This window comes from Talpa europaea (assembly GCF_964194135.1).
Source record: "Talpa europaea genome assembly, chromosome: 2".
Taxonomy (NCBI): Eukaryota; Metazoa; Chordata; class Mammalia; order Eulipotyphla; family Talpidae; genus Talpa; species Talpa europaea.
Genome location: NC_140068.1, coordinates 26,145,859 through 26,290,037, shown reverse-complemented (window position 1 = coordinate 26,290,037; position 144,179 = coordinate 26,145,859). Strand labels below are relative to the sequence as shown.

Genomic DNA, 144,179 nt, shown 5'->3' with positions numbered 1-144,179 from the left:
CTGAAGTACAGGTAAGGAGTGAATGAGGAAGGGGAGGAAGCATTTTTTGTGGGTAACCAAAATCTATGCATCAGCCACTTAATGCATTGGGGGCCCCATCTGAAGAGCATTGTGGAGAAGAATGAATACTAATGACCAATACTAGTTGCCAGCCAATGAGCCATCCAGTGGATGCAGGACAAGATTACCCATCTAACTGGACCAAAAACATTTTCCATATTGCTGGTTTTCATTCTGTTGCTACTGGGTCCCAGGTGTGGTGAGATGAAGAAAGTGGGGGCCTTGGTCCCAAGTGAGGTGAATAAAGTAGGGCCCCTGGATACTACCTCTTGCAGGTACCAAGCCAGGTGACAACTGAGGGGCAGTCTGAATTATATTATCCTCTCAAAAGGTTTCAAATCTTCCTTTGCTCATATTCCCTTTGATTGGGAAATGAGATCTGTACATTATTTTTTAGAGTAATACCTGATTATGTTGTCCAGTGTTAGAGACAATCTTGGACTGTACATGTTTTCATTTTTATGTGGACCTGGTTTCCTTTAATTCCAAGCTCTCTTTTCTTCTTAAAAAAATTTAAACCTCTACAAACATGTAGCTTTTAAAAATATATTTCTTTCTGTAGCTACTTTCCTAGGGGCATATAGTAATATCTTCTTTCCAGTTTGAGGACAAATGAAATCACTTTGCTCCAAATAAAATATTACTAGTTTGTATCTCCATTTAGCAGCTCCTACTTAAAAACTGTAAACAGATGGTCAAATGTCATGTCATTAATCTTCCAACCAGGGTTATGGCAAGTGTAATCATTCCTATTTTGTTCCTGTAAAGAAAGGGACAATGACAGATTAACTGGTGTGTTCACAGAACTCCAGAGTCCAGCATTCTGAAACAGAATATCAGCTTGCCTGCCTCATGCATCCTGGTCTGTCAGACAAGAGAGGCATTTTAAGATGTGATGGAAAGCATGTGGCGGTATTGTAATTATTCAACATTAATCCTTATACTTCAAGTGTTAGGAGGTAATGGTGCATGTAAATTTAATTAGTATGTAGAGAACATCAATTTTCTCACAAAGGAAGAAAGAAAATTCTCTAACATCCTGAACTCTTCAATCTGTGTCACTTGCCTTGAAGAGTAGTTCTTGAGGTGGAGTCTGGAACTTTCATTGCACCCCTTTATCAACTGTTGTCATGGACAATTCACATCTCCTACACAGAAGTTTTGATTATCTTATCTTCCGAAGTCCTGAGATTCATAAATCTCTATTTTCAGTGCTGTTCCTGTGCCCCAAATACCATCACCCAGATCAAGAACAAAATGCTCTCTAAAATAATTAATATTGCCCAAAGTAGTCATTATTAAAAAAAAAAAATTGTCTGTAGAATGCCTTAAAGTTTTTGTATGGACTGGGATACAAGATAAGGTCAGGTCCAGCCTTCCACAGCTTACATTCTAAAACAAACAACTCAAGTATTGAAAATGTACAGAGTGGTGAGGCATCTTTCAGGGAATTTCACATATTTTAGCAGTTAGCAATCAAAAGGAAAAAAGATAAGCATATATGGAGAAATCAGAAAAACTTAGGGTTAGCAGAATGAAATTGTTAAGAACTCATTCTATAGAGTCAAACCAAATGGTATTTGAATTTCAAATCTATAGCAATGGACACTCTTACTTAACATCTTAAAGCTTCAGCTACTATTAAATAGCTATAGGGTATGCGGATTATGTGAGAGGATGATATCTATAAGGTTTAACAGTAACTGTTTTGAATGATGATTAGTCCTATTACCCCTGCTACTTAATTCCAAAAAGACTGTGTTATTATAATACATATAATTACAACTGCCTTATATGGGGGAGGGCTTGGTAACATAGATCTGAGAAGGTATGAACCATTTATGAACCATTTCCCTAAATCATATGCAGTGTTGTAAACCTATGTTACTTCAATTTTAAAAATGAAATAAAAATATATCTATGAAAAATATGGAAACAACCCAAATGCCCAAAAATAGATGACTGGATCAAGGAGATGTGGTATATAACACAATGGAATACTATGCAGCAATGAAAACAATAAACTCAGGCCATTCACAGAAACATGGATGGAGCTAGAAGGGATTATGCTCAGTGAAATAAGTCAAAAGGAAAAAGAAAAATAATGGATGGTTTTACTTACAGGAGGAATATAGGGGAACCAAATGAGGGACCAAGCATAAAAAAAAAAGATAATAACAGCAATAAAAACCACAACAAAGTCAAATAATAATAAAAAGACAACTACAAAGCAGAGACATTCTGTAGGGGATGAGGGGGGAAAGAGAACAGGACGAGGGCAGGAATAACACAAGGGACTATGGTGATGGTGCTCTGGTGAGTTGGTGGTAGAAATTCTATGGGGACTACACCTGAGAAAGAAAGCAAACATTGTAAAAAAAATAAATTAGGGCCCCCCTGGTAGCACAGGGGTTAGGACGCAGCCTGTGAAGCTATCCACAGCCACTTCAACACGAGTTCAATCCCCGGCCAGGGAGCAATCCCCATGGCGCAGCAGACCTCTCCTGTCTTGCTCGCTGCTCCCCTCAGCAGTGTATTTCACTCAATCTGCCTGTTCTGCTCCCCACTCTGTCTCTGGTGAATCCTCTCACCCCCTGCACCTCTGGCCTGTACCCCAGTTCTTCTATGCATAGAAAAATCTTTTTTTTAAATAATAAATTTTATTTTTATATTCCCCATACAATTGCAACCCCCCCACTCTGACCCCAATCCCTCCCCTCTCGCCCCCCACCCCCCAAAAAGTGTCTCTGGTTCATAGTTTTTTGTTGATTTTGATTTTCACTTTCTTATAGTTATTCATTTTCCTGGTCCCTTATTTAAGTTTTCTAGATTCCTGCTATGAGTGAGACCATCCGGTATTTTTCTTTTTCTTTCTGGCTTATTTCGCTGAGCATGATCTCTTCCAGCACCATCCATGTTGCTACAAATTGCATGTGTTTATCTTTTTTGAATGCTGAGTAATATTCCATGGGATATATGTGCCACATCTTCTTGATCCAGTCATCTCATAAATAAATCTTTAAAAAATAAATATATAAAATAAAGAATTTTTTAAAATTAATTAAAAATAATAAACAAACAAATAAATAAAAACATATGTAGCACCTTTAAAAATTCATATATATATATGGATGGTGTTATTAATCTAAAAAATGGTATAGTTATGAAAAAAATAAAATAAATTCACCTTTATAATGAGGAAATAAATTCTCCAAGCTAACTCACCCAGAAGGTAGTAGAAACAAGATTTGAATGCTGACCACCTGGCTGCAGAGTGCACCCTCTCAGCTAGCACAGCCCCTGGAGTAATAAACAGGGTGTCCAACAGTTTCTGTTAAATGGATAAATCCTTTAGGCTCAGGCAAATAAACTTATCACCCATCTAAGAGTCAACTGTGGGAGAATTTTAACCAAGGCAAGAATTTTACAAAAGCTTCGAGAGAATTTAATCAATTTCTTTCTATAATTGTAATTATTGATGTGGGCGATTCCTCAGCATAAAGAGTTCTAGATGGAGGACATTATATTTCTTCACTTGTGATCCAAAGGGCTAACTTTGCTGCCTGCAGAATTTTCCATAATACCAAACTCAGGTGTTTCCAAGGGTACCAGTCTTATTTCTCCCTACACACTCCTTAATAGACCCATTGCAATAAAATGATGGCCGAATTACAAACTCTTTCAGAAAGATAAATTATCTTGCTCTCTGCTTTGTCTAGCATACATCTGCTAGTCTTCAAACAAATCAAATTAGTCTTCTCCTTTTTACCTAACCCAGGGTAGACTGATGAGCTTTTTCTTAGTCTGTATTCTGAATCTCCACTCCTAGAGTTCATTTCTTTTCATCCCAATATTCAGGTCACCCATTTTCAGCTTTATAATATGTATCCTGGTTTCTCATTCAAAGCAGTTTGCCTTTGATAATTAAAAATACAAGGGAGGGCCTCCCCTGGTGGAACAGGGGTTGAGTGCTGGGCTGCAAAGCTGCCCGCAGCCTCTGCAGTGCTGGTTCAATCCCCAGCCACTGGCAAGTGTCCCACATGGTGTGCAGACCTCTCCTGCCGCGCCCGCTGCTCCCCTCAGCAGTGTACTTTGGTCCTTCTGCCTGTTCTGCTCCCCACTCTGGCTCTGGTGAATCCTCTCATCCTCCTGTGTTTCTGACTGTACCCAGTGCTTGTACAAATAAATCAATACATTTAAAAAAAATACAAGGGAAAGTTAATTCATATTTCAGTGGGCTTATAAATCTAAACCATGGGCTATCTCAAAACAATGCTTTCAGATTAGCAATAATTTATGTGAAAAGCAGTGTGATCGGTGGTTGAGAGTGTGGCATTTGGAGTGAGACTACTTGGGATCAAATGCTGAAAGTATCAGTTTCTGTGATCTCAGGCAAATTGCTTCATTTTGATTTCTTTCTGCCTCACTTTGCTCATCTGTAAAGTAAGAATAATAGTGATGCATACAGCATAATTTCATAGCAAAAATCAAATGAGATAAGCTATGCAAAGGTATTCGCACAGTATCTGGCATATAAGTGCTCAACAATTGTATGAGTTTTTCAATCTTGAGCCTCATGCAGCTTAGATCTGTCTCTGTCTGATAACCGCTCCTGACTAAGAAGACAAGTTGTGGAGGCCTAGGTGAATCCAGGTCAGGGAAAGTACATGTGTTCTGGGACACTTGGCATATAAGTGCCTGACAAGGGGTAGTTTGCTTAGATTGTCATTCAAGCCAAGAGGACATTTTCAGGTTCAATTCCATAAACATGTATTGTCTCCTATAAGATTATAGGTTTCTGATCTCTGGTTTGGAAGATTTGACCAATTATACTTTTTTAATAAACCTTTTAAGATTTAGTTGTGTGTGCTGGTGACAATCAGAAAGAGAGATCTAGTTTTCTTGATGCACCAGGAAGATCTCAAGAGATACTTAGTGAAATCTCAAGAGAAATCTCAGTGCCACAAATCAAATTTGTCATTGCCAGAGAAGTAGTGGTGGCAAATACATGAGCAGTGTCAGCACACAGAAAGGTAGTTTGTGAATAATAAAAGTCAAAGCAAGGGGAATGATTGGGATACTGGGGGCTTGTCAAATGTGACGGAGTAAAGAAACTGGGGACGAGAAAGTGACACTTGCTCTTATAATTAAGGTGTCATTGATGAGTTTTAATATTTTAGTAAAGTAACTACAGCTGAAGCTATATTTGAAGACTCTAAGGAGAGTTTAGTGGCAAAAAGTTGAAACTGTCAGTTTTAGTAAAATATGTCAAAAGATAAAAGGAAAGAAATTAATTTGATTTATCTAAAGACTGTAAGTGCTCAAAATTACTTATTTGGGGGAGGAGTAGGGATGGAAATCTTATTGTATTTCCATATCCCCAGCCTCGGGTCTATAGACATCTTTAATAAACTCTTATTGAATGGTGTGTGTGTGTGTGTGTGTGTGTGTCTTAGAATATGTTTATCACAGAACGATTTTTATTACAAGTTTTATTTTTCCACTCTAACCAGGACCATTCTTTAGACCATTTACATTTTGGGAAAGGATCAGGGAGGTCAGGAGAGATCCACAATAGGACTTGTTCCAGAGACCTGGACTTCTGTAATCTACATGGTGTTGCACATTTGGTGCTACCGATGTCAGGAATGCTGGCCGGTAATTGAAAGTGACCAATGGCACAAAGAATTTGAGAAATTGAAAATAAAAAGTGGCACTAAGTTACATGCAAATTATTAACTGATATTTTCTTTTCAGTTAACGAAGAACTGTCCCAGACTCCCGGTTGCCAATACAACAATCGCCAACAACGATTTCACAATCGCCAGGCTGGCTCTCCCCTGTACCAGAGAATGAAACAAACATGACTATTGGGCACTGATCGTTGACTAAAGCTCAGTGGTTTTTCTATTGGTCAGAGTGATGTCCACAGCTTAGCTATTAATATAGGTTCATAAACTATAACCACGGCCAGAACAGAAAGAAAACTAAGATGCTTGTCTGAATCACACTGATGTGGCACATTTGATGGCTTCTATGAGACTCAGCTTAAATAGTAGTTCTTCAGAGAGCACCAAGAATGTGGGTTTTTTTTGTGTATAAACTATGGACTCACATTTTAAATTTTCTTTTGTAGGACTATACTCTCTGATGGGCCTATTTTTTAAATTCTTCAGAATCATTTTTACATGATCCCATAGAAGCTTGCATTATTCTGATTTTAGAGGTGGAAGCTCAAATGGAGAGAGCAAAAGATAGCCTTGAATGCTCCATGGGTCCCCTTGGAGAGTATCTCTACTTTCTCCTCTTGCAGTTCAACTAATCTTAAATGACAACTTTACAAATTTCATTTCGGTCCTGAATTAACTTCTTTCTCGCAGATACTTTCACAAATCACATTGTAGGAATCCAGGGAGAAAATTCCACCATCCATCTTGGTTCTTCTCAGACTGGTTGAAGAAACAAATTAAGATGAGACAGACTAGTAGGAGAAAAACTGAATAAATTTAATTGTGTACAGTCTGAGAATTTACATGGCTGCTAGTTCGAGAGTGAATGGGACAGCGTTTATATCCTGAGCTGAGGAATGGGGTAAGAGGCCAGGAACATCAAAGAGAGAAGAGGAGGACTTATGTGACAAAAAGGGAATGACTTAAGACAAAAACTCAAATATGCTACATGTTTGCCCAGCCTTACGATAGTATTATCTGATAAAAATGGTCTTTTCTGGAGGTGACTCTCAATCTGGGTGATTTTCATTCTTTAAAGCACTGTTAACAGTTTCTCCTGAAGCCAACAGGTCCTCGCTGACCTCAGTTCCACATGTCAAAGTGGTATGTATTGGGAAAAGCCTTCCATAGACACTTGGAAAAAACCTAACTGATCATTGTGGAGAGACCTATCCCACATCATTGTGACAGACAACCCATAACACAAGTGGAGTCTCTTGACAATAGGTATGGATCACCAGCAATGTAGCTTTCAGCATGACATGACTTGGAAATAACTGGCAATTTGATACTGGAAAAGGAGAAAGAGAACAGAATGTCATGCAACTCATGGGAAGAATAAATTAAGCCTTAGCCTCCAAAGCCAAAACATCAGCGGGCTACTTTTAAATATGGGAAGAAGTCAACATGTCACTAACAGAATGCTCCTATTTCGGTGGGAACCTCAAAAGAACCAACACAGATAACAGAAAAGATTCATTTAGCCCAAAACGTAGTTTAAATAGATTCATGTGATTACTATGGTGCTCTCCACATTTTCTAGTAAACATTAATCAAAAATGATTAACAAGTCTTAAGTGCAAGTTATATTCCAATCTTTGCAATGAATCATTAGTGGTTAACTTTATAAATATAATGAATTTGCTTACCTGGAAGAAATGCGCCCATGTGACACACAATCACATTGAATGGATGCAGATGACCCCCAGCAAGAATGCAGCACCAGTGCTGGCTGGTTTGTGCTGCTTCCCCTCCCCCCACCTCAAATTCTTCAAATGCCTCCAGTGAGCTTTCAGTGAGCTTTTGCACTTCTTATAAAATATAAAACTGTTTGACTGAAGACACTCATTTCTGTGTTTTATTGCATTTGATTACAATGAAAATGTCTGCTGGGGCTTCTGACTGAGGTAATTTAGAATAACAGTGTTGACACCATATGGAAGGAATAACAATATTCTTTCGGTTCTGGGAGGAATCTCTTTTTAGCCCCTGGTGGAAATCAGCTTATGTAAAAATGCTTTCTTTAACAGAAGGTGTGAAAGGATGCATCGTATTCCCAGCTGCCAACCAAATCTGTGGTTTGGACACCAAGGTTTGCTCACCCCACCTTCAGAAATGGGCACTGTGGAAGTCTTAATTATGATCTGGTGGATGCTGTTTCATCATATCTACTTCACCAGGGAAAATGCATCTCAGCTACTATGGTAACAGATGAACTCTATACATGCATGTCTTCAGGGACAGACATAACCAAGTAGTTTCGAGCAAGATTCATTTCTTTTGTTGTGGTTCGATAAGATAGTAAAGAACTTCCCAACGAAATCATGACTACATTTGTGAATGTTTTTCATGCATAGAGAAATCTCCCCAAGGAGAGAACAAATTCCAAAGGTTTCACTATCACTTGCTGACGGCACTTGCTACTGAATCTGTCAAATCTTTTATGGAGTACAGCCAATCAGAGAGAATTGTGCCTTGTTCTTCACATGCTCATTGTTCAATATTTCATTCCAGCCTGCACCTCCTTCATGCGTCTTCATTGCTGAGGCCAAAAGGAGCAGGTATCCCCTGCTTTTCCAAAGTTCTGTATCATGCAGCTTTGCTTGAAAGACCTTTGTTAGTAGCTATTTTCACTAACTGAAATGGAAGAGGATTTTTCACTTTTACGACAAAAATCAAGAACAGCACTCAGAATTTATTTTGCAGCTGCCATTATTGAAGCAGTGAGCAGCCCAAGCAGCAAGAGTAGTAGCACCAAGCTCCTTTCCCAGGAATCACTTTATATGGGCATTATATTTATCCTATCCCTACTTTTACTATAGCTTAGTGCTGTTTTAGGTTTTATGTGTTATTTGCAATGGTTCAGTAGGCTATTCGGGGGTACTGGGAATACTAAAAAGTGTTTCCATGTAAATTAATGGTAACTGCTTACTCGCTTTATGACTTTTTGGCTTATGAAAGTGTTCACAGGGCCACTCTACTTCCAGAGAGCAGGGAAAATGTGTATCCTCCATCCTATGCTCCAAAGTCTTTTACTAGGGGCCAAAAATGCTCTTAAAACCCTAAGTGGTCTCCCTCCAACAGTTCCTCATCTTATTTCTAATGTTCTGGTATCTGAAAGAATTCCCCAAAAGGGGCAGTTTGTTTTCCCCAATGAGACCTTCAGTGAAAATACTGCTACCCTTGAACAAAGTGCAGGCACAAATCCTTTTCTAACTTGATCCCTCAAAACTTTGCTAATTTAAATAGTTTGCTTGACTGGAAACCTTACCAATAACATAAAGTTGACTAACACATTATGTATGCTATATATGTATGCATATGGCATATATACAAATATATACACATATATATGTATATATGTATGCTCTATATATGCTTATAATAAAGTTTAAAATTGAAAAAGAAAAATACAGTACTGTACTGTATTGATCTCTTAAGTTTGACATCTGTTTACAAGAAAATCCAATATAAGTGGTGCTGCATAAGGATGATCGAGAGCTGACCTGAGGACGTAAATTGCGTCTCAGGTGTCAGAGCCCCCTTGAGGCTCACACGTGGGCTTGTGTGATGTATGCAGTTCAAACCCGTGCTCTTCAAGGGTCAGCTATATTTTATCTGGTGCTTTCAGTTTGATAACATTGCCATTTATTCAATGAAATTTTAATTCAATGAAAATTTTTTACAAGGCTAACCTGAAGCTGTTTATATTATCTTTTCACTTCTCTTGGTAACAGTGTAACTTGGAAATTTGGTATTGGGAAACTACAAAGAGTCCGTGATGATTCCTTCACATTCTGAATCTATACACATTGATAAAGTAAAAACTTAGGCAAGGAAAAGAATGCCTCATGTCCTCTGAAGTATTGTAACCCTTTTTTTTCCCAAAAAAATATTTATTTATTTATGCATACAAGAACTGGGGTACAGGCCAGAGGTGCGGGGGTTGAAAGGATTCACCAGAGACAGAGTGGGGAACAGAACAGGCAGACTGGCTGAAATACACTGCTGAGGGGAGCAGCAAGCGAGACAGCAGAGGTCTGCTGTGCCATGTGGGTAGCTCCCTGGTTGGCCAGGGATCCAACTTACGCTTCAGAGGCTGTGGATAGCTTCATAGTGCTGCACTTAACCCCTTGCACCACCAGGGAGGCCTTGTAACCCTTTCTTTTAAAAAACAAGAGCTTTTATTAATTTGACCAGATAACAACTTCCAGTATTTTCGAGATATAATAGCAACTGGAAAATAAAGAACAGTAAACACTCCCATACACCAAGAACAGCTTTTCCTGAAATCTTAAGTTCTTTGGCAAAGCGTGTCTCACTATCAGAGTTCATAACTGTTAAATGCATTTTGGAAATCAATTTTCTGGTTTATAAAAAGTCAGCATTTCAGACCAAGTGCTGCTGAGATTTTTGTCTTCTGGCTTAGTGTGCTAATCTGATGAGACATCAGAGTTTACCAGCATTTACTCAGTGGCATTCACCCAGGCAAATGAGTGACAAACAGAAAATGGGAAACATACTTAGAAAACTTGCATTTATAATTACCACCAAGCAGATTGGAAATTTAAACATCTCCTTTCCACTTTACTTCTTCAAACCCACATCCCCAAAACCCCTATTTTGAAGAGCAGAGGCTCCTAATCTTTTCAAGCAGTAAAGAAACCTTTTGAGAATTTAATGAAAGCCAAGAATCATCTTTTATCTTTGGACAAATGCATTCACCCATGATTTTGCACATATTTGGAAAAAGGCTAGCCCCTTGAAATCCAAACAGGAGTCTGTGGTTAAGGAAGTCTGGAGCCAAAGTCTGCAAGTATTTGTGTTGTTGCCTCTCACAACAGCCACTTAAATTGCCTCCAATTTAAGTGGCTCCAATAGAGTATGAGTAGATCACAGGGGTCCAAATATTGTAGGGCTCATGGGCCACATATCCCAAAGCCAAAGCCTTCCCAACAGGTTTCCCAAATAACCTCTTAATAGTACAGAATCCTACTATGGAAATATCCCCTTAAGAACTCAACTCAGACTGGCAGTATTTCCCATAAATTTGCCCTTGACAGGTTAACTCATGCACAGTGCTGTTACTATTCATACTGAATACCATTTTTGAGGGCATTACTGTACTGGGCACGCCACCAAACATTGTACGAATTTTTATTCGATGTAAACCCAGAATATCCATATACTGGGCAGCATCGTCCTAATTGTACTGATGTTAAAGTGTCTTCCTTAAGGTCACGTGGTTCAGTTACTCATTCAAACTCCTATGTGTGGAAATCTGAAGCCAGTGTAATTGAAGAAAAATATACAACTTGAAACTTCTAGAAATCATATGTGGCATCATGATTATAAACAGGGCCAGTGTTTTGGTCCTGAGGCCTACGGTCAAGAGTTCAACAGCTAGGATTTGCCAGCTGGTCACGTTCCTTCCTAGAGCCAAGTCTTCACCCACCCCAGCAAATGGTCCCACCCCAGCAAATATGTGAACAGGTGTGAGAGAGGATCCCTGCCACTCCTTGCTGACTCTTCTAAATATAATGAAAAGTATGTTCCCTACTGTTACTCTCTCAGCAATGATATTTGCACACTCTATTCTCTAATGCCAGGGTGCAAGGAGGTGGCTGGAAATGGTAAGAGCACCATCCAGTGAAGAATGGTATTTCTCACAAAACATAGTTTTTTTTTAATTATGGGGCTTTATGGAATTTTTTAGCCCTTTATTATGGAATATTTTAACAGATATACTGAACCCCTATATAACATTATCTGGCTCCAGCAATTATTAAACTCATGGTCAATGATTTTTCATATGAACCATGACTCACTCTTCCTTACCCTTACATGATTTTGAATTCTCACATGGTGCTCCCAGACATAAATTTTATTTATATATAAGGGAAATATTTAGTGATGTCCACACTGGGCAGTGGTTATGACCACAGCTTGTTTCACTGCTGGAGTCCTCATGAGAATTAGTCTGTGAACTCTAATTATACGTGTGTTACTCTCTGCCATTAGTAACACTATGGTACATCAGAAAGAAAAACACAAGCATGATATGAAATAGCAAAAATCTATCAATTCTATATATTTTTTAAAGTAATTTTATTTTCTATCCTGCTGTGGTCTGTGCAAAATATATGTGGTTTCCTGTGCTCCACACAGGATTGCTTTAAGGTTTATGTGAAATAATACCTATAAAAACCCTACACAACTAAGAGAAATTATTGTTTCTATTCCCCTAAATAATACTGCTGTTGACTTAAGATAAACTATCTGCACCTAGTCATCTAACCTCAGTGAACCTTGTTGACCTACATTCTTCTCTCACTGGGAGTTCTGAAAGTTAAGCTTGCAGTGAGATAATAATATCCTGAGAAATAATTTGTAAGAAATACAAAGTACTACAAATAACAGCCTTGCTGCTGCAGTCACACATGCCATTGATTATCAACACTGCTATTCCCAGCTGCTCTTTGGGTATTAATCCCCACAGATGCTCTAACCATCTCTGGGATCCCAAGGCCTGTCCTACCTCAGCTAAATAAAACTGAACCCTAATGACACTGCATGTTCTAGTCCACTGGAGCCCCCTTGGGCACGTTTACCTCCTCTCCCTGCAGTTATCATTAGAAGGATGGAAGAAAATGGTTCTCTAAAAAACCCTGGACAAGATGAACCTTATGATTTAAATAAGAATGTTACACGTTCAGGCTTTCTGCTGAGAAATATATATACGAATTACATTTGGTTCCAAAATATTTTTAAGGCATGGTTTGCTGAGGTAGGATTCTCTGGAGAGGAGTTATTTTTTGTAATAATTTTAGAGAAAGTGAAACAGACATTTCACAAGGTAAGAGAGCATAAGTAGAAATAGATCTCAAAGAAGACATTTATGCAAATTACATATAATATTTACTTTCAATGACTAGTGAAATACTACATAATGTTTTAAAAGGGAAAAAAAAACCCACTGGTCATTTGCTGTATAATACTTTTAATGCTTAAAAGAAAATTAAGCACTTAATCTGACGTGTCTCAGTGAAAGCCTCACAATGAACCAACCCTGTGAGACAGGGACAGAGGCACTCAGCAGAGTCCCTTCTGCCTGGTGCAGGAAGGCCCAGTAGACAGTAAAGCAAGACATGAAGTAGAGGAGCAAGATTCATACAGTACAGCTGAAGTATTTCTTGAAACAAAACAAAACACCACACAAAGAAAGATGAGCTACCCCCTGGAGGATTTGTAAAAGCTGGGGTGGATTATGAAACCAGGCAGAAGGTATCTGGCACTCTAAACATCAGATTTACAAACTTTCAACACTGCTTTAGTCATCTGAAATTGAAGATGCTGACAGCAGCATCATATTATAAAAGATCTGAATAGCAGATCTTTAAAATGTTACATTCCGCAAAATATTAGGACTTCTGACTGAAAATATCACTTGAGTTTATTATTTAAAACATTTATAAAAAGAGAAGTGAGAAGTTTAGAGAATAAACAAACTTTATTTCATAACAGTATTACAGAAAGCAAAATATCATTTAATACAACTTGAAGCTGCTATAAATCTAATCTGGCATTGTAACTATACATGGGGTTGAAAGCAAAAGAAAAAAAAAGGTTCAATACAGTTAATAAGTCTCTATCAGGTCTCTGGTGTCAGCTTTAAATGGCATAGCTTCCTTAGAACCATCAAAAAACCACCATAGCCCCTTCTTTCCCCAGTGTCCTCAAACCTGTGTGGATCATCAAACTATCTGAAAGAGTTAAAGCTGCTCAGTAAGGAAAGGTCAGTTTTACATGAAGACAAGGAGTTTAATACAAAGCAAGTTCTACACAAGTGTTCAAAGGATGGAATTTGGACATGTTAAGAAAGAAAGCACTAAGGATTTAAGCTGCCTGAATATTTTAGTAGGAAGGAAGAAACCATTTGCTCTTTTTTCTCCCTCCTGTTTCTGGAATGCTGCCGAAGAGGGTGTGTCCAAGAAGCATGGGCACTGTGGTGTGACAGGGTCTCTAAACACAGTGCAAGGTCAGCAGACGTCTTCATATTGCTCCAGTCTGGAAAGTCTCTGACTTTCTACTAAAAGTGAAAAGTCACAGGACTGGAAAGTCAAAAGGGCTCAATATAAAAAATATCCCTAATGAAATTCTCAAACATTAGAAAAATTTCCAAAAGGTAAGAAATGCTTTTAATCTGTATTAATATTTTCTCATCCCATCTATTTACTGCAATTGGAAAACTCTGTAAATATTCATGGGAAGAATTCAATGGGAAGAATTTGGAAGAAGGAATGCTTCTAGCTAAATTAGTCACAGAGTTTCCTTTCCGCACAACAGCACCTGTTCAAGTGAACGGCACCTTACCAGCCTGGGCTGGTTTTGTTCACTATCATTTGATCAAGATGAGTCATAAAAAGCAGGTAGTTGTACACAAAGTAAACAGGAAACAAAAACAAAGCTCCCTAGTAAAAGAAAAGAATATTTAGAAGTGGTTATAAAACAAAAAATATGTATTAAAATGAAAGGGAACAGTATAGACCAGAGCTGTTAAGGTAAGGTTTGGTGTTGGCATTTTAATTCTTCAGGCTTCTGGTCATTGTTACCAGGTGGAGTATATATTCGCTGGAGTAGTGGTGTGGCATGGTCAAAATTCTTCAGGTTCACAAAGTTGAATGTTGTCTAAAAAATGAATTTCTAGGAGGAAAAGAAAGAGACAAGGTTTAAATATTCCAAAGACAGAGGCTTAAAGAAAAAAGTAACACTCAGCAAATTTCAAAATCAAGTAACCAACAGTTACTATTTGCCTAGTTCTACAGTTAAATAATGTGTTTACCAGAAAACATGCCAGCATATCTGTTCTGCCCTTGAGGGCATTCAATTATCTGGATAATTGACAAGCTTACTAGAAACAAATGCCAAATAAGAATACACCAAAATAAAAGAGTTAATTATAAAACAGGGCTAATTCATACAGTAAAAACCTAAAAAAGGAAACCAATTCAGGTATTAAAGATTACTTCAAGTAAGAGGAAAATCAGTCAATTTTTACCTCATTAAAATACAGTTGATTCAAAGACATTAGGCTTTTTTCTCCTTTAAGATAAAATAATTAAAAATTTAGAACCATAAATATAAAGAATATAAAGGCAATGTCAGTATATGAAAACATGTCTATTAAGTCCACAGAGGCACATAACCACCTAAGACTAGAAAGATGCATGGATATAATCTAAGGAAATATAATGATATTTTTCAAATGTATAAGGTTTTCTATATGCCTGTTTTTACAATAAAAACAAAATTTTAAAAAGAAAGTGTTTCAGGTGGGAGAACAGAATGAGGAAAGAGGTATGAAGTGAGAATGTATATGATATTAAGGTGGGTACAGAGAAATAGGAGGCAGGAATGAAGAAATAGATGTTCCTGAAGCTAAGTGTTGATAGAGCGAGTAATAGAAGGTAAGTTTAAACATATTCGGACTACTCTTTAATACCAGACTGAAAGGCATGAACTCGTTCTAATAGACAATTTATTAATTCAGAAAGAGAATTCAGACAAAACTACCCAACTGTCCATTGACTGCAGTGATCCAGAGTGTGTGAGAGGCAGAAGATACGTCCAAGAGCCAGCGGGTAGCTAGTCCACATGGGGTCTGACAAGTCCAAGAGAGGAGGAGAATCTGATTCTCCTTCAGTTGTGAGGAAGGTTTGACCTGGCCTGATTGATGTTTTGAAAACCACACAGCAGCTTTTCAGTGTGATGAGCAGGCTAATGGTGGAGAGGAGTGGAGATAGGAACACCAGTCAGGAGGTGATTGCGGCAATTAATGCTGTAGGAGGAAGATGACAAATGTCATGGCAAGGACCCAAACTCGGTGGATGTACAGAAACTAGGTGAAAGGGAGGACTTTGAGAAGCACTGCTGAAGAAAAAGAATCAGGGTGGTAGTGGAAGCAAGTATGAGAGGTCTATAGGCTTTGGAGTCAGGGACCTCAACAAAAGAGGCTTAGAAGTCAAGGAAGAGGGTGTCCTGAGGACTAGGGACACATATTTGTAAGTCTACAAGACACCAACTGATGGAACTAGTCTCATCAGCATGTAAGGAAAAATGTAAAAGATGACTCGTAGGAAAGTTTGCCATCAAAGGTAAGCAGGTAGAAGACTAAAATAGCAGTGAACAAGGAGGCAGACAGAAAGGAAGGATGGTACACTGCCTCTGAAAAAGAAAAAGGAATCTACAAAGGCCAGTTGTTGCACTTTTTCATTGTGACTGGAAGTTTTGGCAAATGGTGATTCCAGAGGGTAGTGGAGAGCGGCAGCTATGTCCTTTCCAAGAGACCCAAGGTCAATTAGAATGCACACTCCTCTGATTGAATTTTTTTGTTTTAATGGGAAAAAAACAAACAAAAACTCCCCACCATTTAATCCCAGATATTAGTATCTTGATTATTCCAGACATTGATTAATCAAATTTATTGTTTCCCAGACTGTTATCTGCTTTAGGCTATTTCACTACTCATTAGTACTTCTGCTTGATTTCTACTGAGAAAAAAAAAAAAATCAATGGAAAAAAAAACACCAAAGTGTTCTTTTTTTAGATTAGTGATTATGAAAAGAAATGGGGGAGGGTAAGAAAATGGGTAACACTACCAATCAAATTAGACTGGGGAGTTATGTATGACTGTCACTCATGTTATCTATTCTTGTTCTTTGAAAGCTGGTAGCTCTGTTTTCTTTGCTTAGTGAATGTGCCTTGTTTATTGAACAGCTGCCACTTTGCCTAGCTTATGTCATAGAAAATAAGCCCTGACATTACTAGTGCCTGGAAACCTATGGAAAAGAACGAGGGTTAGCTTTCTATTCTCCAATTCCTCTAGGCTCCATGCCACTGTATTTCACTGAATTGGCTTTCCTCAAAAAAGAAAATTTTAATTTGTAAAAGAAAGCTAAAATTAAACTGCTTTCAAAGTCATTAAGTGATAAAGAGGAATCTAAGAGCATGTAGAAATGGAGTGAAAGACAAGTTGATTTCAAAGAATTTTGGTTATTTATTGAAATATATGTGGAGAGACAGTTATCCTTGTACAATCTCAAATACCATTTACTTTCACTATTTGCAAGCAAACCACTAGAGTAAAACAAACTAACTTTTTTGTTGTGATAAGTATTGTAAATGACAACCTTAATGTGCTTGTAGGATTCCAAACAGCTTTCAGAATAATAAAAAAAAGGGTTATTGTCATTTTAATGGTAAGTGAATTTTTATCTCATTATTTAAAAAGTAGTAAATCAGGTATAACTCAGAGTTAGAATATGTTTCAGAACCTCCTGTTCCTTATTGCTCTAAATGAATAGGGAGAAATTTATTGTATGATATTATTCACACACTCACCAATCTTTCTTTGACCACTTCCTGTACTTAAACACAACAGAAAAAAACACAAGTTTGCTTACAAGTAATAAATACCCAGGTTTTGAGCAGTAAACATCTAATTTACCAAGTAATAAACATCTAATTTTTGAGCAGGAAAGGAGAAAAGGATGGAATCACTGTCAACCCACAAGGATCAGACATCCACAACTTTTTAGTCCTGGCATGTATTTGTGAGGGGGAAAAAAACTTGACATGCGGCCATTCTTTTCATACCATTTACTTCACCTTCATTTTCTTTTAAACTATGATTTCCCCCCTACCACTACTCCTTAAGAGTCTACTATCCCCCTCCCTCTTAAAACAGGGCCCTGGGCCTCCCCTGGTGGCGCAGCGGTTGAGCACTGGGCTGTGAAGCTGCCCGCAGCGCCAGTTCAATCCCTGGCCACCGGGTGAGGGTCCCACATGGCACGCAGAACTTTCTTGCTGTGCCCGCTGCTCCCCTCAGCAGTGTATTTCTTCAGTCTGCCTGTTCTGTTCTCCGCTCTGGTGAATTCTCTCACCCTCCTGCGCTTCTGACTGTACCCAGTGCTTGTATAAATAATCTTAAAAAAAAAAAAAAAAAAAAAAAACAGGGCCCTCATGGGCTCTGTTTGATATCCATTGGTTTTTAAAAAAGTTTTACATTATCAAATTGCCCCTCATGTAAAAGTCCAATATTTGTTTTATGGTTCTGACTTACTTTACTATACACAATCCTCTCAAACGCTCTCCATTTTGCTGACATGGTGCATTTCATCCTTTCTTACAGCTGCAGTGTTCCATGTATGACATTCTCTTGTGTCAATGGACGTATAGGCAGCTCCTGGGTGCTACTGTAAACACTGCTGCTATGAACACTGAGACTCAGGTTCTTGTGTTGGGGTTTCCTAGTCTTTGGATGTATGCTCAAGAGTAGGACTGCTGAGTCATGTGGTATTTCCTTAAGTTTACGGTAAATCCACAGTTTTCTATAATTGCCTCAACAGTTTACATTCCTATCAACAGTGTAAGAGGGTTCCTTTTTCTCTGCATCATCTCCAGCACTTGGTATTGGAGATTTTTTAATATGTACCATTTCTGCAGATATGAGGTGGTATCACATAGTGGTTTTAACCTTCATCTCTCTTATTGGAAGTGATGTTGAACATTTTTCTTATGTCTGTTGGTCTTCTGGATATCCTCTTTGGTGAATTGTCTGCTTATATCTGCTGTTTTGGGTCTTTTTTAACAGACTACATTTTGGATTTAAATGAATAAGCCCCAATCTCACTGGAAAGCAGGCACTGGCTCTTCATAGAGAACTGCAAAATTTCAAGAACTCTCTTAAAGTTTGAATTCTACCTCATATTTATGTAGGTTGGATATCTTTATACATACTCACAGGTATTATGAGCATTAAACACTTTCACTTTTACCAATATCCTAACATTTACCTTGATTTGGATAAGATCATTGTTATTAAGTATATGGATTAGATTTTATGTATCAGAAATTTGGTCAACACATTGCTCCCACACGTCTTTCCCATCCTCAGTCTATACAATGTCAGTGAACATTTCTAACTACAATAGTCATATTCCCTAGCCTATGCCCCCTTCTTTTGGCCAATGTGAGGATAGGTGAATGTGGTTGTTTTCATCTAATTACAGGTCTAATTCTATGGCAATGATACATGCCAGTTGCCCTGTTGCTTTGAGTCCTCACAGAGAATTCAGAGCATTCTTAGATTTATCTTTCTTCGTGTGCCAAATGAGCAGTGAAATCAGTCACGTTTATCCCCAGAAGTTCTAAACTTCAGAGTTTCCAGAGAAAGGGGATCACCTAGTTTTCAGTCTTGAACATGCTCTATTCCAAGCACTGACTTGGTAAATAGCAAATATGCACCTTAAGAAAAGTATTTGACCTAAACCAACAGAAACAATGCCTTAAAGTGTCTGAAACCTCATCCAGAGGGCGGCCTCAAAAGGGGAAAAAAAAAAACAAAAAACCACAAACCAAAATACAGAAGACGTGGACTGAACTAATACAAGAAAACATTTCTTTATTAATTACCGAAGGACTGCAATAAAGCCAGATTTCAAAAATATTAGTAAAATATTTTTGTATGACAAAATGCAACTATTTCCTAAATAACAATGAGTTCATGCACTTGAATAAAGTTCCCTTTTAAACACAACAGTTGATTGCTTTTATTTCTACTGCTAAACTTTTATGTGATTCTTCCTTGGTTTTCAATATGTATATTTGATTTTAATTTTTAAACAGAATTTTCACAGTAAGAATATAAGAATCCTGGAGCCAACAAATATAAGTATGATAAATGTCTACTTAGTTGACTCAAGAAACAGTTCTCATGTTTTTATTACTGTTATAATTTAGACCCACCAGTTCTCCAAGTGTGGTCTGCAGACTCTGGGGGTTGCCAAAGCTTTCAGAAGGGTATGAATTTTATAATTGCATTAAGGTATTATTTGCCCTGTTCAGGGTGTTGACATTTTCTCTGATGGTGCAACAGTAATGGTGAGTAACTTGTTGTCTTCTTAGCACTGGTCAATGCCGTAGTCCCAAACTGAACCAGAAGTCACTGGTTCTTTTTTTTTTTTTTGAAGTAAATGTAATTCTCAAGATTTTATTTGTAATAAAAGATGAAGCTTAGAACTGGATCACCTGGCCCTTTCTCTTCTTATCTCCTCCCAGTTCAAAATGCTTGCATCTCTTAATAGCCAACATTCTCTTAGATCTGCAGTTGGGCTCAACACATTCAAGTCTCAGGACAATCTTCTTTGTAGTTTTAGCCTTTTTCCGGAAAATTGGCTTAGTCTGTCCACCATAGCCACTCTGCTTCCTGTCATACCGCCGCTTTCCCTGGGCATAGAGAGAATCCTTGCCCTTCTTGTACTGTGTCACTTTGTGGGGCTGATGCTTGCCACACTTCTTACAGAAGGTCCGGCGGGTTTTAGGAACGTTCACCATGCTTGCGAGAGCGCTATCGGCACGGAAAGCCACTGGTTCTTTTTTTTTTTTTTTTTAAAGATTTATTTATTTTTGCATACAAGAACTGGGGTGTAGGCCAGAGGTACTGGGGAGGGGGTAAGAGAATTTATCAGAAACAGAGTGGGGAGCAGAACAGGTGGACTAACTGAAATACACTGCTGAGGGGAGCAGCGGGGTGAGACAGGCTAGGTCTGCTGTGCCATGTGGGTCAGCTCCTTGGCCAAGGATTGAAATCGTGCTGCAGTGGCTGAACATAGCTTAATAGCACTGTAACTTTAACCCCTATGCCATCAGGGAGGCACCATGCATTCGCAGTAAAATTTAAAAAAAAGAACAGTTTCACTTAAGGATGTCCTTATGTAAAATACACATGCAAAAATAATTTTTCTGCATCAAAACCCTTGAGTATGTCTTTTTAATATTCTGTGTGATGAATGGAAATATGTATAAAAAGCCCACTGCATTGAAGTGCAGTGGATAGCTAGAGTAAAAGATTTGTAGGACTGTGTGAACTGTGACTTGAAGAAGCCTCTTTTTCATAAAACACCTTTTTTTGCTTGAAAGCATTACCGGCAAACTATGTTATTCAATTTGAATATTTGACAGGCATTTTCTTGAAAATAAGGTAGGTCTGTCACTTCAAGGAAAAGAATACTTATTACCAATGATAAAAATTCAAGCTTTCAGGTGAAAATTAGAATTTTGGAAAACTGTATTTTGTCGACCATGACTTGAGACCTTTCCAATACTTAAAAGATTCTTCTGATGAGATCAGTGGCAACTCCTGATGTTTTCACTATGTTAATGATTTTTGCCTTCCTAGGATATCATATACTTAGAATCAAATAGTATATGTAATCTTTTCAGACAGGTTTCTTCTACTAAGTATTTTTAACTTTAATAAATATTTGAAAAATGATTTGATGTGTTGTAGCATGGTAAATGTCAATAAATATAATTCATATAAACAGAATCTCTCTAGGTTCTTAAGCCATTAAGCTTGAGAACTAATATTAACCTGTTATTTCTAACCTATTGCTATTTCCTTCTCTCGGATATTTGTGCCTGCTGAACACAAGGAAAATTAAATCAAGGGCTTTTGAAGTCAAATAAAACTCTGCAAATTATTTGTTCTAAAAATAATTCAGTAAAATAATTTTCTTTTTCCTGGGTTGCCTGAACTTATTAATGCTTTCATCAGGGGGGGAAAAACATAAGTGAATTATGTCTCAAGGAAGAAAACACTACTCCCCGTGAATTCACCATTACTTTTACCTGCCAATTTAAGTGGGAAAATTTTGGGCATTCATTTCTCTGTGCCCTTTTGTTGAATAACTACATCTACGCTATCCTAAGAGGGCACTTGCTTAAAAATGGTTTTCCTGATAACTGAAGCGTTGGTGAAGAATTTTAAGAGTAGTTAGTATTTGGCTCTGAAGCCAGGGTAAAGTCTGTGGCTCACGAATCTTACGGGAACTTGACATGAAAGTATTCCACAAAATCTTGAAGTTCTCTTTAAATAACAAATAGAATACAATAAGGTTACACTCAGTAAACTTTATTCTAGTTAAGACTGTCAATCCTAGGTTGGTAAGATGAGAAAACATTTCTCTGCAGCATCAAATACAAGTTGTACTGAAAGAAAAAACAACAAAACCCTTACCTTTTGATAAACATTTTTGAAGTATATACGAACAGAACTCGCTATGCTAAGTTTTTATTATGTATTTTCCTTAAATAGGAAGGATGGTTAGTGGGAATTCTAGCCTCAACTATCACATATTTTTCCATACACATTCAAAATCTAGCAACTTATTTTAATTCTTAGAGTGCATCTCAATTTGGAACAGCCACAGGTGGGTACTGGCTATAACATTGGACAGAACAGGTTTAGATTCCCACCTGTTCAAATGCTAACTAAACTATTTTTATGTGCCAGAGTTAAATGTAGAGCCAACAAGTCTCAGGGAGGCAATCCTCTGAGGACAGGAGTGTCTTAGAAAGGGTCACAAAAACCTGTCAATCAGTTGCCATAGCAAAACTTCCTCCTATTGTCACCCACAATTTTACATGTTTTAAAAATACTATCTGGGATGTCTAACATTGCAGAAATTGTGGGGACAAATGAAACTATACTCAGCTCTACAGATGAATGGTATTTTATGATTCCTGAGTAAGTGACCTATGGCAAATTCATTTAATCTCTAGGATCGTATTTCCTCATAAAAAATGGTGGGGCTGAGAAGACGATGCTCTATATGTAATTAAAATTAAATATTTTTTTTATAGAGGCATGTATTTATTTATTTGTTTATTTGTTTTGTTTTGTTTATACATGCACTGGGTACAGTCAGAAGCTTGGGAGGGTGAGAGAATTCACCAGAGCCAGAGCGGGGAGCAGGCAGGCAGAAGGACCAAAGTACACTGCTGAGGGGAACAGCGGGCAGCAGGAGAGGTCTGCGCGCCATGTGGGACCCTCCTCCGGTGGCCGGGGAGCAGCCGGGAATCGAACCAGCGCCGCAGAGGCCACGGGCAGCTTCGCAACCCAGCGCTCAACCGCTGCGCCACCGGGGAGGCCCTAAAATTAAATATTCTTTTAATGTCCATACTCTTAAATATTCCCGAGGCTAGGATAATAGAGTCATAACCACTATCCCTACCACCCGTCACCCCCTGCCCCCGCTGAGTCCAGGCAAGTAACACATGAATAGGGAAACAGGTACCAAGGACCTCAACATAGAGAGATGAGATATGAGGGATGAAGAGATGCCTGACATTCTTTTAAAATATTTGTCCTAGAAGAGCAATGAAATTAATGAATAAAAATATAGAAACAAGCATGATCTCTGCAGCTGTGTGTATAATTAAGCAACTAAGAAATAACCTAAATGTTCATTAATAGGGCTCAAATGAACCATCTTGCATCCACCACTCAACGGTTGTCAAAAAATCATGAGTTAAGGACAAGGGAAGTTAGTGACAAGGCACTGCTAAGCAGAGAAAAAAGCAGGATGTATAATAGATCCAACAGTACCAGCCTACATAAATAGAGGTGTGAGAGCAAGTGAGTGTGTGTTCACACATACAGACACTGTGAAGAGAATATATCTCTAGGAGCGGAGGAATTATGGGTCACTTGCATTTTCTGCTCTCTCCCTTTTTGAAAATAATAGCCTCCTCAGTTTTTTTATTATCAGGTGTAAAAAAAGTTTCATTTGCAAAAAGAACAGTAAATAATCATTTTGTGCAAGAGCAAGCCCTGGGGTGTCAGTGACTACCTGCGCACATAAGCAGTGACATCCAGAGCCTCTTATATTGGGTGGTTCAATATATATTATAACTGACTCACTATATCACCTGCTAGTTTATGGAAGTCAAATTAGAATATCCCTCCGCATTCCAGAGTGAAAATTGGCTGTAGCTAAAACTCACTAAACCAAAACTAGCTCTCCATTTCTATAGCAGAAGTCTTCACTTTAAGGTTAGAATGACCTGTACTGAAAACAAAGCTATAATGAAATGCTAATTTTAGGTATGAGCCTAATACAGTTAGCAAATAAAATAAAATTAAAATGCAACACATTTGATAGACCTGAAAAATGCCTGGTGCCTAAACTGAAAATGGTCATCAGGAAGTCAACAGGCTGTGCTGTTATCAGGGCCCATGTGGAAATGTGGGCTCATGAGTGGATGGAGCTACAGTTCAGCCAACGCAGTTCTTTCCCCTGTCAGTTCAGTTAGTTAATGCTAATTTCCTGTTTGCCTTTGCAGCTCATTTTGAAACCCTGAACATCATCCTGACTTTGAAATGTGGGTTTGCACACAATATTAACTTGTTTAGAAATTGGTGTTCATGAAGCATAACAGAACAGAAAGCAACACCAATAATTTAGAGCTATTTGCTATGGGTGGGGGATTGGGACTCAGTTATCTAGCAGGCTCCATGAAAGGATGGATTTACCAGTACAGGAAAGACTGGTGGTGCCATGATACCTAATAAAATGTTCTCCGGAGTGTCAGCTGAAGGCAAGCAGAGTAGACAGCAAAGCAAATGGCCTATTACTTTATTTTCATAAGAACTCCTAGTTCCTCAACCTCTTACAGAGTCCTATCCCTATTTCTTGATGGAAGTGGATCAGACAAAGCTGACTTCTGTACCAACAATTCTGAAGAACACATTCCCTTGATTTCTCTGCCATATTTAATACTTGATTACCCTCTCCCTGATGTTATCTTTTCTTGCAGCTTTTGTAACACTCTTTCCTCCTTCCTCTGGTTTCTCCTCTTTTCTCTCCTCAGCTCCCCAATCCTCAACCCTTTGACTTGGCCCTGGGTGATAGTGCTCACACCAAAAGCTTTTCCATAGATGACTGGCTCAGGTGACTTACAGATCTCCATTCCCTACTCCCAAACCTGTTTCTCTCTCTCTCTCTCTCTCTCTCTCTCTCTCTCTCTCTCTCTCTCTCTCTCTCTCTCAAAGTTCTTGGTTACCTCCTGGGCTTCTCCATTACATATTTCACATGTGTTGCAAACTCAACATCTCAGAGATAGCAAGTTTTCATTTTTACTTCACACAAGAGCAAAAGAGAATTCGTGGCTGATGCTCTATGTTCAAAAGGTTTTAAAAATCTACCTTGGAAACAAACTCTTCTCTAAATTCTATTGTCCCCAGTTTATAGATGGCAGAACTGAGGCACAGAGAGGTAAAATAACCTGCCTAAATCATACAACCATGAAATAAATTTGAACCTAGCAAATCTGCTATGCTACACTTCCTCTTGAAAGTCAAATTATCTGGTACATTTTCAGTTAATCATGTCTGTGCATATGTGTAGGTAAAGTGGGTCTCAGAATCGCTTCCAAGGTTCCTCCATTAATTATGACCCCCATATTCCCATGGCAGTTGGTCTCTCCTCCAGTACCACAGAAGAAAAAAAATACTACATCTTTAAGACAGCTAAGCAGAGAGGATTGGCTATATTGCATATGACACTGGAAAAGTGGAACACGCATTCCATGACTGAAGTTGCAGGTATCACCATCATTTGCCCAAGTCAGAAACCTGGACGTTATCTGTGGTTCTCCCCTGATCTTCCACATTGCCAACTCACCAACTGCCACAAACTTTTATAGTCACCGTCACAAACCTTTACCTCCCTATATCTCTCAAATACATGGTAAGTGTCCCTACCCCCTGCTTTCCGGATCAAGTGTAGCCTCTTCAGTTTGGCTTATATAACTCTTCATAATCAGATCTCTGCCTCCTGGTTCCCCTCATCTCACATCACTCTCCAACAGTGTCCTGCAATCCAGCTTCACCCGATTTTGTGCTGTACCTAGAAGAGTCAGGTTCACTGTGCCTGATCCTGCCTGGACTGCTTCCTTCTATACCCCTCTTCTTGAAGTTCACTCCTACTCACCTTGCAGTTCAAGTGAGAAACCATCTCTAGTACCCCATCCTGATTGAGAACTCATTGTTTGTTCCCACCAAACTAGGTTCAGAACATATAAAACCTCAAAGTATATTCTGCTAGCATTGACTGTGAATAGACCTTGTTTGACTTGATATTTTCATGGTTAACCAGTACATGACAGCTAATGGGCATTCTACCTAGATTTAAAAAAACTGAATAAAAACAATGAATGGATGAGAGGTTGTTCCTCCATTATTTCATCCTTTTGCTGCTTAGTGTTTTCAAAAAGAAAGAGACTGCGTTTCCTTTTTTACAATGATTTCTCCAGGAGTCAAAATGGCTCATTTGAAGTCTAGGATCAGAGAGCTCAGGGTCCCAGCTGAAGCAAAGTAAAGAGCTCCCCCTCCTGGAGCCATTCTTTCTGAGGCCACACAGACCCCAACACCCAGTCTGACTCTTCTCCATTCCCATCGAACTGTCCAGCAACACATTCTAGTGGTGATAAGATTCGTAATATTTTGTATCCATTTGAGGGCTCATAAAATATGAATTTGGGTAAATTGGTGGAAGGGAATAGTTCTTAAAAGGACATTGAAAAAGTTACAAAGATGTAGTGAAGTACTTCTCTGACATCTACATTTAAGAGTCCACATTTCACTTCTCTGCCTCACCCAGCTGGAAAGGCAAACTCAGGAGGTGCGGCCCTCTGCAGGGTGCTATTTGACCATCTTTCTGTTTGTTCCCCCCTTCCTGCTACTTTCAATGTTTGATCAAAAGCTCAGTTACTCCAAAGGAAAAGGTCAGGGCAGGCCAGAAGGAGAACTTTCCACGTCTGAAAAAGGAAGCTGGGAGAGATACGTCAAAAAAAGTTATTTACTCTTCTTTTCTGATGTTTGGATACCAACCTGGTTCTGCTCTTTGCCTTGGCCCACCTGCTGCCCCTGTGGGGCTGGGGTAGGACAATAGTGAAGCATAAGAAATACACTCCTCCGAGTCTGACAGTCACCAGCAAATGAGATTTTTTAAGAATGAGCTACAGTCAGTGCGGATAATGACTGAGACCCTAAGAGAAATACTCCTCTACTTACCTTTTTAGATTCCAACTAAAACTATGTTGTAGTAACAGGTCAAATTTATAATAGTCCAAGTCCCCCATTTTATTCTTTCATATCACATTACCTCCTTCAGAGCACTTATCAGACTTTTTTTTTGTTTATAATGTTAATATTTTTATACCTCCCCTCCTGAGCAGGTCCCCAAAGAAGGGGACCATGTTTTGTTTTGTATATGAATTTGACTATTTGAATGTTCAATAGAATAGCCTTTAGGGCCTCCCCTGGTGGCGCAGCAGTTGAGCGCTTGGCTGCGAAGCTGCCCGCAGTCTCTGCAGCACCGATTCAATCCCTGGCCTACAGCGAGGGTCAAACATGGCATGACAGACCTCTCCTGCTGTGCCCACTGCTCCCCTCAGCAGTATATTTCATCGCTCTGCCTGTTCCCTACTCTGGATCTGGTGAATTCTCTCACCCTCCTGCACTTCTGACTGTACCCAGTGCTTGTATAAATAAATAAATAAATAAATAAATAAATAAATAAATAAATAAATAAATAAATAAATAAATAAAAATCTTAAAAAAAAAAAAAAAGAATAGCCTTTAAGCAAATTTTGGCACTTAAGTATTTTTTGAATGGTAAAATGAAATTTTCCAAGTTTATCTACTTTAACTTCCTAAATCTATTTTTTAAAAAAAAGCTGCTTGTAAAAAATGGCCTCTGAGACAGGCAAACTTCAAAAATTGTGTGTGTGTGTGTGTGTGTGTGTGTGTGTACGTCCACCACAATAATGAATATAAGGTGCTAGTAATAAATGATACAAATAATTTATTTTAAAACTTATTAAAATGCCATAAGTGAAGGTGGGGGTGTTGTTAATGCTCACAGTGGTTACTAATTTTTGTCATACTTTTGATTAAAAATAAATAACTCAGAATTTAGAGGAGAAATACGCAGTATTTTCATTTGTATAAGTATAAATTTTCCAATTATATTATAATCTTATAACAAGTGCTATGAGTTAGTAAAGATGGACTGTGTAGCATGTCTGCACATGGCATTTCCCAATGTCACATGGTGTGAGATTTGACAAGACCAAAACACAATGCCTGATCTTCTGACTTCGAGCAGAGCATGTTCTCAGCCTGGCATATAACCCAGCACATTTATTCAGGGACTAGATATTGTGCTTGTGCTAGAACTGTGATTTTTGATTGTAGACCCTGTTTTGAAAACAGCACCCAAAATATAAAGAGTAGGTTGCTAGATAAAAGACTAATAGTGAAAAGTCAATTTTATCTTCCTATAACAGCAATAGATTTCTTTTTAAAGATTTATTCATTTATGCATACAAGAACTGGGGTACAGGCCAGAGGTACAGGGGGGTGAGAAGATTCACCAGAGACAGAGTGGGGAACAGAACAGGCAGATGGACTGAAGTACACTGCTGAGGGGAGCAGCAGGCGAGTCAGGAGAGATCTGCTGTGCCATGTGGGTAGCTCCCTGGCCGGGGATCGAACTTGTGCTTCAGTGGCTGCGGCGAGCCTCATAGGCTGCGTCCCAATCCCTTGCGCCACCAGGGAGGCCCACAGCAATATATTTTAAAAGCTCTTTGGTGGAAAAATTATACAGTTTTAATGAAGACCTATATAAACTGAGAGAAAACTTTTATGTTTGCAGAAAAGATAACTTAATATCATAAAGATGTAATTCTCACCATCTGAGCTATGGAGTGAATGTAATTCCAATTAAAACACCATAGGTATTACCTTAGCAATTTGGTTCTGAAATTTATTTTTAACAGAAAGCACCCAGAATATTCAAGAGACTCCTGAACAAAAACTGGAGAAACATGTTCTACCAGGTATCAAGACACATCTAAGGCTACAGTAATAAAGACAATATGGCCTCGGAACAGGAATAAACACATGGATATGAGGGCTCAGAAACATACTTGGTGCATATATGAACATGAGACATGGCTAGATGCTTGAATAAATGTGGTGGAGCACTGGCTACTCACAGGAAACAAAGGACCATTTCTTACAAGCAAAAAGTAATTTCTGATGGATTAAATGCTGATATATGAAAGGCAGCATTAAATTTTCTGGATTCAAAACATCTTTAACAGCTCAAGGCATGGAGAGAGCATAAGCCATAGGGAAGCTTGATAAATCAAGTATATTAATTATTTTAATTACTATATTCAATATATGAAAAGCCACAATCCTGAAAATATTCGCAACATACAAAATTCACAGAATATAAGAATCTATTAAGAACCCATAAGAACAAAAAAGTTCTATGCCATTTCATATTTATCAGACTGACAAAATTAAAAAGCCAGCAAGGATGGAAGGCTTTGTGTCTACCAATCAATGCACAGATCATTTAAAAAAAAAAAAAAAAAAAAACCTAGTACATATGCTGGTGATAAAACCTCTTTTTAAAGCCCTAACAACACATATATAATTATGAACATTAACTCCTTCCATTAAGATTCTTTAGAGGGTCCTCTCTGGGGACTTAGGGATTAAAGCTCAGCGCTATCAATGTGAAGACCCACCACAATAGCCTGAGTTTGATCCCCGGCCAGGGAGCTACCCACATGGTGCAGCAGACCTCTCCTGTCTCGCCTACTGCTCCCCTCAGCAATGTACTTCAATTAATCCGCCTGTTCTGCTCCCCACTCTGTCTCTGGTGAATCCTCTCACCCCTGCAACTCTGGCCTGCACCCCAGTTGTATGCAAAAATAAAATCTTAAAAGAATTCTTTAGAATAACTTTCAATGGCAATATTTTGTCATCACATGGAAGATAAAAGAGGGCCAAAGAGGGCCTCCTTGGTGGCGCAAGGAGTTAAGATGCAACCTATGAAGCTGTCCACAGCCTCTGCAGCACGAGTTGATCCCTTGCCAGGGAGCAACCCACATGGCACAGCAGACCTCTCCTGCCTCACCCACTGCTCCCCTCAGCAGTGTGCCTCGGTCAATCTGCCTGTTCTGTTAGCCACTCTGTCTCTGGTGAACCCTCTCACCCCCCCACACCTCTGGCCTATAGCTCAGCTCTTGTATGCATAAATAAATACATCTTTTAAAAAAAAATAAAGGATAAAAGAATATGGCTAATTGCTCCTATACAAAAACATCTGTGTACATCTTAAGATCAATTCCTAATGGTAGACAAATTCAATGTGGGCTTTGCCAAATAGTCCTCCAAGAAATATTACTAATTTATATAGTAGCATGAGCATACTTTTCCTCAAATAATCTAAAAACAAACTTTGCCAGATTTATAAGTAAAAACATGCACTGTGAATTTTTAATTTGTACTGATTTACGCAATAGTGAAACTGAATATTTTTTATTTACTGTTCACTTAGTTTCAGTGTGGTTTACTTGTTTAAGTTCTGCTCATTTTTCATTTTTGGATGTCACTTCAGTGGTCTTTATATATTCATACTTTCTCCACCAGGTATATTAAACTTTTTCATTTACCATCTACCCTTTACTTTTGTCTTGGTTGGTTTGATTAAGGTTTCAGATTTTTACATAGTCAAAGCTATCTTTTCCTTTCTGACTTCCTTTCCTTTCAGTTAAACAATTCTTAATGTCTGTATTTAAAGACTTAACTCTGTTTTGTGCCCCTACAGTAAAAATCCTTCATCTAAATGAAGGCATAGCCCCTTCCTCAAAGGGTCATTGTGAACATTAACTAAGATAACTTATACTAATGTGCTTTGTAAATAGTAAAGCAACATATGTCAATTACCAGCAGCCCCTCAATACATGGCAGTTATTAATACCACATGCCCATCGACTGACAGAGTTTATAATTACACGCAGGTAACCTAAGCAGATGTACTTGGGGGTAATGGAATCTGAAAAACAAATGTACTGTAAGGGACATGGAAGAGCTTCTCACAATCCTTGCCTGGTTCCGGAACACAGAGTCATGTCAAAGGTCCCAGACGGCGGGGGCTCTTACCTCGCTTACTCGTCCCCTTCCTCCAACTCAGTTTCTTTGTGCACCACCACTCTTGTGACCGACATGTCGGGGTGCTGCTCTCTGGCTTCCCTGATGGCCTGGGCCAGCGCCTGCCGGATCAGGAGAGAGCATGGTTAGCTGAGGACGGGCTCCTTCTCAGAAGGCAAAACACAAGCATCCTGATCAATGAGACCCCATGTCAAGTCCAGTTTTATTTCTTTATTGGATAAAGCAGAAAGATCTGAATGGGCTTATTGTTTAAAGGGTGCTTCTCATTTCCTCATGTTTTCTATTTCTCCAGTCTATTTTCAAACAATGATACACGTATAAAAACATGCTGGCAAATGCCAGCCTTGAACTCACCTAAGACTTAGAGAAAACACCTTCTCTGGCTCACTTAGGATTTTCACCTGTAACTGGAGACTAATGCTAAGGTTCTCAAGATCCTTTTAAGGTGTACTATATGGATTAAAAGAAGTAAAACATCCAGCATAGGGCCTGCTCCATACATGCAAGTGATACCACCATTATTATGCCATTGCCTGAAACCCCCAAGGCACAGGACTAGGCCTTGCTCATCTTTGCCCTCTTAGGTGCTCAGAAATTTTGGAGAACATTGCAGGAAAAATATAAACTTCTAGGACATAGAATAATGAAAACTGCAGCAACACCACCACCATATGGTCAGTAAAACTAAAGAAGAGAGGCTAATCTTTATTATTTTTTTAAAGATTTATTTATTTATTTATACAAGCACTGGGGACAGTCAGAAGCGCGGGAGGGTGAGAGAATTCACCAGAGCCAGAGCGGGGAGCAGAGCAGGCAGAAGGACCAAAGTACACTGTTGAGGGGAGCAGCAGGCGGCAGGAGAGGTCTGTGAGCCATGTGGGACCCTCCTCTGGTGGCCGGGGAGCAGCTGGGGATCGAACCGGCTCTGCAGAGGCTGCGGGCAGCTTCGCAACCCAGCACTCAACTGCTGCGCCACAGGGGAGGCCCCGAGGCTAATCTTTAGATTATAAAGTACAGATCCCTGTTTTATAGTTGAAACACCTTTCAGCTATATGTATATATGTATAAAAGATGAATGAATCTTTTTCAACGCCATCCTCTCAGGGTGCCATAAGGCAGGGGGGTTGGTGCCTGGTTGCCACCTCACTGGCTCATGGTCTCTTCCCTGGACCAACAATAAGATAGCAAAGTTTCTCTGTGTTTTATCAAAAAAGAAACTGTTTATGAGTGTAATGGCAAAGTGAAAAAATCCTATTTTTCAGAGGAATATCTTTAAGAGGTCTTGGGGAGAAAATAAAACACCACAGAACAACACTCAAAACCTAGGAAATAAAGCTTAAGCAAAAAACTAATTCTACGGGGAGAGAGAGCACCAAATCTCACTTGGAAACTATGAGCCTGTAAAAAAGTAGCATTTTTTTCACCCAGTTCTGTCTCCTGTCTACAAGGACAACTGAATTTCTTCTTTATACGATAGTTTCTGTCTGCTAGAAGGTTACTGAGTAAAACTCTGGGCCTCAGTCCACAAAGAAAAGGTAAAGCTACAAAAGAAGATATCATTTTTATACCAAAATTTTTTATGCTGATGCTTGAAGACACTTGAGGTAACTTTATGTTCACAAGGGGACAAATGTTGGTGACCCACTGTGTCAGGACAAAAGAGAATGCAGACAAGGGACCAGCCTCCCATTTAGCACACATATGACTATCAGGTGGGGAATTATGAAGGCTGCAGGGCAAGAGTGGAGCCCAAGGAGATGAAGAATTTCATCTCAGAGAAGGTCAAAGAATCTCATCTCAGAGAAGGTCAAAAGTACCCCATGTATTGACTGCGATGAGAATGGAGAAAGGTGCCAAAGTACAGCAGTGTGACTCTATGGGGGTCTGGGGGTGTGTGTTTAGAGGGGAAGAAGGAGATTGGCACGATCAAAACTTCTACTAAATTTCTGGAATTTCAAACTGCGAAAGATAAGCTTTGACAGGAGCCAAAGGAAGCAACACACATCTTATCAGATACTTTGTGCTTATATTAATTACAAAGATCTGCCTACATTAAACTAATGCAATTGTTAAAGAGGAAATATAAATGATGCCCAAGGGAAGGCAGCATGTGCAAAACATGATTTAATTAGCAGAAAAGTAGGGGAAACCAGAAAGTGCTATAATCATCTTCAAACACATTTGAAATTAGTTTGCCATTAATTCCATAATATTAATATATGAAATTAAATAATGCAAAATGTTAATATATTACGGCAACAATAGATTATAAGAAAACTGTCACACCAGAACAGTTGTTCCTTGCTACCTAGGGTTTCTAGAACCTGCTCATGCTCAAGTCCCTTACATAAAATGGGGCTGTATTTGCATATACCTATGCATATCCTCCCTATATTTTAAATCATTTCCAGATTACTTATAGTACCCGATGTAGTGTAAATGCTATGTAAATAGTTACACTATTTTGTTTTAGGGAATAATGACAAGGGGAAAGTCTGTACTTGTTCAGTACTGATGCAACCATCGTGGGCTGAACCACAGGGTACACATTTTCCATCTGTGGCTGGTTGGATTAAGGGATGTGGGGCCGACTGTACTGCTAAATTGAGAAGTTATTTTATTAGAAAGAAATACACTGTGATGAGCGACTGCAGTGCTGTTTAAATCTCACTTGAATGGAGTTGAGAATATTGTAACTAGCACAGGGGGAAGAACGGCAAAGTAAGTTGCTCTAAAAGCACACACCTCTTTCATTTAACACAAAAGAGATTTCTTTCTTTTCTATCTTCCACTGTGAAGCTTCTTTAATGTAGGCAAGGAACTGCAAAAGGTGTCAACGATGTTAAGGTCGCCACATGATCAACATCAACTTTTGGCAGGGAAGCGACTTCCCTTTAGTTTTAAATAATTCCCTCATCTCCTGACAGTCTTGAAGGCTGAAGTGAACTCATCAGGAGCTCCAGGTAACAAGCACACCAGAAGCCACAATTAAGTGACTCAACAAAGCTGATGCCATCTCATAACTAAACATGAGAAAGTTAATTATTCTCTTGATTTGTTCACATCTGACCTGGGTTTTAAAATGGGACAGAGCACATCATACAAACAAGGTGTGTTCCTCAATGCAACAGTTTAAGTCGTGACATCCTTGTGATTTTTCTCTAATTTAAGAATTAGGAGTAGGTGCTACTTTGTAGCTTCTTTTCAGACTACATTTTGAGTATTTGACTGTCAGCAGCACTACCAACTGGGTTTGAGTTTTCAAGTAAAACAGGCCAACAAACAGAAGAATGTACATAGAGCAAAAGTGGAAAGTAATCCCTAGGGGGAAAAGAGGTGTCTCCAAGCCAGAGAGAGCCTAGGTTCAGTGGAGAGAGAGGGTAGTAGAAACTGAATTGGGGAAGACCTCGATTTTCACTTAGCCCTATGCCAAACAATGTGGGTTCTTGCCTCCAACACTGTAAGGTTTCAACAAGTGCTTGTCAAGTGAGAGTTCCAAAGGAAAAAATAAAGAATAGACTTGCTCCTACTTAAGGTCAGGGTGATTACAACCGTCCCGGTGAAAAGAAGTCCAGTCATACATAGCTTAATGCCCAGGAAAGGTAAGAAACGCTCCTGGGTGTGCGTCAATGTTTGAACTTTATCAGGGAGTGCAATTACATACAGCTAGGTGGTCCAGGTACCACACACCCAGGCTTGATGTGACAGCCTGTGGAGACCACTGTCATATACACGGTCTGTCATTGACCAAACAACCCTAAGCAGCACCTGACTGTAGAATAAATCCTACACATGGGAAACTGGAGGTTTGGTTTCCACAGAGGTCACTCATTTTCCAGGGGTTAGCAGGCACATGTACTAGTCCTTGACCAGGAATCTCTACTATGAAGTCAAAATGCAGTCAGGGCAACCTTTTAACCCTTAAAACAATCAAGGTATTTAAAAGGTATGTTATGAAATATGTAAGTAAAATCATGCTAAAGGGATTTTAAAAGGTAGGATAATTTTCTTTTTAGGCATAAAGGAAAAAAAAATTTGTTGTCACATACAATGAGCTTTTCTTCAATAAGAAATCGTTCTTTAAAATTCTCTTCCTGTGTTCAATATTGCGTAAAAAGCTGGGTGACTACCATGAGTTCCTAATCCCCAGCTGACATGATCAATTGAGCATTTCCACTCCTTCAAGTTGTTGTAAAAGGAAAGCAGCTTGGTCTCCTTTAAAGCTGAGTTAAAATCACTCAGAAAATAACAAAATAAAAACCCTCATCATCACATAGGACTGTTGAGGAAAATTAAGCCACTCTTGAAGTCTCCAACAGTTCTATTCATCACCTGCTTTTGAAAGGCAAACATTCTGCTCAACTTAACATTGAGAATGGAAGCAGGAGGCTTTCAGAAATTCTGAATATATGCAAATGTTCATTTTGTTAAGTGACCTTCGATTAATACTAGTTCTCATGAATTGCTTATTAATGCCTAGATTACTGAAATAAATTTTCTTAAAACTTATTAAAATCTATTTATTTAAAAAAGAGAAAGACCTTAGGTTACCTTCTCCCACCCCTCATAAAGAGTAACAAGGTAGGGGAAACCACCTAGAAGTAAAGAGCCCAAATTTTCTATTGCTATTAACAAAGGTACTTTATGAGTTCCTAAGAGTCCTAAGTCAAACTTAGTGGCATTTCTTATTTTTTTAGAAGCCAGTGTCATTAAACTGCCACTCCTGTTTTCAATAGTTGATGACTTGTCTTTAAACCAGAAACCACATAAATACATAATGGCTGCCAGGAATGCTCTAGACTATTTTGAACCAAAAGTGCATATAAAGCAAATGTACATCAACAGCAATCCATGTTTTATGCTGATTCAGCATTAAGAAGACTGCAAGGACCACTGTGTGAAAGCTGTACCTTCATGCCATTCATCACAATGCAATACAATGACAGATGTGCAAACGAGAAATCAAGCACAATTAATTACTTTCAGAATCAAAAGGCTTTACCTCATCATGGTCAATATCTGCATCTCCTGTGATCACGATGCGCTTCTCAATTCTTGTTTCAGATATTCCACCTTTTACAGTCTAAAAGTCATAAAGGGGTGGGGAGAATATCAATCACTAAAGCATGTTTTATACAGAATCAGAGAAAACAGATGGAGCACACCTAGACCTTCTCTTCACCCTAAGGCAATGCACAGTGAGTGGAGAGGGCTTATGTTCTAGAAACTTTCTTAATCGTATATGGTTTTTATTGATAATAGATGAAATCCCACAGATACAATTGGCATCTACATGTGATAGGAAGAATCCTCCAGGGTGAGGGAAGGTAGACAGGTGTGTATGCAGGAAAGGGAGAAGAGCCCTTCAGGAGATCAGAAGTAGAGAGCTGGACCTGCCAGGAAAGCCAGACATGATTTAAGGGTGTCTGTCATTCTGGTTCCCTGAGCAGGCTGCTCTGACATCCAGGGGCTACCTTAGCCAATGGGAAGTGCGTAGAGAGACATGGACAGTGGACAGGTATTTGAATGAGCAGCCAGTGGCTGGGGTGGGGGTGGGGGGGACCAGGGTCTAGGGCAACTTACACCTGGAAACACTATTTCTAAGTTCTAAAGACAATCCTATTATACAACTTGTAGCATCCTTAAATATTCTTTAACTGAAAGCAATCTTAAAACTAATTTATAAAGATTCAGATGAAATTAAGATGGTACAGATGTCAGTTAATCCAAATAATTCTATGGGACATTCCATTAGAATTTTTTGAGCTTCTTCACTCCCAGTTGGTTGTTGATTTTTAAAAGATTTATGCATAGAAAAACAGGGTGCATTACAGAGGTGTGGGGAGGGGAGAGGATTCACCAGAGACAAGAGTGGGGAGCAAAACAGAAGGATTTACTGAAATACACTGCTGAGGGGAGCAGCGGGCGAGACAGGAGAGGTCTGATGTACCACATGTGGGCAAGCTCCCTGGCTGGGGAAGCAAACTCACGCCAAAGCGGTGGTAGCATGATAGCACCGAGACTTAACTGCTAGGCCATCAGGGAGGCCCCAGTTTGTTGATTTTTGAAAGGAGAGGAAAAAAGAAATAATTGCTTGGTTTCTGTAGAATTACAAGGAATCCTAACAATTTAGGTATGTTGTTCAGGTTTGGGAAATTGCCTGGTTATAGTTTTGACATAAATCCATTTGGTGATTTGGTTCATTTGTTTTAGGGCAATAATAAAACACAGTTGTGCGTGTGTACACGTAGTATGGGTGAACAAAGGCTATGTGAGGGGCTGGGCAGGAGTTCTTGGTGAATTGTGCAGAGGTACTAGCTTAGAGCAAATGGAAAGAGCCTGGGGCATTACAGAGGTGGACGAGATCACATGGCTGTGACGTTCGAAAGACACAATGAGCAAACACCACACAGTCCTGAGAAAGCCCATGTCCAATCTCTACAATGCTGATCAATTCACACACTAAACACGCGTGATGACACTTTACTATAAGACACAAGGCTTTTCACTAAGCTTAATAATTAGGCTTTAAAATGAACACCAATGCCCTCTTGCATTTACATGGCATTTTTTAAAATCAAACATTATCATTTTATCTATTTGACTCAAATGTACACTTATTTTGTTTTTTACTTTTAATACTTTTAACTGAGGTAATATTAGGATACCCCCACAGGTATTGCCTCGGTGGCATTTTTTAATTTACAAGATTTTTGTTACAACACGGGTGAAGAGAGCGCAAAGGATACTACTAAGACCTTCAAGCACTAACCAAATGTGTGAAGAAACAAAAAGTAATGTTGGAAAATAAATCTGGAGTTAGAAATCTGATGACTGAGACTCTCATCAAAATCACCCAGAGAGCTTAAAACACTCCCAGGTTTTGGTGGACCTGGAGTGAGGCCACAACAGTCACACTTCTAACAAGTCCATAAGTGAGGTTGCAGCTGCCAGCCCAGAGACCAACTTTGGGAATCACTGGTCACCTGGTATTAAACATTAAGAGAACGATGGAAAAATGCCTCATTATATTGGCATCTTAAATCAATGCAAGGCTATTTACATTTATTGGAACAACTTGTGTGAATTCTGGATGACGGTCTTCAGTCACTTGCTTCAGTCAGAGGGCTCGTTTGTACTAACCAAACCTGTGCTTCCACTTTTATTAAATTCTCTCCAAATCCGTAGCTGTCTTAAGTTACATACATTTACCTCCTTGTACTTTAGAAAATTGCAATTCATTTTAAATACATTCGTCAATGGAGCCTAATTTCTTGTATACTTGAATCAAGACATTTTTATTCCACTGGCACTGTCTGTGTATTACTTTGAATACACAACTCATTCCCCTGGGTTGCTTTACCTTGGTGATGTGTGTGGTTGTCGTTGTCGACACGGAATCAGATGTGATGGTTTGTGCAGTCAGTAACGTGCCCGAGTCACCACCAGCCCCGCCATCAATCTTTGGATAGTTGGGGGAAAAATACAAAGCAATGCTTAACTTCCATTATGTTGCCAGAGAAGACCCCTCCCCACTGAATATGCATCTTTTAAAAACCTATATGGCTGGCAGAAGATGATGCCTATCCTTTGCATGCTTGCTATGGTAACGGACTGCCAGGAGACTAGCTGGCATTTAAAGAGTAAAGACAACGGCTAAATATATGTGTAGAAGCATCCCCATGGTTAAAGAACAAAGAAGGAAGAGTGGAAGAAGGTGCAACTAAAAGCCACAAGAGAGTCATGAGAAGATCTGAGTGAAGGCCATTTAAGAAACTAGAAAGACTCTAGAGAATCAGACAGAGATGTTTCCGCAGTGGCCAAAAGTGCTAAGCTTGTTGTTTTAAGAACAGGTAGGTAAATAATAGATAACTCAGATTACTAAGCAATAAAACCTGACCAAGACAGACTGAACTTGAGTAATTTTTTTTTTTAGCTCCTGTAGATTTAATATTGTTGCTGTTAACTGTCTGTGTGTTGTGAGCATATATATGGTACATATACTTCAACACATATACATGCATGTTCTATCTATGTACAAGCACCTCATATATAAATCCCATGCATCTATCTAAATTGGTTTCACTTATTTGCTTTGGTCCTAGAAAAGGTTGAAAGTTCCAGAGTTTACCAAGGAAAATAATGAAGCAAACCAATAGCTTAACAGTTTATGTTAAGATCACCAAACATATTTGCCTTGTTTCCTGACACTGACTGCAGGAAATAACTAGAAGGTCCAGAGCCTTTTTGACTATAAATTAAGCAGAAATTTCCCGTGAACTTGGGTCAGGCCCATTTATTTCTTTATGAGGCACTTACTTCATCACAAACACCGAGTACGTGTTCTCTCCTACGAAACCCATTTATAAGAAATCAGTTTGTGCTTATGTGGGATCTATGCACATGTCTGGACAGTATGACTTAAATAATTTTGAAGACTATTTCACATATACACCCATTAACCTTTAAAATGAATATTCTGGAGGGCAATAATCCATAGTACAGTCCTACAAAAAAATACTAAATTCCTAAGTTTATAAAACAGTTGTACAAATTTCTAAATGATTCTATTTTGAAATGATAAACACATTCTTTTTTATTTCTTTGTCACTCTTATGGTTAGATACCTTAATGCTTATTTCAAATCTTTACAGAACCAGTGTCAGAATACCTAAAATCAACTACACAAATCTGATAGTTACAGAGATGCACAGCATTGCATTTACTTAAGAATGATGACATACATCTTCAAAAAATCATCCCACGTGAAGAAGCACAGTATGTTTGTGTACTTATGCATGTAACTGGCAAGCGAAAGTTGACTGGATCTGCCTTCATGGAGTTTGGGGTACCTAAATCTACTAACCCACAAGTGATACCAAATGCAATAAACTGTAAGATGATCTGTTTCCCAAGCACACATGCCTCCCCCTTATAATTGGGTGGTCACACATTGGATTGCAGCTCTGTCTCAGTCTAAGAAGTAACACAGCAAACTACATTGTTGTTGAAGTACAGCTATAAAATGAAGAGATTAAAAAGCTACGCTAAAGCCAGAAACATAAGAACTAGAAGATGGAATGAAAACAGAAACAGCAAGTAAGGGTTCAGAGAATCCGAGTCTAGAGCTTCTGTACCTGTGAAGACTCATATGTGATGGTTTTGGTCTCAGTTTGGACAATAGGGACTTCCTTGGTGGAGATTTCTGTCCTTTGTGAGGCATCAGAAATTGTTACCATCTCTGTTTTTACCACTGGTGGCTGAGGTGGAAAAGGAAGGGAAAAATAAATTCTAGAGGTGATAAAGTAAAAGTGATTGGTGGAACCTTCAAAAATAGTTGTCAGAAATATATCCAAACACATGCTCATGCACAAAAGAAAAAGAATAAAAGTAATTTAAAACAAACAAAAGAGACAAAAGAAAAACATTTTTCTTCAGACAGTGTGTATCTGAAGAAGAAACTAAGAGCTCCTTGAATTGTGGCATGCTTCAAATTATGCTGATCCCAAATTACTTAGAAGTCAAGTTTGGTGTGCAGTGATACATAAAATTCAGCTTTGGGCAAGTAAAACTGAAAAGAAAACAAAACAGAATGAACGATGCGAAGTGACCTGCCTTGATGTTTACTGCTGTTTAAAGAACCACACAGTTTGTGTGAAGGCTCATTGCCTCTAATTGGCACGCCGGGCAGGCAGGTTAAGACTTGCTATTTTCCTTAAGTTTTTCTGCCCTATTGACAAGGAGATGCCATTTGTAGAAAGAAAATCTTCAAGTACCATTGCTTTCAATTAATACTTGTCTAAAACTTGCAGTGCTTCTTATATATTTTATATAAGTTAAAATTTATAGCTAATATAATTCCACCAAAGAAACATTGTGTTAATGCTTTGAGCAATTAAAACATTAAAGGAGGGGCACTGCCCACCAGTGCTATAATCTGCTGAGCAGGCCATAATACTCCTCCAGACTATATTAGTACCTAAATACTATAGTACTTTTGAGAGAATATACCCTAGTGTACTTATTTAAAGAGGAACAACCACATATTAAATGCAGAAAACCATAGTTCAGTGTTCAAAGACTCCTGAAATGTCTTCCCTGAAGTGAAAAAGAAGTTTAAAAGTAACACAATACATATTCACTCAATTATGTCAAAACAAAGGCAAAAGAGAGCAAGGACAGATAATCCCTACATTGTGGTATTTTAGATTCAAGAAAACATTTGCATGGCAGTAAATCCTCCCTCAGCATAACTTTAACTCCATTCAGAGATACTGCACCAGCGACCAAGACAATCTAAAAGGAGTGTGGAAAGTTCTTTTTTTGAAGAGAAAAAGGAAGATTCATCCAGTGTAGATAATCCACAAAACATATTAGCAAATAATCCAGAATGGGAAGAGAAGGGGGTTCTATTCAGCAGTCTAGTTTACTGATGCTTTGAAGCAAAGAAAAAGCTCTTAACTAAATCATACAACTCCTGAAATCAGAAATCACAGGGTAATCAAGAAGTACCGTTTTCATCCCTGTGGAAGGTAAATTTAGAATACATGGTATTCAGAGCCTGCTGCCAGTTCTATGAATCTTAAAGAGAGAATGAGCTAGAAAGTCCAACCCAGTCATGACAACAGCAACACACACACTCATATAGGCCATTTTACATACAGGGTTTTCTAATAAACCAAAGAAAAGGGCATTGAGTAAGAAGAAGCAGTGCAACTAAGGACAAACAGTGGAAAACAACCAAAACATGCAAGAAAAACTGAAATGTGAAATGCCAAGGGAAAAAAGATGAGGTCGCTGTAGGAAAGTCGACTCTATCAAGTGATCCAGGTGCAATAAAGAAGGTAGAAACCACGAGCCGAGCTGGCAGAAAGTACAAAGCCGTGCTTTCCCCTTTCCTCCCGTGAGAGATAAAAATCTTGCTGAAAAAGCTGAAGGAGAACTGGGAGGACAGGAGAAGAAGACAGACAGGTGGTTCTCCACCTGAGAAATAGCTCGAGAGTTTAGCTCCCCCTTGGGATGCTCATTTACCTCTGAACAACAAATAATTTGTGGCAAAACATCAATGTCAACATGAGACACCTCTCCGTTAACTTTATGCTGCTCGTCCTCTGTTTCTTCTCCCATGTCTTGCTTAATAGCGCCTTCGTGTACGCTCTTCTCGGTGAGTATCTTTGGGGCAACTACATTTTCCTGGATCTCTGTTTCTACTGGGAGCTCACTGGCCCCTGCTTGTTTGACTGGGCTGGCTTCTGGCTCTGCTTCCTCCCTCCTCTCTACTACCTTGGCAGCAGGGCCGTGCTCTTCCTCCACCTCTTCGTCATATTCCTCCTGCTCCTCCCTGATGGTGCCCTCGGTCACTCGGTGGTGGGGCCGGTACTCGCCCACATCTTCCTCCTCGCTCTCACTGCTGCTGCTGCTCTCAGAAGACAGGGAGGTGGAGTCTTTCTGTGTCAGAGGCTCCACCTTACGAATCTCCCCAGGACCACTCCCAGGTGAGATCTCTTTACCGTTCATTTCTTCTGTGATTACTCTTTCGTCTTTCCCAACCTCCGCCTGCTGCTTCTCCTCCACTACATTCAGAGTCTCATGTGAACTCTGCACAAAAAAAATAACGGATGAGGGGAAACAAAAATATATAAATCAAAACGACGGCAACCAAAATGAACTGATGGTAGGTTCATGTCATGGAGAAAAACAAAGATGATTATGATGGCTGACTGAAAGGGAAGCGGGGGAAACGTGAGGGAGGTGAGAAAAGTTGGGCAATGGTGTTAACATGGAAAAGGGGAGAACCTTAACAGCATCACTGGCTCCAGCGCAAGGCCCTTCAGACTCGGGAGCGCGGTTCTGCGGAACAAAAAGCAACCAAGGACACAAAATCAATAAAGTTTCACCTCAACACCCACCAAGACAAACATCTGACACTGCAAAGACAGAGCAGCAAGAACCAACAACTACAACAATCCTTTGTTCAAGGTCACATAGAGGACAACCAAGACAAATGCTAAAAGCTTACGATAGGAAACAAAACCAGCCAGCAACCTCCCAAAATAATAAAATGTTTTTATTGTATTTACACCTGTAAAAGCTGTACTTGAGTTGAAAACGTAGGGGAGTGAGGGGGAGAAATGGAATTATGCCAATAGCTTGGTGATTGTTTACATTTAAATCTTAAAAATCTAAAAAAACTATTCAACACCTTTGGTTTTAATAATCCGATCATAAAACCTAGCTGGAAACCCTGATTCCTAACTGAATAGAGAATGAATGACATGGTGGTCCTTATTTTTTGTCTGGCTCACTTAGAAAACAGATTCTTTAGTTGGTAAAATTGTGGTCTCACATGGTCATGAACATAAAAAACTGTTGATATTTCAGAAACGGTGATTAACATCCCACACAGTGTTACAGATTAGCAAAAGGGTACAGTAACATTAGGGTAGGCTGGATGTCGGTGAGGGCTCCAGGTGTTTTTCCTTAGGATTTAGCTTCTCTACTAGATCTTTGAAAGCTGAAATGGACCTAAGTTTATTATTTCAGATGTTCACTCTGTTCCCTGCAGACATCAATTTCTTTAGAAGTAAATTCACTCTAGTTTACTATAGTACTTAAGTGTTCAGTTAGTACCTATTGATCAAATGCATTAATAATATAACTTACTATGCTACAGTGTTGATAACCAGGGCAGAATAAACACATTCTCACTAAGAATTTTACAACTATAAGAAAGCTTACAATGTTCCCTGAGAAAAAAAAAGGGCACTTTTCACTAATACAAATAAAACCCAGGCAATTTTTTAACATTTAGGTGATAATATTGCCTCTGGTATAACTTTAAAACAATTCAAGGAGAGATAGCAGCCCCACTTATTCAAGAAGGTATATCCATGCTTTATTAAGAAGGGCACTGCAACCTCTGGACTCTCTGGGCAGAGATGAACCCTATAAATTTGCCAAGATACAACATGGATGGGAGCTATCTGTTCCATATAAGTAACAGCAAATTTCAGGTTTATATGCCCCAGCAACACAGACAAAAGGGCACACTTCTCAGCAGCTATCATTGTACAATCACACATTCTCTTTCATCCTTGTTATTATTCTTGAAAGAATGGTATGGACATGGTTTCATTGTTCAAATTACCATATAAATCATGTTACTGACAGAACAAGACAGTCATCTTTTCAGCTTTATTGAAAACCCAACTGTGTCAAATATTAAATTGGAAAATTTTGAATCCATTTGGATAAATAAGTAACACCTAACTGGAACTACCCATTGATGTTTACACATAAAGATATCCAGTGATCAGAACATTTCTAAAGCAGACATTTCATGATTACAGGTCAGTGTTACTTAACCTTAAATGGCTGGGTAGATTCTGCCCAATTTCAAGGAATCCCTTTGAGTCATTGAGAAAAATGAAAATGATTTAATTGAATATAACAGGTCTTTTGATTTTTTTAAATATGGTAAGCAGAGTTTATAAAATAAGGCATTGGAAGATATGAGAAAGATGTAAGCCCTGAAAAATTTTAATTTGACAAAACATTCTTAGCTTCTACTTCGTTGCAGGTTTCCTTCCACAAAAAAACTTAAGACTCTGGGTTTAAATGATTCTCTGAATTTAGGCAGATTTGAGGCTAGGGCACAAAAGAAACAGGAGAAACATCCAATCTACTTTTTCCTCACGTCCAAATTTGGTGATTATTTCTTGAATGTTTCTCCCAAAAGAGTTAGTTTCACCAATGAAAGCCCTGGAGGGAAGGGTTCCTGAATACTGGAAAAATGAAAATCACTCTCGTATGTGGCTTTTAAAAAACAGGGGAAACAAAGTAAAATGCACCTCAGGCAACTGTAAGAAGGGCCAGGAAGAAAGCTTTTCAGTAGGTGCATTATAGTTCCCAACAGTGCCCTCTGCTGTCCAAGTGGTGGCTGAGGTGAAGGTGGCTTTCATGCTAAGAGAAAAGCCCTTTTCACTAAACAAAATTGATGTTATCTCCTCTTCTAGGCTCTAGAGAGGTCAGAAAGGAAGAGCACAGAATTAACAATAAGTCAGAACAGACAACAAGCAGTGACCTATTAAAAGAAAGGAAAGGTTACACAAGAAAGAAATCACAGAACATAAACTGAAAGAAAGGTGAGGAATCGGAAAGAACGCAGCAGCGGATGTGGCAGAGTCCTGAATGCCAGCTTCCATCCTGTTTGAAAATCTCTGACAGCTGAAACTTATGGAAACCAGCTAAACTCCAGAATTTTCACTGAAGTTTTATCATAACTGGGTACAACCTACCCATCCAATCAAACACTATTTTGCTTATTTTTGTGGCAGCTTCTTGGAGAGTCTCTGTCTGCACAGAATGGCCTCTTAGCAGACCCCAACCTTGCAACACTTATTCCTGTGTTAAAATTTGGATGCCCTTATTCTGCTGCCTCCAATGCCTTCCCCTAGTCACTCTGGACCTCACCAATTCTGCCATTTCTCTGTAGTCCATCTAATATCACATATTTTTTGCATAGGCTTCTTTAACCATTCCAGCTCCTCCCATCTCTTCCCTTCTTTATACCACCTGATTTGTCTGCACAGCAGGTGCTGTGACAGTAAACCACAGAAATTCTCTCAGACATGCTAAATAAAGTGCCAAAAATTGAATACTTTTTTCTAGTAACTGGTTAAAAAAAATCTAAATAGAAAGACAAACTTAGAAAAATCAGTGAGCAATGTAAAAATCATCTGTTCCTGAAAACTATTCAGAAAAATTTAATCTTTGCATTTCTATCCCTTAAAGGACCATCTCTAAACTGCCTGAAGGCACAAGAGGAAAGCTGTGGGGGTCTGGCTTCGGGTATGTGGAGGGTCAACAGTAGAGTCTTCTTGAGCTCCCCATCAAGCCAGAAGAGAGAATATTTCCTAATACTTCTTAGAACACTTAAAGATGAGCGAATGAATGACATTTCTGGTTGCCCCTTTGGATGTGAGGAGTAGGACAATGAGATGAAGAGGGTGACATACATTATTCAAGAGAGAAAAAGCTTCCTGACTAATTCAGCATGATTACAACCTCCATAATTAAACCAACCTAGGGGTGGGTGGGATGGTGAAGTATTCGTCTCCAAGAGATCACTCGAGAGTTTATATAAGTGCTACACATTTAATTATTCAATAAAATACCTTCTGAAGTACCTTAAAAGTACAGTTTTTGTAATCTCTGATAGATTGATGAGAATATTTTATATAAGTTGGTGCAATAACATAATAGGACATGAAATCATGTTATTTACCTGTCAAAGACCGCATTTACTTTTAAACAAGAGGTTATTGCTGTTATTTTTAATCTATGAACCCCAAAGAAATTTGGAGAAGTTGATCAAATTATACTCACATGTCATTAATGATTACGATTTAAAGATAATCAAGAAATGCTGCAAAATCAGTAGCAAAATGAAGGTGCAACAAAGACCAAACTTTAAAAACTTTTGTTAAGTCAAAACAATGAAGTAGATTTAAATATTCAGGTACTTTCAACTAATAGGAATGATATGATGTTTACGGGGGAGGAGGGTGGGGGATACAATGTAAGTGATCTATAAATGGAGGGTGAAAGGGTAATTATAGATGACAACAATTCATATGTATGCTAAATATGTATTTTCTTGCATGTGCTGTAAAGGAAAAGTATTGAAAACAGCAGTAGCTACAAGTGTAGATAAGCTGTTTAGAACTTAATTGTGGGCAAAATCCAGATTTAAATCTTATATAACCTCATTTTAATGTAACTTATATACAGATATTTTATATTGTACATCTCTAAACCATGATACTCAGAAAAAAGTTTGAATAATTTCAAGCATCTTCACCAAAGTTCCAAAGTTTCCTACTACAAAATGTATAAAGGCATCATTTGAAATTGACGTTCAGTGCCATCTGACTTGCTTCCAGGGGATAAACTTTGAAGACTACATAAATATTTCAACATTTATGACATTGAAATCATTATCTCACACACACAGTCTAACTGGCTTTGGATTTCAGTTTAACCTTTAGCATATATAAACATGCCAATTGGTTGAGATTTACGGCATTATTTCTTTCATTTACAGTGTTTCATTTCATATTTCATCTCAACCAGACCTCAAATTCCTTTAGGGCTTCATCTTCCACTTATTTCTCTTCCACCTACCCCACTGTGTGTTATGATGAATAATGCTTTGTACTTATTAACAAAATCAGGCTTTGTAGAAGAGAAACATTTTTTCCTTGTTAGTGACCACCACCTTTGTAACTCCTATAATCAATTCCTTATCCAGCCCTAGAGGAATCTCTGTCAGACACTTCCCAGTTTAAGGTTCCCAGAGGCTTCCCATGACTCCAACAAGAAATTTCAAGCTCTAATATAGTCTTTAAGACCTTGACAGGGCCTGGGGTCTGCCTACTTGACTTTTTCTGTCTCCATGACTTGGTCTTTCAGTTCTTTAAACTAGTTCCTGCCTGGCAGCTGTTGCCTTTGTTCTTCCTTCCACACAGAAAAAGCTTCACGTCCACATGTCACTTATCCACATTAAGGTCTTAACTCAAATGTCCTCCCTTCCTGACCACGATGGCAAGCAGCCATCCCAATCACCTTTTAACAGGAAATTATATTTCATCTTAACTCATCTAAGCACATCCAATTTGCTAATTACTAAATTTACATGACCACCTCTATCTCCTCTACTATACTGCCAAGTATCCTAGTCCCAGCAATGAACAGGCTGAGCAGCTGGCTGACAAAAATCAGCAGAAACACAGAATGAGAATGCAAAAGCAGAAGAAAGCCAATTTCCTTAGTAATGTCGGCAAGTTCATACATACAGAAGTAGAGAGAGATCTCAGGGGCTGCTAAGATACACCAAAATCCTTTCTCTGTTAAAAATGTAAAAATTGAAAATCCAACAGGTTTCCCAATGTATTCAAAAACTAGTAACCTAAGCCTGTTATTTTAACACCACCACATTGTGTAAAAGTGTGTACAAACAGAGCAGTTTCATATGAGACCATGGCCTCCCAACTGCCAGCCACATACATACATCAGGATTAGGGATTCTGATCACCTAAATGGGTTGATATGTATCATTTCAAATTTTGGATTTTCAAATAAAGTACTTCAGCACTAAGGTGTTTCTCACCTACTGACCTCCATGTTCCTATATATTTGGAGAATTAAATTTTAAAGATTCAAAAAAATTGTATCAAAAATATTTGAGGATGATATATGATAAAATGGAGTCTCTTATGGCTGTGGACAGAAACAGAGGAAAAGGGGAAAAGCAAGAGGAGATCCAAGGATGCAAGGTGAACACCTTGTCTGCCTCCTGGGCTTTCTCTTCAACTGTCCGTGTTGCCGCCATCTGATGCTTCTCCTTCATGGACAAAATATCCTTGAAAAGATGTTCTCCTTTTCTCTATTGTTTTAAACAATAGACATAATCAACAAATAAGACACATACATCACGTCTATAGCAACACAAACATAAAACAACAGTGTGTCAGTGGAACAAATCAGGTGAAGTGGCACACAAGGGGAGACCCAAGTCTCAGCATGTCAGATACTGTTTCTCCAGAAAACACAACACTCTAGAAATGACTGCTGACACACAGACATTAATCGCTTCAGAAAACCTAAAAATAACAATTTGAGTTGTACACAACTTCCTAAGACCCTACCATGGTGTTGTCAATCTTAAAATTTTCAAAACTTGGTTTTTAGTTCAGTAATTGTTTTTGCTCATCTGTCCTGAAGGAGCTATTTTCCTTTCACTGTCACAAGTTAGAAATTTAAAGCAATTAACAGTTTGTGCTTTTTAAGAAAAGGTGAATACAACAGCATGAATTAAATGCCTACAATGCCTACAATTGGCAACAGTCAAGTCAGACTAGATGCTGAACTTAAGAAGAGAAAGACAGAAGAGGGAGAGATGAAATTGTAGGGTGAAATCTTTACACACGTTTCACAACTGCATCTTAAAGTATAATCACTGTCTCTTCAAGTACAATGAACGTGCCCATGAAAGTTCTTGGTTAATAGGGATTTGAGAGCACCAGAAAAGAACAGCTATAGATGGGAATGAATGAAGTACTTTGAGTCTATATTCCAAAGGCAAATCTTTACATTGGTGGTAGGAAGAAGTAAATCATGGAAAGAAAAGGATCAATTTGGGGAATTGTTACAGTTGAAAATGTTCTTTAAAAACCGGGCTATACTTCATGCCTAGGAAGTGTCAGTATTAAGATGCATGATATGACATTCTGTAGTTTTCAACGGGCTATCAGTCTCCACATTAAATTTAACTCATTTTCTTCACAGTAATTACGTAAAGCCATTCTAAATATAGTCTGCATTCCTATATCCCTTAAGTCATTAAGTAAACACTGTTATTTCAGAAGTCAGTATCTGAAAACTTAATATCACATTAAGCCAGTTTTTAAGTCATCCTACGTAACAATTCATTGCTACTTACTTTAATAGAATGTAATATCATTTGAAAGTACATTAAAAGTACTTTGAAACTCATGCAATTTTCCTAAAAACCAGGTCAATAAGTAGTACAATGTTAATAAATATTTAGTATTTAAAAACTGTTAGCAAACATATGAAAAAACGAAATGGGGACATTTTGTAATTTCCTGAGAATGTACAAAATAGATCAGCAAACTGAGTTTCACTGAACAGTCAACAAATAGCTAGCAACATACCCCTTGTGTCTGTAGAGACAGAGGTGTGATACGGCGTTTTTCCCATTCATTAGGGCGCGGCTCAGGTGTAGATTCCATAAAATTGCGCTTCAGTTCACTAATGCTAGCCTGATGTTTCAGTATGTCCTCCTGGGCCTTATCCAGGTCCTAGCAATATGTAATGTAATAAAGGGGGGAAATCCAAAAGAAAAAAACCCAGTAGGACAAAAAATAAAAATAAAGCAAAAAACAAAAAAACAAAGCAAATTTATGATTAAAAAAAAAAAAAACATACTAAAGCAAGAAAAATGCCAAGTCTCAAAAGCCATAAAATCAGCTATGAATAAACAACCTTAATGAGTTCATCACAACTTGAAAATAAAGCCAATGTGTAATGTTTTTGTGATTCACAGCTTAAAGGGTTCTAATTTAGTTTTTAAATAATATTTATATTATTACAAGGACGTCTTTTTGCTTATTAAGTTCCATGGTTTTCTTAAGAATTTGAAATGCTGCCTATGACTTTGTTCCTGCAAATTTACCTGTCTGAATAGGGCTACTATTAAAATTTCATTCTGGGAATATAGTAAATCAAGTCACAACAGAGAAAGGGAGCCTCAGAATCATATTTGCCTCATGGAAAGGCCAGTGTAGGACCATCCAAAAAAAAAAAAAAAAAAAAAGAGAGAGAGAGAGAAAACCAAGGACTGATTTTTTTTCAGGAAATTCCAGCAGTGTCTTTAGTCCTTAAAGAATAAAAATAATGGCTTCCCAGGGGCTACGTCTATTTGGCCTCTCTATAAAAATTAGTGAACCACATGCTGGTTTCATGTACTTGACAAGCAGAAATGCGGGGCCCAGTCACCCAAATATCAGATGGTCCTCATACAATCAAGGATACAAGAAAAATTACCAGGTCAATTTTCACTGGCGTAGACCCTGATAAATGATGGCATCTGTGGGATATTTTAGATTGCCCTAATAAACAGTAGTTGTGGATTTAAAATGCAATTAGTGTTCAGTAAATGGTTTTAACTGAATTTTCAAGGTTTCTTACATTTTAAAAATCATGGGGGCCACCTATGGATTATACAGCTTCCATCCCACTCCCAGAGGAACAGGGCATGCATCTGATAAAATTAGATATTCTATATTCATGCACAAGCATAGTAGCTCATCTGTGAGCTTCTATAGCCATCTGCAAAAACTCATGAAAATCTAAAAATCTTTGCATGGCATGGAAAAATGAACGTGGCTTGAGATCAGGCACATTTCTTGCATTTGTTCAAAGCAACGTTATGTATTACACTTTAGAGCATTTTAGTAAGTTATGCTAAAATACATTTCCAACAGTTTCAAAGCTGCCAAAAGCAACCAAACAAATTAGTCAGATTATTGAGAATTGCAGTTCTCCACAGTATACACTATGCCATAAGACCCTAAAATAAGAAGGGGGAGGAGGAATTGTTCTCATGTGACACGGGGAATATATTCCTAATTGAATGCTAGGCTTTTGTTTTTTCTCCTTTCTCTCCTTTTCTCTTATTTTTTAATCAAAGCAATCCTATTCATTAGTATACTCTCCAACTTCATACTCCAATAGCATACTATTCCTAACTGCATGGATTTCAGCACCACTAACCCCCCAAAAATTGTGGTCACAGATTAAGAGCCAAGTGATTTAATGCCAGGACAAATTATCTGTCCTGGTCAATGTATAGTAAGGATGGGATCACATTATGTCAGATTCCATGTTCTGGAGAGAACTCATTAGGAGACAATAGGTTTACTTACAGGACAACTTCAAGATCAATAGATAAAAACTTTACTCATTTGATACAGAACATTTTCTTCCCAGCTGTCACTTTGAGAACTTCTGGTAGATATATTCCTAATTAAGTCACTTTAAAAGAACACAAGTCGGCCTGGTTACATGCACTCCCAAGCTGAATTTCCCCCATGCATTTCATGCACTGTGCTTGGAGAAAGTTGCCAGCCAGCCTGTGCGTGACCTCCCGTCCACAGCAGCCTGGCAGCCATCAGGACAGAGTTGTTTTCTTAAATTATACAAACCTCCAACATTAAATTGCTATGTCTGACATAAATATTATCCCCTTCTACTCTCAAGGAATTTTTCTGTGAAATTAAATCACACACAGGGAAAAGGCAAGTAAACATTAAGTGTATCAATTAGCAAGCACCAGCAATGACGGAGTTTGGATAGCCTAAGACATTAAAACAAAAGATGAATAAAAATCTTAAGAACCTAAAGCCACAACAAGCACAATTCACAAATACAGGCTGAGAGTGTATCATCCCAAATACAATCGCAGGCAGCAGCCACTAGATATTTAACTTTGGGGAAAACAAATATCCACCTCCTCCAGCTGTGTTTCCTCTTCTTCCATCTTCGCCTGAAGAGTTGCACGGCCAACAGTAAGAAGGGGAGGATTAGTAGCAACTCTACCATCAGGGCAAAGAGGTTGTATTTGAACTTAAACAATGAATCAATATTACCAACCTTTATTGTTTGTCTCTCAGAAAAATGCAGAATATTAAGCCACTTTTGGTCTTTCTTCACCTACAGTGTTGTATGGATGATGGACATGATCCATTGCAAAGGCAGAATGGAGAATGGAAGCTTCACTCTTTCCCAGTCCCTAAGTTACGTACTGCTTTTGAATATTATTTACTCAGGAATGGAAATGTGAGAGTGTAAAAATGGCATAATTCAATCTATTCTAATATGAAATGCCTAAATCAACTAGTGACGAGGGCGAAGCATAATGATGCAAAATCTGGTGTTAGCTTTATCTCAGGGACAAATAATTATTTAACATCAATTTCTTTCCTTTAGGGGGGAAATTGGTCTATTTTTATGTTAAAATGGTAGGTGTTTTTAAATATTCTTTGAGATATAGCCACTTTTCTTTCATAATCTCCTTAAATAGGAATGGTTTATCATAGTTGGTCAATTCTCAGTAATTAATGATGAAAGAATCAATTTGTAAGTTTAAAATAACATAAATGTTGACTGACTACTGAACCCAAGGAAAGGAACATAGCAAGAAAGAAAAAAAAAAAACTGATTCCCATATAAAAGGAAAATAGTTTAACTTTTAACACGTTAATTCATAGCAGGATCAGATGTTCTGTTCTTTTTTACGGGAGGTAAGAGTGTCAACTCTGAGAGTTCCAAATTTTTTTTTTTAATCATTCAAATATATTTTAAGTAAGCAGGTAGCTTAAAATGTCATTTTATCAGCATGGAAAATGAGACACAGTCAATTCAGAATCTACTAAGAATCGTCTTCCAATTCCTTGGTCAACTCTTAACTCTAACATGTCAATCTTTGGCAGTCCTCTGGTAACTTTTAAGAATCATGGCTTCACACAATGCTTAATCATACTATCATTTTCACATTTTTTTCTTTAGATTTCCTTTGAATTTTGTGATTTATGTTATGGATAACACCCACAGGATATGAGACACTAAGTCACCAGACCATATTTAGCAAAATAATCAAAAACATACTGCACATGTAGCACAGAATTATTTGTGCAGAGGTAGTCCTACATAAGGGTAAAAATTCATAAACTAGACACCTAATTTTAAATGAAAGAGCACTAAAAGGGCCAACCTTAGGGCTAAATATTCTCAAGTTACAAAAAGTCATTTTTTGTAGACATTTGTTAAAACAGAATAGTATCTTCCTTAAAAATACTTGACAGTGACTCTTTTTTATTTAATTATGATTTAGCTAAAAAACACTTCCTGATAGTCATCTGGTTCCCAAATGCTATAATAATATGAAACAAAGAGTTTCTGAGATTAGAGCTATGTACTCAAGAGCAGAGGTTCCAGATGCATCCTCATAAATGCAAGAACAAGAAGCTTGGTTTTCTAACAAGAGTTATAACAGTACTAAGGAGTTCTACTACTACACATCATTTACAGTTATGTCCACTACATTCTAAGTTCTAAGCTGAAACAAGTTTCCATCCTAAAAATAACAGCATTAAAATATGTCTGCAGAACAGACTCTATATGGATCGTTCATGGGGACACAGAGCCCCTTCTCTTTTGATTTAGTATGTTCTAGGTATTTCTACAATAGTCCTTTAACTTTGTTCTCAACTTAGCATGTGTGGACCTGGTCAGCAGGTATCAATGGCAGGGAGAAACTCATACTTCTTTTTCATGCACTAAAACGTTGTTTGTGTGAAAATATGTAGACCATACTATTTTGAGAGCAATCAGTGAAATTTATGCACATGTTTACACTCTACATTAGAAACAGTATAAGATGGAGAATATTTTTGTGGACCCCACAAATTGTAGCTTATGTAGGAGTGCCAGCAACTGCTTCCTCTTCCTCTGCTTTGTCATTCCCATCGTTGTCATAAGACACATTAAAGGAAGTGGCTTTTGCCTCCAGATAGCAGAGGGATAGAGCCAGAGGAAGGGAAAAAGTGAGAGAAAAAGGCACCGACTGAGAAGCAGAGAGAAGTAGCCCAAAGATGAGGATGAGGGAAGGAAGGAATGAAGGGGAGGTGATAGGAACATAATGCTGGACATCAGCAGGGAGAAAGGAGACCCAGACCTTGGGGAGGCTGGGGAAAGCAAGATACCCATCTTCATCTAGAAGTGAGGGGAAACTGGATGGAAAGCATTTGCAGAAACTGAAGGAAGAGTGCCCAAATTCAGACTCTTTATGGTCAGCCTCTTTTAGAGGTGTCTCAGGGGTGGGAGGACATTCAGACTGAGCAGGAGCTTCGACAGGCTCCGGGACAGAATCATGGGCAGTGACTTCACTGTCCCCCTGCTCTGAGGTTTCGCCTGTGGAAAGGAGTTCCAAGCTGTCTACTGTGATCTGGTCGGCCTCCCCAAAGGGGTCTTCCTCCGAAATGTCTGAAAGCAAGTCCACTTCAGGGACTGGCAACAGGTTTGGGGAAAGACATGAAGCACAGCGGATGAGTGGTGACGGTGGGCACAAGGAAAAGGGCTGTTCTCAAGAGCAAACCCATGGATGAATGAAATTACACAATGGATATATTCAAAGGCAAAACAAAGGCGAGAAAGAGAAGAAGAAATGGATAGTTAGTGAAAACTTTTACTCTTAAGTATGGGGTCATATTAACACAATGCAGTGAGAAAATGAATTAAGTGATCCATTTTTTAAAGAGGAAAACTGAATGATTTTTATCACATAAAATGTGTAGTATAGGTTGATTTCATGATTGTTTTCCAACTGGTTGCAAACATTCAAATGAAATTCAAATAGATTATCACTTCTAAACCTGATTGCTAGCAAGGAGGGCAGCACAACCAGCCATTTGCTGGTAATAAGCAGAATTTCCTTTGAAATTTCAAAGAATTAAAAGAACTAAATCCATCAAATGAATGAGGCAAAATGTAACAGAGACTTTCTGAAATGCTGAGCTCTTCTGTTTCACATGTAAGTAGTCACTTTCCTAGGAGCCTCATTAGCATAATTATTATTTTGACAACTTTTCAGCAGTTGAAAGATATCTTCTAGGACACAATTTCTGTCATTTTAAACTAAATTTCAACCAAATTTTTTTTTATATTATATTCACAAATTCTTTAGCAAGGGAATGCAGATAATTTGATAAGTGCCACCCAAAGGCCCTGACCTTGTGGTATGGGTCAGGCAGGGCTCATAGGCTCCCAGGAGCCCCCTCTCCGCTGAATGTTAACAGCCAGCGGTGGAGAAATTCCCGGGGCTCTGCAACTACTTCCTCTGGCAAGTTCTTTATACATTCATGTCGCATGTCTTAAAAATTTTCAGAATAAATTTGGAAAACATTTAAAATCTATAGGATGATTTCACTTCTTTTTCCATGTTGACTTCCAATGTTATCTTTTAAGAAGTTGCTTTGTGAAGATATGAAAAAGAGATTGGAAGAGCTCCAAGCCTCTTCAGATAAACTTCCGACTGACTTTACTTGCCCAAGGTAACACAGTAATATGAAATAAGTGACAAATTTTAAAACACAATACAGGTTACTTCTCCAGTGGAATATGCACCAAATGAAGCTGAAAGCAACACACCATCTTCTTTCTGTTCAAAAATAATCACCTTGTGCTTAAGAATTTATCTATTACAGATTACTGATGAAAACTTTTTTTTCATAGACCATCTTCGTTCATTTCAAACTATCAACACAATTAAAATAATCAAGCTATGTTATACTAAAAATGTATCTGTAACACAGCAAACATAAATTTCAAAATCAGCAAGTTTTTTATAATTAAATAGGATGATTCTGAAGACATTCAAAAAGCCAATAAGTTACTTACCTGTATAATATAATTCATGTTGAAATATTTCACTTTGAACACAATCAAAAAAGGGTTAGAGAACGTGTCTACACCAGCAAAAATCTACACATATTTGAAAATTGTGAAATTATATCAACAGACAACATAAAATGACTAATTTCAAGTGATATTTGAGTTCTGAAAACAAGTGCAACCAACAGATTCTCAACCAAGTACACTCATAAAATCTCATGTTTTACTAATTTACCATACCTTTCCTTCAATGAGCTGCACGTGTGGGGCTTTAACTGGGCTTCTGATGTCCCTCCTGCCATCCCCATCTTGCACCACGGCAGTGCTGACCCCTCCAGGGCCACGAGCTGAAACCTCCCCAGCAGGGCCACGAAAATCCTTCATAAGACATTGGTCCACAACACCAACTGGAGCTAGTAAAGAGTCATCACTGGTCATTCAAATGGAACAACTTAATGGAACTTTCCCCCTTACACAGATAAACAGACAGCTTGAAGTCAATCAACAGAACAGAGAAACTGCTTCAGTTCTGAAGTTACAAACATATGAGATAAACTCATTTTTAAACATTTAACAATTCTAACAATATTCTGAATTTTTACCCATTGAACTACACCAAGCTCTCAAACCAGAGATTTCTGAAAGCTATAAACTGATCCTGGAATTGACCAGTAGGAGGAGCTCCAAGACCAGCGGAAAGACCAGAGTTCCATACTGTCAGAATTAGTGGAGGCAATATTTAAATTCTCTGTGGTCTCTTTAATCCTGCCTGAACTTATTTCTGAATCTATCTATCGTAGCAACTAATTATCAAGTTATTAAAATGACTTGCTTCAATTAAGTTTACAGAATTCCTTCATGAAGCAACCTTTTGTGTCAACACCAAAGTTAGAATAAGAAAGGAAAGGTAGATTTTAGAGAATTAATTTCTGATTATGTCAAATATTTTCATTTTTCTAACCTCCCTCCTGAATGACAACCTACAGTAAATCTAGCACAAATCTAATACACTCCCATCAGTTCAATCCATTGTAAGAACCCTCTCGATCTACACACCTTCACAGGCCCTGTCCATAAATATTTCTTCCCCAGTTGTTTTCTTTTTCCAAAACACCGTCCTCTTAGTGCTCAAGACATAAACCTTAAAGTCTCTTTGCTTTTCCCTGAACCAGTAAATTTAATAGAGTTCTTGAATATATTTCTAAATGTGGCCAGTTCCTCCTCCTTCTCTATTTTTCCTCAGGTCCCATTTATGATTTTCATAGCCCTGAATACTCATACTTTTGAAAGTCTACACCAAATCATATTAAACATTAAAATGAATTCACCTTAAATAAATTATTTTCTAGGTTTTTGAACTTTTGAGAAGATTTTAATAATTTTCCCAGCTATGAGTGTGTCTTTAACGTATGATGACGGTTTCTAAGCACCCATCGGACATACATAAGCACCCGTCAGAAATTACTGCAAGATGAGAAAGCTCTGCTCTGAAAATGGCTTCAAATGTAATTGTACCAAAATTTTAATGTATATCAAATTTAAAGTTACATTATGAAGTTGACAGCAGCCGATACAGATATTTTTAAATGCCAGTTTGTGATTTATAGGGACTTTTTAAACTTTGGTTTTTGTATTTGGGGGTCAACAATTTTTTCTGGTCTTAAAACAATTGTAGAGCCCAGGCACTAGCATTTGGAGCCAAATGGCTAACTGGCCTACTTCCATCAGAGGCAAGACTACACCACTCTCACCCAGACTATTCCTCATAGTCTGGCTTCTGTCTCCTTTCATCATCTGTCATGTTACCAGGTGATTTTTTAAAAAGTAATACTGTGCTCTCATGAACTCTGCATACATGAATATACACATGTATACACATACACACACTTACATATACATGTATAGTCACAAGGTAAAGCAAATTTAATAGAGTTCTTGAATATATTTCTAAATGTGGCCAGTTCCTATAACACCTCAACTAAAAGCCACATTCCTCAGCATGCCCTGCAAGGTCCTGCATGACCTGGCCCTGCCCACCTCTCCCTAGCCTTACTAGAAATTCTGAGTACACTGGCCTTTCTGCTCCTGAAATTGATGAAACTCTCCCTAATTTTATAACCTTCACATCTCCTCTTCCAGCTACCTGGAATGTTTTCTCTGCCACCCTCCCGTGCTTCAAATCTCAACATTCTTTCCCTGATGACCCGATCTATGTAGTGTCCCTGCTTATTACACCTTCCCACTTCCAAAAATTCATTGCTCTCCTCATTCTCAAATGCATCTCCATCAATAGATCTCTTAAATGACTGGTTTGCCTCTTCTGGAGTTTGATTTTTCAACCACAGAATGTCACTGTTCTAACATAGTTGTTTTAAGATTGATTTTTATTGATAGTTTATCTTGGCTATCACTTTGATTTTACTTTCCATGTAATAACTAAAAGATTTTTAGTCTGTCAAACCTCAAAATGAAGAATATTTACATGTTAAAATTAATCTAACCTAACTTAAAAAGTAAACAGGAAAAAGAGAGTACAATAGATGTCAACAAAAATAAAAAGGCACATTAACAGGAAAAATAAAGTTCAGTTCCAGGTTACAACCTAGCTTTGCCTTGGGGGAAGAAAGGAAAACATAAGCTGTAACCAAATAGTTCACTGGCTATCTGGTGTTGTATTGGCATGAAAAGCCTATTTTTTCACAAAAAAACAATCAACCTTTTGATAACTTGTCCATCTGATGAATTACAGTGTCCCCTACAACAAAAGGAAAAAATAATGGATTACTGAGCCATGTTTGTTGCTTTTACTTGTGAAAATCATTGTTTTCAGATACAGACCTACTATACCCTCTGCACTAACTGTGCCTACAAGATGGTGGGTTTCCGTGAACACAGCTTATATACCTCAAAGAAAATGCACTGCTTTACTTGCTTTGTTAAAACTCAAATATTTACAATCTGAATTGTGAAGCTGCACAGTTTAAAACAAATGGTGAAACAGTGTTCCAGAAAGAGGAATGATTTCTCTGAAGGCAATTAAACAACATTGACTGCATTTATTCAGCACTTGCATAAATTTCCTATGGCAAAAGGGAGAGAGGCTTGTGAAATATTTCCATGAATGGGTACATTTTTTAGATTTACTTGAAAAAAGCACTCTACTGTGGATGAGCTAGTGGATACTTTGATAGCTATTCTACATTAATAATTTACTAAATTCAAATCACTACATTTGGGAATATGGACATCTGTTTGAATCCGTTGATACTTCCCTTGCAGACTTTTTGAGCATTCTCATAAAACTATATGGAAGAGTCTCCAGAATCAAGATTATAAACTACAAATACAAAAATTCCCACTAATGACTCCTGGGAATTATCTACACATGTTCACATGGGTCTGCTTCCAAGTTTATTCCAGGCAAAACAGATCAAGGCCAAAGGGTTTCAACCCTTCACAAACCAGGAAACGTTTTTATCCATTAGCATATCTGGTCTGCTCTAGCTGATTATTTAAAATATAAGTTGTTAAATTTCAAATTTCAGGGCATCACTGGTGGCGCAAGGGGTTAAGATGAAACCTATGAAGCTATTCGCAGCCACTGCAGCACAAGTTTGATCCCCGGCTAGGAAGCAACCCACATGGTGCAGCAGACCTCTCCTGACTCGCCCGCTGCTCCCCTCAGCAGTGTATTTCAGTCAATCTGCCTATTCTGTTCCCCACTCTGTCTCCGGTGAATCCTCTCACCCTCCACACCTCTGGCCTATACCCCAGTTCTTGTATGCATAAATAATTTTTTTTTAATTTCAGAAACATAACAGTAATAACAAGTAATCAAAAAAGGTTTTTCCTTATTAACATTAGTATAAAACAAATTTTCAAACTTACTATCACTATTTATATACATGTTTTGAGCTTACGCAACCAAAAAATGTTGAAAACTTCTGACAGAAAGTCAGCCACCTTAATTACTATTAGATAGAAAAAAATCAAGTCCTTCATAAAGCATTCTAATATGCTTTAGTTTTATATAAAACCTGCTATTAACTCAAAATCAGACAAGGTAATAAGATAACATATACAAAGGGAAGCAACATCAGTATACTTCATGTATAATTTATATAAAACTACAAATATGTAGCTATTTAGAATTCTAATTAAAAAAATGTACAAGTTCATACCTATCTACCTTTGGATGAAAAAGCAAGTGAACATATTTCCTTATTTTGTTGTTAAAACATTGTACTTAGACTAATCCCTATGAAACTGTAATTTTCATATGATGGACAATGTGGTACACTTGTAGTTTTGTTGTTTTGTATAAAGTCCATACCATGGACTTAAGAGTTTTTAAACTCATAAAAGCTTGATGATGCTATGAACATTTTTACGTTACTCTGAATAAAGGTTCAGTTACCATACCACAAACCCTGAAAATTACATTTTTGCCATTAATTAACAAACTTAAGTAATTAAGTCATGTAAATCACAATTAAGTCAGACTAGTAGAAATGTGTTTATCTAATATGTCACCATTGAGAAACCTTAATATTTGTATGCATTGCTAGTACAGAGAAAATTCAGGTTCAGAATGACAATTTCAAAATACTACATCATTATTTTCTCATGAGTGTAAGCAATAGCACTTTATTTACTCAGGGCAAAAAAAAATTTGCTATCCCTCTAAGATATTTTTGGAGTCCATACAAACTAGATCAACATTTTCTGATCAGAAAATGTCTGATCAATATTTTCTAGATTAGAGAAATAGTAATGGAATCCAAAATCATAGTAAGTGTGCTCACCTCCATCTAGATTCCTGGAGACCCGTTTACTGGAGGTTCGCTCAAAGTGTGGGGCTGGTCTATCAATGAGGGTGCTGGCCTGGCGGGTCTGGGCTTGGGTACGGCCGCTGTAACGGAATTTGGAGCCCAGGGTCAGGAACTTGGCCTTTGGTGGCTGCTCTGGAGACACAAGCCTAGGGGTGGAGAGAAGGTGGGAAAGGACAAAATTAGACTTCATGGATTTTTTTTTAAAAAACTTCAAAGCTCCATTCTTTCATATTTCAGTTTATTAAGCATTACTACAATTAAAAAATGCAAGCTATAAACATAGGGGTGCAGGTGTTCTTTGGAATTGATGTTTCTGTGTCCTTTGGGTAAATACCTAGGAGTGGAATTGCTGGATCATATGGAAGCTCTATGTTTAGTAGGTCCAGAAATCTCCACACAGCTTTCCACAGTGGTTGGACCAGTTTGCACTCCCACCAACAGTGCAGAAGAGTTCCTTTTTCTCCACACCCTCGCCAACATTTGTTGTTGCTAGTTTTTTTAATATGTGCCATTCTCACTGGTGTAAGATGGTATCTCATGGTAGTTTTGATTTGCATTTCCCTGATGACAAGTGATGTTGAACATTTTTTCATATGCCTGTTGGCCATTTGCATTTCCTCTTCAGAGAAGTTTCTTTTAAGCTCTTCTGCCCATTTTTTGACTGGATTATTTTCTTTGTTGTTGTTGAGTCTCATCAGCTCTTTGCAGATTTTTGTGATCAGTCCTTTATCATTAGTGTTGGGTGCAAAAATGTTCTCCCAGTTGGTGGGGTTTCTCTTTGTTTTTGTTATTGTCTCTTTTGCTGTGCAGAAGCTCTTTAATTTGATGTAGTCCCAGCTGTTTATCTTTGCCTTCACTATCACTGCTTTGGGTGATGTGTCTGTAAAGATGTCTTTGATGTGCAAATCACGTAGTGTTTCGCCTATATTTCCTTCTATATATTTTATGGTTTCAGGTCTTATGTCTAGTTCTTTAATCCATTTTGAGTTGATTTTTGTGTATGGTGTGAGGTGGTGGTCAAGCTTCATTCTTTTGCATGTAGCGACCCAGTTTTCCCAGCACCATTTATTGAACAAACTTTCTTTGCTCCAATGCATATTCTTTGCTCCTTTGTCAAAGATTAGTTGACCATAAATCTGTGGGTTTATTTCTGGATTTTCTATTCGATTCCATTGGTCTGTATGTCTGTTCTTGTTCCAATACCATGCAGTTTTGATGATTATGGCTTTGTAGTATAGTTTGAAGTCTGGGAGTCTGATGCCTCCATTTCCTTCTTTTTTTTTCAGGAGAGCTTTGGCTATTCGGGGTTTTTTGTGATTCCATATGAATTTCATCAATAATTGTTCTATTTCTTTGAAGAATGACATTGAAATTTTGATTGGAATAGCATTGAATCTGTATATTGCTTTTGGAAGGATGGCCATTTTAATAATGTTTATTCTTCCAATCCATGAGCAGGGGATGTCTCTCCATTTCTTTGTGTCTTCTTCTATTTCTTTTAACAGTGTTTTATAGTTTTCTTTGTATAGGTCCTTTACCTCTTTTGTTAGATTTATTCCCAAATATTTGATTTTTTTTGTTTCAATAACAAAAGGGATGGTCTTTTTGATTTCTTCTTCTTCAGGTTTATTGTTTGTGTATAGGAAGGCTACTGTTTATAGCAGCACTATTTACAATAGCTAAGCTTTGGAAACAGCCCAAATGCCCAAAAATAGATGACTGGATCAAGAAGATGTGGTACATATATACCATGGAATATTACTCAGCATTCAAAAAAGATAAACACATGCAATTTGCAACAACATGGATGGCGCTGGAAGGGATCATGCTCAGCGAAATAAGCCAAAAAGAAAAAGAAAAATACCGGATGGTCTCACTCATAGCAGGAATCTAGAAAACTTAAATAAGGGACCAGGAAAATGAATAACTATAAGATAGTGAAAATCAAAATCAACAAAAAACTATGAACCAGAGACGCTTTTAGGGGGGCGGGAGGGGAGGGATTGGGGTCAGAATGGGGGGGCTGCAATTGTATGGGGAATATAACAATAAAATTTATTTAAAAAAAAAAAAAAAAAAAAAAAAAAAAAAAAAATGCAAGCTAAACTTTTAATGGAAAAGAACAGTACATATAAATCCTCCAAGACAGAGCTGTATGATAGTGATAAGATGGAAAATATCCACATTCCTATACTCATGAATAATGTTTGCCTCAACCTGAGCAAAAGAACAGCTGTTCTCAGTGTGTATCAAAGGCTATTTATTTGTATTAACTTAAATCATTTATATAAACACATTTGACTGAATTCTTGCTTCTAGCTATAAGTGCCAAGCAGCAATCCATTACCATTAGTAATTCTTAATATTTATGTCTATTTCTCCTGGGAAAGAACATCTAACTCAGGAATCTGTTCCATCAAGCAATGCTTTCCCAGGAAAACAGAGCACTGAGTGGCTCTGCAGAGATGACTAACATCCTTTCTTGCCAGCATAATTCTGCTTAAATGCTGGGTTCATAATGAATGAAGTCCAATTTTCTTGAAGTCAAATACTTCCAGACTTATGCAAAAACATATTTTTAGTAAATGAGCCAATGCTGTCTGGAATATAAGAGAAATTCCCTCACTTGTGTTGTCTGATGTAGAGTTGGCAAAAAAAGTCTTTAACACAAAGGTAATCAAGCTCTCAGAATTTATTAAGTAAGATTTCAGTTGACAATTTCAGAATATGGAGAACTCCACCAAAATTTTCTCTATAGTTCTCGAAAGAAGTGTGATTTCCCAAAGTTCTTTACCAGGGATCTTTCTCTGCTTAATAAGCAATAAAAAGAGATTCAAGTCAAGGTAAAAGCTACATATAATCACACAGAGGTGATATTCCATCAATTCAGGGTTCTCAAGAGCACTAATCCAAAACGTGGTAGAATTAATCTGATGAAAGAACTGATACACTCTAGCTTTCTTGACTTCAATCTATTCATGTAAAGTAGCAGAAGTTTTTCTTGAAAACTTCCATTTTTCTGCCAACATATTTTCCAAGGAGACACAGATAATGATGCTGAGGAAGCATAATATGATGCTGGTCAGTGATTCAACCTGTACTTTGGGGAAAGCTGCATATTATTAAACTAGAATGTAGGAATAGAATTCTTATCGGTGCTCTGAATTCTTTTTCACAGTTGAGAAAACTGAGGTAGTAAAAGATTAAACATCACAGCACACTGATGCTGAATAACAACGGCAGGGTAAGAAATGTGATCACTTACATGCACTGTTCTCCTGGGTTTGGCAGGTTTCTCCACCTAGCAGCCTATGTAAACACAATCTAAGAATGCTCTGGAAGGAAGCAGTGATCTATAAGTTCAGTAGTACAGTAATTAAGACATTTTTCATTCTTGAAAAATGTTGGCAAAATCACATTTTTATAATCTATTTATGAAATACACTATAGATACTGGGAGAACCACCAGTGGAAAAAGAGACATTCCCAAGGGATATCTAAAAGGAGAAACATGCACTGATCACCCCAAAGGAAACTACTACTACTACACACTTAAACACACACACACACACACACACACAATTTTCAATTCAACGTAAGACAACAAGTGTTGGCAAGGATCTGGAGAAACTGGGATCACTTCTATACTGTTAGTGGGACTGAAAAATATGAAAAATCATATGGAGACACCCTATGTACTAACAAAATCCAGCGATCCCACCTCTGGAATATTTATCAAAAAGAAATTAAATCAAAGTTTTGAAGAGATAGTAAGTAGCATTCCCATATTCAATGTTCACAATAGCTAAGATGTGAAAACAACCTAAACATCCCCTGGCAGATGAATGGGGAAAGAAAATGTGGGAAAATACACAGTTGGAGAACTGTTAAGCCTTGAGAAAAGAAGGAAATTCTGCAACACTTAACAACATAGACAGACCTTGAAGACACTGTGCTAGACGCACAAGCAATGCATGATTCCACTTATGAGGTATTAAATTAGTCAAGTTCATAGAATCAGAGACAAGTACTGATTACCAGACAAGTACTGATTACTAATATATGATATACCTATGGTCAACAACAATGTATTATACACTGAAAATTAGTTAAGTGGACAGATATAAGTGATCTCACTTAATAAAATACTTATTTTTAAAAGTATGACCCTGGTCCCCTAAATCATATACAGTTTTGTAAACCAATGTTACCTCAATAAAGAATGAATTAATTAATCTTTAAAAAAATAAAATACCAGAGTAAAGGAGAGTAAAACTGGGGTGTTTGGCTCCCTTTTGTAGCTTCACCTCAGTTGAGTATCATTTAATCAGAGGTCATGTCTTCCTGAAATGAGCAGTGCCATAGAGAATTACTGAAATCTCTCATTTCCAATTCCAGTAACTGCCCCACCCATACCCCACACCGTGATAATAGAGTCTAGGAGTCAAACTCCAGTCATTAAACTTCTCTCAAATTACAACAAAATTTTAAATAGGAACAGGATGGCCAAATTATGAAAAATTATTAAGATTTATATATATAAATACATATATAAAAATATTTCCCCTCTTTCATTACAAAATTAATTGAACATGGAAAGAAGATCAAGAAATTTCTTATGCTTCAGAAAGTAATTTTAAGGGAAATTAAGAAAGTTTACAATAGTGTTTTCCCACTTTTGGATAATTGGTTATTTTATATAACTTTGCAGAAATTTGTATTAGGTCCTACATACAGAAAGTGCTTAATAAATATAGCTGTAACACCTTTTACTACATGAGTGAGTGCACTAGAATCTAAGTAACAGGAAAATCCAAAGACATGTCTACATACCCATTTTTCAGAGTTCTTTTTCTTGAAAGGCATTACACTTTCATAGCATAAAGAATAGTATTTAAATGTAGGATTTGGAAGAAGGGAAGTTGGGCTACAGTATCACATTCAGACACTCTGTAAGAACTACTACTGAATATTTTCTTAATTTAATAAATCATTAGACAAACTATGGCTACAAATACCCCTTTTTGAAATGTAAGTGATTGTTTTTTTTTCCCAATTATGAAAATAGGCTCTCGTTTATATAGGCTAGGAGGACATACCCAGTCAAATATCTAAGTCTAGATATTTAATTCTATGCAACCATATGTCTAGTTCAATTCGCTTTTCTTTTCGGTAATGGTTAGGTGGCTGGTTGCCATTAAATAAATGCCTATCAGAATAATTATTCCCTTATCCACTTTGTAGAAGATACTTTCCCAACAAATATTAGTCAAAGAAATATGAGTAAATTATTTTATAGGTAAATATACATCACAATGCAAAAGATAAATCATTAACTAGATGACATTTATTTATTTCTAGCAGCTGGCAGTGATGACTGTATACACAAAATATTAGTCTACAGATTAATTTTCTGATGGCAAAGAAATCCTTAAGTAATTAAGCTGCAATTAGATACAAATGCCAAAAATGGAAAAAAGGTTAAACATAGAAACTTATTATCTTTCTCTAAATGAATTTTTTTGGTGACTTAATAGTAAATAAATCTTCTAAGAAGTATAGACCAAGCAGTAAGATATCATTTCGACATCTCTTAATTATCTCCTTTTGATATTTTTATCTTCCAAATCAGACCCTATCCTGCTAAGAATGATATCAAGACTATCATTTCACTTCGGAAAATTTAAAAGCTACAATAAGGAACTAATCATTATAGAGTATTAAAAGCATCGAGAAGATCATCTAAGTAATGATGTGTCACAAAGGAATTCAACTTTCACATACATAACTGCTTAAGAAGTATATTGTTTTAATTTTATAAAAATCCTGTCATCATAAATCAAATATTCACGTTTACCTACAGAAAATAAAGGAACATTTTAAGAAAAACCCACACATCAATTACTAAAGTCAATCATACATTTAATGAGTGTCATAGGTTTCCATAAAGCTCTCTGTGAAGCAAATGCACTTGGGATGCCTCTAGATCTACAATGCCAAGTTTAAATGGCAGTTTAATGTCATTGGAAGAACCTCACATTAATCTTGTTTAAACACGACCATCACACCAAGGAAGGACAGCACTAAGAAAAGGCAAGGAAGTAAATCTTGCAAACACAGCTGAGAAGCACAGTCAGTGGGACACTTGTGGGTGCTGGGAGCCACACTATCTGGATTTGAATTCCATATCCACCTCTTACTATGTGAATACAAGCGTCTTAACTTCTGTTTTTCAGCTTCTCCATCCAGAAAGTAAATGAAGATAATAGCACCTGCCCCATAATATTTGTGATGACTAATAGAATTAATCCACACACAGCACTCAGACTGGTGATGGGTTCCACCACGCGCTCAAACACAGGCTGCTGCTTTATGATGCTCTTGTTCCATGGACACCAAGCCCGCTGAGGTGCAATCAACACAAAGATCAGGTTTTTTTTCTTTTTGTCTAATGGCTTCAAGCTGAAAGTCATTTTAAATTTCTACAGAAATCATCTGCCTCTTTTGTGATAAACTGTAACAAAATAAAACCCATTGATTCAAAGCACTCAGCAGAAAAATGATTTGCCCTTTCTGCATTAGATATATGTTTTACATCATTTGTAAATGTAAAGGCCTTACACAAGGCCTAAAGATCTAAAAATGCTCTGTTAACAAATATCTCAAAAGTGTGCAGGAGCAAAGGTCTACTTTTAAATTGAAGTCATACTATGTTAGCAAAATGATGGAGGGACCTGAGGTTTTGCAGGGCTATCAGATACCTGAGAAACACCTGCTAGAAGAATGTAAGCCCAAAGACAGCACACACATGAAGGCGTGGGCTTGAGAATCAGACAGCTTGGAGCCCACCTTTGCTCAGACTGGGTGACTGCTATATTCCTCAATAGGCACCTAGCTCTGAGCCACAGCGACCTTGGTGGGAAGAGTGATGAATGTGATGGTACAAAGTAGAGCCATCAGGTGTGTGTGTAACAACCATGCATGCCCAATGCTTGGTAGCACCTGTCATTTCTGAAGTGATTATTGCTTATTTAACAGGGAAGGCTGTTGTATGTCCTGCCTGAATCTAAGTTATCTAACTCACATACATTATCTACTAGCCTTATTTGGGGCACACTCATATTGTCTTAGGGAGAAATTTGTCCCAGCTGATAAGTTGTAAATTTTTCAGACTTATATGACTGGTGTAATAAAGAATGATTCAGGTAAATTTTATGAGTTACATTTTCCTCTAAACTAAATATATTAGTCTTGAAAATAGGTATCTGTCAATTTAACTTGAAGAAGTCACTTGTATCAGCTGATAATTCACCTTAAAAATAGCACACTTTGGCACCAAACTATTTAATGATGATAAATATTATATACCAGCAATGGTTCTAAATTTGATTCATGTGTATTATTAACTTACCAAAAACTACCCCATAAAGACAGGTACTATTATCACCATCACATGGATGTGATGACAGCACAGGTACAGAAATGGTGAGAGTGAGGGGAGATGCGGAATAAACCCAGGGCCATCAAACTAGCTGGTTCATATGCAAAAAAGGACAGATTTGACAGCAGTGGAACACTCCTAACAAAGCAGCAAAACGACAGCCAGCCCACAGTGTTCAGGTTGGCTCGGGTAAGAAATTAAGCAGGGAAGCGTGCAAAAAGAAAAAAAAAAAACAAAAACAAAAAACAAGTGAAACCTAAGATGAGTGGTGCAGGAAGAAGAGTGGCAGCAGGGCTGGGAGTTATGTGGTGGCTGAAAGGCAGCTGTGATCAGAAAGTGTTGTTTGGACCATGACAACGCATGGCCAGGGCAACAGAAATGCATGTGGGTGTGGTCACAGACAAAGGAGACTTGACATTGCGGAGAACAAAGCAAAGTGCCAACACCTCTGCCAGACTCTCCACTACCAACTCCTAATACGGAGAAGGTACCAGTAGCCATTCATGCTGTTTTCTTACAATTACCTGTAGAAAGTGTGATGTTCCACGCACACTTTCCATAGCTTTTTCGCCGCCCGATGGTTTGGCAGTTTGAATCCAATGGTGCTCTCAAATTGTTCCAGCTAGAATAAATCCATAAAACAGATGAGCCTATTTCTTTAAGAGCTCATGAGAAGCTACTGAAAAATAGATCAAATCTTTCTGTAAGAAGTAATATTTCTTTAAAAAGGTAACTATTTCCACATTCAATATAATTCTGCAAAATGATTTTGTCACAGACTGCATATTAGTTTCTACGAAAAGCAAGTATCAACTACCGACATAAGTCAACTGTCCCTCAATGTCCACTAAAACTCCCTGTACCACTGATCTCTATGACTCAACAGCAACAACAAAACAATTCCCCACTGTGTGGCAGGCACTACTACTCTTTCTTTTCCTGAAGGGCATAGCTCTTACGCAGCTTTTTTTTAATCCATAGGGAAATAATGCAGGTTTACCATCAAGAATTCTGATTTTTTTTTAACCATAGAAAAATAAAGAATAGTTCATTTTCTTAAAATTCAGTGGAAAAAATTCCATCAGCCTGTACCACAGAGAACACCGAAGAAGAATGATTAGACATGCGAGGGGCTACTTGACTTTGCTTACCTCTGCTGGCCTCACTTTAATGTAGAAGTTGCTGCGCTTATAGGAAATTTTCAAGATTTTCGGCCAAGCAAAACGATTGATTCTCAGTCTGTCTTTGTAAATGAGAAGCCCATTAGCGCACACACCCAGCTTGATGTCCACGCCTTCTGAGTCCTGCCAAGCATAAGCCATTTGACCATGGTTAGAGCTGTGAAAATTACATAAATCAGGAAGCAAATTATCCCTCCTGAACCATGACCAGGAAGGCCAACTGAAAAGGTGAGCATTTTAAATTTCTGTGACAGTACACAAGGTAAGAGAGGGAGTAGGACACACGACACATCTTCAGACTATTCATCTCCAGGGATCAGATCTGATTTGCCAAGCAGGTATAGCGAAGATGGCTACAGATACATTATTCTTCAAAAGGCATAATTCATATGCTGTCAAGTCATTTATAAAAGCTAAAGGAGAAAAAAGGAAGTAAAACCTCATCTAGCGGTCCTGAAGATTGAGAGATAAACTTTTTCCTGGAGGCTATTCCAGCCATTGGGAATGGCCTGTCGGCCCCCAAAGGTGTTTTCAGCCAGTTTACTTTAGGCTCTTAAAATTATGCCTGTATTCTGCAAAACAACAGTCCCTCACAGAAAATTTCCCTTCTAGGCTAGCAGCAGTGAAATCTTTGAATTCTTTCCAGCAGTTTTTCCAATAACTCAGAATGCTGACCTCCAGTTAGCATTACAGCTCTTCTTTGATTGGCATATTTCAAAGATCTCAGACTATTCAACTTATCGATACTGTTTTCCTTCCCCAGTGTTCAAATCTGGAATAGACAGTAATCTACAATAATCACAACTTGAAAGACTTTTTTTAAAAAATAAATTTACAGGCAAAAGTGAAAAACTGCCTTCTCATATTTCAAGTAGTGAGGAGTATTCAATATACACCACATTTAAAATCTACAAATCATTTTTTATCTTTCAGGAAAGAGCTGGATCTCATTCAAGATATGCAAAATGGAACAATAGTATTCAAAAATATTTCACAGTTTCAGAAATCATTAACATGGAATAATTTCTAAAAAAAATGCTAAAAATGCTAAAACAAATACCCTAATTAGTCTAGTTCTCAATTCAGTAAAACATCTCAACTATCTTGCTACTGAAAACAATCTAATTTTAACACCATTTAAAAAAAAATAGAAGTATAGAACTGAGTAACTGACACCAAGAGAACTGGTTTCTCTGCTTGATTTAAAAATCAAGTCCATGGGTAGCTTTATTCACCCATATCTGGCAGCCACAATTCTCTCTAGGAAGAGAGGAAAAGTCTGCGATGGATCAGGCACAGGTGCCCAAGCAACTTGGCACCAGACATGGATGGTGTGATTGCCAAAAACACCAGCGGCCATGGCCTCAGGGAGCAGCCAGAAGGTTGCCCGAGAAAGCAGGTTCTCACCACAAATAAGGAGGCAGCTCTCATTTGAAACACTGAACAAAGCTATCTCTAGTCAAAAGCAATCTTCACATAGCACACTGAAGCTATTTTATCTGACGAAAAAGCACAATGTGAATTCATTTAAATCGGCTGATTTTTAGTTCTACAAATTGCTTTAGAATTATCAGTATTTGAGTAAACAGGAATTACACAAAGGATAAGATGTAAAAGTGCGGGGGGGAGCAAAAGTGGTGGGGTCAGGGATGGGGGGAAGCATGCTTTTATCCTCCATTTGATTTCTACTTCTAGCAACAAAGGGGGGGGGGAAAGCCAATGAAAATAAGTATTCTCAGGCCTCCCTGGTGGCGCAGGCGGTTGAGCGCAACGCTATGATGCTGTCCACAGCCTCTGCAGTGCTGGTTCGATCCCCGCCGGCCTCGGAGCAACCCACATGGCCAGCAGACCTCTCCTGTCATGCCCACTACTCCCCTCAGCAGTGTATCTCATCAGTCTGCCTGTTCCAACCCCCACTCTGTCTCTGGTGAATCCTCTCACCCTCCCACACATCTGGCCTGTACCCTGGCTCTTGTATAAATAAATAAATAAAATCTTTAAAACAATAATAAGTATTCTCTGCCCTACTCATTGTACAGGAAGCTGCTGTATCAAAAGGATCCCATGCCCACGGACTTCCAAATGCGTTCAGCCTCTGGAAAATTCCTGAAGATCAGAGAGGAGAAAAGGAAAGGTGTTCATGGTGTTTAAAACCCAGATTCCTTCTGTTTGTCACCTGAGGCTGGCTGAGTCCCTGACAATGCGCACCTCGCACACACAGTCCTCTCTACACAGAGCTCTCCTGAGTTCTGGCTCCCACTCTGCTCTCACCCCTTCAGACCCAGCGGGGTTAGGAGTACTGCCGTTATTTGCTCAGAGATATCAGCCTATTCTAGCAGTTTCCCTGTAACTTTGTCAAGAATCCTTTGATTCAACACCCTTCAACCTGTCCTCATGTGAGTATGCCATTAAGAACTCTTAGGATAATAAAATAATAACTTAATGAAATATAAATATAGGCACAAAACTTCAAACTATACGTAAAATTCTTTTAATTGATACTCTTTTGAACAAGCCACAACTATCCTGCTTATTAAATATTACCTAATGCATTTATCAAATGAAAAACAGAATGAAGCAATGAATGCTACTTTGAATTTTTTTTCAAGGTGATCTGCTCCTAGTCACAAAACAAGAAATGAAATTATACTTAAAATAGAGCTGGCAGCTATTTTAGTTCTCTAAGATGCAACCAATTGGTTTTAAAACCAAGAATTCTGAAAACTTGTAGTATTATCTCTTAGTATCTGGATTCTAACTAGTGATCAACAAAGTAGCAGATGTAATATTTACAAGTAGTGAGAATATCAGGGTTAGAGGTTTTTGGGGTCCTACCCTGTTCTTTCCTCCCTCATTATTTTGGCTTCTTGGCTAACCCAGGCTGTGCCTGTCATAGAGAGAAACTGAGCTGAAAAACATTAAAGTGTTAGGAAGATGTGTTTCACCGTCTATTAGGATAATTTACAAAAAAATTATTAGGTACATAATCAGGAATTGCTGAATATGAGATCAGGGCAAGTCATTCTCTATATTGTGTTTTACATAGCTGGAAAATAAAAACATTTAAATCTTAAAGAAGACAGTGTTATGAAAGTACTTTTAAAAATGAAAGGTACACAGTACCTAGCAGTTCAAAATGAGGCTGCCAGAGACTATTTAGTGACAGAAAAAGGTCTGGGGAAAAAAAGAAATAACGGGTAAACAAATGATGTCTCCCATCGCCATAAATCCCACCAACAGTCACCAAAGCAATATTATGAGAATCCCAGGTGAGGGCAAGCTGCCTCTTCCCAAAATTGAACTAACGCTATTCTGAAACTGAAGCCCTCGCAAAACTTCAGTCAACAGGCTGGAGAGACGGCACTTCCCATGATATTTACAGTACCTTGGCTGGATGCAGATCAACACCATACATGGACAGCCGCTTCGCATTTTCTAAGAACTGAGAATCAGCTTGTGCTGGAGATAAGCCCCTAAGAATCGAAAGAAACAATATCATATCATGGATGGATGCAAAGCAAATGTGGCGCAAATGGGAAAAGGAGTGCTTGAGCATGGAGAGTTTAGGGTAGTAGGAATATTCCAGCTTAACTGGCAGACAAGTAAGGAAGAGGTAAGAAGACTCGACTGTCAACCTCTAGCTTTCTTAAGATTCTCTAAGATAAAACTGTTTGTTGCAAGAAAGTATGAAACTCCACCTTTACCATTTTAGAAAAGTTGTTTTTGGTTGTTTTCGGGGGGAAGAGGAAGTACCAGCAATGATGGACACAACAATAAATTAACTAAGAATGAAAAAGCGATGTCATTTTTGTGAAATGAGACAATTTTATACTCCATAATTTTATCTCTCCAGATTGACAATATGAAAATCAGAAATACTTGTATTTTATTTTATACCTATGGTAGAGAGCACCTATCATATTCTGTCCAGAATGACTATTTCCACTCCTATTTATATCCCCAACTAAAAAGTTCTAAGTACCTAAAGAATAGGATCATGTCCATTAATCTTCTGATCCGCCATAGCATTTTAGTACTTGATATTTCCAATTCAAATTATATAATAAATGTGTATTGAGTAGAATTGGAATAAAACCAATAAAATATTGAGTCAAATATAGCATTTATTATTCTTTTTTAAAGAAAGGTCAATGAATGTGGTCTGTTTAAAAACTGCTATTCTCTAAAAGTTCCTTTCAAATCATTTTAACTAAAATTTTATAAACTTTGTAACATGGGACCAACTATAAATTTGTAAGTGTTCGTAAAATCTCTGCTTAATCAAACAAGTATTTTATTTTCACACAAAATAAAAGTTCTCAAAGTGTACTATGATATTTAAGTAGTTAAGTAATCCTTAAGTAAATGAAAAGGTCGCCTTTTGTGACCAGAGAAACCACTTGTATGTTTTGGTTACTAGCCCTACATCCATTACCACCCACATTCTGATTTAAATACTCATGCCTTGTTACTGCCCTAGTTTTCTTATCAAATATGGCAGAATATAGATGCCAAAACACTGGTTGTATTATTCCATTGTATTCCAAAAATATAGTTCAGTTGCATTCAGCTGTGGGTATGTTTGTTTAAAGTGATATATGTGTTGAAGGATAAGATTGGGCGTAGGAAGGAGGTACCATCGGGAAGAGTGTATTGAAAACATTTAGCCGCCTGAGCAGAGTTCCTTATATTATGGTCACAAAGACAATGAAAGGCTATCTCACAGGCTGCAGGCTGCCTTGATTAGTACTGGGTGAAACTCCAAAGGGAAAAATTGGACAATCCCATAAATAGTGTTCAAAGGTCTAGTAAGTGCTATAAGAGAAGCTACTTAAAACTACCAAGGCCATTTCTGCTCCAGGAAGCAAATCAACACACCTGTGGGTTTTATGCAGTTCTGCTACCTTTTCTTCCAGCTCCTTAGTCTGAGTGGGAGCAAACTGGAAGTCACTGAGGTCATTACTGCCATGTTCTTCTGGGTCATAGTCTCCAAGTTCAGCCTGCAGAGTGTAAGATCCCAGCAGAGCATGCGTCACAAAGGAGCAGGGCAGGCGGCCAGAGACAATGTCCTGCCGGAGCTGAAGGCACAAGAAGTATCTGTGAGGAGCAGGGGGAGAACAGTTAACAGCACAGCACTCACAATCTTTGAGTTCTACTATTACTTTGAAACCACACACACAACATCAGCTCTCTTCTTATCCACAGCAAAACAAGTCTTCTCTAGTAAGAAGCCTATCTTCCATTGAGGACTCCTAACCTGTGATTTAGTTACAGAAACTAAATCTACAAGATTAATGGAATGGAAATTCTGAACCACTGTTCTGGAAAGAGTGCACGTTACTATTATAATAAAGGGTTTGTGATGGAAGGTAAAATTTCCAATCACTTGGAAGATACTTGGATTTAAAACTGTTAATCAAAATTAGCATACTATTCAAAAGTTGTGAAGATTAATGAGATTTTCTCAAGAGCTGCAAATCTTAAGTTTTTGTCAGAAAAGCTAAGGTCATTCACCGCTTATTCTCCTAGTTTTCTAGAAGTGTACACAACTGACAGTTCTCTGTGGCTTTGTGAATTGCCTTTTAATATAAAAATCAACCTTTTCAAACCTCCTCTCACTAGAGTTAAGACGTCCTATAAGTGGACAAGGCAAAGATATCAAGGCACTTGTGGATTTAAATGTTCCTTGATAGCCAAATAATCAGTTACTTTCAGAATCAATAAATGCACTCTTGCTTCTTCCTACTACACTGAATCTTTTATTTGCAACTTAAGCACATTTATAGCTAGGACAATCTCAGAAGAGATAGAAATAAAACAGCTATTGACACTTAGGTAAGAAAGTGTCATTGAAAGTGTCATTCCCTTGAGGATGGGGGAGGGATTATAATTCAATTCATATTTAAAAATACTTTTATAATAATAACAACAGTACAAAACACAACAATGCAAAAACAGACAACTATAAACCAGAGACATACTGCAGGGGAGGAGGAGGGAGAGGAAGGGAGGAGCACAGGGGATGTGGTGATGGTGCCTTGGGGAAGGAAATTCTATGGGGACTCAATCTGAGGGGGTGGGGGGAAGCAAATATTGTTTAAAAAAAATAAAAAATAAAAAAAAAAACCAACAAAAAATACTTTTGCATTTCTACCCCATATCACCTTTTAACTTGTGAATACAATAAAAACCATCACGGCATTAAAATCAAATATTAAATATCAATATTTTTGAAAGTTGTAACATAGGAAACAAAGCTGCATTACTCAAATGTAAATGCAGAAATTAAATAAAATTGAATAAAAATTCTTCAAACTGGCAACATTTCCAACTATTTTGTAGTATTCATTTTCAAGGAAACATCTAAATTCAACTTGTAACAAAGTGTTTTGGTTTTATCCTAAAATTGCCACCATCCCCCTGGCCACAGAAATGAATAAAAACTAAGATTTACTTTCAAATATAAATATTAAGCACCTGGTGATATCTTCAGTCAATTGAGAAGGATCAGGAGGATAAAACTTCACATTAAAGGTGAACAGCCAGGGCAGATCTGTAATTATTAAAAACCATGGTTATTTATCCAATGAATAGAATGACTGACCACTTGTTTTGATAAAACTTAAAGGTCAGTGTACAAACAGAACAGACTAATTCCACTATATATCAGTTTGGAAATAGTCAATATTACAGGTTAAAATGCTGTCATTTATATACATTAACATTTAACTAATGTTTGATATATATGTTTTAGATGATTTAAAAAAACATGTGGGCCTCCCTGGTGGCGCAAGGGATTGAGATGCAACCTATGAAGCTATCCACAGCCACTGCCATCATGAGTTCAATCCCCCCCCAGGGAGCTACCCACATGATGCAGCAGACCTCTCCTGGCTTGCCCGCTGCTCCCTTCAGCAGTGTGTTTCTGCCAATCTGCCAGTTCTTGTATGAATAAATAAATGAATCTTTAAAAACATGTGCACATCCCTCCCCTGAGAAAAGGACAGGAACTTATTTCCCTAAAGGGATCCAAATAATTCCACTGGCCTGAATTTAAAATTATGCTCAAAATTCACAGTATTTCTAAATAAAAATGAGAGAGACAGAGTGTGTGCATGTGTTATTTCATCCTACACATTTTTTGAAATTCTCACAATTGCTTTTATTTATGGACTTGAAAAATATCTTGGTTCAATATGTCATTCTGTCCTATTCTCGCCATCAGCACACTCACTTTCTCTCAAGTCAACTGATAATTACTGAATTGAATGGCTACTGCAAACACACACACATACTTGTGGTGGATTTGGCCTCAACACAGCACCATTCTATTAATAAAGTCACTCTTGTTAAATTTAAGAAACAGATTTCAGTTCTGCTTTATATAAAAGATAATGGGATATAGAACTTTCCCGAATATGTACTTGGAGGTGACTACCAACCCACAACTAAATAAAGTCATTGCGGGATTGTATTTCTTAATGGATCCTTACTTGTTTTCCAGGCATTAACAGTAGCACATGCTTGCCTAGATATGACTACAGAGGTAAGTGCGTAACACATGTATTTTAAGAAGCATTTCCAATTGCAAAGTTGATAAAATATACCAGTACTACTGAAATTTTTAATTTAACTATATGCTCTTATCATAATTTTACCAAGCTAAGTATAAGTAGTCCATCTAGTTATGGATTGCAAATGATTTTCTTAAATCTTTTTATGGGTTATTTATGATTTTAATCACAGACCAAGTACTAGATATGTACTTATTTCTATATAGTCTTGCATGCATTTGAGGGGAAAAAAGGCATATTTTACACAAGAACCAGGTTACTGGTTGTCAAAAGCATTAAGAATTAAGATTTACCTTTTGACAAGTGTCTAACAACTGAAAAGTACAATAAAATCACACAGGGGCTGGGCTAAGATGGAAAAAGCAGCTCTTCGTTCATTTTAACATAAGAGGTCAGTACAATTGCTGAAAATCCATTTCCTCAGCCCACTTTCATGATAGACACAGCACAGGATTCCATTTAAAGAACTAGCTCCACTCATTTGAATAAGTCAAATCCTATTTGTTAATGTTATCCCTTTTGCCAAACCACAAGGGCAAAAGTCCTGAAATAACTAAAAAAAACTTCACAAATAATCAAAACATAAGTCATTATTCATAATCAGCAAGAGTTTTGCCTTCCCAAAATTAGGAAATCTCTATGATTCTGAAATGAGTGGCACACTAAAATAAACAAACAAAAGTGAAAACAAAACCAAAGGAAACAACTCAATGAATGAAACATCAATCATGTTTCAGAGGTTATCCTGTTCTCTCTAGGGTTTGGCAGGTCTGATTTCAGAGAAAGTGAAACAATCAAGCATCTGTACCTTCTTGCAGAACATTTAACAGCTTAGAAGGGACAAAGAATCAATTCCAAAGTTTTCCAGCAGTTTTATCCTTAAGTTAAACATAATATATTAGATCTACTTATTCCATTTTTTTTTCTTCTTCCCTTTTCCATCATGAAGCAAACATAAATGGATAAAACACCAAGATAAGAAGAACAGATGGAAGGGAGAGGGTGAGGAGGGCAGGGGGAGACTGCATGAATGCTGTAAAGTCAGGAATCACAATCAAAAGATAGATGACAACTATCCCATTTGCCTGGACCTGTTCCAGTTTTAGCACTTGAAAGTCCTATATCTTGAGAAACCCTCGGAGTCCTTCAGTTCTTAGCAAATTGAGAAGGTCACTGTAATCAAAGATACAAACATAAAGAAAACAAAGAGGAGACTACAAGGAGAGAAAATGGGAAAATAAAGTATATGCTCAGAATTAAAAAAAAAAAAAAAGGCTAGAAGACAACCAAAAAGATTAATAATTTTTGAGAAAGAAAAATGAAAACACAGGTGGAAAACCTTGAAAGAGGAGACAGAAGGTAGATGGAAAGGAACAGAAGGGAAAATATAGATATGTTCCAGCATTTCCTTATTAGGAATAAGAAGCAGGGAAGTGAAACAATACAAAAGGCATTCTGCAGACAGTACTCAAGGAACTGGTTTCTCCCTGGACTGCCCTGGGGACAACAGTCCAGCAGAGCTGGTGAGAATCTCGTTCTCCTGCTTAAAAGTTCCAGCTGTTCATGATTCCTTACCTTTCTGCTTTGATCATTCAGACCCTGAAATAAATGATGTATTCAGATCCCTATGGGAGAATTTTCTGTGATGATAATGTTTCCTGGCACAGATCTCACAAAGCCATAGACAAGGCAACCTGCAGAGGCAGAATGTGTGGAGGGAGCGGTTGCCCATGCCGGTGGGACACCAGCAATCACATGGGGTGTGTGGGGCCCAGTGGACTGTGGAGGTACACTAGGTGCCTTGATGGTGGGTGTGGTGACACAGATCTGAAAAGGAGTGAACCTAAACCACTGAATCATATACAGTGCAGTATAACATCACCTCAATTAAAAAAACAGAATTAAAAAATAAATATACATCACTGTGGGAGTGTACAGTGAGAACAAATGGAGAGATGGAAAAAAAGGACAAGCAGGATTAACTACAAATACAGACTCAAACAGCACAAAATTGTCTTGGACTGTGGGACAGAGCAGCAGAGAAGGCGATGACCTCAGAGGATGGAGAAGATTGTTCTGCGTGCTTTTCACTCTGGAATCCTCTCTCCAGCAGATCCATGAACAGAGTATATATAGGCATCCAGGGTTAAAGATACGCTTATTTATTAAACTATATATTTCCAAACTTAAGTAGACAAAGCAACTGTCATTTAGCTAGAGTAAAATCTACATAAAAATAAAAGTTACAGGAAAGCAGCGTCTCATTCTTTTCCCCAGAGAAAAAGATCGGGTATTATTTCACAGTGGTAGACGCTGTGAGCAAATATTCAGGAACATGAGTCTAGAACCTGTGGACCTTCAGAAGCCCCTAAGTCATGAACAAAGCAAACAGTCATGACTGTACACAACTATGGTTAATATCCTTAACTTCCTATCTGATATAAATGCAAGCTAGAGCTGATCATTCCATCACTATTTTTATTCTAATCTAAATTCCCATAAATTTTATGAAAGACAGAAATAGGTAGATGCAGATTAACTTAATCATACTTCAAAGTATGATGATTTAAATACTCACTTCGCAGTTGTCTCTTTATTTCTTTTGCAGGATCTAGCCAGTTCTGCAGAGAGAGGAGGAAAAAGGTTAATTAACCCATAAGTCATCTTCCAGAGTCCAAAATGGAACAGTTTATAGTTCACACTCATTTAAGTATAAACATATTTAATAAAGTGCTATTCAGAGCAGCTCTCACCTATTAGCATTCCATTGAGCTAAGGATTGATTTGTTTTTTAATATACTTGCTATAAATAAAATATTAAAACACTTCTAAGGTCAGTGTCTTGGGTCTAATTTTCTTGGATCTGAAAATTAAACACCTCTCCAAACTACGAGATTTATCTACATAAAGCCCTTATTTTATGTTGGAACAACAAGCAAACAGGCACTGTGGACAGTGAAATGAGATATGAGTCAAGGACAATAACTGGTTCTAATTCATGAAGTGTGAACTGCAAACCACTACCTAAAAGAATATACACCCCAATCAAACAAGTATCTTGAGTGTTAAGCCAAACCTTCCTTAACCCTTTTCTCCCTGCAAAATGCTCAATATTGTGAAGTATTGTCCAAATCTTCCTTCCTGATCTTAATGTAATATCCCCCTTTCTTTTTTAACTTCATTACAAGTTGGAACTCATAATGAGAAGGAACACCCTTTCACTTTCCCCTGATTTCTAGCATTAAGAAAGTTAACATAACATGATTACAGGCAACCATTATATCTTAAAGCAAAATAACAAAATTTGAATCACTAGGTTCAAACCACCTAAAAGACATTAAATATTTGACCTCCAAAGCTATAGGTAAAAGACAATGTTTTAATATACAACTCAACTCATATATGTGTTCAAACACAATTCATATATGTGGGTTTTTATATATATATATATTGTACCTTGTCCTCAATTCATTATTAAAATTCACCTACCTTCTTCACTAACATAAGAGAGTACATACATTTCTTGAGATGTAATAAACGGGTTCAAATAACTGGCTTTACAATAAATTCCGTTCATTCTTAAAGTCTCCCAAATAATGTATTATGACATCTGTGCTTAAATATAATTTGATTTAGATATACAGAGCAAATAGTTTTTGTTTTTAGAAAATAGAAAATAATGACCTCATATCTTAAAGATACACTGAAATAGTATGATAATAACATTAATTTACACTATTAAAAAGAAGTAACAACAGAATGCTTTGAAAGCAAAGCTGCACATTCAAACCTACCACCCCCCACACTTAAGAGCAGCAAAGCTCCAAGGTGTACAAGGCTCTGTCCTAACACTGGTTATATTCAAACCTCTCAATAAAGAACCACCAGCGCTTGGTCCACTTTCCTATTACTTGTGTCCCAGCTGCATGGGCCATTGATGTGAAGGGCCAGTGGGACCCTCTAATGATAGCTCCGTGCTCTGTTGGGAAGCAGCTCTAATTCTTCCGTCAGAAGAGAGCCTGGCATTCAGCTTCCATGTGCCGCAGCTGCTGCCCCACAACAGCTGGCTCACAAATGGCCGGCTATGATGAGCACGTAAGAATGGAGAAAACACGTCATTCAGTCCCTAGCCCAGACAGAGGAGGGGATGGGTGTGAGAAGGAGGGTTGAATGTGTTGTGACATTGCATCCAAGGAAGTAACAACCACAGCAAGAAGACAGAGAGACAACTGGTGCCAAACGAAGAGAAAAAATTCCCTCAGAAAATTAATAGAGAGAAAATGCAGGGGAATCTGGTCTTACATGCCTAGACAGACCCTTTCCAAAGCTCCAGTTTTCACGAGGTGACAGGTGGTCACCTAGATGCCTGCGACAGGAGAGCAAAACGGGACCTCTCTTCCAGGAGAGGATGGTAGAAGCCACATTATCTTCTCTGCTCCCCACCTCTACTCGCACCCCCAAGGAACACCCCACCCCTGGCTGTTTGGTATCTTCCATTTTCCACTGCAGCACCAACCCCTTGAACAAATTACTCAAGAGTATCTGCACAGCATAGAGAGTACTAAGAGTCTGTAGACCCAGGAGCATGTATGACAAGTTTCTGTGCACTGGCCAGCCCAAGTGAGAATCAGTGTCACTTTTGGGTCACTTCCTGCAATATTGCCAACCACATATTAAAAGACTGAAGTGGCTTTATTTCTTAACTCTAGACTGCTATCCAAAGACGAAGCAGACAGTTTATATGATGTGATCGAGCAGCTGAAGTAAATCCTTCCACTCATCTACCTGGGTTTGCCTTCACTAAACACACTTACTTCCACACTGTGAGTTCCATGCCCACCAAGGAGTAAGGAGTTCTTCCTCTCCCTGAACTACAACTTTGCAAGGACCAGAGATAGACTGCATTCTCGTATCCTCCACACCGTACTTCATAATTTTAGGCAACAGCAAATACTAAATTAATACCTGTTAACTGCTATCGACCTGTTGCTTGCCTCGTCCCTTCCCATGTTACGGTTAGCTTGAAAAAAAGATCTCTTTTGGGCTTCCCCTAGTGGCACAGGCGGTTGAGCACCGCGCTGTGAAGCTGTCCTCAGCCTCTGCAGCGCGGGTTTGATCCCAGCCAGCTGGCAAGGGTCCCACATGGCGAACAGACCTCACCTGTGTCACCCACTGCTCCCCTCAACAGTGTATTTCAGTTTGCCTGTTCTGCTCCCCACTCTGTCTCTGGTGAATTCTCTCACCCTCCTGCACCTCTGGTTTGTACCCCAGTGCTTGTATAAATAAATATTTTTTAAAAAGACTCCTAAAAGATACAAATCTTTTATCTGCAATGATTATAATAGTAGACATAAAGCTCTAACAAATCAATAAACATTTAGGTATTGACATTTGATGAGGAGTAGATTGGGTAGATCAGGAAGCACACACAAAAAAGAAAAAAGACATGAGAGAATGATACAAATGCACATATGTGCTTGCATGTGTGCGACCAGACACACCCTTGAGAGATTAGTGTATCAGTCCCTTTTTTTCAAAGATTTAGCTACCACACAAACATTTTAGATTCAGAATACAGGAAAATTCAGGCTTTCCACCAATTCTGAGATGTTAGGCTTATTATCCCTTGGCTTCTTTAAGCCTCAGTGTCCTCACCTGTAAAATCAATAACAATACCAGTATCAGGGTATTTGTTTTTAATCATTCATTCAAATGATTCCTGAAAAGTAAATATATATGTAACGTACTTTATCCCAGAGCCTTTGACAGAACTCAGCATTTATGTTCTTAATGAACATCAAATAGGAAATTAACAAAAGTTAGAAAGAATCCTATAACAGGCTTTCAATAGAAACAAAATTCAAACATGGTCCTAGAATGTCAGTGTCTTTAAATCTCATTAGAACATGAAACTGGGATTTGACGAATCATTTTCACTAACCTCAAGCTAAAACTTACCATGATTGTTAATGATGAATGTAAAAGGAAAAAAACTGGTTAATATTAGCAGTACTTTTAACGTTGTCAAAAATATTTTCATATCATATCATTTATGTTAATCAATATTTTGAAATCATAACAGGGATTAGATACTGATGTCAATAGAAAAGCACACCTATTACTTTATCCAAAATTTGTAATTAATACTTTGAGAATGTTGTTTATTTATCTGGCTTTCTTTGTAGACTGGTACTAGAACATACTTATACAATTAAAACATTATTGTGAGAACCAGCCCATAAAATTCACCACACTGACTAAGGAATCCATGGCCCAAAAGAAGGTAAAGGCCTGCCAGAGAAGTTAATGGAAATTTTTAATTAATTAGCAAAGCGAACAGCTAGCTATACAAATATGTATTTTCACACTGAAGTCCTCTCATCAGTTAAAGAAGATCTTTAATCCTACTTTCTATCTATACAAATCTGAGCATGAAAGAGAGTTGGTTAACAAAGTCTTCTGGCATTTTCCTATATTTTCAATACTGGTTTTTCAGAAAAATCCCTAACAACAGAAACATCTAGAAAATATATAAGAGCCTTATATTTGTATTCCTAGCATGCTAGTGTTAAAAAAAAGTGCCAGACTCTATATGTTCCAAATTTCCAAGGTAAATGGCTATGAGTATTTGAACATGTCTGGAAACACTTAGGTTATTAGGTCCCTACCTCCTCTGGCTTTTGTGACATTCCAAACTCCTATAAATTTCTGCCATCTCAAAAGACACTTATCCCTAGGTCAGTGCTTCTCAAGCTTTAACAGTTTTACGAATCACACAAAGATCTAGTCAAAATGAAGAGTACAATTCAGTAAGCCTATGGTAAAGAAATTCCTCATTTCTAAGAAGTTTCTAGGTGGTGCCAATGCTGCTGGTGCCTGAATCACCTCTTGAGATGGTTAGTCCTACATTTCTTTAATGGAGAAATTCCAGTCTTTCCCTGAAAGTCAAATGTAAAAACACCTTTTATAAACCTTTAACTGGCTTGTCAAGTAATTGCTCACTCTTCACTTCATTGTTGACAGCCACTTGCAGGATGTCTGAGCAGGGCACTGCTTCCACCCTCCCGGATCTCAGTATCTCTGAATTCCTCCCCATGACACTAAGAGGTTGCATTAAAGATTATCATAACTCATAGACTTTTTTTTTTAAAGATTTATTTATTTATTTATACAAGCACTGAGTATAGTCAGAAGCGCGGGAGGGTGAGAGAATTCACCAGAGCCAGAGCAGAGAGCAGAGCAGGCAGACTGACTAAGTACACTGCTGAGGGGAGCAGCGAGCGGCAGGAGAGGTCTGCGCGACATGTGGGACCCTCGCCCAGCAGCCGGGGATCGAACCGGCGCTGCAGAGGCTGCGGGCAGCTTCACAAGTCAGTGCTCAACCGCTGCACCACCAGGGAGGCCCACTCATAGACTTTTTATTCTCGTAAAGAACTAACCTATTTCACTTGACAAGAGATGAAAACCAGAGCCGTCAACCTACTAGCAGTCTGAGTGTACAGCTGTCCATCATGGGGCCTCCAGCCATGCCAGGAGTGAGTAACACCACCAGATACAGTCACAAAATCCTCTAGCTGTCCCCCACCCACCCCAAAACTACCTCCCTTATTTCCCCTTCAGGCTGGATCCTAAAATCCTAGAGTGAGAATTTTCTCAAAATGTCTCACCATGCATTCCTCACTCCCTTTGAGGCTCATCAATTTGCCACAGTGAGAGAAATCAACAAATTTAATTCAACCTACGCTATATTACCAAATGTTGAAAATATACAAATAATTCTTTCCCAAATCTGCATATTCCCTTAAGAATTTATAGCATGGAAACATATCAGTAATACTACATACTTTTGTCTAAATGAGGTTTAATAGAAACTACCATAAACGCTGGTGTTAGGAGAAAAGCTACAGGCTTTCCATATTACCGTGAACATTCACTGCGCATGTGGGAGAACATGATTCAATTCCTGTATGTGGTATTGTAAGTTACAACTGGATTGAATATAGAACTTTATTAAAAAATAGTTTAGACGTGACAAACAGTTTCTATTTAAATTTTTAGCTCCAGTTTCTGAAGGGAAATGGTCTGGCTACCAGACAAATGCTCTAATCAATTTTCATCAAGTTAGCTGTGGACACCAACTACACTTCTAAACAAGTTCTTCTTTCAATATGGCCTGAAGCAAAATGACATTATAATCCCTGGGATAAATGCCAAACCCTGTAACATCAAAAAGCCAGCACAATATTTTTCCCTTTAAAGCGAGTCCAAAACCCTCGATCATTCCATTTAGACTCAAATACAAGAACTATACGGACTTGGAATTCTGTATATGAAAGACTAACATGTTGCTTGACTCCACACATTTTTTAATGACATTTTCCATAGCAAAGTTTACATAAGAGTTCTCAACAGACATTAAAAAGTTCTAACACTAAGAATGACACATTTTTATACTCAGAGTGAATTGAAATGCTTCCAACTCAGGGTTTCAACCATGAGACAGTACCACACTAAAATCAATAGAAGTTTTATTTTTCTGTCTATGGAAAATTTTCATACAAATAATTATGGCTTTTCCTCACCTTCACTTTATATGTTGAAATAAGTGAGACTTCTATAAATATAGATAATATTCTGCATGAAAAAAAAAAAGTTGCTTACATTCCTGTATCCTATAGCATCCTATTGTTAAAGCTGCAGTGATTTCAAACAATGTAGGCCTGATTAAGCTGAGTTGGTAAAATACTAATTTTCTCTGGAAAAAACAAGACGGCACACAAATGCTTTCAGAGCTATATTTGTCTATAAAGTAAGGTTAAAAAATAAAAATTATGAAAATAAGTGACATTATATATGAATAATTAAACATACTGCCAATTACATTTGCACATTCATTTTCTGAAAAGTGACAATTTCAGAAAGGACGCCAAGCTCTTTCTAATCCCAAGTTCTATAGTTAAAATTTAAATAACCAAGTGTGTGCTTAATATTGTTGGCATTTGTATCTTGATTTTATTAAGAGAAACGACAAAGGAAAATAAGGAATTATGAGTCCCTTATTTAGTATTAGCATTTTTATCAAGGCAAATTCTGGAAAACCCTCCCAAACATAACCTTATCCCTGTATTCTCTGCATTAATGACCTTAACCTCTCCTTGACATCAGTTATCCCTTTGCATGACTGAACTATGTGTCTTGGCATTATACAAAATACGCCTCATTAGATTTCATCAGCCCATTCTCAGATGCTATCACCTCTGCCCCTTCTAATTTTTCTAGCCATGTAGTCCCACTGTACCTGATCTTCAACTTCTTAGGGCTTTCATCCTTGGGCCCCAGCCATTTTCTCCCATACTATGAGCCCATTTCAGTTTCAATTATGTCCCTTCCTGTGATCTTGTGAATAATCACCTAGATTACCATCTTAGCACCTCCAGAACTCTCAAATCTTTTTGTCTTGACATAACCACCATGAACACAGCAACTGGGAACCCCTGTAATGTTCCACTTCTCCACTATCATCTAGCTTGCTGATGGCAGGGAAAAAAACATGCTGTTATATTCTGCTAGCCCACAATTTTATAATCCCAATCTCAGCTGGACTGATTGTGAAAAACAATCTATATGCTAGTCCTTAGTAGTCTAGGGGTCCAGGCCCCTACTGCTACCCCAGTCACTCAGTAAATTATTTCAGCCTCTATTTCCCAGATATTGAGGCTTCCCTTTAACTCAGACTTATTTATGATTGCACCACTCCTTATCTTACTTCCTGCAAACTCACAGGATGAGATCAACCTCTTTATTCAAAGCTTATCCTCTTCTTGAATACAGAAACTTGCATCACCTTCATCACTCTCCTCCCTCTTCAATCTCTTTTCTCTAGCTTTCTCAGAGCCAAAACTGAAGTTCTTTCCAACCAAGCAAATCTCCAATCAACTACCAAATCCTTATAAATTCTCTGCTCTGTGAAGACCCTAGAGAAGGCACTGTCTATGATCCAGAAAGCAGGCAATCTCACCACACAAAATGTTTCCTGGAGCTCTCATCTTGGAAATCCCAGATTCCAGAAATGTAAGAAATAAATTTCCTTTGGTCTGTTTTTGTATAAATCACCCAGTCTCTGATATATTGTTGCAGCCGCCCAAATGGGCTAAGACACTAACCAAATGAGTACAGTTTATTTTCTATCGTAACATATCTGAGGAATCTGACATTACCTGCTAGTAACACAGCCCATGATATTCTTCAATATCCTATATATAAACTGCTGACACTTTAACAGGGAAGGAAAAAATCAGGGAGAGGTTAAAAATCTTAGTTGAAAATTAGCCACTCAGGTGATTCTGATAGGAAGGAAAATGTCCGTTTTGAGAAGCACTGGTATGGGACCTCCAACACCATCAGCAATTTATCAACACCATCATAAAAATATCAATTATAAAATTCATTCTAGGACACAGTCCTTAACACTCTTCAACGCCCCTTATAAAACCTAGCTTCTAGAAGACTTCTAGAATTTGATGTTGAAAAATTCCTGTAAGGCAAGATGATAGTGATCCACTTTCCCAGTAATGATATGTACAAAAAAGTATGCCTATTTTAACCTTGACTGGCTGATGGTTTGAAATTGCTGCTTTATCCCTAAATTCTATTTTCTTCTTTACTATCTGCCTGGTTTTGAATCTTCAAAATTTACTGCCTGGTTGATTTATTTAAGAACGCCATTCAACTTTCTGCATGGTTAATAAGACCCACCTTTTAGGATTATTCTGAAACCCACATAGGACAACACGTGTGAAGTACTTAAAACAGAGCCTGCTGCATAGTGCTGAATGAATAGTAACAGCCGTGCCTATTTTATTTGGAATCTTTATATAGTAAGGCTTACCTCAAAAAATTTTCCCCCAAATTTTAAAGGATTTACTAAATACCATCTTTACAGTGACATAATGATACAGTGATATAACAAAATATTAAATTATCTTCAATACATGCTTCCTAAGTATGCTAAGGAAAGGAGCTTCTTAGACTGCAATATGAATTTTAAATTTAATTTAGTAAGCAGGGTCTATGTCTTAAATGTGGCAAGATCTGTAGCAATTAATGCACCGGATTACACAATGATGGTATTTTTTAAATTGTGATTAAAAAACAGGTAACACAAAAGCAACCATCTTAACCAATTTTCAGTGTGCATTTGATTAGCGTTAAATTTATTCACATCTTTGTGCAACAAATATCTAGAACTTTATTTTCCAAAATGGAAACTCTGTATCATTCAGTAACTCCTTACTTTTCCCCTGGGTCTAGTTCTTGGCAATCTCTCTTCTATCCTCTATTTCAGTGAGTTTGATTACAAATACCTCTTATTAGAATTATACAGTATTTATCTTTTTGCAACTGGTTTATTTCACTTTGTATAATGCCCTCTATGTTTATCCATTTTATAGCATGTTACAGAATTTCCTTCTTTTTCAAGACTAAATAATATCCCATCCACAGCATTTTGTATATATCATAGTTTGTTCATACAATTTATCCATCAGTGGATATTTAGATTGCTTCTATCTCTCAGGTAAAACGAATAATGCAAAGCACACAGGTGTGCAAATATCTTTTCAAGATCCTGTAGTCTTTTTCTGGAGATATATATATATATATGTATCTGTGTGTGTGTGTGTGTATATATATATATATATATATATATGTAAGCGGGATCACTGGATCATATGGTAATTCTACATTTTTTGTTGTTGAGGATCCTCCACACTTCTATATTACATTCCCACCACATTATATTTCCACCCACAGAGTACAAGGATTCTGATTTCTTCAACTATTCCTCAAAACTTGTTTTTTTGAGTTTTTCAGTGGCTGTCATATTAGTCTGCAATAACACAAAGAATTTAATCAATATTTGCTAATGTCTAGATATAACGCAGCTAGTACAGATAAAGAGGCATGTAGTAATAGAGAAAAAGTAAGGGAAAGAAAGAAGACTCACAAATAAGGTTTGTACTAAATATCTCAATGACAGACAGAAGGAATTGTCAAATCTCCTTAAGCTGGAGACAAAAGGCATCATAGCAGAATGAAATCAGTCAAGGAAAACTCACTGAGTAGGACACAAATTGGATCTTAAGGAAAATAAGGCATTCAAACAAAGAAGGTCATTCCAAATGTCTGGAATAGTAGATGCAAGGAGATATAATATAGACAATCAAGACTCATTTGGGAGAGAAAAGTGTAAAATGAATACGTATTGTAAGAGGTTACTAAGAAATGAAGCTAAAGAAGTAAACTGAAGTCACAGGACCACAAGTTCTATACATTATATTAAGAGGTAATACTGTATCCATGAAATGGTTTCAAGCCAGAGTGTGCCAAAATCAAATATGCATTCCTGAAAACTCACTATTAGCGGCGTGAAGAATAGATCACAGGGACTTGGGACTGGTTAGTTAGCTACTTAGGTGGTGAATAACCTAGCCAAGGCAAGGGACGCCAGGTGCCTATAATAAAGCAATAAATGTGGACAAAGAGAACAAAGAAAGGGATATCAGATGGTGGAAGAGGTCTGCTGACTGATCAGCAATAAAAGGAGTTAAAGAACCACTTCTAGAACCACTTCTCAGGGGACAAGTGCAATTTAAGGGAAACAGGACAGGTTTGCTTTTGGACAGCTGAGTATATGTGCAACAGACAGGTACATATACACGAGTTTTAGATTCTTAAGTATATGAGTGAAAGATATGGATTAGACATATTGGGAGTTACCAAATAAAAATTAGTGAACCCATTAACTAATTACTACTTTCTTATATAAATCTAGTGTTCATGAAATATCAAACATCCTGTTTCTATTAACAGAACATGTTATTCTACATATTTTATAGCATACTGGATCGTCCCCCAATTTTCACAAAAGTTAAATGCTCCTGTGAATCTACCAATGTGTAATTTCAGGAAATGTGAATGACTACAGTCAAATTCCCAACACTTTCTCATTTGCAGTTTTGAGGGCTAACAGAAGACAAATGGGTTGGAAACAGTAAGACCACCTTATAATTTAAAACCTAAAAAGAGCCCCTCATCTATTTTTCTGAATTTGTAATATGTTATTTCTTCTAAGAAAGTACTCTTAGCAGAGTTCCAACAAGAATACTCATATGCTATTCAGCAGGCAGGCATGCAATTTAATTGTCTTTAGTCTAAATGTGGAACTAAACCACAAATTACGTTATCAAGGATTTAAAACTAAGCAAGTTGGGAGAATTTAATTTATATATAATTATCACTCTAAGCACCCTGTATTTCATTACCATTGCATATAAATACAAACAAAGATGGCATGTGGGCAAATAACATAATTTATAATCTATATGTATCTACTGAATGTTCTATTCTATAGACTAAGATGTGAATGTTAGATATTAGAAAGTAACTCCTTTTTCTGTGGCTGAGTACTCTGGGCATCCTCAGTTACAATGAGTCTGTCCACAGACATAATCTTCAGACTAAACAGTTTCACTTTGGGGTACAAAATCCTGGAACACGCCTTTACCCTTCATTCTTGTAACTAGTTATCTTTTCCACCAAAGCTAGTCCAAAGAATCAGAAAGTGAAGCAGGAGTAAAAAGTGAAGGTATCTTCCCCAAATTCACATGTTAAAACCTAATCCCACTGAGACAGTATTTTGAAGTGGGGCCTTTGGGTCGGGAAGTGGCACCCTTGTGAATGGGATTTAGGCACTCATAAAAAAGTAACCAGAAAGCTCCTTCACTCCTCCCACCATGAACAGACACCATGGAAGGACAAAACAAGACAGTTATTCTATCAACCAAGAAGCAAGTCATCAATAAAGCTGCTCGCACCTAAATGTTGTTCAGTGTCCAGAATTGTGAGAAATAAAACTGTTGTTTGTAAGTCACTCAGTCTATGGTACATTGTTAGAGCAGCCCCAAAGACAGAAGGCTACAGGTTAACCCTGGTTTTGCTAAAACTCGTTAGTATTTCTCTCTTTAATATATGAATGAAACTGAGATGCTTCTGAAGTTCCCTGGAGTTAGCATTAAACACTAGAGCACCCCCAAGCTCAATGACCTGGGAAACTCCTGGTGCAGAAACAATCTCAACATACTGCTGAAGTCAGACAGAGAGTCACAGGGTTCTGGCCGCTTAAATCTACCACCTGAACTGAGCCGGGGCCACCCTTGGCCCTATTTGGCCCCCAGAAGGCTGTACAATAGGGTACAGAATACATTCACCCACACAGTCGCCACAGTCTACTCAGCAAGACAACTGCTCTCTCTGGAACTTACCGACAACGTCAGGACTCCTGACATTCCTCCCAGTGTGCCCCCAGCCCTGCCTTTCAGGCATGGTTAACTCAGAGCATGCAGGTAACTTCAAGAGGAAAAATACTACATAAAAGATTTTTAAGCATCTTCAGTCTCTTATAATGAACACAGGATAAGACATTCCATTCTAACTGCTCTTGATGTAAGCGGAAAGGCAGGTACACATAAAACACTGGCAAAGAGTTACAGGTGGTTCACTCTATACACAATGAAGTTTTCAGTCTTTACCAACAAACAAAAGATGTCATAATAAAAACGTACAATAAGCTACTGTAAAGCTAAATTTTACACTGGCTAAAAAGAGCAAACAGTATTTTCTAAGAGGATAAAAACTTGAAATCACTTACTTTCTGCTCAGGGTTTTCCTGAAACAAAAGTCCAAAGTAGTCCTTCTCCAGGAGATTGAGATGTTCACACACTTTGTCAAATAACACTTGCCCTTTAGCACGTTTCTGCGGGAAAAGAAACAGTATGTTCACTTTTCAAGCACTAAAGATTCCATGATTACTATAAATAAAGGGAATCATATCATATACACTATTTAGCATAAGTTAATATAAAATGTTTGTCAATCCTGTTCAAACAATTCAAAAAGTGATTAACAACTTTTCACTTCAGATTCCCGCTTCCCACACACAGCTGTATTTCATTCTAAAATGAAAGCATGATCAGAGATGGTGCTCAACACGCTACCATTCCTCCATGTAAACATAAGAATGAAAAAGTAAAATGCTAGGTATTTGTTTATTTTAAAAACAGCACAAAAAATAGACTCAAACTGCCTCCTTCAATTCCTCAGGATGTTTCACATCTTATCTACAAAGCATACTCCCAAGAAAGTCATTTAACTCTACTCAATGTATGCTAACTCATTGGATCCCATCAGGACTGAAAGTCTGATTTTCATCCTGTGACGTCTGCAGAACAGAAATTGTTTTTTTCAACTCAACTTCACATTTTCTAGATAATGATATGGCATTCATGTTTTAGGAGAAATTAAAAAAGACTGAGAGGTAATGGGACATTACATCACATGTCTCTAAGGATTTGACATGCTTTTGCCATAGTTTGTTGTGTTTTCTTCTTTAATTTAATAAGCAGCTATCAATAGAGATGTGAAAGCCTTTGACAACCATAGAAGAAAAGCTCATTGTCTAATCAATGGCAAAACAGAGCAGTGACTCATGTCCAATTAAGATGCACACCCCTGGGAACGCCCCACTGTGAGGTCAGGTCAGACACACGCCTCCTCCAATGCCCTTGGAAGTGACCACTGGGCTGTAAGTGAAATGTGAACAGGCCGCGGGACTGTTTCATCCTCAACACGCACTTCCTCACACTAGCAGAGGACTCATTCGTTTATTCAGGGTGACAATAAATGTTCCCCACACATATAACTTTGAAAATGGAATAAATTAAGATTTCAATTTCAAGTAACTACAACTCCGATCAGAGAGCTTCAAAAGATAGTCTTCACAGAAACTTAATTCAAGTGCTCACTTCTGCCCTCTAGCCTTTTCTTCCTTTCTTTGTGGCAAAGAAGTAAAAAACTTATGCCTGAAAGATTGGTCTCCTATTAAAACTTTTTAGTAATATTTCTTTAAAAAAAAAAGAATGCTATCAAATCATAGGTGAAGAGGGAGAAAACCACACAGATTACATACTTTAATACAAACAGCATGTCATCTATGTCACAGATTCAAAATTAGGATTAATATCTAATTAAATTAGTAAGTACCTGGAGACTGAGATATACCTGCATGTGCACAAATTTAAAGAAACACTATCTAGGACTCTGGATTCCAAATACCAAAGTCCTAAATATATTTTCAATATTGACAAGTTCTGTGACAGGGACAAGACACAACTTTTACTTGCCTTAATTTGCACATCTGTAAAGTCAGAACTACCACAAAGAGTGTGGCAAGTACTAAGTAAGTTTTAATACATAAGGAGCGCTTAGAATGATATATGGCATATAGTAAAGTGCTTAATACTGGTTTTTATTGTTATAAAGTGGAGAATTTTATAATATGACAAATGAGTAATTTCACTTATACATGAAATTTTCACTTAAAGCTTTTAAAACTAAAGGCTTTGAATTTCACTATCTGCTCCTCATACAATTAATACTCTATATAATTTAAAATTTAAGTGTACAAGTATGTTAAATAAATTTTAGGAACAGATGAATCAAATCATGATGGTTACTTTCTTAAATATGCAGTGAAATCCACTGTCTCTTCTTTACAGAGTAGATGTAAAGAGATTTGGTTGCAACTAATAGCAAAGAACATTTTAAAGATAATCAACAGCATAATATAGAATCAAGAGCTTTGTTCACCCCTGAATTTCCAGTGAATAGGGAAATGACCAGTAAAATAAGTATTCAAGAAGTATTTGTCAAATAACTGAAAAAACAGTATTTCTGTATATTTGACATGACATTTAACACACTCAGACTCATAGTGACTAACCATATAGTTACAACTTCAGCACCTACTTTGTAATTAGGGGCATTCCTTATCTGAGATAACAAAGAGAGCAATTATAGCTCCTACCACATCTATCTACTTGGACATCACCCAAAATGCATTTATGAGGTATACATGAGTAACACACTTTATCTACTATAAAGGAAAGATTATCTTTTTATTCAGAACGACACCAAGAACTCAATGGAAGCTTACATAAGAAGCTGAGCTTTAATCAGATATAATTACAAATCTCATTTACCACTGCTATGAAACATTGGCTTATAAATGACAACTATTTTCAAAAAAAACTACTGAAACTAGGAATCATGAAATAACATGTGACAGTCAAAAGGAGAATGGTACTATTTTATTTGATTTTAATGTTATTTGAAATTAAGCTAAAAAAGGATATTAAAAACAACTCCTATCTAAAATACACACTTCAGTTCAAAGAGAAAACACATTTCAACCTTGGCTTAAAGTCACTTTTTATTAATAAATCATACTTTCTTGCTGGTTTCCATCTCAAAAATAGAAACATGTTCTCACAGACAGACTTCCCCTAGATTAAGAGAAAAACACCCACAAGGCTCACCACCACGACCTGGTATTGAATGTCAGGCAGCACAGCAAAGCACCAACTTGGGGGCTAGAGTAAGACACAGCCCCTCCCTCATTCCACGCTTTGTAAGCACCTTATATTACTAGGCAAGAGTAACAAGGGTCAAACCACTTAGTATCATAGCTGTCTATCATAGCTTAGTATCATAGCTGTCTCAGCTGTTGACTCTGAAGATCAACTTAACCTGGTAAGACAGTAAACGTCAAAGGGCCAAACCAGTTTCTCAATCACAGCTGAGTTCTGTTCCCAGCTGTTCCCTCACTAGTCCACATCTAATACCAAAGTATTTTCTAGATGCTTGGATTGCTTCTCTACTATTATTTCCTTTCTTCTCCAGGAAACAGAGATGATAAATACTTGATAAGAGCCTCCCTGTACATACATGTTACAAACTTCCACTTAATCATCTCCAACCTCATTGAACACAACATCTGGCTGGAAAGCCAAAAATGCAACAATGCAGACAGGCACATTCTGAGAGATGCAAATACAAAGTGGTACAGGAACCTTAAGAATGGAATGAGTAAGTGAGAAAAATCATAGCTTTCCCAAGACTGTGTCCATATGTATCTTAAAAGAGAAAATAAAGACAGAAAAAGCAGCATATTCAAAAGAATTTACTTTTCACTTTGATATTTATAGAGTCTGACAGAGATGATTTCTAGTCAAAGATACTGGATAGTATAAGATGAAAAAAGTAACACATCCATATGGACAAGCAATGCATTATGACCGCTATTTATACTCTAGATGACTCTGAAGTCTACAAAGCTATAAGGTTTAACACAGGGTGATCCAGCATCCAATACATGTCAATTCTTATGTTAAGACAATAAATAAGACACACATGGTAGTCTCAGGAACTTTACATTCAAATGGCAGAAATAGAAAATACGGAAGCAAAAAAAGAAAAAGAAAGAAAAACAAATGTATGCATCTATCTCTATTAGACAATCAGTCTATCTGCTTTAACTGGTTCAAAGAAAACTGACACAAGAGCTCTATACAAGATAATGTCTTACACTAAGGATAAAGACTACCAGATACCATCTGATCTTCCCTCAGGAAGTTTAAATGTAAGATATATATATACACACATACCTATGTATGCACACATACACAAAGTCCTACAGCAGAGTGGTACAAACACAGGGAAAGACAGTGGAAAGGTGAAGTGAAAGACTGAAAAGCACAAGTCAAGGGTATCCACGGGGCAGACCTGAATTTGCCCAAATATATTTCATTGGTCCCACTGGTCCCTTAGCATACTCTATACATATAATCCATATATACATATACATATATATGTACACACACACACACACACAAAGAGGAAGTCTTCATCACCCCAAAGGGAAGCAGAATGGGACAAGGAAAACCTTGCGTACTGTACATAATTACTGAGTCTCAAAACTCCTACTGTATATAAGACACCTGAGAAGTTCTATGGAGAAAAAAAATCTACTTCCCGTCATTCAACCTGCTGTTTCCCAAAATTATTTAGTTAAGCAATACAAAGCTTCCTAACATTGCTCAGAAAAATGTGCTACAGACCATTTATCAAAAAATTAAGTAAAGAGAAGTGATCATGACTTGCCCCTCATGCAGATTTGGAGACTAGCTATAATTTTTTTGACTCAAAAATGTCAAGAGAATTCATTTTAAACTATTCCAGAACTGGACATGCTCAGCTGTCTAGCAGAAATAATGGTTCCCTAAAATGCCAACAAACACAAAATCAAAAAAATACCCAAGGAAACTGGTCCCTATTACTCAGCATTAGTCACAATATCAGAATCAGATTATCAACTACCAAACACAAAATAAGTATATTTCATATGTTTAATGAAACAAATGAGTATTTTAAGATATCATCAAGGAAAAGTAACTATCAAAAGCAGATTCTGGAAATAATCATATACAACACCAGGAAATAAAAACTATAATCCAAATGGATGGGGTTTGATACAAACAAAGAGAAAACCAGTTCATTGGAAGATAGATCTGAAAATAACCACCCAGACTGCAACAAAGAGATGGAAAACAGAATGAGGAGTCTATAAACATATATACACACATAATATATATAATACATATATACATATATATATAAACAGAAAGAGGAAGTCTACATATATGTGTAGATATATGTATCACCAGAGTTCTAGATGAAGGGAGAGGTAAAATAGAAAACGTATGGCTGATAAATGCTAAATACTCAAATTAAGGAAACTCCATGGAGCTCTAGCCATATAAAAAAAAAATCCTTTAGCATATAATTTATGCCATTATTGTTTATATCATTAACATTCAAAAGACTCTAACCTGCATTATTTTAAATAGTAGATATAATAAAACCATCAAGATAAGAGAGAAAGAAACATGAGCTAGGGAATAAGAAGGATCAAAGAAAGAAAAGTACCACAGAAATCCCAAAGAAGTCACGCATAAGAAATCTAAAACTGATCTGCTTTTGGCAACTAATACAAAAAGGCAAACAAAACAGGACATTTACCTCACACAGAAAAATGGTATTATCAGGACACATATTAAATTTCCAAGTTACTACATTTTAGAAACACCAACCTATGAGCAAACTTGCCTGGATATGCTCTACAGCAACACAACCAAGGGCTCACAACTTACTTGCATTCACACTGTTAACAACACACGCTGCAATAATATTCTCATCCTCAGGAGGAATAGAACCAAGACACAACTCACGGTAGTAGTGCACACAAATGTGTAGGGGTGTGTCAGTTGAAAAATGTGTCGGCTCCCTCACCCCACCCCCGCAATTCTGGTATGCTCCACCTTTCATGAGAATCACCAATGCTCAGCAATATCGGAGAAAGGTGTTGTGCATTGAATGCCTATGGCGCGGTTTGAATGCTAGCCCCACCCCTGAACAGTTGTGTGATCTCAGGTGAGTTACTTATTTCTCTAAAAATACTCATATCAATGATCAAGAATTAAATGAGGCATATTTAAAGCACTTAATAAAATGTTTGGCACATTCATTAAAGGGCAGCTTGCATCACTGGATCTTTTTTGAGCTGCTCTAAAAATAATAACTTTAAATATGATTAAAGAAATTTTCATTTACCAATCTCATTTCATAAATGAGGTTATAGAGTTTAACTGATCTAGCCTTTGAGTTGGATTTTACAGGTACTTATCAAAAAACTGAATCCTTATTTGTGATTATTCATAAACACTAGTACTCTATCTAGGAAAGTAATTTATTTTCAACTTTTATAATCAACAACTTGAATTCTATTACATGAAAGGACGACAAATATACATCTGTTAACCTAGCAGAATACACAGATATTTAATTTTATAATACACTTAACTTACCAGCACGTGTAGCTGATAAGTAATCATAGCTATTTGTGGGTATTGCTCCACATAAAAGGATTACTAACTTGTTAACACATACTCTAAATTTCCTTTTCACCATGACATATTTTTAACTGTTGAACCTGTAGGCAGAATCTCCATATTCCCTCCCCTTGGAAGCCTATTACAATCTCCCGATATTTTACCTTTCTCCTTCAACACTATTTTATGTCAACAGCACTTACTCTTAATATTCTTCTCCTTTTGATAGTTACTACTCTTGGAAACTAAATTCTTAAAAAGTATGTCTTCCTCATCTCGCTATCTTCTACAGCAATACCTCACTGAGGAACTAGCTCATTCGTAGGCCAAAAGATCTGAGGGATGGAGTGGCTTGGTGCCATCATGCCTGCCAAAAAGCTGGCAAAGCTGAGTCTAGAATTCAGGCCTCTGGCTCACAGTTTATGCAACTCCTGGATCTAGCTCACGGACTACCAGCCCATAGATATTCAAGGAACTAAACCAAACACACACTGCCAACTAGATTCTGGGAGAAGAACAGCCACAGACCTACATTTTTATTTTCACAGTCCTACATTGTATTTAAACTCTTCCTTAGTAATTAGAGCATTTCCAAATACTTCTGGGGAACTAGAGGAATGACTTAGGCAGAAAAGGCAACCCATCCCTTTCTCTTAAGAGGACACCAGGCCCCACCTTTATACAGATGGAGACAATGGGGTTTCTCAGCCTGGACACATTCCTTCACTGGGCATCAGTTTCACTGTTATTTCTTCTTGCTATCTGCAGCACATCTTTGCTTTGAATTGGTTCTTATGCCTGAATCTTTATACACAACAAGTTGTCACTCTCTCTTCTGATCATGTAGCACCAAATTAATTAAACAATTAAAACCATACCACTGTTAATAAGACTTGCTAAGTCCATGTCAAAAAGACCTATCTTTTATGTTAAATGTCAAGTTTGCCATCTACTTTTCTCTTCTGCCTCTCTCTAATCCCATTTACACTAATGACAAGCAATATAAAATCAATTTTATATTTTATGAAATCAATTTTTAGTTCTTTGGCCCAACTTTCCAGGTATCAATTTTTATTGTTGACTGCATACTATCATTGCATTACAAACATCCAGAGGAGAAAGATAAGACAGTTCAGACAGACTTAAAATATATTATTCATGCGTTGGAAGACTAACTTTTGGGAAAGTTCTTGAAAAAAAATTTTTTTTAATTTGAAAAGGCAAAGCAATCTGCAGCAGACCCAACTTAAAGGCAGGATGGAATCTGAGCCACGGAGCAAAGTCCCTTGTGCCTGTGCTGTTATTTGAGGCATTCATTATTGAGGCCAAACATGACATTTCTGGAGGCCTCTCAACTTGGAGGAATTTGTGCAACTGCTTACCCGGCAGATTGCAGTGGACGCCACACACACCACTGGCGTTTTATAAAACACCATCACTGTCTCCGTGTAGGCCCCTCCACACTGCAGTTATTGTGTACAAAGAGACAGTGCCGGGAAGTGCACAAAGCAATCCATACATTACAGCCCTGAAGCTATGTATTTTGTGCTAAATCTCAACTATACTATGCAAATGTAAAAGGCCAAGGGAAAAGGTATGCATGGAGCAAACATAACAACTGATATATTGTTATGGGGGTAGAACAAATCATACACTAGGGGAGAAGAGTCTCACAAGCCTAAGGCCCTCAGTTATCAACCTCATCCTTCTCTGACTAATTATGCCTCCACAATATACTTCCCAAGTTCATTCTAATACCAACAAAAAGGAGGAAGACTCATCCAATGATTTTGTGTGTGTTAAAAATATAAATTTAGAAACAAATGAGTGACCGTAAAGGAAAATTTTTTAAGTTTTTTCCTGATCATTAGTAAGAATTAAGTTTGAAAAGGCTTTTCCAACTATTGAAAAAAATGTGTGTATATCAAATATAAAATATGAAAATATGCATATAGATACATATGTATATAAAATAAACATGTAAACACACATATAGACATACCTATTTTGAAGTGGCTAAATTTTTTCCAAACAATTTTATTAATGATCAATAAAACTGTATAAATGTACATTGAAAGACACAGAGGCAGGCATGCATAAGCAAGTATTCTTACAAATCACTATAATAAATTTTCCATAATAATAATCCTTAGAGATGCGGCCACCGAAGAAAAAAACCTTCATGGATCCTTACATTATCTCTTTTCTAATCTACAGCAATCAGGGATTATGACAGAACATTGGAAATTTTTGCACTGTTTTTGACATGAATGACATAAAATACCACTCAATCCAGTTTTAGGTACTAGAAATAAAAAAATACTAGGACCTTAAAAAAAAAAAATACTAGGGCCTCCCTGGTGGCGCAGTGGTTAAAGACAACGCTATCAAGTTATTGCCAACCACTACAGCATGAGTTCCATCCCCAGCTGGCCAGGGAACAATCCACATGGTGCAGCAGACCTCTCCTGCCTCAGTCACTGCTCCCCTCAGCAGCGTATTTCAGTAGATCTGCCTGTTCTGACCCTCTCTCTCTCTCTGGTGAATCTTCTCACTCCCGCACCTCTGGCCTACACCCCAGCTCTTGTATGCAAAAATAAATAAATCTTTAAAAAAAAAAAAAAAAAAAACTAGACCAGAGCAGACTGTACAAATACTCTTCAGTGACTATGCTGCCATGATTTTAAAGAAACCTAGTGTAGCCAGAACACAGGGTCACTCTTAATAAAATCACACACATAATTGACTCCTCAAGGACAGAGAAGCATACCTTCCTGATATAAGGAAGATCTGATTTTATGAATACAATGCTTCTAAGTCCATCCAAGTCTAAGCACAGTATAATTTTCTACCCTAATCTGTTTTTTGAAATGTTTCAGAATTCTCTTTTTATTAATGGACAGAACATTGGTTTACAACATTAAGTTCCTTCTCTCCATTTTATTTTTTAATTATTTTATGTTCTAATAAGTTAATGCTGGTTTACATGTTTCAGAATTTCTTAAATGAGCACACAACTCATCACAAGCAATCAGGTAAATTTAGATCACATGCAAGATAGAAAATGTTACGTCTATATGCTTTATACTATGCGGAAAGTGGCAAAAACAACAGAAGTCCTACTAGCAATATTCTTCACAAACAAAACACAAAGTCAACCATAAATTTAAGTCATGGACATGGCCTCTTTTTTTCCCCCACGAAAGCAAATAAATACTGATTTTAACTTTAAACATAAAACATCACACTTTTCATCTTTCAACCATATATACATCCTACATTTCTAAAGTGGCTGTAATTTTTATTTGCCATCAGAGGTTTTCATTAGTTTTCAGGACACAAGAATCAGTAGCTGCCCAGAGGGCATCCATCTCCACACTGCAGAAGAGGAAGGAGGCTATTCCAGGAAACAATTCCCACTCCTCTCACCAACATGCTAGGCTCCAGGATAATCCCAGAGCCAAATCCTGGCACAGAGCTCAACAAAATCCCTAGAGCAATGAACCTTGAACCCTGTTAAGTAAACCACATTTATTGATGAAACATCAACATCTGCATTACTAATTTTATACAAAGAATTAGACTGACTTCACCTTTAAAAAAAATGAGAAAACAACAAATACCTCTGTCAGTGCTAATATGTGTCAGTTACTCGGTTATTGATAAAACAGTCCTTTAAATGCTTTCCTTTGGTGATAAAAATTTAATGAAATGGTATGACAGCATATGAGAAGAATCACCCAAGTCTTCACTTGTTCTGAGTGAATAGTTGCCAAATAATCTGCAACGTCTCATATGCACAATCCAAATACATGGATTATAGCCAATGGCTTTCTTCTTATCCTCTAGTAAGAGGATAAGTACTGAGTCACTAGGAATTGGTTTATCAAAATTTCAAGACAAAATAAGCCAAAAAGAAAAAGAAAAATACCGGATGGTCTCACTCATAGCAGGAATCTAGAAAACTTAAATAAGGGACCAGGAAAATGAATATAAGAAAGTGAAAATCAAAATCAACAAAAAACTATGAACCAGAGACACTTTTTGGGGGGTGGGGGGCGGGAGGGGAAGGATTGGGGTCAGAATGGGGCGTTTGCAATTGTATGGGGGAATATAAAAATAAAATTTAATATTAAAAAAAAAAATTTCAAGACAGTGTTTTCAAATCTTGTGTTTTCTTACCAGTAAATAATCTGAGTCTATGCAAGTTCTTTAAGTTATAAAGCCATGAATATATAAGTGATATATCTTTACCTATGACTCTTCTAAGTCACAAAGTTAGTGATAAATAAAACTTAAGAAAATAGGAATTTATCCTAAGCATAGGACTTGAGTATTTTATAAAAAGAAAAAAAGAAAAGAAACAGGAAAATAGTTAAGATCCTGAGGAAAAATTAGAGTTTTAAAGTATAAGGATAATAATAATTACAGCTAATATTTATCAAGTACTTACTCTGTGCTGGGCATTGCTCAGAGCAGATCATAATCAGAAAAATCTAGCCAACAGCTAAGAGTAGGGAAACAGCCGTCAAGTGAAAGAACCCAGACAGACACTTAACAAAACACCTGCAGTCTTATGGAGGCTCTCTACTCCATCCCCTGTCACCAGGGGAAAATGCTCCACTAGCCATATTACTATTTCAGCAAGGAGGTGATTGATGAATTCACCCTATGCCTGGGGAACACATGCTCCATCCAGGAGCACCTGTGCAGACAGTGTGCTACAGCCTCTCAATATAGTCCTTAACCCTGACTGACAGGTGCTCCAGCATAGCATCAGAACAGAATCAATCTTCAGAGGCAGCACCCTGGCAGCTGAATCTTTAACTCTTATATTGGGCTTTTTTAGAGCAGTTTCCACATATAACAAAATATAACCATAAGTTATGGGTAGCCTTCCATATGTCCTCTACTCCTACTCATGTATAGCCTTCCCCATTATCTGCTAAAACTGCATAGATACTTTATACTCAAAGTCCATAGTTTACATTAGGGCTCACTCCTGCCATAATGCCTGATTTCTGTGAAACAGAAAAGATAATGTAAGGAGCCATGAAGGTTTTTTTTCTTCTATGGGTTTGGAAAAACATAAAATGGCATAAAGCAAAAAAAAAAAAAAAAAAAAACAAACCCATGAAGGTTTTTTTTTCTTCTGTGGGTTTGGAAAAACATAAAATGCCATGTATACACCATTAGAGTATCAGAGAGTAGATTCACTGCCTAAAAGTCCTCTATGCTCCTGTATTTTTAAAAAGTTCAAGTATCATAACCATGAAGCAAGGCTAATACCAAGGTCAGCAAACAAATTCCCTCTTGCAGACTAAGACTATCTGCCCTCACACTCCAATTTCACCCACTTTCAGTTTTCAATCCAGCTAGCTAACGTCCAATTAACTGGAGTCCCTGTCGTGCCTTTCAGAGACCTGAACAAAAGCCAGGACTCACTAAATAAAATATCAATTGCTGAATTTTTCACTTAAAATCCTTTAAAACAGAAGATGCATACAGCCTGGTACTACAAAATGTATCTAACAATCTTTAATGACAACTGTACTTAAGACCACTTTTGAGAAAGAAATTACCAGATAGAAGAACACAAGACACCTGTTGAGTAAGGTCTTATCACAAATCAGGTCCAGTGAAACTATTTTCTACCTCTACTGGTCAGGAGCGTTTAAAGTATTTAACAACTGATGAAAGGAAAAGTCAGAGTGTAATGCAGAATAATCTTAATTACTTTAACAGTTACTTTATTATGGTTGTAAAAGAGGGAGAAAATAGGATCTAATACCAAGGGAGAGCTCTTGAGGAGTTTCTCAGAAACAATTTCCTTATATTTCACCCCCTGAATTTAAGATCACTGAATTCAAGGACAAGCAGCTTCTGGGCAGTCTGAAAAAAGAAATCTTTCAAGACATCTCAGTTTTTAAGCATTAATCTGAGGCAATAAGTGTTTCCATTCAGCTTGACTTTTATTCAGGTGTAAGTGTTTGATTACTGGTGGATGACTAGCTAACTAAAGGAAAACAAGAGAGAAAGTGAAGTTCTGTTCACCATGGGAGGGGGAGTAGAGGAGGACTAGGTGATCTTCAAGACCTTGCTTGAGGATAAAATTAATTCAACTAACATTAGGAAAACACTGAGGGAATCAGAAACAGGAAAGATAGAAAGTGCTTATTAGGTGAACGCCCTTCTCAAAAGTGCTACCTTACCATCAGTGTGTTTACCTGACTTGAAGATCCAGCCTAACAAAAGTTTACAGTACATTTTAACTTATCCTTGGCTATAAGGAAACAGGTATTAAAACCTTCCCTTACAGCCCTAAATTTCTGCTTGGACTAACCATTTTCACTAACCATTTTCAAGTGAAAGACTAGGCCCAGTGCAGACCACTACAGTCTCGCCCCCTGCTCTCTTGCAGGTATTTCGATAAATCCACCTTTTCTGTTAAAAAAAAAAAAAAAAAAAAAAAAAAGTAAAGAAAAATGTGCTAGGCTGGGTGTTGTTGAGTTTTTCGAAACAAATCATTCCTCAAAGTCCAAGAATTTCTTTCTCCTCAAGGAAGATTTGCTTACCAACTCCAGCCCATAACAACAGAGCTTATTTTTGCACTCTCAGTTATCTATCTAAACCATAAACTGCAGTTTATCAATTACATTCCTACTCTTGGTTTCACATGTAAAGTTTAGTACTGAAAGTAAAATGAATAAGCAAGAAGACAGTTATACCTCATACTTTCTATATTCTTAGCAAAGGTAGGAGCCAAATCATGTTTGACGATAAAAGCTATACCTGAACATATAAGATATTGAAATGAATACTATTTGAGATTAAATTTGTAAAATACTGTGTAAGTGAGCTCCTTAACTTTCTATTTTTCTTAAAAATTATATAGTAAGGGAGAAACCAGTCAGAAAAATATTTTTTAAGAAATAGAAAGTCAACTTCTGTTTGCCCAATTTTCCCTATTTTGAATACCAAGGTTTGGCATATATCTATGAAAACTATAATTTCTTTTAAAATGCAGAGAAATGACTAAAAAACCTATTAGATAAACATAAGTTGCTAATCAGCCTTCCAGCTAGAGAAACACACCGACAATTTTTTAAATATCTTTTTACAAAGTTGCTAAGCAGTATTTCTTAAACTTATTTCAAAAATCACCAGCAGGAAACTTCTGCAGACTAGCACATTCTCTGTAAACTATCTACCCAAAATGAATTTTGACATTCGATTAATATAGCCCTTCTGTGGCATAGAAGAGTAGCTTTGTACAGCATTCCTGTTCAATTCACTGTTTAGTTGCTGCTGACAGAAATATGGAAAGATATCAATGAATGTAACAGACAGATCATGATAAAATTCAGATCAAGTTTCCCTTCTACGTGAATGCACAAAATCAAACTTAACATCACAAAAAGTTGAAATGGCACATTCTGTAAAGGAGGTCCACTGTGATGAGATGAAGATCAGTTAATGGTAGAATGGAGCTTTGGTCTTCAAGATTCTTCTTCAGTATGAAGGTTTAAAGAGAACTTAAAAGCAATATTCTTAATCATGTTTTTTCTGACAGAATTGACGTGTAACTCTGTTGCAGAATATAATTAAACAAATATAAAAATAGCAATCAAAGATCATCAGTATTTTCATCATTTAGCTATCTTTCATGTAGAAATTATTTTTGAGTAATCTAATGCTTTTTATAGACTGTAATATCTTGTTCCATTCAATCCTTTAAGACAAAAATGTTATATCACATTACAGCACTGTGAATACAAAATAATTCTGCCCATATTTCTACTGAGCCATAGAGAATGCATCCCATGAAAGGGGTGGATTTGGAGGTGGGGGGGAGAAGCCTCAGTTCCAGCTTTTGTGAAATAAACACTCAGAGGTAGAGACAAATCCCTGTCATTCTCTCCACCCTGCCCCCCCACACACACACTCTAATTTTTTAAAAATTAAGTTTTAAATATCTACATAGTTTAGAGTAAGGAAAAAATGTGTATGAACAGATCTTAAAGTATAAATTGGATCCGGAAAATGACCTTTCCAACATTTCTAATCTTACTCAACCTTCAAATAATTTCCATTCCAAAAAGAAAAGTAATTCAAAGATGCAATGCTTGGTCTACTGCCACTGTCAGGTTAGAGTAAAAAGACTTATTAAGAGGTAAATTAGGAAGGAGTTAGCCTGCCTTGCAGCACTGAGGAGGGCCAGGAAGAAATGGATGCTGCCTTCAAAATTATGCCAAGATGATTACTCATAGCTAAAAGTTCCTTTAAAGTGTCAACTTTAATGCTTTCAAAATACCACTGATGCAAGGGCAAAAAAGGAAATCTCCAGATTTTAAAAGCTGAAATGAGGAAGACAGAGGGGAAAAGCATATGGCAGAATTTCTTGACTGCAGTCATAAAAACTGTATCATTCTTTAGTTTGCTGAAGATAAGAGGAAACATTAGAGACAAAGGAGGGATAAGTATGAATCAACTCTGCTCCCCAAAGACAAGCCCACACCCAGCCAGTCTGACCCACACAGTTCCCATTTAAGTGGGAAAAAAAAACCAACAACTGTTAAATGCTTCCCTAATGAGTTTACATTCTCCTCTAGGAGATGAACTAACCCCTTAAGGGTCAAGACCACATCTATCCACTTCTGTCTTGCTCTCAAGCCTGGTAACTTCATAGCCTCCTGCAGAAATTTACAAATTGTTTTCATTTAAGCCCATGAGTGCTTCTACAAGAAATCCTGGTGTTTCTAAGCAACTTATAAAGTAGGGCAGGGATGAACAGAAGGAGTAAGGTGGGGAGATCTGAGAGGGGTGGAGATTATTATCTACACATAATGTAACAGGGTGGTAACTGAGGAAATATACCCAAATCTTTTTTACTTGGAGAAGATTTGGAGAAGATGGAGAGAGTCAGAAACATAAATAGGCAAATTCAGCTTAGATAAGCTTATCATTCAGTTTCAATAAGAAGGATTAAAATTTTATACATACACAACAAAGTAGAGAGAACTGAATTAGCAATTACTTTCTATGAGCAGTGTTACAAAGTCCAGCATTAGTGCCCTATGGAGAAAGAAAATTGTTTCCCAAGAAACTAATAATCCAGGTAATATAATATAAGCATGTGAAAAATATCAAACAACACAAGAGTTGAAGCCGTTGCTCAACACAAGAGATTCTTTCATTAGGGGTACAAATTCAGAGGAAGAAAAAAACATTCTGGGGCCTCCCTGGTGGTTCAACGGGTTAAGACAACACTATGAAGCTATCACCAGCCACTGCCGCACAAGTTCGATCCCGGACCAGGGAGCTGACCCCCAAGAAGCAGCAGACCTCTCCTGACTTGCACACTGCTCCCCTCAGCAGTGTACTTCAGTCTATCTGCCTGTTCTGTTCCCCGCTCTGTCTCTGGTGAATCCTCTTACCTCCCACACCTCTGGACTGTATCCCAGTTCTTGTGTGCATTACTAAATAAATCTGAAAAAAAAAAAATCTGAAAGCTGGATTTGAGATGGGTTATTAAAGGGTAAGGAAGAATCACAAGGAGAGGGGAATCAAAATGTGGAGATGGACAGATTAGAAACTTGAAGGACAGACCACTCAAGACAAACCTGATTAAAACAACAATTTGGCTAACAGGGCAAGAGTCTGACGATCCAACAGTAATAGTGAGATCAAAAGAAGACAGCACGCAGTCACGCCTGAATGTGTTGCTAACGATGACTTGAAGGGGTCCTGTTCCACCCCTGTGAGCCCTTCATGTTTTTTATGTTGAATCAAAATACAGCTGTCCCCCCTTAGCAAATAAAAATACTGAATATATTTTACACCTTAAATCCTTTTCTAAGCTAAAAAAATATATAGAGAAGCATAGAGACAGTCCATCTGGATCTGTCATTATAATTATAAACTGCATATATGTCCATTAAATTTCTCCTGATTCCCAAACAATATATCGGACTAACATTATTTTATGGGAGTTTATACTTCTGATCCTCTAATAGTATGGAGATAGTCAAAACTATTTAACTAGCATGGAACCTGTTTTGAGTCACGCAGACGTCATCTTGTTTCTAAGCTGCCATGTTGAGATTCTAAGTGAAAATTATTCAGCCTGACTCAGTCACTCATTCAGTGACTAGGAAAAAGGTGAGATCATCTGCTAACTCTGACATCAAGCCCCCACGCTGCAGAGTTCTGTTTAAAGACGTTTGCCCACCAATCAGAGACAGACAAGCAGACTTTGGAATTAATTCAGAAATGTCACACAGATCTAACTTCAGATCATCTATGTGCCTGCCTGAACATTTAAATCTCCACTGTGCCCCAACTTGGGTGGCCACTTGGTCATGGACACAAATCATTTCTATTCTCAAACAAATGCTTTTCCTACTTAAATTACAGCCTTACTAGTTCTCAACTGACACTAGCAAACACAGAAAGGGTGAGTATTAGGTGAAAGAACAACCATGGAGAGTGAAAGTAGACATAAACAACACCCAACAATGGTACCAAAGTGGATTTTTAAAACCAGAGCTCTGTATAAAATAGCAAGAAGACCTTGACACATTCTACTTTGATACTTTTATCCTCAAAACTGATGAGGAGAACCTACATTCTGATAGCCTTATTCACTGCACTAAGAAAAAATGGTACTGACATTCCTGTGTGGGCAGAAACAATGCCCTCAATTCTCAGACAAAATCAGCACGTGGGAACAATTTTTAGATACCAGAGGAAAATGTGAGCAACTCTAACTCAGAATGCATATTCGCTCATGCTTCCAAACTCTTGCAGGAACTTACACATTTATTTTCAGACTTTAAAACGATAACACAGAGACTATCAGCTGTAGTAAAATCAGCTCAATCCTAGAAACAGAGGAAGCAAATATTTTCATTCTTACTTTGCAAATTGCGAATAGAAGAAAAGAGAGGAAGTGACTTCCCAAAGACATCCAAAGTCAAAAGAAAAGTAAACATACACCTCCTGACTTTATATCTAGGACTTCAACTAAACTTTATTTCATTTTTCCTTACAGGAGGAGCCCTGCTGTTCTAACATACCAGAGTGTACATGCTTAACTACATCACAAGAGTCCTCTATCCAGGAGACTCCCTAAGATTCTTGACACGTACCATATGACATATACAAATGGATAACTCAATAAGATAAAAAGACACATCAAAGAATAGAAATTGGGCCTCCCTGGTGGCGCAGGCAGCTGAGCGCTGCACTATAAAGCTTTCCACAGCCTCTGCAGGTTGGGTTTGATCCTGGCTGGGCGAGAATCCCACACAGCGCGGCAGACCTCTCCTGTCTCACCCGCTGCTCCCCTCAGCAGTGTATTTCATCAGTCTGCCTGTTCTGCTCCCCGCTCTGTCTCTGGTGAATCCTCTCACCCTCCCGCGCATCTAGCCTGTACCCCGCTTCTTGTATAAATAAATAAATCTTTTTTTAAAAAGAATAGAAATAATTTTTTTTCATTCAAAAGATATAGCACAAGAAAGAAAACCATGAATAAAATGAAAAGGCAACTTATCAACTGGGAGAAAATATTTGCAAATCCTTTATCTGGTTAAGGGGCTGATATCCAAAATATGAAAAAACTCACAATTCAAAGGGGAAAAAAAAAACCACCTTGATTAAAAAATGGGCAGAACAGTTGAAGAGATATTTTCCAAAGAAGTAATACAGTTGGCCATGAGGTATATGAAAATATTTCAACATCACTAATCATCAGGAAAATGCATATCAAAACCATGATCAGATGCCACCTAATACCTGTTAAAATGACTTAGCAAAAAGAAAAACTACATGTTAGCAAGGATGTGGAGAAAAGGGAACCCTTGACACTGTGGGTGCTGTAATTCTGGAAAAGAGTATAGAGAAATTCCTCAAAAACTTTAAAACAGAACTACACCATGTAATCCAGCAACCCCACTGAGTATTTCTCCCAAGACGAAACACTAATTCAAAAAGATATACACCCCATGTTCACTGTAGCATGATTTACAATAGCCAAAATATGGAAAATACCTGTGTGTCCATATTATAGATATAATGAACATAATTGGTGATTGACAGAGGTGGGGCGGTAGGTAGGAGTGAGTGAAATGAGTGAACTGGGCCAAAAGGCACGAACTTCCAATTATAAGACAAGAGTCATGGAGATACACATATACCATATGGTGATTATTGCTAATTATACTGTACTGTATATTTGAAAGTTACTAAGAGAATAAATCAAAAGTTCACAACAAAAGAAAAAAAATTCTAATTATCATGCATGGTCATTGGTGTTAACTAGATTTACTGTGATCATTTCTCAACATATCCAAGTATCAGATCATTGTCTTACACCTGAAATGAATATAATGCTTTATAAGTATATATATTGTATCTCAATAAGAAAATGTTAATCCTCAATTTTTTCAAAAAAAATTGAAATCAGTTTGTTAACAATGGATGATATATTAGTATAAAATGTAAGTTGCAATTTTCACTAAATACATGAAAAAAAATAATAGCACAATGACTGGAAACAAACACATAAAGACAAACTAGGCCTTAGGTCAAAATCAATACATGGCTTAGCAATAAGCCTACTGTTAAAACAGTCAAAAATAAACATTAAAGCTAACCATTTAATTAACTACAATTATTTTATAAAACTGCACTGTCTTCCAGTATTTGTGCTCATAAATATTGTGAGCATGGCACTTTTTATTCACTTAATACTTTTTTCTCTCAAAATAACATGGACTCTAGGTAGCAGTTTCTGAAAATGGTGCTGCCTTGGTTCCCTGGACAGACTCCCTCATTTAATTCCTGAAGTTCAAGTAATGGCCCACGGGAGAAAAAAATGTGTAAGCAGGAAACCGTAAATACTAGGAGGTTAGGGAGAAGGAATATGGACAGATATATAGAGCGTGTGTCTGTCTCTCTCTCTTTTAAAGGCAGTAATCTGAAAAGCAAAGATGTGATGAGATAATGCTAGGATACCAAACAAATATATCCCCAAGAATTGTGTTTCTTAATTTAAAAATGTATCCAATTAATGCAGTAACATTACATTAAATGGTTTAAAAGAAGGTGCTTTTGTTGACCAAAGGTACTGATAGATAACATAAACAGAAAGATTACAACCTTTCCCAATCCTGTAATCACACTGATAAAATCAACCTATAAAGACCAATGATCACTGAAGCAATGAATAAAAAGTCCTCCTTAATTCACTGCAGTCACATAGCTACATACCATGTTTCAAAATCTAAATAGCATTCTTGACCTTGCTAGGTCTGGTATACCAATGATTGTACAACCCTTTTCTTTCCAGTTCCTTTCTGCTCTATTTTAATCTTTCTGATCAATTTTAATCTTCTCAACTTGCCATTTTACATCTTGCAGAGACCCACCCTCATCAAGACAGATCAGGCCATTCTAACTCCTTGAAACTTCCTACACAGGCCATGCTTTTAGTGACTTCCTTCAACTGCTGAACCTGCTCTCAAGCAAAGACAATTAGACATTCTTCAGTGGGCATGCTATAACATAAAAGTCTAATTGCAAATAAGATACATGTACATATACAGATGTGCAGAAAAAGAACCTGTAACTATAGGCATCTGAAGGGCCGTCATAAAAATATTGATAATCTTTAATCATAGTAAATAGATGGAAACAAATCTGATCTTCCAAATCAAATAAAGTAAAAGTATCTCCCCATTTGAGTGCTTCATTTGAGTGCTCCCAAGGTCATTAATAGCTTGTTTCCCACAAGAAACTTCCCCCAAACAGTCCTCAGACACCCATTTCCGGTACAGAGCTCCAGAACTACAGATAAGCAGCATCAGCATGTCACCCAATCTGCCTAAGGTCAGTGCTGGAACCAGGCAACATGAAAATGCGCAAAGCACGTGACGGCTGTCAGCTGTGCTCTGTTCCCAAAGAGGAAATAACAAGCAGGTCTGATGATTATCAGACCATACTAATGATACAAAGCAAGCACAAACCAAACTGGTAAGGAAAATTGGACAACATAAAAATTGATAAAATTAATCAATACAGGGAGTACAACTTATAATACATCTACATAATAACCATTATGATACTATTAAATTACACTCTATGAAGTTACTAAGTAGAATTCAGGCGAAGAATTGGAGGCACAGGGGTTAAGATGCAACCTATGGAGCTATCCACAGCCACTGCAGCATTAGTTCGATCCCCGGCCAGGGAGCTACCCACATGGCGCAAGAGAGCTCTCCTCACTTGCCTGCTGCTCCCCTCAACAGTATATTTCAGTCAGTCTGCCTGTTCTGGTCCCCACTCTGTCTCTGGTGAATCCTCTCACATTCCCCTCACGTCTGGCCTGTACCCCAGTTGTTGCATGCATAAATAAATAAATCTTAAAAAAAAAAAAAAAAGAATTGGAGGTACAATAAAATCTGCTGTGGGACCACATCATTAAGTTCTATTTAAATTTCATTTTGCTTTTGACTTGATGGAGACTCCCTAGTTCAGATCTTCTTTGGGAAGTGCAAGAACTCCCCTCTTATGGGAAGTACAACTTTCCCTCTTTGGGGGAGCACAGAATCTCCCCGCTTCTCACGAGTCTCCCCCAATGCGGGGACCATGTCAAGAGACAGCATGGGAAGCGCAGCTTTTGACTTGAAAGGAAGAAAGGGTCTATTCAACACTTAATGTGCTTCAACCTTGTTTCTAATTTATAGATCATCCTCAAAAATTCATTCTTTTCATGTTATATTAAGAAATCATTTATTAACTGAAAGACAATCTGTAAGTTAACACAGTCACAAAAATAAAGAATTCTCTGCCTTTTTAATCAATTTAAGTCTTGGTATGAATTAAAGGACTAAGCTACTGTTTTTAACTTTGGATAATTTCTCAACTCTAATTCACGCAACACAATAGCTGCACTCCCAATAAGGAGTAGCGTTAACGAGTCACAGAGATAAGAAATTCCTTTATTTTGTACCGCCCCCCAAATGAGATCACACACCTAACAATCAAGCACTAAACAACATGGGGAAGAAGGAAGTGAGCATAGTGATTAATTTTACTTTCTTAGTTAAATGACTACAGTGCACTTAATATCCCAAAAGAATAACCAGAAAGGGGCCTCCCTGGTGGCGCAGGCGGTTGAGCACAGAGCTGTGAAGCTGTCCGCAGCCTCTGCAGTGCATGTTTGATTCCCGCCGGCCATGGAGCAACTCACATGGTGTGGCAGACCTTTCCTGTCTCCCCCCTCAGCAGTGTATTTTCGGTCATTCTGCCTGTTCTGTTCCCCGCTCTGTCTCTGGTGAATCCTCTCACCCTCCTGCTCATCTGGCCTATATCCCGGTTCTTGTATAAATAAATATTTAAAAAATTAAAAAAATAAAGAATAACCATAATGGAGGAAAAAATAAAGAAAAATAATAAACAAAATTAGATGGCAGAAAATAACCATATGTATCAGTAATCATGTGCAATAAATGCCATGCATTCATCAGTTAGGATAGAATCTTCAAACAGGATTTTAAAAAAACAACTCAAAGACATAGAATACAATATTCAAAAGCAAAGAAATGAAGGGAAATAGTCTAGACAAAATTAGTAGTACTAAAGCAATATCCTATAAAGTAAATTTCATGCTACTATATGATAATTTACAGAAATACAAAGACCAGCCATCATAGAGATGTTAACACACCTCTCATTTGTTGATAAACTAAGCAGTTCAACAACAGAGATAGAGACTTGAGGCACATGATCAATCTGGTCAAGAGGAAAGATCAGGAAACCTGCACCAATAATGGAATAGCATGTATTTCCAGACTCAAAGAGAACTATTACAAAAACTGGCTATATATAAGCCTGCAAAGTCTTAACAAATCTAATAAAATCTTTTACTTAGATGACATTCTGATCACAATGGAATAAAACAGTAGATGTGAACAAAAAAAAAATCCCCTCTTTCGATAAATCACATACACACTATGGAAATGTAATCTCACTTATGAAAATTTCAGTGGTCAAAAATACCCATAGTGAGATGAAGAAATATAAAAAGCTGAATGGCAATGATGGCACCATCTTCAAAACTTGTGTGATCAGTGATAGGTACTTGATACACTGTCCTCAAAATCAGTCATAAAAGCATCAATTATTTTTAGTATTCACTCAAGATATTAAAAAAGAACAATCATCCCAAAATAAAAATAAAAAGCAAAAGGAAACAAAATGTTACAAAAAAAAAAAAAACCTACAGAAATAATAAATAAAATGAAGTTGCTTCTTTGGAAAAATTTAAATGGTAGCTCTATGGCAAGAACGATAAAGAACAGGCAATAACAGAAATAAAATAAGACTCAAAATCAAATACACACAATAAGAATAGTATCAAAAATTTTATGTACAACAGATCTGCCAAATTAAATTAAATGGAAAGTTCCCATTAAAAATGATTTTTTAAAAGATTTATTTTTATTTATTTATGCATACAAGAGCTGGGACATAGCCAGAGATGCAGGGACAGTGAGAGGATTCACCAGAGACAGAGTGGGAAAGAGACAGGCAACTGACTGAAATACACTTCTGAGGGGAGCAGTGGGCCAGACAGGAGAGGTCTGCTGTGCCATGTGGGTAGCTCCCTGGTCAGGGATTGATGAACTCATGCCGAAGTAGCTGGCGATAACTTGATAGCACTGAGACTAACTCCTATGCCACCAGGGAGGCCCCTAAAAAATATGAATTATTAAAACTGACTCGAGGGGGGATAAAAAGTTAAAAAAAGGAAATCAATGATTTTTTAAAACCTATCCTCCAACCTACTCTACTCACAAAAAGACCACTTGTGAAAACTATTTAAAAGCATATTCTACCAGAACTCAAATTAACATTCCTAACTTGCCCAAGCTCTTCTAGAGAATATTATAAAGAAGCAAATTTCTGAGACTAGCATCTATAACCCATAATAAAATCTGATGAAGAAAATTTCATACAGGAAAATTAAAGTAGCAAAATCTTAAAAATAACTCAAAGTGAATGCGAAATCATCATGAACAAGTAGAGTTTACATCAGGAATTCAAAGACTAATATTAGAAAACCACTAATGTAAATTACAGTATTAACATTACAAAAATATATGACACCCCCCTCCAGTTAATGCAGAAAATACATTTGATAAAAATTCAACAACTATTTGCCTTTTACCCCCTATTCCTGAAACTTTCCTAGTTTCAGTCTCAGAAATCAGGAAAAGAATATCCTCCTTAGGGCCTCCCTGGTGGTGCAAGGGGTTGAGACACAGCCTATGAAGCTATCTGCTGCCACTACAGCACGAGTTCAATCTCGGGCCAGGGAGGTGACCCACATGGTGTAGCAGACCTCTCCTGACTCCCCCACGGCTACCCTTAGCAGTGTATTTCAGTCAGTCTGCCTGTTCTGTTCCCCACTCTGTCTCTGGTGAATCCTCTCACCGCCCACACCTCTGGCCTGTAACCTAGTTCTTATATGCATAAATAAATAAATCTTTTAAAAAATAATAATATCCTTAGGAGGAGCATTGTTTTAGAAATTTTATTTAGGTTTCTATACTGCTGCTGAGTTGTAAGTTGTAGCACTGTCTCCATGTTTTCAATTATTTTTTGTTTTAATATTTTATTTAATCAAATATAAACAAAAGTCTCAGTTCCACATCTGGTTAAAATTGTATGATAAATATATAATGATATATAGTTATTATTTCTACATTTTTGTGGTTTCAAAATACATCATGATTTCTAAAAAACAAAAAAAAATAATCAGCCTGGTAATTACTAACTTCAGAGATGAAAAAGGCCTTCTAGAGCATCTAAGCAATCCTTTATTCTATAGATGAAGTCAGTTTCTGGCCCCAGTTTGGCCCAGAGAGGTTGAGAGAATGACTTGCAGTCACTTAAGTTCTCCAACTTGGTTTTCAAAATCTAGAACTTACTTTTAGGATAGGTGGGGAAAATGAGGGACAGGAGATCAAATACAGAGCAATTGAGTTAAGTTCAGAACATGATTCTTACTTTCCTTGTTCCCTACCCTTGAGGCAAAGTCAGTCCCTGAAAGCTTTGAAGATTTTTAATTCTCTATACCACTCCTTTTCTTGAAACAACTAAAACAGCTAAGCAATTAGAATGAGGAAAATGACGTTGTGGATAACACAAAGATAAAGACAAGGAACATGAATCATTCATCTTAGGTGAGTGGCCAGGTTTATAACCTCCAGATCAAACTGTTGGGCCTGGAATCTGGCTCAACTATAAACTAGCTGTAAAATTTGGGGCAAGTCACTTAACCTCTCCTATGCCATACACTCTTCCTGTAACACTGGGAATAGCTATAATATATACCTCATACCTTTCAATATAATACACAGATTAAGATAATCCATGCAAAACTCTTCACATAAATATTTACTAGTATATGTCATGCTAATAATAAAGCTATGAAAAGCAATATATTCTTTTGACTGACAAAAATAAAAGGTGCTAGACACTTTAAAAACTTATATTGGCTTCAGTAAGCTTTAGTGCTACTGCATTATATGCTGTGCAAATCATGAATGTTTTCTAATTACAGGCAACTAAATAAATGAGCTAGATTTAAATCATTGTGTCAGGATAAATGCACTTGGGGTTCATCTTCTAAAATTTCATTACGCTGAAATGCCAACTAGCCCTAGCATTTCTCCTCAAGTGAAAGACTTAAAGTCAGAGGTAATATTCAAAATATTTAATGCCTTTTCAGAAACACACTAGCTGATCCATATGACCACTCCAGACTGGCAGAACCCAGGCCCTACTTACCCTCAATGGTCAGGAAATAATGTTTGTAATGATGACCCTTTTCTGTTATCTGGCATTTCTAATAAAATTTGAGACAAGCCAGTTAATGACACCTCGGTAAGACATAAAAATACACTAACTGTGCCAGGCCACAAATGGAGGCAGACCATGCATTTGCTTTCCATCCACACATCAAGAGGGCTCCCAGGCAGACCCTGGGCTCACCTCCAGGTCGCAGGTGTACTCGGTGCCGTCGAGGAGGGCCACCTTACACTGCATGGTTTTGGTCTTCTTGGCAGCTTTTTGAGAAGCCTTCTCTGCTTTCAGCTCATTGGTCTGCACTTCCTTTGTCTCCCTTTTTGCTGCTTCTCCTTCTGGCTGGTCGTCCTGTATTTCCTTTACCTTCTCCTCTTCTTTCTCCTTTCTTATTTCTTCAGCAGGCTGTTGAGGAAAAGAGTTAACACTAAAGTTGACCGACTGACAGAAGACAACACATTAAAAAGGAAAAACTTTGGTAAAAACTGTGATTGTTATGGGCTCTAAGTCTAAGATTTTTAATGACTTCAAAATTTTGCTAGGAAGGATATTTTCCCACACCTTTCTTCCCCTCAACCCTCTGCCAATTTTCTTAATTTATCAATAAGGTCATTTCAGCATTAAATGAGTTAAGGAAACTACATCATGGCAACTACAATTTATATATCATTTCCATTGATGAAATTTCCAATTGTAATCTCAGACCGTGGCAAAACCTAGGCAAGTAAAATGCACACATACACGTCTACTTCTTCTAACTACCTAACTAAATAAATCAAAAAAGCATAAAAATGCTTACTATTTAAAAGAAGAGGTGGCAGAATTTTCAAAGCATCTCATTTTTAAAAACACCAATTTTTTATATGGTTTGTACATCTAGTCTGCTATTTTATTATTTTGGACTTTTTGTAAGTAATAGGAGAAAGCTTTGGAAGGCCAATCCAACACCCATCTTCCATATTACCTTAAGCTAAAGCAGTACCTTAAAGTAAGAAAAATGGAAAGGGTTCAGGACAAATTCTTTTTGTTATGTGGTTACACCATCAAGCTTTCATTTCCCATCACTTCTCAAACATACCTGTGTCTCACCACTGCTCACTGAAGGTTTTTCTTCTTTAACGTCAACCTTAACCTCCTGCTGTTTTCTCTGAATTGTTTCTTCAGCATCACCCTTGGCCTGTCTTTCTTCTTCAGGAAGAGATTGCTCTTTATCTAAAATCTGCTCTTCCACAACAGCTTCAGTCGGTTCTTTTTTATCTCCTCCGTCTTTGGCCACTACTAAGTTATATGACTTTTGTTTCTTAAGCCATGGGGGTATGAATCGAGAAATACCCCTGCTCTCTGATGGCTCCTTCTCTCTCTTCTGACGACGTGGACTACTTTGGTTTTCAGCTTTAGGAGATGATTCTGATGACTGATTCTGCTGATTTTCTGCTACTTCTTTAGATTTCTCCTTGGTTGCATCTGCTGCTAACTGATCAGATTCTTTCTTCACTTCAGACGTGGAGCCTACTTCAGTAGTCATGGTCACAGCTTATGCTGTCAATAAAACAAATCACAAAATGCTATTTTATAAACTCTCCCAGTTCTGATTTGAAGACAAAGAACAGGAAAAGAAAGGGTGGGAAGGGGAACGAACAGCTGACAGATGACAGGGAAAAAATACATGGCAATAGGTTGCTAACCACAACAGAAAATGGAGAGTGCTATACCTAAATGCCTAGAATTTTCTATCAGAATAAAGAACCACATCATAATAGAACTGATTGACTCTATAGTGACAGAACTTTACATTATCAAACACTCTAGAGAAGTGTTTACTGTTACTCAGTTTCAACTAGCTAAAAACAATAATTCATCCAAAAATATAATTTTTATAGAAATTCACTTTTCTATATAAAATATGGAATATGGAATAGAGATACATTTGGAATATGGAATAGAGATACATTTCAGTGTAATTTCATACATTTAAACCCAACTCTACAAAAAAGTTAGTTATTACAGAAATGAATATTAAATTTGGGGTGCTTTATAGTAAGAAAATTATATCTGGACCAAAGGTATTCTTTTTTAATCTTCTAATATTAAATCCTATAATTCACCATCACTATTCCAATATAAAAGGTAGTCTTCTGACAAAGATATTCAAACTATAATCAAAACTCCAAATGTTCATCTATCCAAATTTAAACAGTTTTCTGTATGTGTGATTATTATAAGAATCTAAGGACTCTTCCTCTGAACCAAAGGAAGACATTATATTTTTGAAAAAAAATTGCATGTAATAATTGATACTAAACAAACTAAGAAAAACAAAATTTAAGTTTAAGTAATTGGTTGATATTTGCACAAGCAAAGAGGGACTTTTTTTTTTTTTCATTTTTATTAGAGCCTTTTTAGTGTACAACATGAGCTAACAGGAAAATCATTTCTCCTTAACCAGTACTTCACACACCTGTAGTAAAATATTTTAGACTTAAGGGATTTAAAAGGGATTACAATTCTTAAAAGTTGGGGATCAAGTAAACAGCAAAGAGGGACTTTAAAAGTGAAAAAAAGCACCATAACATAGAAGAGAGTAGGAGGTAAGGACAGAGAGCAGATCAAGCACTCTCTCCTCTTTCCAGTGATAAAAGTACTCAAAGGCCTGGCACACTGGTCAATGGGAAATTTCCCAGCTATATTCAAAAGTGGTACAAACCTATACAATTCAACACTTCTGCTTAAAAGTTTTTTTGATAAAATTCACAAACATACTTTTAAATTCTGCGGGTAGTGGTTTGGGGAATATTCACAAGCTTGTAAAACCATCACCACTACAAAATTCTATAACATCATTCACAATGAAACCCGTATCCACTAATATTCTCCATTCTTCTTTGCCTCCAAGCCCCTGGCAATCACTAATCTATTTTTATTCTGTATGAATTTCACCTATTCTAAACATTTCAAATAAACGGAATCATAAATGTGGCATTTTCACTAGCGTAAGTTTTCAAGGTTCATCCATATCATAACATATGTCAGTACTATACTTGCTTCTTAATACCATTTCTAGCATGCTGTGTATCTGGCAAAAGTCTAGAATCCAGAATATATAAGGAACTTTCACAAATAATAATTAAAGGGGGAAAAATTTAATGGGCAAAGCATTTGAGTAGCTATGTCTCCAAAGATACAGAAATGACAGATAAAACAAAGCCCCACATTTGTCATTAGTGAAATGCAAATCAAAACTACTGTGAGATGCCACTTCATATGCACCGTATGACTATGAGGGTGGAAACATGTATTAAAAAATACTAGTGAGGGTATGAAAAATTTGGAACTTTCAACATTGCTGGTGAGAATGTAAAATGGTATATCCTCAAAAAGTTTAACATTAAGTTATCATATGTCCCACTCTAAGGAATATGCCCAAGAGAAATAAAAACATATGGTCACTTAAAAACTCGTAAATAAGTGCTCATAATAGTATTATTCACAAGTCAAAAAATACAAACTCAATTCTCCAGCAATTGATGAACAAAAATGTGATGTGTCCATGCAATTGAATATTGCCATGAAAAGGAATAAAGTATTATAGGTAAATACAAACCTTTCTTGAAAACATCACATTAAGTGAAAGAAGTCAGAAACAAAAGGCCATATATTGTATGACTCCATCTATATGAAAGTTCCAGAATAAGCAAATCCAGAGAGACAAAGGGTAGATAAGTAGTGGCTAAGGAGGGCTGAAGAAGAGAAATGGAGAGCTATTGCTAATGCATTCTTTGGGGGGATGATGAAAACATTCTGGAGTTGGATAGTGTTTGTGGCTTTACAATCTGAATATACACAAAACTCCTCCAGTGGAATGCAAGATTTATAAACCTTAAATGGGTGATATCTCCATAACAAATTTTTTTTTTTTAATTTTCTAGAGGCATGTCTTATTTCTTATTTATTATTTGTTTGTTTGTTTGGTTTATACATGCACTGGGTACAGTCAGAAGCGCGGAGGGTGAGAGAATTCACCAGAGCCAGAGCAGGGAGCAGAGCAGGCAGAAGGACCGAAGTACACTGCTGAGGGGAGCAGCGGGCGGCAGGAGAGGTCTGCACACCATGTGGGACCCTCCTCCGGTGGCCGGGGAGCAGCCGGGGATCGAACCGGCGCCGCAGAGGCCGCAGGTAGCTTCGCAACCCAGCGCTCAACCGCTGCGCCACCGGGGAGGCCCAACAAAATTTTTTTTAATATTATTTACTTCTACTATGCAGGCATTAAAGCACTCATTCAGTCTGCTGGTCTGTATTTAATGGGTCACTACAATGTGCCAAGTAATAGATTCATGAATAAAGTCTGCCTTCCAGAAGCTGAGGGTGTGGGGGTGCATATAGGTCAAGAGCATGTTGCTTGAAAAGGACAGGACACTTACTGCAGATCAGGAAAAGAGGATCATTAAATTGACATCTGAGTTACTTTAAAATAAGTGCTCATTATTCAGGGAAGGAAGTCAGGGTGGAAACATGTGCCAGGGAAGTATAAGTGTGGAAATATAAGAATATCCCTTCTGTAGGAAACCACAAGTACTGAACAATAATAGACTGTACAAGTGAATCAGGGACTTTTAAGTGGGGCTAGGAAGGAAGGAGAAAGGTGAATTGGTAATGATGGTAATGATGCAGTATATATAGGCAGAAGTCAGAATATAAAAGGTTTTGTGAATCGTGACAAGAAAGGTTTGGGGATTGATTAAAATGCATTGAGAAGTCATACTGGCACTATAAGTAGAAGAGTAGCATACATTTCAGAGTCCAATCTGGCTCTCTCCAAAAGTACAGGATGAGAGGAAAGACTGAAATAGAAAGACATCAAAGAAGTAATAATCTAGGCATGAGATGATGTTATGTACTGTGGCAGAAGCTAAGCAGTGTGACAAAGAGTAAGACATGACTCTAATGGTGAAGAGGTAGCCTGAATATAAATGGTATCTACACTAAATACAGCAAGTCAAAGAGAAGAAAGAGTTAAGAAAAAGTCCCAGGTCCTAGAAGACAGAGATAATGTTGGAACCATTCATAGAATAGGGAACATGAGGAAGAGCATTGGTTCTCTTGGCACAGGTCTTGAAAAGAGGCAGATACACACTAGATACAAATATGAAAGCTGATTTCACAAGGGTAAAATACAAGTGATATTAGCAGCACTTAGAGAAAAAGTATATTTTGAACTTAGAAGGTCCTAAAAACAATCCTATTCACAACCAACATTTAAGGGCCAAGCAGAGGAAAAAGCATGAGAAGAAAGTTGTAGCAAAACAGAAATTAAGGAATAATAACGTCCTTGAGAACAATGCTGCAAAAGAGGAAATACGTAAACTATGATTTCACTTGTCCAATCTTACTTCTTGTTGAAAATCCTGGTTTTCAGTAAGATCCTAAATAAGTACTTGAACTGTCTCCACACTGCACAGAAAATCTATTTCCCTTCATTAAGGTACCATTTTCCATGGACCACTTAAAAAATTTTTATATTAATCATGAAATGACCAAAGTTAATTTTTAATATATACTTTCTAATTACATTTTGAAAGTTAAATTGATGTCCTATAAAAATTATAACAAAAATGTCACACTTGTCCAAGGTAATCAAGTCAGTTGGTAGTTCTCTTATTACTTTGGCTCTAAGATATAATCTGGAGACCAAGCAACTAAAATTATTTTTGGTCAAAACAGAAGCAAGGAAGTATAGAACTAAAGTTTCCACCATTAGATTAAAAGTACTAATATCTGTATTTTAACCATAAGAGCTATCACTCACTGCTTACTGTGTCAGATAGCACACACATAACTTCTGTTCCTCAAAACATCCCACAAAGTAGGTACTGTACCCATTTTTCAGGTAATAAATGGAAAAATAAAATTATGTGACTTTCCCAAGGCCACTGGATGGAGGACCAAACAGCTGTGCACACCTGTCCTCACCTAATTTCATTATGCAATCACAATTCCATTTTTGCATAAATGATCAAATCAGAGACCCTGGCTTAGTCCTCAAAGAAGATTCTTATCAATTTGAATCTCAAAAGATGACAGAACATGAATCCATTCTGTGATTTTCTATACTTAACTCTACAGTCTCCAAAATAAAAAATGTTACACAAGTTCCCATTACAAAGAAAGCCACAACCGGATGCTAGCTAGTAATTATTTCATAATCTCATCTGAGCTGACAGACAGAAACCAAAGACAAGGTGCTAACAGAGACCCAAAGAGCACAGATAAACCACACAATTAAGCCTCACAAAGTGCTGCTCTACAAGTACTGCTGTTTCACAACACTTTTAAATTTTACGAACCTCAGAGCTCATCAGTGTTGTCCATCCAAGTGGAAATGTCAAGACAAAAAACAATGGAAATGGCTAATTGGATTCTAAATATCCAACAGTAAGAATGAATATAGCTATATGTAAATAAGTTTTTTCAAAGGTTTCAAAAAATCGGAGCGCAAAACTAAACACTGCCTTCCTTGTTGATCGAATGCTTTCTTGAACAAATTGCCGCCATCAAGAAAACATGATTATAGCACATCCACTCACCATAATTATCATGCCTGTGAGTCTCCGAATTTCAAATGTAAGTCTTTAAAATTTTAAAATAGAAACTCTTGCACTAGAATGCAAGCCCTCCCACTAAAATGAAAACCCCATGAGAGCTAGCATCTTTCCTTCTTTCACTGCTAGGTCTTCCAGAATTGAGACTGGCACATAGAAGTCACCCAATCAATATTTACAGAATGAATACTGTTACATCATCTAGTCTATTCTGTCCATTTTATCATATCAACAAGGAAACTGAGGTTCAGAAAGACTAAGATTTGCCTGAGATCACAAAGTCAAATGGGCAAAGCCAACACCAAAACTATGATTTCCCAAACTCTAAAAATGCTCATTCTATTAAGCTTGCATTGCACATACCTAAAATCCTTCATTGGTGTCATTATATGACATACTAAATGAAGATCTTTCTACTTATCAACCAAAAAGAGCATTGTTGTGAATAGTCAGCCCATTAGACAAGCACATGGTTTTGACACAATTACCCTGTTGGCTAGCATCATGTGCGCATCAAAAGTGTTCATTATTGTAACAGCTCCATGAGAAAAAGGATGCATCATTTAAAACACAACCAAGCAAAAACCATAGTCAACAGAAGACCAGCACCAGTTAGGTAAGGAGTTGGTTGTGTTATGAGGATCTTTTTCCTTATGTTTAATAAAGAAAGTAGATTCCAAGGTGCTGTCTCTCAAACTAGCCTAAACCAGCTACTACATATTACACTACACATAAAGCTGCTGAAAACACAGGCCTTAGTCAGAATACTGCAGACAGCAAAGCAAGCAGACATATGACTCTACACACTCATACAAAGAATTTCAAGCAAGGAGTTCATACTAATTATTGGGTCCAGATGTTTCCTTAAGACTTCGAGAAAACCAGGGCTACTCTAAGAGCCCTCACTGCTAATAAAATTCCTATGCAGGGAACAGGGTGGATGCTGCTACCAGCTGAGTGGCTCCATCCTCTGCTGAGATCATGAGCAAAATGAGGTCTTTGATTTCTACCAAGGGAGCTCAAACCAAAATTTAAGGATTCAAGATTTATAAAGTGGGAAAGTAAGCATTTCTAAATTTCAAGAAATGGTAGGGAGGGGAGGAGATAAGCTTTTCTTTGAACTTTGAGAAAGTAACAAAATTTACCACACATAACAAACTTAAATAATATTGGCAACGTGCGCTCGGCTTCTTATTGGTCATTTGCTGGGTCTGAAATCTATTGCTGTGATTAGATAGGGGTTATGTAGAGCAGCTTAACGATACTATCACTTCCTTGTGTTCATCCCCCCAAATAGCCTACAGCCCACAGGAAGCTCTCTTACTACCCCACTACCTTCCCTTAAAACATTGGCGATGAGAAAGAGCAAAGCAGCAACCCAAATATAGCAGTGATTCTGCAGCCACCTAACTCTACTCAGATAATAAAAAGAATGGTGCTTGCAAAGAGATCCAGCATTTAAAAGGGAGAGGAGGGGACAGAGGATCAAGTTAGGGGGAAATATCTAGAGAGGAAGAAGGAATAACAAAAAACAAGCAAGTTTTGGACAGACTGCACATGATTCTTCCCTATTAGGTTTATTTTTCTTAAGCATCAGAAAATTTAGAAAAGACTATGACCCATATTCAAATGAGTATCAATACATTCCAAAGGAACTATGTTGATTTATTTTATCTATATGGTAAGAATAAATATGAGTTGCTTTTTAAATAACCCAGTGCTACCCACTCCGGTTACCTTGATAACTCATTGTATCACTTGTTTGGTGCCTTTTTTTAAGGGATGAAAATCTGTAAGAGAGAACTATTTCCATAAAGATGTAAGCTAGCATCTGGTTTAAATTAAACCCACACATACAAAAGATATGAACTATAGTAGCCCTTTGCTAGTTTCAGTGTAGGTAGGATCAAGTTACATTCAGAACATGTATTTCCTCCACCTGTCCCTTTATAACAGAATCTAAATTTTGTTCATCATTCCACCACCTTCCACAGGCCTGTCAGTAGAGGTCGGCTCCAGGCTGGGTCACAGGGTAGGTTCCACTCTTCAAAGGTAATCATGGTAGTCCCTCTATCCTGAAACTCAGCAAGGTTAAAGGGTGGATGCTGCTACCTGCAATAGTCTACTCTGCAGAAGACCTGCAGAAAGTCTACTGGTGGGCTTCTGGGGAAAGATTCACAAGGAGAGAAGGCGCTTTTCCTGACTATGAGCACCATATATGAGACCCCTGAAATACTGTTGCCATCTTGAGTAATCCGCCAGAAAACCAAAAACAAGTGATAGAGGTAGAGGAAACATCACAATGAAGAGCACCTGCTCCCTAAGCATGCAGGTAGTTGAGTCCATTGTTTGAGCTTCCTAACACATGAGATAATATACTCCCCTATGGTTCAAACAGTTAAGATGAGGCACTCAGTAACTTGTAGCCAACATCAGCCTCTGCATATTTGGAAGTATTAAAAAAAAAAAAGCCCAAAGAAACTGAATATATGCAAAACTATTCATGAGATAAATCATTAATTATTTATTCTAACATTTATCCTAACTCTAAATAAGAATCAAAAAAAATAACAGACTTCATCAAAATAGAGGATTCCTTTCTTCATATATTGAGAAGGGGAGAATATAAAGATCAAGGAACAATTTTCAACAATGTTCAATTTCATTCACACCTGAGATAGGTGCTAACAATCTTCTTTGTTAAAAGCAAGTTCATGTTGCTCTCATTAAAAACTAGGTCAAGATAGATTTGTGCCAGTCCCCAGCAATCAAGATCATTCCAGAAATAGATACTCTTTCCTGAAGTGAGAGCTAAATAACTAGAGGTTGTGCATAAATTAGAGATTCCAATATTGGACATCACTGTTCTTATAATCAAAATGCACATAAACCTCGTCATAGTGGCACTCCAACAGCACACACTAATTGAAGTGATAGAAACATCTAGAACCCTGCTGGTTCCTCATCAATTAATTATTCACTCTGAGTTGCGTGGTCCAAAATATTGATGAACTGTATTTGCTCAAATTCCTTTTCTCAGATGGTGCCCCAGATTTTTGGGGTGGTCAGAGAAGGAGCTACATTCTTTCTGTGCAATGCCAGCTAATCTTTGGATAAAATAACATGTCTTTTAATAGCCATGCAGCCATGGACACGTTATTTAACCTTGGTGAGTTTCAGTTTTCTCCTAAGCAAAAAAGAAATATAATGTACTCACTGGGCAGCCTCAAGATTGAAGTGCCTGGCACATAATAAATTCATAATAAATGGTGAGCCACTGTCATCAAATAAGGATTCTGTAGAGGGGAAAGGGACTATGCCAGTCCACTAAAATTTTCAGTTGTAACAGTAGCAATAGCATGCACAACAAAGAACAATTGTATTTTGAGTACATTTCTAAAGACTTTGGAGTGATTTGGTTTATCTCTTCAACCCTTTAAGGTAGTAAATAAGTATTCATATGTTAAAGGTAAAGGCTAAAAGAGTTATATATAACTTTTGGAAAGTCACATACAACCAGTAAATGGAAGAGCCAGGGTTCAAAGCCTGGCTCTACAGAGCCCTGTGCAATCTTGCCAGCACTCCCCAAGAATTGTACTATTGTATAAAGAGCACCTAACAAAATACCTGAGAGTTCATGATTTGTTGGAAAAGTAAAAATCAATAAACTCTTGCTACCAGTTGAGGTAGTTGTAAAACTACTAACAACACGTACCAATTAAGCCCCAAGTAAATTTCACCAATTTTTAGGTTGTGGGTCATGTGAGTATCTTAGCTGCTCCTTTGTTGAGTCTTTCATATCACACATACCAGAAAAAAGCTATAGAGTGAAAGAACCCTGATCCCAGGGAGAGCAATCATAGCCTCAATACAAACTAAAACAACGTGTCATTAATTCACCAACTGTAGTAATTTAGAGTCACAAATACTACCAGTCTAAAAAACCAACGTGGCTTTCTTAAAAACTACCATTGTTGCCATCAGTAACTCACACAATAGTCCTTCATGGGAAATGTCATTTAAATACTCATAAAATACAAACAGGCATCATGTATTTTGAAGAGCACTTCATTCTCATTCTCAATTGTATTTACTAGTGACATATTTGTACACTAGCTGAATTCAAGTAACTAGAATAGCCCAAAAAAGTCCTGATCATTAATCCCTCAACATTGAAAATCCAAAATAAATCTCATTTTTAAATTTTCTGGGATCACCCACAACTCAAAAGAGAAAAAGGTGGCTAGAGGATGAATAAAGTTAAAAGAAAAACAAATATGATACAAACATATGAAAAGATGCTCACCACACTCAACAGGGGGGAAAAAATGGAAACTAAAAATTCAGAATGGAAGAAACTTTAATCATATAATCCCTGAGCAAGGCTATAAGAACATCCTGACATAATTGCTAGGAGAAGAGTAAATTGGTACAGGCCCAGTCCAAGTCCATTGCCAACAACTCTCAACATTCCAATGTGGACACACTCTAAACCAGCAATCCTGCTTGTGGTAATGTATTCCTACAGACATATTTGCACATAATAATTACATGAAGGTGATTTATGCTAACATTATTTGTAATAACAATAGATCAATGTCCATCAATGGGAGCATTATACTATGTTCATAGAATAGAATCCTACGTAGTGATAAAGAAAAAAAATGAGGACAGTTTCCATCCCAAGTTACAGAAATATCTCTAAGTTACATTCTAAAAACAACATGCAAGATTCAGACAGCACTTTATGATATGCCACCTTATGGCTTGAAAGCAAAGTATGTGGGTGATAGAAATGTGACTGTGCGGGTACATATTTGCTTGTATGCACATAAAAAAATAGAAAGGATACAGAAATGTAAAAATAGTGATTCTGGGAGAATGGTGGTTGACACAGGGTAGATGAGGTACAGCTATGGGAAACAAAGTTTTCGCTGAACAGTTCACGCAAACTGAAGCACTTAAATACTTTAAGAAGACAATATTTATGGATTAAATAGCTTATGTGTTCAGTGAACCTAGCGTTGGTCTGCTTCCTTGGAGAAATCTTGTAATAAATGCTACAATTGCTATAAGAGACAGTGTCACCTGCACTATGAGTCTGTACACAAATAATACGGGAACAAGAACTTTTCAGTCTGTTCCATATTCCAGCTCAACAGTAGCATTAAGATAACATAAAATAAGACAGATTTCCTAGAATAAGAAATTTAAGACTACCAGTCTCAAAAAAACGTGATTTCTGCTCATCTCCAATTCAGTATATTTTATAAACTACCCTTCCTGCCATATAGAATACTCTCCTAAGCAAGAAAATCTCTAAAAGCTTGGAGAGAGAGAGAGACAGAGAGAGAGAGAAATCCTGAGAAAACCTTGCTAGTTTTTTATCCATTTCCCCTCAGTGTGAAGTTTGAAATAGAAAGGTGCCTTTGTTAACAATTTTATCAGTGTGAATGCAGCTAGGAAAAAAGTTATTCCTAGTCTCTGCTGGAGGAGTGAGAACAGGGCACTTGGAAATAGATTTCCCTGAAAGTTGAGGGAATATTTTAAGGCGAGAAAACAGAATGGTAGATTCTCTTTAAATGTCTAAGTTGGTCATATATAAACATCCCCAATCTCTGTCAGCAGCTTCCTCTTCGTTCTCAAGGAAAAGCAGGACAAAATTGGCTCGACAAGCATAAGGATGTCATGTTTCCTGTCCACACCTCTTCCCTGCCCCACATCTGCTCCATGGCTCACATGAAGGGGGTGAAACATTTGTGCAGATGCGTAACAACATGTACTTAGTGCACTGTTATGCATCCAGTGGCTTCTCAGTAAATGCCTTTTGTGATGTTCCCAGTATTTTGAGAACATTTATTTGGACCACTATCATATGCGCTATAGAAAAGAAAAATACACTGTGCAGTTTCTTCCAGTGACATCATAACCAGGCTCAAAATAGAGTAGAGCCGACACCAGCCATCTCTGATCTTAAGAGATACCAGCGTGGATACTTTTTCTGAGCTCACCCCACAGCTACCTTATACAAAGGATCCTTACCCAGCCCCACTAGAAAAATCGGATAGTTTTAAGTGGTAATCTACAGCCAGTCAGCTAATTCTATTTCTGTGTGATTCAAATTCTGAATTCTTTAACAAAATAACAGTGCTTCAGGAGGCTTTTCCCAAATAAGCTAGCAACAAATCCACCAAGGATTTGTTGCACCAAGGTTAACTGCACCAGATAAATGCACAGGCTGCAGATGCTGCATTTTACTAGGTCATTAAGACAAAAGCTTGTCACAGTTAATCAGCTCCCCGCACTATGACAAGGCCACCGAGCTGGAGTCTATACTGATCTTACACTTTCAAATCCCCTTTTCTGTAAGTTTTGGAACACTGTAATTGACAGGTATAAATACCTAAACCTTATCAAAAAAATAATTCACCTTTTCAGTTTTAGTCATTTGTTCTTCTGCCATTTAAAATATTTACAGCACTACTAAGAATTATGCCAACACACAGTCCATAGTCCTAAAATATGAGACAATAAACTGAATGGTTTTTCTAGCTTAGGGAAGCAGATCCAAATGCTGACTCCAAAGCACTGGCCTGTCACCAGAAGGTGGCCCTCATTAGCATAGAGACCCTCCGGATAGGATAAGAGGAACTTTCCCCAGGTGAGAAAAGCTATAGCTACAATGGAATTACAGACATCTTTTGAAATGCTTTAACTTTCTTTAAATAAAGATATCTATTCTCAAGCATTAGCTTTGTTCAAAACCACTAAGAGCTTCAAATTAGGTGATGCTGCGAGGACAAGTTTTTACTGCAGTTAAATACATTTGTTTGTTTGCAGGTAAAATTGTCAAAATTCAACAGCTACAACATGATTTAGTAGAGGATCCTGCAGGAGAATATTTCGAGCATTCAAATGTCAGAGCCTATCAAAAACTTCAAGCAAAAGCTTTGGAAAAAGCCCAAATGCCCAAAAATAGATGACTGGATCAAGAAGATGTGGTACATATATACCATGGAATATTACTCAGCATTCAAAAAAGATAAACACATGCAATTTGCAGCAACATGGATGGCGCTGGAAGGGATCATGCTCAGCGAAATAAGCCAAAAAGAAAAAGAAAAATACTGGATGGTCTCACTCATAGCAGGAATCTAGAAAACTTAAATAAGGGACCATGAAAATGAATAACTATAAGAAAGTGAAAATCAAAATCAACAAAAAACTATGAACCAGAGACACTTTTTGGGGGGTGGGGGGCGGGAGGGGAGGGATTGGGGTCAGAATGGGGGGGGTTGCAATTGTATGGGGAATATAAAAATAAAATTTATTATTAAAAAAAAAAAACTTCAAGCAAAACAAATATCAAAGTTAAAAATTTCCCCTTCCAACTTGCTTTGTGAAAATTCAGCTATGTTGAACTACAAGGCCATCAATGTATCATAACGTGTACAAGAATACTACAAGGACAGGGGAGGCCTATGATTGGCTGTCCAGATTATTTGCATCACCTTCAGAGTTATTTACTCCCACATCCTCGTTGCCAATAAGTTGGAGAGACAATTCTTTGTTGGGCCTAAACATAGAAAACTTAAACTTCCCAAGATGGGCAACTCCCCACCCCCCCAAAAAATAAGCCAGTAATTATTTCTGTACTATAGCAGTATTCCCTTCAGAGTCCACAATAAAAAACTTGCAGGGATAATCCACAGCCAGCTGTACTACTTTTCACTTTGTTAGAAAGTATCATCGAAGAAAGCTTTTTAAAAAATAAAAAAAATGGGAGGCTGATAGAAAAAAAAATCATCTTTTTCTTTATGTAATCTAAGTCTGGATGTCAGTTGGGGTAACATGGTGAGTTTCACATTTCCTCAATGAGACAATAGGTCAAATATTCAGTAAAAGAGACAACTGATACCTTATCCAACTAATATTCATGTAAGGTGTGACATCAAAACAATATACAATTCTTGATAACAATATATGGCCACTAATCTGCAAATGCTAAAAAAAATGTGAATTCAAATATCTGCAAGCTACAACTTCTTTTAACAAACAACTTAGCATGGAAATAAAGCACTTTATAAATGAAACTGAAATCTGTCATTCTTTAACTTTTTTTGAAAAAAACTGTACACTATTCACCTTACATAGTCCTTACCATGGTTTTGGAATAATTAACCTTCATATAGTGTACTGTATCCCTGAATAAATGAATTGAGAAGCAATTCAATAAGTATATAAATAAGGCAATTTGCTTAAATTTGCAATTTTGCTTTATTCTCATTGGTCAAACTAAAAAGGCAATTATGTTGAAGATCATCTGACAAAATTCAACATTTGTCTAGAAAAATGCAAACAAGTAGTCTAAAACTAAACTGACCACAAAAAGAATTTTCTTCTCCCAAAGGGCTTGCTTCAAATATAACTGAACATATTCCCTTGCCAAACAGTGTATAAACCCAGATTCCATCCATTCTATAGGTTAGTATTTTCCAAACTTTCAGTATCCTGACTACTGACGCACTCAAAGCAAAATTTCCTTCCAGAGCACAAACAACCAAGTATGTATCACAAAATCCAACAGTCACAACAGGGATTTTCTCCAGATCTCCCCCTTAAAATACATACGTGGGTTTTTAAGTACATAGAGTCCGTTGTCTGCCGCTCCCTGTCACTAGAAGACTGGAAAGCTGATGGGAATCCAGCCTCCAAACGCTTAATGAGAAAGACAGGCCCCACCCAGGCCAAACCCTGCAGGAGAAGGGCATGCTCAGTAGAAAAGCCCAGCTTGGTTCCAAGTTACTTCATTCCTCAGCTAGAAAATCCACATGGGTCAAAGGAAAAATCATCTTCCTGCTGCCTGTTACACCAACTAATGAAGGACGCGCTACATAAAGAATCATCTGAATGTCACAACTGCAATTCTACTATTATGATTTTTATAGTTCTACTATCCCTGGGAATATAATTCTCAAGTTTTGTAGGTATCATTTTTGCTTTGGGCTTTGCTTCTCAATTCTGCTTTTATTTTTGTCATTTTAATCACAAACAGACACCAAAAGCATATGCATACAACATAAAATCTAATCATCTTTATTTATAAACTACTATATTCATTTTTAAGTATAACCCCCCAAATTCATGTCTCTTCTTATATCCCCCAAAGGCCCACTACCAAATACCATCACATCATATCCTGAAGTGGGTTTTCTGAAGATAACCAGATGGCAGAGCCATCATGATGAAAATAACACACTTTAAGAAGAGACACTAAAGAGTTTGCTCCTTCCCTCCTGTCTCCGTCACCTGGCCATGTGATGACACAGAGAGAAGCTGGTATCTACAAGCCTGAAGAGAGTCCTTACATAAACTGACCATGCTGACCTCTTGATCTTGGACTTCCACCTTCAGAAATGTGAGAAAATAAATTTATGTTGTTTAGGCAAGCCACTCTAAGACACCTAAGCAGACTGAAGGCACCCATTCTCTTAATTTATGGTTAAACTCCTGTTCTGCTGCTGCTCAGCTCCTCTGCTGACTTACATAAAAGATCCTGTTCGTAAGACATATCTGAAACTCATCGTTTAAACAAAGGTTAAGAGAATTAAAATAATGAATTTTGCAGAGCTATGATTTAGAAATAAACCATTAACACAGTGGATAAAAAGAGAAATCAGAGAATTTAAATGTGTTTCCAAACTCATATACTTTAAGTGGGAGAGCCAGAATTTATACCTATTTGGTCTGCCTCTGAAGCCAACCTAGTGGTACTGGTGGTATACTGCAAACACAGCTGCCTCCCAAAGCAATGCACTTTTCCAGCACAGCAGTCCCTCTATTTTCACACCCTTGTTTCCCAGTTAAAGTAAACTGAACAAAGAAGTGAAATAACATATATATGGCTACAAAGTGGGTTACTGGCAGAGAATATACAAACCAGATCCAGTGCCATTTAAATTAGTCATTTCCAGTAAGATTTTAAAGCACGTTAAAATATACAGACTACATAGGTTAAAAAATCCACAAATATTTGTATCTATTACATCTGTCTTGTGAAGAACCAAAATAGCCATACTTTGACAGTCTCATTACATTAAAAGGGGAAATTAGAAATTTATCCTCAGAATACCTTTTTTTTTTTTTCTTAATAATCCAAAGGAGTTTGTTGGGGTTGGGCTAGGGAACATCTTTGCTATATTTGTATATGTGAGTTTGTATGTAAACAGAATTTTATCTTAAAGCCAGAATCATAATTTCTTAATTTTTAAAAGTGTGCTACCTCCTACTTTATGGGGACAAAAATGTAATTGAATAAGATATAAAGAACCCCAATATTGGAGGGGTCAGTTACTGCTCCAAAAACAGAGGGGTGGCAAACTTATCAAACTTGCAGAAAAGTTGAAACAGTTGAAACAGTTCCTGTCTCTTTTCCCATGTCTATTCACCTAGATCTAATGAGATGTCCCATGAGAAAAAAAAGCAAGTAAAATTTTCTGGCTTAACCCTAAAATAACCTAAAAAGTAATTTTTAAAAAAACCTTTTTATTCTACTGATTTTACAAGGAATCCAATCTTCCCATCTTACAGTCATTACGCAAGACTATATATACTTCCTGAACATAAATGGAGAAAAGACAGGTGACTCTTTCAACTGGATGAACTTCACTGGTCCATAAAATCACCTAACGGACCACACTTCATAGGGCTGTTAACCATCTGATGCCAGCAAGGAGAAGAAAAAGCTATAGCAGCTCCCAGGTCCTATGCATAAGTTCCCTTCTGACTGCACCTCAACACAGTTTAAGTTCTCTCTGGTTCTAAGTCCAGAATAATTTGCACAACTGCACATGAGCACAGGCAAAGTTAGAAAGTAGGAAATAAACTATGCTCTATGATGCCAGATATAAAGATATTCAAGCAAGTACAAGGAAAGGAAAAAGAATAAAAGTGTTTGAGAATCCACAATAAAAGACAATAATCCAAAAATAAAATTTATAATCTGAAAAGTGTTAGGACAAAGTTCTTAAACAAATGCCTTTTAAAAAAAAAAAAAACTATGAAAGGATCACTTTTAGAATTATACATTTAAACCAGCATTAACTTTTAAGTGTACTGATTTTCATTTCAATTACATATATGAAACATTTACTGAGTTCCTCCTTTGCAGCAGATGCTGCTCTTAAACCCTTAGGATTAGTACTTTAAAGTTCTTCCCCATACCAGTGGCACCAGTCAGCAGCTAACAGCCAAGCAGGGAAGTCAGAAAGATAAATAATTACAACACATATGATAAGGGCTATAGAGAGGTACAGGGAGGGCACAGTAAAGTGGGCAACTCCCCTGGGGAGGGTCATGAAAAACATTAGAGACTCACAATGCTTAAGGTCATTCTTCACTCATTTTAAATGAACAGATGCTTCTGCTAATAATATGGAAAGGACACCCACCTCGCCTTACAGATTGAAGACATGAAAGCACCTATCACAAAACCCATTACCTACAACACAGAAACAAAGACCTTGCTGGCACCTCTGCAGCACCCTACAGATAACTGAGCAAAATAGAGTAATGAGATTTTTAGAGAGTAAAGTTTAGCATCAAAAGGAATCTCAGCATTCATGCAGCTCTAATCCTTACTTTCACAAAAGGAGAACTTGAGGCCCAGAAGTTAGGTAATTTGTCCAGATGACACAGTAAGTAAGTGGTCCTGCCCAGATTGGATGTCAGATTGAAACACCCTTCCCCAGAGCAGACTGTCCTCTCTGGATGAGAAGTGACGGGACAGACAGGTTAGGACCAGACCAGGGAACAGAGGTACTTAATGGCTGTCTGAGTGCCAGAAAAGACCAACAGTGCAGAAACTAGGCATCCTCATCCTATTTTACCCTCCATAATCTCCCTTCTTTTTCTTCTCTCCTTTCCCTAAAACCACAGCCAATATTTCCAAAAGGCCCTAGCAGAAACATAGAGACAGAAAGGCCCTTATCAAAAGACAGTGTATAACCTGCTTCTAGCAGTTCAAGCTGAAGAACAGTTAAGGTGTATGTAATAAGCAGTGCACAGAAACCATCCCACTGGAGAGGTACAACCCCCTCTGGGTCCTTCTCCTCACTTCACTTCAGTCTTCCTTCTGCTTGATACATGACATCTGCAATGATTTAGGCACTTGCTTGAGAACCCAGTGTATTTCTAACCCTTCACAACTTTATTATCTCCATAATTTGAAAATGTAGCTCCACTCATTTCTTTTTATACCTTCACATTTAAAACTTAACTCTCCAAACTTGAATTATTAAAGAAATCCTAAATACAAGTACTAATGTTCTCAATCCACAGCCCCTACCTACCAAAAATAAACAAAAAATGTTTAACATCCAGAAAGCAAACTCACCATTAGCTTAACCGCTGAGAACTTGATTTTAATTCTGTACCTTTGGCTTTTGCTAAAATCCATTCGTCCAATGAGAAATTACTCTTTATTTAATGAGAGCTGCTGAGGATATGAGTGCACAAATTTGGCCCCAGCAATGCAAGAGAGAAGTGTTTAAATAAATTACAATAAAGAAAATAAGAGCTAGAACATGGGCATAAACAATTCAATAGTAACTGACTTGATGAAGGCAGAAGGCTTCCCAAGATGACTTTTGAGCTGACCTGAGTGGGTTTCTTCTTTTCAGAACGAAGAAAGATAAATGTATTATAGAGCCTGGAAAGCGGGGTGGCAAGCGGAGAAGGAACGAGAGGCAATAACAAAATAAGAAGTGATCAGCTTTTTAAGAATAAATATTTTAACTCTACCCTATAGGCAGCAGAAAATATTAATTTTATATTTCTTGAGGATGACTTTGGCATTTATGTGAAGACAAGAGGTACAAGGACAGGAAAAGGGTTCGGGTTGTGTTCCAGTGTTCCAGAAAGCAGCATCTAAACAAAGACAGAGGCAACAAAGATGAAAATGAAGAGATACAGTTCATAAATATTTAGGTGAAATGGTCAAGATTTGTCAAAGAATTGGATTGTGAATATAACAGACTGACATCCCCGGCAGACAGTGGTGCCATTAACCTAGAGAGGGATTTCCAAAAAAGAGTAGGAAACAGGAAAAAAGGAAGCACAGTCTCTACTTTTAATGTACTTAGACTGAAGCGACTAGGTCATGTCCAGTTGGGAAACGGAAGTGGTTAGAGCTGTGTGGCTAAAGAGCCGTCTGGGTTTCCATGCTAACATTTAAAACTAACTACTTGATAAATCAATATTATCTGACGCTATGGAAACAGATGAAACTTCAGGTGAAACAGAGTAAGAAAAATATTCTTAATAAATTCCAGGCAGAAAATAGGAACCAATAAAGGAGAGTGGGTAAGAATCAGTATAAGAGGAATAGAGCAAACCAAGAAAATGCTGCCAAGAATGGAGTCAGCTGGGAGCAGCAGACAACAGGGCCAAGGGCATAGCTTCAGTACCAATAAGGCTTTGAAAGTGTCATGGAAAGATAACTGGTAACCTATAAGAGCAAGTTCAGTGGATAGTGGGGTGGGGGGGGGGAAGAAATATGCCTACAGAAGGTAAAAGGTACTACTTTTCTGAAGTTAGCAATGAAGAAACAGGGTAAAGGAGGAGATTGAACAACAAATAGTACAAGGCCAAGGGTGCTTTCCTTGGTAGAGTCTTTGGTTGTGGGGCAAGATGTTCAAGACAAAAGGAAAGGGGATGGCAAGCAGTTCCAAAGAGACAGAAGGAGAAGAAAACCACAAGAGAAGTTTAATCTTGGACAGGGAGAGGGACATTTCTACCCCCACAGACAGACAAATGGTAATTGCAAGTACTTATTGACTGGGAGAGGATGAGGAATAAGGAAGCTAGAAAGATGAGTGCCTCCGAAACCTTGCTCACAATTCAAACAGCTCTGGTAACTCGGGAGCACTTACAAGGGGGGAAGGGAGAGAAAGGAGAAAAGGGAAAATTATGGAGAAAATGATTAATTCCTGAGTATATTCAATGTTATTCTCTTAGCATTCACATCAACATATGATTCTAAACAGGTTAAATGGAACAACTTTCAAGAAGAGAAGTATTAGTAATTTAAACTTCTCTGACTGGGCCTCCCTGGTGGTGCAAGGAGTTAAGCACAGCACTGTGAAGCTATCCGGAGTCTCTGCAGCAGGAGTTTGATCCCTGACCCACCAGGGAGCTACCCACATGGCACAGCGACCTCTCCTCTCTTGCCTGCTGCTCCCTTCAGCAGTGTATTTCAGTCAGTCTTCCCATCTGTCTGTTCCCCACTCTGCCTCTGGTGAATCCTCTCACCCCCTACACCTCTGGCTGTACCCCAATTATTGTATGCATAAATAAATCTTTAAAAAACAAAATAAACTTCTCAGACTTTGGGATTAACTGCATAATCTTCTGTCTTCTAATATATTACTACGATTTGTAAATCAGTGTCCACTAAATTTTTCAAAAGGCTATAATCAAATGAGTCATCCTCATATCAATATGTTGGCAAAAAAAGAAATTAAAAAACAATTTCCTGAAATCGCAAGGTTTGGAGAGGGGTGTTGTGTTGTAATCATAGTGTGCACCAAGGGCTGTGCTAAATGTATTTTACAAGATACAATAACTATTACTAGAACTCCTATTCTCAAATCCTAAAGCCTGTGTGACTCAATAAAATGCCAGTTTACAAGACAAAACAATTACGACCATGGTCACCACCAGAATTCCATAAGAATATGTGAGAGATTATAAAACAAAACTCCTTTTACAGAATTGAATCCTGTCCAGGTTGGGCCTTTAAGACATTCTGACAGTGCACACAAATACTATTTCTGGAACAAAACCAAAACAGCACAGCTGCAAGACATCTTCCACTGAAGTTGTAACTGACTCAATAGCAGTTCTTCCTTTGAGCAAGAAAGTCTACAAAAGCCAGAAGCACAGCTATTTTCCCCTACAAGCTGTTTAGTGAAACTACTTTCTCATGATCTAAATTGTAGCTTTATTAAAAAACTTAAAATGGACAGTACAACTTCCAGCATAAAATGGAAGTATAATTTCATAAAAGATTTGCAAAAGCAAATATAAAAAAACCTTGAAAAAGTATCCAGGTATGGTTTTTATTAAGAAAAAATTCCCAACTGAAACAAACTATCCTAAAACACATGAAGATACACATTTTTAAAATTATAGTCCATCGTGGTCTATGGTATAAGAATATGGATGTTTTAGTGGTGGGTGTGGTATGATAACATACATCTTAATAGATATGAATCTATTCTCCTACATCATATGAAGTATTGTAAACATCAATGTGTTACTTCAATTTAAAAAATTAAAAAATGAATACCCCCCCCACAAAAATTGCAATTCCAAACAATCGCAAACAGTACTTTTGAATTTGCCTCAGCAGAATTTTTTCCCCAAAACTCTAAGGAATAAGTGACCAAAAAATTGTAGAAATTATCAGTATTACTAATACTTACATATTTTTTAACTTATGATATCTAAATAATTATGGTAGTTAAAATTTAAAAAGTCAAGGGCATTTTGAAATCATTTAGGAATAATTTTAACATAAGAAAAACAATTCAGGTAATCAAATCAATGCTTTATTTATGATGCTTTCCTTTTCTGTAATTTCAATTACGTTTCTATAGCAACTCCAACAAATATTCATACAACTACTTCTGCAGTCAAGCTGAAAGCCAATAACCACTTCTTTAGTTTATTTCTATTATGGCTTCCAAAAAAATAATCAGCCTTCCTAAAGTACATTCCAGAAACTTCCACTCTTAAGGCTAAAATATGTAACAGTTAACTATGATTGTCAGGTATTCTTAAATCTTTAGAAAGGAAGTTAATGTCAGAAAAGATAATTCCATTACTTCTTTGATAATTCACTGTAACAAAAAAGACAATAGACGTAAAGAAATTACTAACAAATAACTTAGAAAATTATCTAAATTCTAGAGAACCAGAACACTGGAAACTTTGTGCCAAAATGTAAAAGCAAAGAATTAAATATTCTAAAACCAAGAGATAAGCAAATTTCTCTGCATAAATTTCAGACATGCTTTCAAAATCACTAGTTGATGCTATTGTTTTGAAGTAAATAATATTTTACTAATAGATGGGTCTATTTTGTGAGCAAGCTCTGTTAAATTCCTACAAACATCCTTAATTATATCTTAAAAATCCCTACACAGCATGTATGACCAAGTTCATTTCATACATGAATAAAATGAGGCTCAGAGAAACTAAGTAACTTATCTTAATAAGCATGGAAAGCAAAGTAATATAGAGGTTAATCAACAGTCCTGGAGTTAGACAACCCTGAATCTGGATCCTGGTTCAACCCTTAACCATGGATGAGGTAGATATCTGAGATTTGAATGAAATGCTATTTTATTTGGATTATGTTCTTGACATTATATGTGATATTTATGTTACCTCCCAGGTGTACCTCATCCAATGTCAAAATGCACCCTTTACATAAAGCTTCACCCACCCAACCTTACATTCACATATTGACTTTACATATTAGAACTTTGCTCAACTGTTTCTTCTCTAATACCATAAATTTTCTTGAAAACATTTTCAGAAATGCATAAGGAAAACTGTGAAACAATTGAAAATTCTGTATCTTTCTGTCAAACACAGACATAAACTTACATGGCATTTCATACTAATGGGTAGATATACCACATGGAGCGTTTCTTTAAACACTGAAAACCATTTGGTGAGACAGGGATGTCCCAATGGAAAGCCATCCCTATAAACTTGTATGGTAACAGAAAAATGCAAAAAAAAGAGAGAGTACATGTGTGTGGGCACAAACACATATATCAGATTCCCCAGAACAGTTGTGATTCAAGTATTCTATACCCACTGTTCCCTCAAGGAAACTCACACCTTCCAGATCACACATAATTTCTTTAAGTGAGAAAACATAATCATCAAATATAGGGGCTTGTGACTGAGATAACTGCTTCCAAGAGCAGTACACAGAAGAAACGTGAACAAAACTTGGCAAGAACAGGATGGATTTGTGGGTGGTGGGACAGAGGGATAAGGCCATTCACCAGGGTGAGAAAATCCTTGGACAAGCTGAAGCAGCAAGAGGCACAAGATGTTCTGGCAGATAAAGTGGGACGCAATGAGATGGGCAGAGGGGTGACCTCTTTAACTGAGTGGGAGTCACACACAAAGATAAGTCAGAGGGAATGCTGGCAAGATTGTTGAGAACTCGGAAGGCCAGGGTAATGGGTTTGGATAAAGAAAATATATTAGTTTACCTTTTTTTTTTTTTTTTCGTAAGTTTTACTGAAATACCATACCATACCAAACCACAGAAGTCACCCAGTATCAATGTACAATTCAGTGCTTTTTCGTAAAGTTGGCTGTGCAATCATCACCTATTTTTAGAACATTTTCAACAATCCTGAAAGAAATCTCAAACACACTAACCCATTCTATGAGACCTGATACCAAAGGCAAACACAGATGTCATAAGAAAACTACAGATCAGTATTCCTGGGTTTCAAGCCCAGAAGTCTAGGAGAAGCTACAAGATTTAGGAACTTTTAGGTAAGCTGACTTTGAAAATGATTGTTAAAATTCTTGGCACAAACTGTAGAAATCAAAAGTAAAGTTGACAATTTGGGAATCATCCTAGAAGCAAGAAAATGATGCCAATTCTAGCATTTTTTTTTTATTTTATTACCTTTTACCTTATTCCCAAATAAGTGGCTACTGCTGAAAGTTTTGGTTATATAATAACAGAAAAAGCACCTTAAAAGTTAGGTTTTCTCAATAATAGGGGAGGATGCTATTTTACTGGTAGGACCTCCAAAGAGCTGAAAGCAGCAAAAAAATCTGTTTAACAAGAATTCAAAGTGCTATGAAAACTCAACATGTATAAGCAGGTACAGAAACCCGCATGTGTTTAATAAAAGTCTCAGAAACTGCCTCATCCACTGTGGTAAAATCCAGCTCAGCAGGGTAAGAAACATGCTAATAACAAAGGACAAAAAGTCCAATATTAGAGCAGTCAGTAATGATTTCCTTCATTCAGTAAATATCCAAAAACCATTAAGTGTCAGAAAATTGTGAACACAGATGTGATAACTGCCTTTGTGGAGTATATAACCTGATAGGGGAACAGGGGTGAAAAGAGTGAATTGGGAAGAACTTGTTCTAAGGACTACACACTAGGTATATTTAACAGAGAGGAAGTCCAGAGGAAGGAACACCCACAGAAGGTAGGCCACATTGAAGAATTTATATGTACATTGAGACCTGGGAGTAGAGCATGCCTGGCGACATGCACAAAAGTCTAGAGACAGAAAACTTGATGACAGGTGGGCAACGAGGACCAGTAAGTTAAAATCTACAACAGTAAGAATAGATCCATAAAGAATAAAGGAGAGACAGAAAGCTGGTATTTATTTGGGGGAAGATATTGGTTAAAAGGAGAGAATCTGAGGGCTGCTCTATACACTATGATAAGGAATCAGGAAAAAATCATAAATTGATGATTTTTTTTTATGTTTTGCAGTTATAATGAAGCTTGTTGGGATTTTTTTTTTTTTCCCTGCACCCAAGACACCAGAGTGAAAACATAGTTTGGCAATTATTTGCCAATGTTGGGATTTACGTTTACTTTGGTTACCAGAGCTAAAACTAAACCAGGCAAGTGTTCAGGTTAAGGCAGGTTATAGCATCTGAATATAGATGATGTCAGTGGAACAAGGTGGACAAATTCAAGAAATAAATAGAATGGTTAAGAATTTGGTGACAAATGGGGAGTAGGAAAGAGAATGAAAGCAAAGATAAAGAACAATTAATTGGTAGGCAAAGTCACTCACTGAAATTGTCAAAAGGAAGGTTGGAGGCAGGTTAATGAGTTCAATTTTGACTGGGTAACAATGAAACAAAGAGATACAGTGAATAAACCAATAGTGAAGCTAAAATGAAATCAGAAAAAATAGTCCAGAGGTAGTCAGGAAAAAAGGGAAAAAAAAAAAAAAGATGGGACAAATAGAAAACAAATAAGATAGTAACCGAGACCACCAATAATTAAATGTAAACTGTCTAAAAGCACCAATTAAAAGTGATTGGATTAAAAAGCAAGACCCATGGTCTCCGTGGTGGTGCAGGCAGTTGAGAGCCACACTGTGAAGCTGTCCGCAGCCTCTGCAGCGCCAGTTCGATCCCAGCCGGCAAGAATCCCACATGGCAAAGCAGACTTCTCGTGTCTTGCCCACTGCTCCCCTCAGCAGTGTATTTCGTCAGTCTGCCTGTTCTGTTCCCCACTCTGTCTCTGGTGAGTTCTCTCACCCTCCCGCGCATCTGGCCTGTACCCCAGTTCTTGTATAAATAAATAAATCTTAAAAAAAAAAAAACAAAACCAAGACCCAATTCCATGCTATATATAAGATATTTACTTTAAACATAAAAACTGGGAATAAAAATGGTATGAAATAAATAGTTATGAACAAAATGAATTATGGTAACAAAGCAAAGACATGACCCTTGACAGCAGAAATGACGTACCTTGTTTAGTGCAAGAGTGAGAAAAAATCTAGAAAAAGAATTCATAATACTACAAATAAATGTGTTCCATATACATATAAATCTCTTGAAGATATTTACAGCCTATTATTTAAGCAAATTTTAGCTACTAAACTTCACAATCTTGATTTAAAGTCCCTAACTTGGAAACACTAGTGGCTTTTAAACTAAAACATGTCAACGTTATGGCTACAGTATTCCTTTACTAACCATATTTCCACTTTTCCCCTCTACCAGGTTGGCAGCTGTATGGCTATATATGTCCTCCTTACACCAACACAAAGGTAGTCACCCGGAGTGGGGTTGGGAGACCTTAAGAAATCTACGTGCTATCAAAAAAAACTAGCAACAACAAATGTTGGCAAGGATGTGGAGAAAAGGAACTCTCCTACACTACTGGTGGGAATGTAAACTAGTCCAACCACTATGGAAACCTGTCTGGAGGTTCCTCAAACTGCTAAAAATGGAGCTTCCATATGATCCAGCAATTCCATGCCTAGGTATTTACCCAAAGGACACAAAAACATTAATTCAAAAGGGCACCTGCACCCCTATGTTTACTGCAGCACTATTTACAATAGGTAAGCTATGTAAACAATCCAAATGCCCCCAAATAGATGACTGGATCAAGAAGACGTGGTATATATACACAATGGAGTATTACCCAGCAATCAAAAGGGATAAACTCATGCCATTCACAGCAACGTGGATGGAGCTAGACGGGATCATGCTCAGTGAAATAAACAAGAAAAATACCGGATGGTTTTACTTATAGGAGGAACATAGAGGATCCAAATAAGGGATCGGGTGGGGAGGGGAAAGTAATTATAATAAAGTAAAAATAAAAATCAGCAAGCAACTAAAAACCAGAAACATTCTGCAGGGTGTGGAAAAGGGAATAGGATCAAAACAGGGATGGGAAGAACACAAGGGACTATGGTGATGGTACAAGGGTGAATTGGTGGTGGGAATTTCACGGGTACTATAACCAAGATGAGAAAGCATACATGTACAAAAATGAAGAACAATGTAAAAAAATACATAAAATTTAAAAAAAAAAACCTATGTGCTATTACCAAGTATGTATCTGCAGGGACTTCACAATTTATAAGCTTTCTCCTTTTCCCTACTGAATTCATATTTAATAAACGTAAGCTAAGAGACTTTCAATGTATCTATGTTTCATACAATAGAAAGTTATTATTGGGTATCCATATTTTTATCCTTGATTCCCAATATGCCACAGTCTTTGAAATAGTAATTAATGTTCAGTGTTATTTGAACTTCACCACATGTATACTTCTCTTAACCATTTTTAAGGATTGAAATTATGGCCAGAAATTCTCAGTGACTATATTAAGGTGTTCTGCTTATTACAAGAAAAGATGGGAACCATCTGAAGACCCACATATGCTTACCAGACTGTTTATTTCTTTTTTGAAAAAGATATGTAGTCTTCGCAAAAGAATAGCCTAAAAATTTTTGTTTCAAGCTTTTATTTTGAGAAGACTGTGAAAAGTTCACATCCATGGTTATAATTTGTTTCTCTTGGATCCAAACATA

General features: G+C 37.4%; 3 protein-coding genes across 16 annotated transcripts in view; 1 reads left to right on the top strand and 2 right to left on the bottom strand.

Moving 5' to 3' along the window:
• Positions 1-5,927, top strand: part of SMLR1 (small leucine rich protein 1) — a gene marked incomplete at both ends in the record, with an annotated part of 8,975 nt that extends 3,048 nt beyond the window's left edge. Inside the window, one exon of the mRNA XM_084258097.1 lies at positions 5,818-5,927. Within this exon, the coding sequence (XP_084114223.1) occupies positions 5,818-5,927 (110 nt within the window). The remainder of the gene's footprint in view (positions 1-5,817) is intronic.
• Positions 5,928-19,862: 13,935 nt separating this feature from the next.
• LOC311185608 (large ribosomal subunit protein eL42) lies at positions 19,863-20,387 on the bottom strand (the record flags this gene model as incomplete). Its single annotated transcript, XM_084256264.1, has 1 exon — positions 19,863-20,387. The coding sequence occupies exon 1, from the start codon at positions 20,181-20,183 to the stop codon at positions 19,863-19,865; it is 321 nt and encodes a 106-aa protein (XP_084112390.1). The 5' UTR covers positions 20,184-20,387.
• A 10,275-nt stretch (positions 20,388-30,662) lies between these two features.
• On the bottom strand, positions 30,663-117,970 carry EPB41L2 (erythrocyte membrane protein band 4.1 like 2; the record flags this gene model as incomplete). 14 transcript variants are annotated; one of them, XM_084228541.1, is made up of 21 exons in its annotated part: positions 30,663-30,767; positions 35,669-35,749; positions 38,030-38,128; positions 39,804-39,926; positions 41,698-42,264; positions 42,463-42,516; positions 44,517-44,684; positions 48,011-48,112; positions 49,404-49,550; positions 51,456-51,518; positions 55,942-56,114; positions 60,507-60,679; positions 68,499-68,596; positions 69,126-69,278; positions 72,541-72,628; positions 74,034-74,252; positions 75,633-75,708; positions 79,308-79,350; positions 91,437-91,541; positions 116,635-116,850; positions 117,524-117,970. In XM_084228541.1, 21 exons carry the CDS (start codon positions 117,968-117,970, stop codon positions 30,663-30,665), a joined length of 3,300 nt encoding a protein of 1,099 aa, XP_084084667.1. The 14 variants fall into 14 exon arrangements, with proteins under 14 accessions (XP_084084667.1, XP_084084669.1, XP_084084670.1 ...); XM_084228543.1 differs by lacking the exon at positions 44,517-44,684 and having other exon boundaries at positions 116,635-116,874; XM_084228544.1 differs by lacking the exon at positions 44,517-44,684.
• Between the last annotated feature and the right edge of the window lie 26,209 nt (positions 117,971-144,179).